General features: G+C 42.2%; 3 protein-coding genes across 3 annotated transcripts; 2 read left to right on the forward strand and 1 right to left on the reverse strand.

Moving 5' to 3' along the window:
* Positions 1 to 26,159: 26,159 nt before the first annotated feature.
* Positions 26,160 to 70,088, forward strand: LOC121166710 (protein Jade-3-like). Its single transcript, XM_040995960.1, has 8 exons — positions 26,160 to 26,371; positions 37,878 to 38,068; positions 39,338 to 39,549; positions 44,628 to 44,795; positions 47,465 to 47,581; positions 62,778 to 63,248; positions 65,110 to 65,227; positions 67,003 to 70,088. Exons 1-8 carry the CDS (start codon positions 26,160 to 26,162, stop codon positions 67,920 to 67,922), a joined length of 2,409 nt encoding a protein of 802 aa, XP_040851894.1. The 3' UTR covers positions 67,923 to 70,088.
* LOC121166721 (40S ribosomal protein S12-like) lies at positions 50,300 to 50,804 on the reverse strand. Its single transcript, XM_040995974.1, has one exon. The coding sequence runs from the start codon at positions 50,727 to 50,729 to the stop codon at positions 50,331 to 50,333; it is 399 nt and encodes a 132-aa protein (XP_040851908.1). The 5' UTR covers positions 50,730 to 50,804; the 3' UTR covers positions 50,300 to 50,330.
* LOC121166720 (regucalcin-like) lies at positions 62,554 to 102,147 on the forward strand. The gene is made up of 11 exons (XM_040995973.1): positions 62,554 to 62,563; positions 67,907 to 67,918; positions 78,336 to 78,341; positions 79,297 to 79,302; positions 86,775 to 86,877; positions 87,424 to 87,604; positions 90,999 to 91,181; positions 97,858 to 98,073; positions 99,572 to 99,703; positions 100,029 to 100,183; positions 101,743 to 102,147. The coding sequence occupies exons 6-11, from the start codon at positions 87,442 to 87,444 to the stop codon at positions 101,791 to 101,793; spliced, it is 900 nt and encodes a 299-aa protein (XP_040851907.1). The 5' UTR covers positions 62,554 to 62,563; positions 67,907 to 67,918; positions 78,336 to 78,341; positions 79,297 to 79,302; positions 86,775 to 86,877; positions 87,424 to 87,441; the 3' UTR covers positions 101,794 to 102,147.
* Positions 102,148 to 102,656: the final 509 nt, after the last annotated feature.

The following is a 102,656-nucleotide window of genomic DNA, read 5'->3' on the forward strand; positions in this document are numbered from 1 at the left end:
TATGACACTTGCCTGTTTCTTCTTCTTCTTCTTCTTTTTTTTTTTTTTAGCTTTATTTTTATCACAAAGTCAGATATACAGAGAGGAGGAGAGAGAGAGAGGAAGATCTTCCGTCTGATGATTCACTCCCCAAGTGAGCGCAACGGCCGATGCTATGTTAATCTGAAGCCAGGATCCAGGAGCTTCTTCCAGGTCTCCCACATGGGTGCAGGGTCCCAAGGCTTTGGGCTGTCCTTGACTGCTTTCCCAGGCCACAAGCAGGGAGCTGGATGGGAAGTGGAGCTGCCGGGATTAGAACCGGCTCCTATATGGGATCCCAGGGCACGTTCAAGGCAAGGACTTTAGCCACTAGGCCACGCCGCCAGGCCTGGTACCTTCTATTCTTATGTCCTGTCTCTCTTCTTGGGGAATAGAATCTGAGCTCCAGCTCTGTTGCAAGAGAACGAGTGGTAACCTGAGATCTCCTAAGTTTGGCTCTCCTGATACAAAAGTCCTACCCCACATGGGCTGTCACTGTAGCATAGTAGGTTAAGCCTCCACCTGGATCATCAGCATCCTATATAGGTGCTAGTTAGAGTCTTGGTTGCTCCACTTCCGACCCAGCTCTCTGCTGATGTGCCTGTGAAAGCAGCAGAAGCTGGCCTAATTCCTTGGGCCCCTGTGTCCACATGACAGACCCAGAAAAAGTTCCTGGCTTCCAGCTTCAGACCAGCCCAGCTCCAGCAGTTGCACCCATCTAGGGAATGAACCAGCAGATGGAATATCTGTCTCTCCTTTTCTCTTGTAAATCTGCTTTTTGAATTTGAAATATATATATCTTTTTTTTTTCAAAAGAATAATAAAGTCTATACCACAACTTGAGGTTAGGAAAATCAAACCATCAGTATTCCTGGTAACACCACACACAGGCATGGCCTCCATCCCATGCCTGGGAACTGAGTAGAAGAGTGCCCTCAACTTACAGTCACATTTTCCTGAAACTTAGCCTCAACAGCAGGTGTTTGGGAGCAAAATGAAGAATACTGATATTCTGCACTTCCCAGAAATAAAGGTTTCTAAATGGGAGCTGAGGATAAGGTGTGTTGTGTTCTTGACCATACAAGTTTGTGTTTTGTTTGTTTTTATGACTATGCAGGTTTATTTTATTTTATTTTTATTTTTATTTTTGGTGTTTATATAGTTGACCAGAGTGGAAAGGGTCAAGGACTGTGGGAGTGTGAGTGAGACCATTGTTTTCAAATCTTCCCCATCTTCCTACTCTATCTAGGGGGAAAGGGGAAAATTAGGGGAGAAGCCACACCCAGCCTCCCTGCTGCCCCAGTATGCAGGCATGGGGAACGGTACCCCAATACCATCCCAGGGTCCCTGATGGGTCTGTTCTGAGTTCCACTTGAGTGGTTTCAATGATTCTGAATCTTGCTGATGCAATGATGAGGAAATGCTTCCAAGGTCTGTCTGCTGACACAGTCCACCCCAGAGTCTTCATTTGTCCAGATATTTGTCTCAGTGCTTGGCTGGGGCAGTTCAGCAATTTATTCTGCTCTCCTTCCTCTGCTGTAGTACCAGATGTCCCCTGCAGGCCCTAATGGACTGCCATGTCCTCCATGTGCATCTGGGCATGCCGTCCACTGCTCCATCTTAGTCACTGAGGAAGCCCAGTTCTGACACATGTACTCCACAGTCAGTCCACAGATCCTGCAGTTCTCCCCATGGTAATAATTCTGAGTCCAGCAGTTGGAAGGATCCTCACAGAAACCTTATCTGAGGTGATGTAAGACTTGACTCCTGTGTGTGCCAGTACCGGGTCCAACTGATCTGTCACACATGCCAGCTTACACACACACTGGTAGTTGCAATTGCTGGGTCAATTCTATCTCCAACCCCATCTTTTAAGTAAACTGATGGATGCTGTGGCCCAGCCCAACACTGCCCACCATACACTTAGCTCTCACGTACACCATTGGGAGCAGGACTGTGCAATTCTGATGTGGCTACTTCTAAGGCTCTAACCAATGCAGTACCAGTCATATCCTGTGGATTGCGCTTCCTGCTAAGACTAATAATATATGTCCTTGCCCAATCTTCAGCACACTTTGTATTAGAAAAATTGGTAGTATTCATTTCCCATTTCACTGGGTCATTTGAGCATATTCTTGATTGAAACATTCATGTTCCATGATCTGCTTTCTGCTGCTTCTGGGATCTATGAGACAGCATTGACTGCTCTCTGGGGTGGATACATGTGCACTGTTTCATTCAGTGTTGTTCTCTTTCCCAGGATGCGCCAAGATGAAACGCCATAGGCCTATCACCAGCAGTGAGAGTTCAGATGAGTGTGAGTAGAACTGGCTGGAGGCTGGTAGCCCCTTTATCTATACTCCTTGAGGATTTCTTCTTTGACTTGATAATAAACCCTTTTTATGCTTCTTTTAGTTAAAAAAATGTTTCTGGGAATGCAAGCTCTGAGCACCATTATTCTTATTTAATTTCATTGAAGATAAATTAGATGTAAGAATTGATTTTGTGTGGCATATAACATTTTATTTTTCACTTTCCATGTATTTAAACAAAAGAAATATCTAGCAGTGTTTTACTGGAGACTGTTTAGAAAGGAAGAAAAGTATGACACATGAATTGTAAGCCCGGGTTCTAATTGTAGTTCTGGTACTAAATATTTGAAAATGGATCAATCATAATTTGTAAAATTGACAGCATCATTACTTACAGCCTTTATGAAAGTTCTGAAACATGCACAGGTTACTTGTTCTACAACTTCAGGTTTTCCATTTGTCTTTGTAGATAACCTTTTCCTTTGTAGATAAGTTTTTTAATAATATGAATTGTGTTATTCCAAAATACTCTTAAGATATAGGTGCATCAAATTACATCTTCCCAGCCTTATCAATGTTGATGATTCTGTACTCTGAGAGGCTACCTATAAATGTTATTGAGCTCCATTATGGGATTATCTTGGATATATTTTAAATGTTTTCTTCAATAGAATGAAATCTTTGTGGTGGTCTTCTTCATTATTACCTTTAATATTATTACATGATGCTTGGTTATGTTAGGGAGTAAAACATCTCAGTATTTTTTCTAATTATCTTTTCACAGGTCCTTCTACTTCCAGCTCAATGTATAGGGGCAAGTTAAAAAGTCCAAAGCAGCAAAAGAAACCTGCTGAGGTGAGATCAGATGTTCAGCTTTTAGATAAAAAAAAAAAAAGCAGTTGTATGGCTGTCTCTTGCCTGCTTATATACAACACTCAGAATCTAAATACATGAAAAGTAAAGTATGTGTGAATGGATAGGCTTCTGCTCTGATGAACTCTTTTCTTGATAAAGATTCCATTTTCTTACCCTTTTAGGAGAACAATAACGTTCACATTGTAATTTCATTTTCGTGATGACACTTCTGGTTTGGCTTTAGAATTACCCTCTCTTAGCCAGGCAGTTATAGGGAGTCAGAATTGAGAAATTGGGTACAATCCAGAGATCTTCTGGCCTTTAACTAGAAAGAGGTAAGCCGACAGGTGGGAGATGCTATAGGAAGGGATAGGTGAAGAGATTATAAAAGGGCCAGGGTAGAGATCTGGACTGGGAGTGATAATGGTAACATCTTTTAGAGCCTTATCCTGGTGATCCAGGAAGAATGGGTCCCTGTTTGTGAGGCTTGTCATCTTCTGACCATTAGCTGCAAAGTGCCATGATTGGACTTTGTCATGGTATAGTGAATCCTGTAGACTTTTCCTCTGTGGTAATTAAATGACAAAAAAACTAACCTTACGTATCTTCAGTTCTATCATGAATAGGCTTCCTTGACTATAAAGAAAAATGTATTAGTTACCTGTTGCTACATTACAGATTATCACAAAATGAGTAAGGCAGCATACATTTATTATCTCAGTTCTTGTGGTCCAGAAGTCTGGGCACTGCATGACAGGATTCTCTGTTCAGGGTCTTTCAGGGCTGCAGTCACTGCATTAATTAGAGTACATTCTCATTTGGAAGCTTGAGTAGAGAAGAATTCACTTCTTGAAGTTATTGGCAGAAATCATCCTTAAACTGGAGAACCTTGCATCTGTGCTGTTTTAGCAGAGAAATACTCTCAGTTCCTGAAGCTTACAGTTCCTTACCATATGACCGTCTCCATAGGTCCTCTCATAACATGGTAGCTCACTTTTTCAGTGCCAGTAAGGAGTCTTTCCCTTGACTCTGCTTAGATGGAGTCTTATGTAGGATAGGTGTAGAGGTGACATCCTATTATATTTACCATGTTCTGTCGGTTAAAAGGAAGTCACCTTGGGCCCAGTACAGTAGCCTAGCAGCCAAAATCCTCACCTTGCATGTACCAGGATCCCATATGGGTACCGGTTCATATCCCAGCAGCCCCACTTCCCATCCAACTCCCTGCTTGTGGCCTGGGAAAGCAGTCGAGGATGGCCCAAAGCCTTGGGACCCTGCACCCGAGTGGGAGACCAGGAAGAAGCTCCAGGCTCCTGATCAGCGCAACTCCAGCCATTGTGGCTGCTTGGGGAGTGAATCATCGGATGAAAGATGCTCCTCTATCTCTCCTCCTCTCTGTATTTCTGACTTTGTAATAAAAATTAAAAAAAAATCTTTAGGAAAAAAAAAGGAAATCACCTTCCCTCACAGAAAAGCGGTAACCAATTGAGGACCATGTAGAGAGCCTTCCTCCTTTTCTCAGCGGTCACTTTTAATTTTCTCGTTATGCCAGATTTTTCTGGGCACAGTAGAATATGTGAGCATATTTATGTGAGGGTACTTCAGGAAGTTTATGGAAACTGGGATAGATTTTTTTAAAGATTTATTTATTTATTGGAAAGTCAGATATACAGAGAGGAGGAGAGACAGAGAGGAAGATCTTCTGTCCGATGATTCACTCCCCAAGTGACCACAACGACTGGTGCTGCACCGATCTGAAGCCAGGAGCCAGGAACTTCCTCCAGGTCTCCCACATGGGTGCAGGGTCCCAAGGCTTTGGGCCATCCTTGACTGCTTTCCCAGGTCACAAGCAGGGAGCTGGATGGGAAGTAGAGCTGCTGGGATTAGAACAGGCGTCCATATGGGATCCTGGGGCGCGTTCAAGGCAAGGACTTTAGCCACTAGGCCATGCCGCTGGGCCCAGGAAAATGGGATAGATTTAAGTAAACAAAATTTGAATTCATGGTACAGAGAGTCTTCAGAAGAATTCATAAGAAAAAAATGTATTGTGGAGAGCTAGTGTTGTGACACAGTGGGTTAAGCCAACACTTTCAATGCCAGCCTCCCATATCAGAGTGCCAATCCAAGTCCTGATGACCCAAAACCCAGCTGATGCTACTGGGAAGGCACAAAAGATAGTCTAGTATTTCCTCTGTTACCCATTTGAGAGACCTGGGTTGAGTTTGTGGCTCTTGGCTTCAGCTTGGCCTAGATCTGTTACAGGCATTGAGGAATGAAGCAGAATGTGAACAAAAATAGAATATGTATTTCTCTCTCTCCTTCTTCCTCTTTATCTCTCTCTGTGACTTTGCCTTTCAGAAAAATATTTTCTGCACAAAAATAAATCTATCAATTTCATTTCCATGAACTTTTTGAAGTCCCCTTGTATGTGTCTGTTACACAGGAAAAACTTTGGGAATATGAGGCACGTAAAGAAGAGTGGAAGAAATTTCTTATCTTTCCATAGAAGGTTTTGACTATAGAATGGTTAGAAGGAAACCTTGCTACCTTAAGGGCACAGCCAGTCCTAGGACATGAAGTGATTCAGGGACACTGAATCTTGAGGTTGCTGCTAGGTCAGGGGAAATGGCAGTCTTTGTTGCAAAGGAGGGAACATGTACTGCTAGGAGAAAAAATTCTCACTTATAGTTCACATTCTGTAATAAAAGGAAGAACCTGGGAATATTCTAGGACAAAACTAGCCTTTCCCTTAAAGAGCTTGATTCTCTTCTTTGTTTGTTTGTTTCATCTCTCTGAAATCAAAGTTTTGTCACCGAAACTTGGACATTATCATACCTGCTTTTCATAGTCACCATTTACTAAAGGAGGTAGCTGTACCAACAACTTTGTTTATATTACATAATCTGCTTGTTTCCCAAACTTAAACAATTGAGACTCTTTGTGTGCTTATTAAAGATACTGATTCTGGACACACCCCACCCCGTGACACTGGTGAATTGGTGTTTCAAGGAAAGCCCCTGGGATCTAGTGTTTTAGAAAAAGTAGCTCAGGTGATTTTTATGATTAGGCACATTGGGAAAATAATATACTCCTGTTTCATCTGTCAATAGCATTATAAAGTAGGTACTGTTCTTTCTGCAAGTGACAGTTCTAAGCCTTAGGAAAGTTACTTGCCCAGAGTCATACAAATGAGAACGAAGCTGAAATCCAGACTCTGGTTCACTTGAATCCCGTCCTGTTAACCAGTGTATACATTGAAAACATTGTGTATGATACAGTAATCACTTAGTATACATTTGCTAAAACTTCAGCAGTTAAGAAATAGGGAACTCAGTGAGTGTTTAGCCTACTGATTAAGATGCCTGTACCCCCAAATCAGAGTTCCTAGATTGGTTCTCGGGTTCATCTCCCAACTTCAGTTTCCTGCCAGTGCCAGCTCTGGGAAGTAGTAGTGATGGCTCAAGTAAATGGGTTCATGGCCCCCACTTGGAGACCTGCATTATGTTCTAAGCTCCTGGCTGCAGCCTCAGTTGTTATGAGCACTTAGGGAATCAACTATGAACTCTCTCCATCCATCTCTCTTGCACATGCCTCTGCCTTCTCTCTGTCTCTCTCTGCCTTCCTTCCACGCCTACATTCCAATTAAATTTTTTTAAATAATATTTTTAAAAAGAAATACAGGACAGCACTATTTTCTAGTATTGTTATAATCAAAGTTTCTGTGATGAAGGGAGAACAATGAAGAGAACACAAATGCCTGTAATTGAGCAGGGGCTGGGAACCCAGGCAGTGAGCAAAATGTGAAAGGAACCCTCGGTAAAAGAGAAATGGAAGCAGGAATTAGTGGAGGTGCGAATCATGCACATAGACTAGCTTTCTAACTATAACCTATATGAGTCCTAATACAAGAAAACATATTCAAGGAGTGCACATTTGGCTTAGTAGTTAAGAAAGCCATGCAACCTGGGTTTGATCCCTGCCTCTGGCTCCTGACTCCAGCTTCCTGCTAATGCAGACCCTGCGAGACAGTGGTGATGGCTCAAGTGGTTGTGTTCTGTCACCTTTGAAGGAGGTTTGGATTGAGTTTCTAACTCCTGGCTTCATCAGGCCAGGTTTCAGCCATTTGGGGTAGTAAACCAGGAGGTAGAACCTTTATCTATGAAATAAACGAAAATATTTCTGAAAGAGGAAGGCATATTTCATTTTTAAAAGAGGAGTACAGTTTTTGGTTTCTTAGTGTTCATCTTTTAAGTCACTTTCCATGTGTCTTATATACTTCAGAAAATTGATATCTTTGCTTCTTTTACTCAGTATTTCTGAAAACATTCCTTTATCATCCAAACCACTGATTCATCTGGATTCAGTCTGATGGTTTTTTTTTTCCTAATAAAATTTCTGTTTGGAAATTGTTTTAAATTTACAGAAAAGTTACAAAGAATCGAGAGTTTCTGTATATTCTACACTTGGGTTCATTTTCCTAGAATGTTAACATCTTACATTCTTACAGTTATATTTGTCAAAACTGAAAAACCAATAATAACTGTTACTATTATTAGCTATTATTAGTTACTGATATGAATAATCTCTATAGCTAATAGTTAGTAGCACTATTGACTCTAGACTTTATTGGAATCTCATCAGTTTTTTCCATTAATGCTCCCTGTCTGTTCCAGGATGCAGTTCAAGGTACCACATTACATCTAGTTATCCTGGCTTCTCAGTCTCCTCTGCTCTGAGTTTCACAGTTTTTCCTTGTTTTGTATTTACCTTGACAGTCTTGAATAATGTTGACTATCCCATATAATTTTTTCCAATCTTGATTCAACCAATGAGTAGATTGCAATTCTTGTTTGGAAGGGAAATGCACAGAGATGGTGTGCTTTTATCACATTATATCAGAGACCTTATCTTTTTGTTTTAATGAGATGTCTCCATTGTAAGATTACTATTTTCCCCTTTTGCTATTCTATTCTTTAAAAATCATTAAGCCTGGCCTATCGTTAAGGCAAATGATGTTGGACAGGGATTAAACTTTACTTCCCAAAGAAAAGAGTTATAATCAAAATTTCTATAATGAAGGGAGAATAAAATGTTAGACTAAAGAGAACAAATGTCTGGAATTGAAGAGAAACTTGGAACCCACGCGGCAAAATTAACATGGAAGGATCTTTGGTGGAAGAAAAGTAGAAGTAAAATTTTCTTTGTGCTTTGGGTTTGTTTTGCTCTTCTAGATTCTTAGGTAATTCGGTTATTAATGAATAATATACCTTAAATATGTCATCTGATAATTTAGAAGGAAGATTTATCTCTTCTATTAAAAATTCATATCATTACAGAAGCATTTGTATTTGTTTTCTGCTTTGGGCTATGATCTGTTGTGATTTGATCAATATTTTGCTGCCCAAATTCATGCAGCTGTTTAAGCCCCCAAGTGTATATTAATGGTTAATGGATTAATATTCATGGTTGATGGTGTTTGAAAATGGGGCCTTTTGGGAGTGATGGGATTTGATCAGATTGCTAAAGAGAAGTTCTGTGATCAAATCACAATGGCCTTATTCTTATTAAGAGAGCCAGATAGGTGTGGAAAAAGCATGCTCCCTTACTCTGCTTCCTGACTCATGTTATTATTCTGTCATCTCTGGCTTCACTAAATGCCTGAACTTACCTGATCTCAAATTGTGACCCTCCCAAACTGCAAACTGAAATTGATGAACTTTCCTCTTCCTCCTTCGTAACTTGTTCCTTTCAAGTGTTTTAGTTAAATTAATACAAGACTCTAACATAACTCAAAGTTACTATATAACTTAATATTGCTCAAATTCTTTAAGTCAACTTGGTTCTTGTTTTTTTTTTTTTTTTTTTCACGTCCATCTCTTTTTTTTTTTTTCGTTTCTTGTTTTTATTTTTTTCCTTTTTTTTCTTTTTTTTTTTTCTTATTAATAAATTTTATTTTGACATTCTTTACATAGTTAATTAGGGTAAGAAGGTTCAAGGGCTACAGGAAAGTGGATAATACTAGTATGTTTTCCATATTGTTACCTTCATATTCAAAGGGGGGTATTTAAGGGAGAAGCCCACCCAATTTCCCACCCTCCCCAGGTCCCGGATATAGGGCATGCTCTGAGGTTCTTGCTCAAGTGGTCTTGATATTGCCACAGTTATGAATCACTGTCAATCTTGCCACTCCAAGCACTATGAGATCTTTGAAAAATCCACTGATTGACATAGTCCATCATAGCTGAGATGGTTGGTTGACCTGTTCTGTCTTCTCTCTTTTCTTCGTTAGGGTTCTGAGTCCAGCATTTAGATTAGGAAGATCTCCAAAGAAACTTCTTGTATGTGCTAACAAGTACAGGGCCTGGCACCGTCCATCGCTCCAATCAGCTGGTGGTTGCAATTCCTGGGTTGGTTCTGTTTTCACTCCCGACTTCCACTGGAACCAATGGGTGTTGCAGTCCAGCCTGGTTCTGCCCAGCACATACTTGGCCCTCACATAAACCAGCAGGAGCTGTAGCCTAGGTTGGAGCGACCCACAATAACCCCCACCAGGCCCACCCCCTACCCTGGTTTGCCAGTAAGTGTAGCAGTAATCCAGTCTGTCCCACATCCCATTCCACCCCAGCCGCTGTCTTAGTTTTATGTCCTCCCATGGAAGTGGTAACCCAAGAGGGATGAGCCCACTATTTCCCTCCCAGGCCTCTCCCACTCCCAGATTCCAGTTGATGCTGCCCAAACAAACCTCGCCCACTTTAATTTTGTTTGCACCAGTAGGAATAATCCGCCCAGCCTGGCCTTTCCCTGATCTAGTCCACATGAGGCGCACAGGTGTGGTAGCTCTGCCTAGTCTGGTCTGCCCCCATCCCAGCCCATGCTCTCCTGTGGAAGTAGCTGTCCAGCAAAGGAACCCTCCCTTATTCCCCTGCCAGCTCTGCCCACTTCCTTTCTTGTTCTCAGGCTGGTTGGGCGCTGCAGTCCCTTCTGGTACAGGCAACCTCACCTCGGCATTCCATAATGTGCACTAGTCTTTGTTGCGACCGAACCTGGGTCGACCCACACTGGTGCCTGGATTTGCCAGTGGATGACGTGGACAGATTCAGCCTGGTCTTGCCCCCACGTCTGCCAATTGTATGCCAGTGGGTAGTTTTCCATGGCTTTTTCTGGGCTGTTTCCTATCATGTTTCTTGCGTTTACCTGCTGGGTCTGTGCCCTGCCAGAGGAGTTGCCCAGGCTCCTCCATCAGAACCTCTCCCAATGCCAGGTTTCACGCTTACCAGTGGGTCCATGAGCCAACCCTACTCAGTCCACCTCCTGTCATAGCAGGAACTGTGGCTTTTCCTGACTGGCCTTCAACCCAATCTGGTTCTTGCTGTTGGATGTTCCAGCCCAGACATGGTTTGCCCATACCCACGTATGGCTCACACATGGCTCAGTAGGGGTTTGAGACCCTGCCTAGTCCATCCCACATCTGCCCTGGTCCTCCAGAACACCAGGGGGAGTCGGGGTCCGGCCCAGTTCGGTGCATTCAATCCCAGTCCACACTTGTGCCAAGGGAGACTACAACTGTTTCCAGATCAGAACGCAGCCCCCTTCCAGGCCACGCGCCTCTTGGTGGGAACCTCAGCCCAGCTAGGGTTGTCCCCTTTGCTCCCCAACCGGGTCTGTTCCCAGCCATAGATCACATGCCTGCCAAAGGATGCTCTGACTCAGCTTGGCACAGCCCCTCCCCTGTCCCGAACTCTGCCTTAGACACTGTGGCTTAGCGTCCCAGGCTCCCACAGACCAGCAGGTACAAGAGCCTAGCTCGGCATGACCTCTGCTCCCTCCTGGTTTCTAGTTTTACTTGTGGGCTAAGGTTTGCTCAGTCGTGCCTAATCTACTCTGTTCCATTACCAGTTGACACTTTGGCCAGCTGTTGGAGCTACTTGTGCAGGACAAGCCCCAAGCCATAGCTTCTGCATGACTGGTATTTGGTGCTCAGCATTATTAGTGATTACAAGTTTTGCTAAGGAAGAGTTACTGCCTGTTTCAGGTCCAAGAAGCACAATGGGTTCAACCTGGAGCTAATTAAGCAGCAACTCAAAGAACCAAATCCCCAGAGCTCCCGGGCCGGGCGGCCAGCAGGCGGAGCCTGGCACCAATGGCGCACTGGCCGCCAGGGAACGGCTCACCATGTGCCCATGGCGGCTGTCCTGGATCCAGGCATGAGACGCCCCGTCCTGAGACCCACCAGCTGCCAGGAGGCTGTTGGAGGTTTAAATAACCCAGGCCCAAGGTCGCGCCCCTCCCAAATCCCATTCACCGCCCCATGAAGGCGGCGGGTGGGCCCCGGACCTGCCCAGTCCCGGAGGCCTCCCCCCCTCGGTCTACTCACCCCGAAGGAAGCGGCCCCCGAAACCCAGCAGGCCCGGGGAGAACGGCTCACCATGTGCCCATGGCGGCCGTCCTGGATCCAGGCATGAGACGCCCCGTCCTGAGACCCACCAGCTGCCAGGAGGCTGTTGGAGGTTTAAATAACCCAGGCCCAAGGTCGCGCCCCTCCCAAATCCCATTCACCGCCCCATGAAGGCGGCGGGTGGGCCCCGGACCTGCCCAGTCCCGGAGGCCTCCCCCCCTCGGTCGGTTCTTGTTTTTTTAATTCAGTTAACCTTTGCTCCTATTTTTATTCTTCTTCTTTGTGTTGGGTTTATTTTGTTCTTCTAGATTCTTAATATGGGTGCTTAGGTTATTAACTTTAGGTTTTTCTTCCTTTCTTGATAATTTTAGTGCTATAATTTTTTCAATTTTGTTTTAATTAACTACATTGATTTTGGTATGTTTATTTTTTGTTTTGTTTTGATCTAGTGACTTTTTATTTTCCCTAATACTACCTTCAATTATAGACTGTTTAGAAATATATTGTCTCATTCCCAAGTATTTAGAAGTTTTCCTGCCATCTTTCTGGTACTTGCTTCTAGTTTGAGTCCATTTTTGGCAGAGAACATAGTCTATAAGAGTTTTAACTCTTTTCCATTCATTAAGTTTGGCTTTTTGATCTAGGATATGATTTATCTTAGTGAATATTCCATGAGCACTTGAAAAGAGTACGTATTCTGCTGTTGTTAGGTCCTGTTGGCTGGTTGTATTCTTCTGTATTCTCAATGAATTTCTGCCTAGAAATTCAGAGAGCCCTGTAGAAGTCTGCAGTGGTAATTGTGGATTTATCCATTTCTCCTCCCAGTTCTGTCACTTTTAATCTATGTATTTTGATGCTCTATATACATATTTGGCATTATCATGTCTTCTTCATGAATCAACCCATCTGTCATAACATCCATCTTTGTCTTAGATAACTTTATTTGCTTCAGAGTCTACACCATTTAGAATTATAACATCTGAGATGAACTCTGGGAACATGCACTTCTGAAAGCAGATAAACACATGAGAAGGCAACTTGAGAAGAAAAAGAAAGTTTATTAGAAAGATTTTTTTAATTCCTGTGACATAGCCAGGAGGGGAAAGATTGTTCCATTGCTTTCTTCTGAGGATTTTTATATGTAAAATATCAAACATTTCTTTCAGAACAGATTAAAAACTGTTTTTGGTCCTGTCACGAGAGCTATTTATTTTCACTGTACTCCCAAGACTGATCACAGTGGCTCCAACTACCTGGCCTTGTATGTGGCCTTGAATCCAGAGCCTGCTTTTCTTGCAAGTAATCAACAAAATTCTTTATGTCTCCTTCATTATCACTTCCTAGCTCAAGCTTGTTTTCCACCTACGTTATAAACATTTTCTACTGCTGGAAGGATCCTTGGTCCTTTCTATCTTCCTACTGCTCCAGTTCTGACTCCTGTCTTGACTCCTTTTAATATTGTCTCTGAATTTGTTTCAATTAATGATTTCATGACTTTTTTATCCATATAGTTTTGTATGTATGTATACATATATATTATGTAAGTTTCTCATAAATGAGATACAAATGGATCTTTTTTTTTATAATTGGGTCATTTTTAAAATGCACTCTATCAATGTCTTCTGATTAATATATTTATAACTTTTAATATATTTTGGCTTACATCTGCTATTTTACTGCTCATTTTCTATTATTTGCTTTCTTGGTGTTGCTTCTAATTCCTCTGTTTTTTTTTTCTTCTGTCTTCCTCTGGGTTATATAAACAATTATTGGAATTCCATGATTTGTACTTATCAGTCTCTTGATCTTTCATTTTATCACCTTCAATGAAGTGTAAAAATTTTGCAACCATTTAATTTATATCAACTTGATGATTGTCTTAAATATTTTATCTGCCTTCATTAAGAACCACACTAGATATATTTGCTCCAACAATCAAGTGTATTAGCCAGCAAAGGATAATCTATTTACCATATTCCTGATGTTCCAGTTCTTTGTTGTGTTTGAAGAAGTTAATTTAGTCATCTTTTATATTTGTTCGTTAAATTCACTTTTAAAATTTTTGTTAACCTATAATACTTACACATTACTTACACATTTTTATGAGATATAGTGAAATGTTTCAGCATATACACAAAGCATAAACCAATCTAGCTAGGCCCTGGACTGGGAACCAAAGCCTAGAGCCAAGAACTCAATCCTGGCACTACCATATGAGTGGCAGTCACTTAAACTATCACTGCTGTTTCCCAGGGTGCATGTAGGCGGGAAGCTGATGTCAAGAACAGAGCTATCAAGCCAATGTATCTAATATGGGATAGAGGCGTCTCACCCAGTGTTTTAACCACTTGACTCATCCCATGGGCATGGGTTTCTTTTGGTTTATCTGATTTAGAGTATGTCCAGCTTTTTGAATGTGCAGTTTATCTGTTCTTCCAAATTTGGGACATATTTAGTCATGTCTTCAAATATATTTTTAGCTCCGCTTTCTTTTTTGTGACTTAAATTACATAAATGCTAGATTGCTCATTATTTTCCCACTCTCAAATATTATGGCATCCCCCTCACCCAGTGTACCTTCTGTCTGATTTTGAGTAATTAATTTTTCTTGTTCACTGATTCTTTATTATATTGATTACATTCTTTAATTGAACCTAACCCAAAAGTTTATTTTCTGTATTGTTGTAATATCCTATTCTAAAATATCCATTTTGTTATTCTTTCCTTACTCTTTTTTTTGCTGAGACTTTCTGGTTTGTTTTCTTTTTTCTTTCAAAAAGTGTTTGTGGGGGCACATAGCAGTTAAGATACTGCTTCTGATGACCACAACATCCGAATACCTCTATCAAGTGTTGGATGCTCTATTTGTGATCCAGCTTCTTGCTGATGCACTCTCTGGGATGCAGCAGATGCCTTGGGTTGGGAGACTTGGATTGAACTGTGGCCTGCTGACTTCAACCTGACACATTTCTGGCTGTTGCAGGCATTTAGGGAATAAACAAATGGATGGAACATTTCCCTTGCTCTCACCCTCTCCCCTACCCTCACTTCCCCTTTCTCCCTACCTTTCCTCCTGCCTTTCAAATAAAGTGAAAATTAATATTTAGAATTGCTTATCATTTCTTATTGAGGTATTTTTATTATAGTAGCTTTGAAATCCTTGTCGGATAATTCTAACATCTGTATCATCTTGGTGTTCGTACCCATTGTCTTTTTTCTTCTCATTTCCGGGTCTTAGTATGGTGAAAGATGTTCTGGTGTACCCAGGAATTCTTTTATATTATGTTACAAAACACGGAGTCTTGTTTAAATCTTCTGTTTTAGCAGACTTGCACTTTAACTGAGCCAGTGGAGAAAAGGAGTGCTGACTCTTTACCACTAATCCCAGGATTCCCAGGTTACCCATCTTATTACCCCTGTGGGAAGCAGAAGGCAGAAATCCACTGACAGTGGGAAATGTAGTGGTGGTCAGAGGCATGTTACTGAGGGACACACATGACAGCACAGGCTCTAGCTGTACTCTCCATTGAGAAAGAGGGACCTTTAAGTTGGTATCCACTAACACCACAGTAACCTTTAAAAACATTTTGACATCTTCGAAATACAATTTTTGTAGCACACAATTCACCAATTTAAATGTATAATTCAGTGAGTTTTAGTATATTCAGAGTTGTGCAAGCATCATCACAGTCTAAATTTAGAATATTTTCATCACCCTAGAAAGAAACCCTGGACCAATTAACAGTTTATTCCTGACTCTTCCTAACCTCATTACCTGACATCCATTAATCTACTTTCTATCACTATGAATCTACCTGTTTTGGATATTTCATATTAATGGAATCAAATGTGACCTTTATCTCCAGCTTCTTTACCTCTGAAAGGTTTTTAATATTTCTATTTGAAAGGTAGACTTTTTTTAACAAAGAGAGAAGAGGAAATATAAAGGGATCTTTCGTTAGCTGGTTTACTCCCCAAATGACCACAATGACCAGAGCTGAGCCTATCCGGAGCTAGGAGCTAGGAGCTTCCTCCAGGTCTCCTGTATAGTTGCAGGGGCTCAAGTCCTTGAGTCATCCTCTGCTACTTTCCCAAACCATAAGCAGGGAGCTGGATTCAAAGTGGACTAGCTGGGACTTGAACCAGTGCCTGTATGGAATATTGGAACCTCAGGTACCTGCTGTGCCATAGTGCCAGTCCCTGTGACTTCTTTAACTTTATATAAGGTTTTCTAGGTTCATCTGCATCATAACATGTCCCTGCATCTCATTTCTTTTTTATGGATGAATAGTATTGTGTTATATAAACATATCAAATTTTATTTATCCATTTGACAGTTAATAGACATGTGGATCCTTTTAAAGATATTATAATTCTGCAAAAATTCATGTACAGATTTTTATATGGACATAGGTTTTCCATTGTCTTGATCATAACATGTAGGAGAGAGGAATTGTTTGTTCTTAGCCATTTGAGGAGTAGAAAGGCTGTTTTTTAAAGCAGATTCATCATTTTTCAGCACCTTAAGCAATGCATGAAGACATTTCAGATTTTGTTACCAATATCCAAGTACAGCTTGTTCGCTTTATTTTCCCTATATTTCTGATAAGCTTGAGGTTTTGGTTTCTGACACAGAATAGATAAAATGTACTCAGTTGCCAAGTGAACACCTTTACTGCGCAGGAGGAACATTGAAGGAAGTTAGAGTAACATGGAAGGCAAACCTCAAATGTCATCTTTGTTAGAACTGCCCAGATCTTTATATTAGCTGTGATTGTTCTCTCTCCTTCATTAGCAGGATGCAAACATTTCTTTGGTACAAGATAAGGTGAATAACTTATTAAGCAACCGAAAGCACTTTTTTTGTTGTAATTGATGTCCTATTTAGGTGGCTCCACATTGAGCCACCAAAAGTACCATTTATGGTTTGTAAGAAGCAGATCTGCCATATGACCCAGCCATCCCACTCCTGAGAATTTACCCAAATGAAGTGAAATCAACTGTCTGTGCCCCCATGTTGCAGTTCAATTCATAATAGTTAAGATATGGAATTAACTGTGATGTCCATCAACTAATGACTGGGTAACAAAAATGTGATAAATACACAATATGAAAAAATACTCAGCCATAAAAAGAATACAATCCTATCTTTTACAATAAAATGGATGCCACTTGGAACCATTATGCTTAATAAGCCAGTTGCAAAAATACAAATATATATTTTATCTGATATGTAGCAGTTAATACAAAAAATAAATTGCGGGAATGAAATGGCCACGTTGGCATAGCATTGTCATTTTTAGCTCCTGTTTATACTCCTGTAGAATTGTGTTCTTACTACTTTTTATGTGTTCAAAGTTATGATCTGTGGTGAATTAAGCGTGTAAATATAAAGTGGATAAAAATTATGTCTTTGCAAAAATCGATGAGGACGGGGTAAAGAAAGGAGAAATGGAGATTGGGTGGGAGCAAGTGAGTAAGGAAACTGTAGTTGTCTTCTTGGAACTGAACCTACAGAATGCATAAAATCAGTTTTATTTATATTCATTATAAAAGTAAATAAAAATAAAATTGGCCTAAAAGGGAAACAATTACTTTAAATTTATAAAATTAGAATTTGAATATACTTTTCCATATTGGAAAAAAACATTGTAGAATATAGTCTTAAACAGTACTGGGTGTCTTTGTTACCATATAAGACTAAGCTTTTAAGATTTTAGGCATGGTGTTCTCTGCTAGGTTTTTCTCCTTTTTAAATAGTTGATGTTTCTAGATAACCTGGAAATTTTTTGTTGTCTTCAAAGTGTATAATTACAGCTAAATCCCTTTGAGTAAATATAGTTAGCATTTTTGTGGCTGTTTTACAGTGTGAAGATGATATATCAGTTTGTGGTCAGTTAGGTGTAGATTCAGCTATAAGTGAATCTGAATCAGAATTGTTCAGTTTCTCTGTTTCATTGATACTGACCAGACACTGTTGCCCTTTGTGTCATATAGAAAATAAATGTTTTGACTTTTCCTCTGAGTAATGTACACAAATGTTTAGACTAGCTCTTCTTGAAGAAATTGCTCACTAAGAGATGTTAATAAGAGCAGTAACAATCAGAGGTATTTGTGAAGAATATTTTCATTTTGTGCCTCTGGCAGGTTAAGCACCAGTGTTCCAGTTGAATTCATAGTGAGGCCTCCTTTGTTTTACAAGCAACTGAGAGGCCAGATGCATATGCAGTATTGGACTTGGCATAGCTTCTAGACTGTATGTTAGCCTGTGAATTCCCCTTTGACCACAAATGAACAGTTATCTGATAAGTACAAAGCCTTTTTGTTTGAGGAACTTTTGGGGAAACTACCAGTGCATGTAAAATAGGCACACAATTAAGAATTTGTGAAACTTTGCAACTTCATTATCCATTAAAAGTCAATGTCAACATCTAAATCCCTCATTCATGATCCATTTAACACCAAATGGCTGTGTTCTATTTTGTGAAGTTTCTGCATTGCCTTGTAGACTGTGGAATTTTGATTAGCTTTTTTTTTTTAAGTTTTATTTATTTATCTTTCAAAGGCACAGTTACAGAGAGGAGGAGAGACATACAGAAAGAAGGAGGTTTTTCCACTGGCCCACTCCACCAGTGGCTGAAGGTGGGCCAGTCCAAAGCCAGGAGCTTCTTCTATGTCTCCCACATAGATGAAGAGACCCAAGCACTTGGGCCATCCTGCTAATGGATGTGTGCCAGAAGTGGAGCAGCTGGGACTAGAACCAGCATCCATATGGGATGCAGGCGTCACAGGCAGAGACAACCTACTATGCCACAATGCCAGCCCTGGTTAACTTTCTTGATGGGGCTCTTGCTTGGAAACTTTGTATCTGAGAGCTAAGCCACACATGTTTTGGTTGAGCTATGAACTCACATCTCTTTTATCAGCAATTGCTTTATGGACCAGAAAGAAAATCTAAGCTTTATGCTTCTTTCTGTTTTTAGAAGAAAAACTGAGACTAGGATGATGATAGTAATAAAATAATGACATCTAGCACTTATTTAGCAATTATTTTGAGGCCCAGACCATTCCACTTAATCCTTACCACCTGTGAGGTCAGTGTTATTATTATTCCTACTTTACAAATGAGTAAACTAAGATACAGAATTTTCATAACTTGCCCAAAGCTGCTAAATTAGTGAAACCAGTAGAACAATCTAGGTAGTTTGTCCCAGAAACCGTATTTATTGCTCTAAGAATTTTTTAACTGTGGAACAGTTGCCTGATTGAAAAATCAAATACACTCGTAGGGACACAGCTTTTGTCTCCCTCCCTGTTAAGTTTGACTGTCACCCAAAGTTTATATATTAGAACCTCAATCCCCAGTGTAATGTTGTTTGGGGTTAGGACCTAATAAGAGGTGTTCAATACTGGAGAAGTGAGATAGTTAGCATTGGGGTAGATTTGTTGTTTAAGGTGAGCTTGACCCTTTCATACTCTAAAGCTCTCTTTCCCATCTATTATGGGATGACTCAGCACAAATGTCCTTGCCAGATTTGCTACCGTACACTTAGACTTCCCAGCTTCCAGAGCCATAAACCAAATATCTGTTCTTTATGAAACACCTAAACTCAGGTATTCTGTTATAGCAGCATAAAACAGGCTAAGACTCTCTTCTCCCTACTTTCTTCCCCCGCTGCAGATTCCTTTTAAAAGATTCTGGATTACCCTTGTATTGTTTCTTCATGAAAAAAATATATATACAAAAGTATGTGTGTATGCTACTGTATATGTATAAAATCACATTGACAAAGATATGTTGTAGTTATTTTGTTAACATTCAGTTTAAAAAACTTAATAAATGCCTTTTCTTATCTGAAACAGGTTCATGAGACTAGCTTGGTGAGTACATTTTATGTTGTGTTGCAAATAGCTGCCTAAATGCTGAACTTACCTTCCTATCTCTTCTTCAACATTTTATGTTCTACCTCATGCTGGAAAAGTTGACTTATACCACCAGATACAGCGGGCCCTCGCCCTCCACCTTTAGTTGAAATGCTTCTCTAGAAAACTGAAATCTGATGATATTTAATCTGACTAGCTTGTAAAATTCAAATTGAGTTTGTCATATAAGTATGCTTTTACCTTTTCTCTAAAGGGAAAGAAAAAATTATAGTCATTGGATTTATCTTTCACTTAAGAAAAATAAGTGTGAGTTGATTGGTGTTCTGTAATTCAAGGTTTCTTATACTTCATAGAGTACCTATTCCCTGGAGGTTTGGTATTCTTAAAACCTTGGACAGGGACAGATTTCATTGTTCTCTCCTTTTGTAGTCTTTGTCTAGAGTTTTTAAATTACTCTCCTGCTTGGAGAAATATGTTATTAGCTTCCTAGATCTTCCATAACAAATAACAATAACCTGGGTTCCTTAAAACAGCTGGAGTTTATTCTCTTGTAGTTCTGGAGGCCATAAATTAAAAAAAAAATAAAATAAAAATCAACTAGTCTGTGCCTCCTTTCTATGTTTTAGAGATTTCTATTTTTTGCCTATTCCCAACTTTGAGTAACTGTCAAAATTCATTGTTTTTGTCTTCCATCTCAAATCTCCCTTTATCCTTGCCCAGTACAGACACTACTCACTGAATTTGGGACCCACCTAAATATTTCAGAATGCTATCTCAGAATCCCTGCAAACACTCTTTTTCCAAGTAAGGTAACACCCACAGGTTCTGAGAACTAGGATGTGGATTTTTTTTTTTTTTGATGGGAGGGACACCGGTCAACCAACTATGCTGTGATTTCAGGATACTGGAACAGATTTTATTAAAAAACTATATCAAGAATAAAGTCATAGCTTATGTCAGAGCTGATGTGCTAATGTAGTAGGGTAATTTGCCACCTCCTGTGCCAGCATCCCATATGAGTACCACTTCGTGTCCTAACTGTTCCACTTCCCCTCCTGCTCCCTGTTTATGGCATGGGAAAGCAGTGGAGGATGGCTCAAGTCCTTGGGCCCTTATATGCACATGGGAAACCAGGAAGAAGTTCCAGGATACCAGTGTCAGATCAGCTCAGCTCCATTGCAGCCTTTGGGGAGAGAACCAGCAGATGGAAGATCTTTGTCTATGTATGTGTGTCTCTCTTTCTCTGTAATTCTAACTTTCAAATAAGAATAAATCTTTTCTTAAAAGACATAGCTTATGCTGTGTGATTATATGTCACAACATTATTAAGCTGGAAGCATGGTATTGCAATTAGTTAATTTATTTTGTAAAAACAATCACTTCTAACCTATTTTAGGATGTTGACAAATACTTGGCTCTAGTATTCTTTCCAGATCTCAAGTAGGATTTCCTGCAGAACTGCCTTTCCCCGAGGACAGTGATTTAGCACAGTTATAAATTGTCACCACTACTTAACCACTGGCTCATTAAAGGCACTCTAGTAACTTAGAGAAATGAATTGTTCAGCAAAGTGGTGATTCAGTGTCTCCCACAAGTTACCCAGAACACTCAGCACCGTGTAAAACATGTTAAATGAGTGTCTACAATCCCTCTTACCCAGTAATACAAAGTATTATGTAATAAACAGCCAGTCTTTGTTTCCCGTAGACTTAGCTTTCTGCCTGTGTAATACCCAATTAACTTTAATTATCCAGGGTTCTTGGTAGGAAGGTCATTTTGTTGTTACCTGGCCACCAGCATATTTAAAATGGATTTTCTTCTCTACTTTGTTCCAATCATATTATAAGTGAAACTAACAGGCATTTCCAGAATCGGCCCTGAAAAGTAGCAGATAGATTAAACTCTTATTCACTTAAATGGCACCATTTGATTATATGGCATACCAATCTATGTATAACTTCATATGAAAATTTATTCCTTTATTGCTTCCCACAGTGCTGGAGCTCCCTTCCAGTGATAAGATTTGAGCTCTCACCTGAAAATCTCTTGGTTGCTCACTCTTGAAGAGTTCATTGATGGCAATAAAAACTGATAAGCAAGATAGTGAAAGATTGAAAAAGAAAATTAAACAAATGAAAATTATAAGAGATTTAAACATAAATAAGTCTAGGGTACTAGACTATCTGTGATTATCAATACCTGCAATGCTACGATACACTGAATAGCAGAATGTTAGACTTCTGACTATTGCTGAAGGACTATACTGCTGTAATAATATAGGGGAAATCAGTCAGGGTTGAGGGAAAGGGGCGAATCCAAGTGCCTATGGAACTGTATCATCAATAAGTTTTTAATTAAAAAAATTATATGGCAGGCAGTTGGTCTAGTCGGTCTAGTTGGGATGCTTCTGTCTCACATTGGAGTGCCTGGGTTTGGTTCCCAGCTCTGGGTCCTGTTTTAGCTACCTGCTAATGTGAACCTTGGGAGGCAGCAGTGATGGCTGAAATAATTGTACTTCTGTCATACAAATGAGTATTCTGTATTCCTATTTTGTCTTGGTATGCACGCACGCACACACACATTGTCGTTTCAGGGAGCACTCTCTGTCTCTGGGTATGTTTGCCTCTCAAAAAAAAATAAACATACATCTGGTAGAAAAATAAGCATAACAAATATAATATGAATAATTCTAAAATTTGAGAGCAAACAGTAATAGTTAATACATAGGAATACAGCACCTCTTAAGGAAAAATATTTTCATTTTGGTTCGCAAAAGAAACAACCATATGTTATGTACCAAAAATACCTGGCTAGAAAGGGTAGAAATAAAGAACTAGATAAAGGTATGTCAGAAAAATGAAAGGAAAAATATTAGGAATAGTGATCTTAATATGAATGAAAGTAGAATTGAAGCCCAAAAAACAAAGTGGGGGACTTTTAATACTACATAATATCATTCTCCACGATGATATGATACTTTCCAATATGTATATAGTGAATAACATACCACCCATCTGTATGAGACAAAAACTGTAGGAGCAAGGATATGTAGTGATCATAGATTTAGTATCAGACATGTTAAATAAGCAGAAGAACAAGTGAGGAAATAAAAGATCTAAATAACAAATAGTACGGTAATTCTGATGAATATCTAGCAAACTCTACACGTTGATTTTATTTTACTTTTTATGAGAAATTTTGTTTTATGATACAGTTCCATTGGTTCTGGGATTGCCCCTGCCTTTCCACAAGATCCTTTCCCCGCTTCCCCCTCATTGATTTCCCTTCTAGTTTTACAATGGATGTCCTTCATGAACAGTCACAAGTCCATCATGCTGCTGTTGAAGTGTCTCGACAGTGTAGGCATGGACATTGTCAGAGAGTCCATCATCTTACTGTTAGGATATTATCGATTCTTTCCCCGGGAGTGCACCCTTCAGTCTGTATGCATAGAGACACACAGCACTTTGTCTCCATATCTGAACATATCAGTCCCCACTACACTTCCATTATCTATCCCCTAAAATACAGAACTACACATCGATTTTAAATGCAGTAGATGATACACCTTCTTGAATACATCTGGTACCTACACAAAATATGATCAAGTATTAAGTCCAAAAGAAAACATCAATAATTTCCATTAGGTAGGCATAAATGGCGCTTTTATTACAATACATTAAAATAAATTAATAACAAAAATAAGTCCTCCAACATGCAAATTTTTAAACCTGTTTAAATCACTCTGGTGAAACAGAAAACAAACTGAAATTTTAATTTTTTAACTTAATAACGATGAAAACATTACATCTTAGATCCTTATGCTATGTGTTAGGTTAATGGTGAAAAGAAAGCAAATATTGTTCATCCTACTCTTTTTTTTTATATACCAAGAAACTATTATTTTTAAAGTTTTATTTGTTTTACAGCCAGAGAGGGAGAATATTCTATCCTCTGGTTCATTTCTGAAATGCCATAAAAACTAGGGCTGGTTCAGGCAGAACCAAGAGGCAGGAACTACATCCAAATCTGCCACATGGAATGCAAGAACCCAAGTAAGTCCCAACCTTGCAGATGCATTGGCAGGAAGCTAGATGGGAAGCAGAGGAATCAGGACTCACACCAGCATTCCAATACGGGGTGTCTTGATTCCAAATGGGAGCTTAACTTGCTGAACCATAGTACCTGCTCCTTATCCCTTACCCCTTAATAAAATTCTCCTCAAAGAAATACAGCACTTTCATTCTTAATGTTTGTAACATTGTTCTTATAGAATTTTAAATATTGTGCTTTTTCCTCTTTTCTATACATATATAACAAGAAACAAAAGTTTCTGTTATTTTGCCAACATGTTTAAAGTTCACAAAACAATTTTTTCTCATAATAAGATTGATTCTTATGGGTTCATCATGTGTTATATATATGTTCCCACACAAGTATTCACAGTGAAACTGACTATGTAGATCTCATAGATAACCTCCTTTGGTTAAGAGTAGAAAGCTTAAATCAGTTTCCAGAGAAAACGAGTAAGGAACTGATTTATAAAAAAGTATCATGAACAGATGTAGAGATATTAGCCAATACAATTAAAAATAAAAGAACTCCATTCGAAATATGACTACATGAAGAGGTTATAAAATTCTATTATAAATCATACAATAGCATATCTAGAGAACTGTAGAAAATCAGTTGCAAAATTAAAACAGTAAAATAGCTCAAGTAGTAGAATATAAAATCATATAAAAATGAATAACTTTTATAACACATTAAGGATATATAAACATGCCTAGGGTATGTTGCAGTGTTAGAAATTAAGAAATTTTCCAGAAGAGATGGAACATGTCAAGAGAAGACACCGATCTGGAGACATTCCCTATAGCCTAAAGTAGAATAGTTTAAACAATAAAATAACTAGTAATATTGAATTACTAAGAGAAATCCATGGTATTATGATAGAAATAAAAATAAATAAATAAATAAATTGGAAATAAGTGATAGAGCTTTGTTATAGAAAAAATTTCTACTAATTAATGTGGAAGGAATGAAGAAAACAGAAACCACAGCAATAATTAGAACACCACAGTAATAATTGTGCAGCCAAGATAGCCACCAATGCATATTAAAATTAGTCCATGACAACCTGAGGAAAACAGGATATTTTTGTAGTCTCCAAATATTTAATAATCTAACAGCAAGACATTGCCTGAGCCAAGTGACTGAATTTAATATAACCAGTAATTAGCATCGTACATCTGTGATGTTAATGAAATGACAAAGATACAACAGCATCTCTGTTGTATTCTTATCAAAAAGCAAGTCATCTTAATCCTGTCATAAGAAAACAAACATCAGACAAGCCTGAATTGAAGGCAAATAATACAAAATAACATGACAAGCACTCTTCGAAAGTGTCAAGGTCATAAAAGACAAAGAGAGATCGTCATAGATTAGAGGATACTAAAGGAGATGTAATTAATTACAGTTACATCCATTGTGACCATTTAGGGAAATGAACCAGTGGATGGAAGGTCTGTCTCTCCCTGTCTCTAATTCTGAATCGAAAATAAGTCTTCTAAAAAGAGAATTGTTCGCTTTACAGAAACTGCCTAACTGCTTTAAAGTAACTTTTATTGATAATTTACACTCAAGAATCAGAAAAAAAAATTCAGGAAGGATTCCTTTACCCTTTATTAAAATCTAGAATAATCTAGCTTTCCTGTCAATACTTCAAACCTTTACAAATAGAAGTTGCTCTATCCATTTAGAAAGTTAAAGATGTGGAATGGTGTGATCGGCAGCAATTCAGAACAGTTGAAATATTGGAACTACTTGAGCAGTGCCCTCGGAACATGCCCCACTTCGGGGACCCTAGGATGGTTGGGAGGGTGGGTGTGGCTTCTCCCTTTGTCTCTCCCCTTCCCCCAGATACAGGAAGGAAAAAAGAGAATGTGGAAACAACGGTCTTACCCACTTTCCTGTAGCCCTTGACCCTTTGAACCCTAATCAAGTATGTAAAGATCATCAAAATTTAAAAAAAAAAAATCTAAAAAGAAAGTTAAAGGGATTTCTTTTATTTGAAGCAGAATGGATAGGAATGAGCTTTCTATTTGAAATGCAGAATTGCATAGAGAGGAGAAATCTTCCTTCTGCTGGTTCACTCCCCATGTGGCAACAACCAGCAGCTGGAGTTGAGCAAATCTAAAGCTGAAACCTTCTTTGGGGTCTCCTATACAGCAAGGACTTGAGCCTTCCTCTCCAGCTTCCCCAGGTCATAAGCAGGGATGTGGATTGAAGTGGAACAGCCAGGAGTCATATGAGGATGCCAGCTCTGCAGGCAAAGGGTTAGCTTGTTATGCCACTGTGCAGCCCAAGGGGATGATCTTTTCAGATTGGTTTTAGGGAGCAGATGTTTAACAGATCAAGATTTCTGCATTCCATTTCAGGAATTCCTGGTCTCAGGTCCTCCATCTACTCTCTATTCCAGCTTCCTGCTGATACACACAGATGATGACTTAAATAGTTAAGTCCCTGCTACACATATAGGACACAGATTGAGTTCCTCGCTCCTGACGTCAGCCCGACCAAGCCCTGGCTGTCATGGGCCTTTGAAGAGTAAACCGGTGGATGGGAGATCTATCTCTGTGTCTTTCTGCCCCTCTCTGTCTCATTTCTCTGCCTTTCAAACAAAAATTTTAATGATATTATCCAATAGTGATGGCCTTCTCAAACTGCGTGCACTATTTTCCCAGGTATTCCGAAAGGACCTTATCAGTGCCATGAAAATTCCAGATTCTCATCACGTTAATCCAGACAGCTATTACCTCTTTACGGATACATGGAAGGAAGAATGGGAAAAAGGAGTCCAGGTACCAGCCAATCCGGACCATTTTCCACAACCTTCCCTCAGGTATTTGCATACTTGCATCTTTGGTTTGGAAACTGGATGTTTCAGTTTTGTGTGTGTACTGGTTATAGACCAGTAATACTTGTTGCTAAAGATTCATTTTATTTTTATTGGAAAGTCGATTTACAGAGTAAAGGAAAAACAAAGTGTTCCATCTGCTGATTCACTCCACAAATGGCTGCAATGGCCGGGGCTGACTGGGCTGATCCAAAGCCAGGAGCTGGGAGCTTCTTCCAGGTCTCCCATGTAGGTGCGGGATCCGAAGGCTTTGGGCCATCCTCTACTGCTTTCCAGGCCACAAGCAGGGAGCTGAAAGAGAAGTGCAGCCTGGTAGACAAACTGGAACCCATATGGGATCCCGGGTATGCAAGGCAAGGACTTCAGCCACTAGGCCACTGTGCCGGGCCCCAATAATACATTATATCACATTGCAATAGGGCAATAGTTAAATTAAGATTCATTACTTATGAACATAATTATGTGGCCATTTATAGATGAAATTGAAGTCCAGCCTGGAATAATGATACATTTTTAGAGACCAGGATTTCCAAGTATGACTCAATTATCAATAGTGTTTATTAGTCTTCAAAGAGAAACAGAGCTCTGATTAACACAGATGAGAACTTGCTTCGGTAGAATAGGGGCATTATTGTGATGGTGTCTGTAAATAGTGAACTAAAACATAGAGTTTATAAAAATGTGTATTCGCAAATGAAGAAGGATTATTGGAATAATTGGGTTGACTGCAGGCACACAGCCTTCATTTGCAGACTGAAGAAGAAAGTTGAAATAAGAGAGAATACTTTGCTTTTAACAGAGGAGAGAAAGCCTTTTCTGCCAGAGTAAGCAGTAAGTTCCGTTCTTCGAGAGTAGTGACTGGTTTGGAGGCCATTTTTTCTTACTGGTCTCTGTGTTCTTGGTGCTTTACACAATAACTGACACGAAATAAAATGTTCAATATTTGATTGAATTGAGAAATCACTGCTTTTTAGATCTCATTGTTCATCTGTTCTCTACTCTGTCAAGTTCTTAAAGACAGAGGTAAGCATGCCCCTAGCTGCAGATACTCAAGACCTACTCATGCTCCAGAACTTCTTGTGAAATCACTTCTAGAAACCCAAGCCCAAGCTATTCCATTCACAGAGAAGCTGTTTTATACTTCTTGATGGAAAGCTCCACAGCCGATCCAAATTCGGATGGTAGGAGCTTCTTCTGGGTCTCCCACACAGATGCAGGGTCCCAAGGCTTAATCCCTCCTCTACTGCTTTCCCAGGCCACAAGCAGGGTACTGGAAGGAAAGTGGAGCAACCTGGACACAAACCAGCACCCAAATAGGATCCCGGCGCATGCAAAACAAGGACCCCAGCTGCTAGGCTGTTGTGCCAGGCCCTAAACCCATACTTTTATTTCATTTTTTCATGACCTTTTTTTATGTATATACCTGTAACTGCCCTGGTTATTATTGAGAGTAACTAACATGTTTACTTTGATCTTGTTGGTAAGTCAGTCAGTATCAAAGATTTACTGATGGAAATGATTTTAATTATTCAGGCTAAGTGGAAAATTTCAGTGTGCTCCTTTAAAATGGTGTCTATCTGATAGTAAACCATATAAGTTGGGTAGCAAGAATGGAGCAGTAGTTTAGTAACAATTGTAAAAACTAAAAAAGCTTATTCTCAAATAGAAACATGATGCCTAATACATATAAAGCTTTAATATCCTTATATTTGTTCTGAAAGTTTAGAATATTTATCATTTTAAGTGATAGGATAGGAATTTTTTGCTAAATCTCTTCTGTTTGGCACATTTCTTTGCCACATGCAACTTTTAATTTTCATTGAACACTAAGACTATTAAATTATCTGTATTAATTTCTTAGTGAAATCCTGAACTAATTGCTTTTGGTAAATAGAGTGTATAGATTTCTACTTTTTATTTTTAAAAGATTCAACAGATGTAAAAAAAAATGTACATGTTTATGGGGTACTATGTGACGTTTTGATATGGGTGTGCATTGTAGAATGTCCAACGAAGGTAAATGTCTCTTCAAACATTCAGCATTTCTTTGTGGTAAAAATATCATAAACCCTATCTTCTAGTTTAATTGTGATGGTTTTTGATGGGGAGAAATATGCAGTGTCTAAACTGTCTGTGGTCATGGTTCTTATTCCTAGCTAGCTGTGTGACCCAGTACCCATTGCTAAGCTTTGCCCCTTTTCTTCCTCCCTGCCTCTGGTAACCATCATTAACGCCTGTGAGAACAGCATTTTTAGACTTCACATGAAAGTGAAATCATATAATTGCCTTTCGGTGTTTGACTTTTTTCACTGAAGTAATGATTCCCACTTTCATCCCTGTTGTTATAAATGACAAGATTTCATCCATTTTCGGCTGAGTAGTATTTCATTGTGTACATGTGCCACATTTTCTTTATAATTTGCTTGGTTTTTAGAAGGCATCATTAAGAATCTTACTGTAGGATATAACATTCCCTGTGGAACAGTGATTCTCAAATTTTAGGATGCATCATAATTACCTAGAGGGCTTGTTAAACTTTTTAGCCCTATTCCCAGAGCTTTTGATTCAGTAGATCTGAGGTGTGGGGCATCAAATTTTGTATCTAACAATTCCCTACATGATGCTGATGCTACTAGTCTAGGAATAACACTTGGAACATAATTGTTATGGAATATGTTCATCTTATTTCCTGAATTGAATAGAAATTTCCATAATTCTGTCAATTGCCTTGTGTTTTCCTTTTGGTTTTCAATATGAGTCAACCAGTTTGGAGGCTCAACTAATGTAATATTGAAGCTTTATGTTTGAAATAGATCATCTCCTCAACTATAACTGCTTAGTGCATCATCTTACAGGTCCCAAACTATGTCGTGTGATTTTTGCTTTTTGCTTTTTGTGGGCTACCTTAAAAATTTTGTGACATGAAATGGTATTGGAACATTGATGAAAAATTAGTTTTTATGTTCATAAAATTTTTGAAACAAAATTTAACATTTTTACATACTAAGTTCAAGGTTATTTATTTAGCACCATGTTGTGAAATTACTCCCAGATTGGCTGTTTACTTAGGTCCTAGTCTTAAGATTTCCTTTTTGCCATCCATATAAACTCTTCGGAGTTTTGACAGTAATTTTTTAAAATAATTGATACATGAATCCATGGAATCAAATATGTGCTTTGCAAATATTTTCCCAGTCTACCATGAATGGTCTTTTTATCCTCTTTGTAGGGTCTTTCACAAAATAAAAGTGAGTTTGATGAAGTTCACTGTATAGAAATTTTATTTGTTTGTATCATGCTTTTAATATCCTTTTTGTGAAGTTCCCACATAGCCAATGTCTCAACAATTTTCTCCTATGTGTTCTTTTAAGAGTTTTATAGTTTTACATTTGACAGTTAAAACATATAATTCAGTTTGAACTTTTGTTCTATAAGATGGGAGGTATCGATCTAAGTTCAAAATTAGCTAAATTGATTCCCTCCACTTTTTTTTTTCCAAATTACTGCAGCTGTTCTAGTTTCTTTATCTTTCCATACAAATTTTAAAATTATATCTAAAGTCCTGCTGGTAGGACTTGGCATTAAATCTTTATTATTTGAGGAAAAAATGTCATTCTTACTAAATTGAACCTTCCTTTTTTTTTTTAATTTATTTGGACCTTTGATTTCTTTTTTTTTTTTTTAAGACATTGTTATTTGTTTTAAAGGCAGAGTGATGGGGATGGGAGAGAGAGAACTTCCACCCACTAGTTCAATTCTCAAATGGCTGGAACAGCCATGGCTGGGCCAGGCTGAAATCAGGAGCCCAGAACTTCATCCTAGTCTTCCACGTGAGCAGTAGGGGGACCCAACTGCGTGAGCCGTTACCTGCTGCCTCCCGGGATGCACAGCAGCAGGGAGCTGAATTGGAAGTGGGGCATGCAGAACCCGTCAGGACCTGTGTTACCAACATTACAAGCAGCAGCTTAATCTACATCACAACACCGACCCCGTCTCCTTCATTTCTTTCATCAACATTAAATAGGTTTGCTTTTAAAGATTTATTTATTCTTACTGGAGAGTCACATTTACAGAGAGGAGAGACAGGAAGGTCTTCCATCTGCTGATTTCACTCCCCAAGTGGCCGCACAAGCTGAGGCTAGCTGGGCTGATCCAAAGCTAGGAACCAGGAGCCTCTTCCGAGTCTCCCACTTGGGCACAGGGTCCCAAGGTTTTGGGCCGTTCTCTACTGCTTTCCCAGGCCACAAGCAGGGAGCTGAATGGGAAGCAGAGCAGCTGGGAAACAACTGGTGCCCAGATGGGATCCTGGTGCTTGCAAAGCGAGGATTTAGCCACTAGGCTACTGCACTGGGCCCAACATTACATACTTTTCAGTAATCAAGTCCTATATGTAGTTCCCTAGATTTATACTTATGCTAAAAACTTTTTAACAATTTTAATAGTGTTTCTAACTTGATTGCTATGTATTCACTGATATATACACACAACCAATTTTTTGTCAGTTTTATCCTCATTGCCTTGCTGAATTGTGTAGTTTTGTCAGTTTTTCCAAAAATATTCCTTGAAATTCCCTATCTGAACCACCTTGTCATGTGAAAAGGGTAGCTTTATTTCTTCCTTTCTGATCTCTTTATCTTTTCTTTCTTTTCCTATTCAGATGGCAAAACCCTCCAGTACTGTGTTAATAGCAGTAGTGTTAGCATTTTTCCCTGTTCCCAATCTTGAGACAGCTTTCCTTGTTCCCATTCTTTTAATATTGAGCATGATGTGAGTTTTAGGGGTTTTATAGATACTCAATACTCTTTACCAAGAGGACGTTCACCTGCCTTACTCCTAGTTTATTGTACTTATACTATAAATGGGTGTTGAATTTTATCACAAAATTTCTTGTCCATGATCATGTGACTTTTCATTGTTTAACCGGTTAATATTACAGAGTACATTTGTTGAATTTGTATTATTGAGCCAAGTTTACCTTGTTGGGTTAGACCCCAATGTATTAGATTACAGGTACATAACAAAATACCATCGGATGGGCAGCTAAACAACAGAAATTTCTCAAAATTCTGGAGCGAGAAAGTCCCACGTAAAAAACTAGCAGGGTTCAATGTTCTGTGAGGGCAGTCTTCCTTGATTACTGGCTTCTCACTGTGTGCTCCCGTGGCCTTTCCATGATGTGTGGGACATGGGAAGGTAGGGAGAGGCAACCTGACAAGCACTGGTGGATAAATCCCCCATCTTTATGACCTTGTTTAATCTCAGTATTCCACATGGACCTGTTCTCCAGATAGTCACAGTCAGAGTTCAAACTTCAACATAGGAGTTTTGGAGGAGCGTAATTCAGTTCATTGCATCGAGTTGGTCATAGTTCATCGTTCTTTTTTAGATACTGTTTGATTTGGTTTGTTAACACCTTGTTGAGAATTTTTGTGTCTATGTTCCTGAGGAATATTAGCTAATACTTTTCTCCATATGTTTTTATCTGGTGTTATATCAGGATAATCATTGCCCTATACAATTAGTTGAAGAGTATTCCCTCTTTTTCTCTTTTTTAGAAGCATTTGTTTAGAATTCCTTTTGGGAGCTTATTTTATCTTCTACTTTTTAAAAGAAAAATTTAACAGAAAGCTTTAAAGGAAAATTTTCTGGCTGAAAAAAAAAACTTTTATTGGAAAGTCAGATATACAGAGAGGAGGAGAGACAGAAAAGATCTTCTGTCTGTTGATTCATTCCCGAAGCAGCCACAACAGCTAGAGCTCAGCTGATCCAAAGCCAGGAGCCAAGAACCAAGAGCCAGGAGACTCTTCCAGGTCTCCCGCGCGGTCCCAAGGCTTTGGGCGTCCTCCAGTGCTTTCCTAGGCCACTGGCAGGGAGCTGGATGGGAAATGGGGCTGCCGGGATTAGAACCGGCACCCATATGGGGTACTGGTGCGTGCAAGGCGAGGACTTTAGCTACTAAGCACTGGGCCCTGGGTGAAAATACTAATGCAAGGAAAAAAAAAATACTTTCCCGCCCTTTATAAAGGTGACAAGAATTTGAAAACCTGGATCCTTTAAATCATTCCTAGGCTTGAAGGACCAGCAGAATTCAAAGGGCTGCCCTTGCCTGCATGTCACAAGGTGGTCCATGTTGCAGCACAATGCAGCAACGTTCCTCTTTCATTGTGCCTGGTATTCTGAACTCTGCAGTCTCCAATTCCCAGTCCCCAAAGCTGCCATTCTCTCAGTGCTTAATTCTTAATCCTTGGCAGTGCCCCCGCCTCTAGCAGCCCACCCCAACCCCAACAGGGCTCTGCCTATTCCCAGGAAAGCCACAGGCATCTCTCAGGACAAAACTCCAACACTCCAGGGGACAGTGCCCCACAACCTCCCCTCACCCCACCTCACTCTCCTAGGACTCTCCTTACCCTCTGCCATTCCCACCAGGTGCCACATGCTCCTGGCTGGCATAGCAAAAGATCACGTGGGCTTTGCAGGCCTGGGGCAGTTGGTGAGTTAGGCAGCCCACTGCTGCCTAGATGTCTGCCACCTCAGCCTGGCCAGCACCCTGGGGACCACGGAGGGGTAGAGGTGGGGAGGGCCATATGCAGCATTGTCCTCATGGCTCAAGGGTACCCAAACCAAACTTTTAAAATATTTTTTTTGTGACTGATAACTAAATTACAGGAAGGGTCCCTTAGGACACCCACCCCCGGGGTAAATTTCTTCCGGGAGGCCATGCCCCTTTCCATGCCCACTCCTCTCCCCACTGCTCTGAAAAGAGTTGCGGAAAATAATTTTAGACTTTCCTTGGAGGTGAGAGCCCTCTACTCTGAAGCAAGCTGCTTCCTCGGCTTTGTGACATCAGTGAAAAGTACCAGCGTCCTGGAGGGAATACACGGATGGGTGGTGCCCTCATCACACCTGCAAGACACCTGCTAGTTCTCTGGCTGCCCACTTGTCCCTCCTCCCTGCTCCCCCCCACCCCACCACAAAACAAAAACAAACAAGCAAAAACCCTGAAAGTAGCACTTCCACATATCAAGAAATGAGGAAAGCTTTTCCAGAACCTTCCTTAGGCCTGGGCTCTGCATTTTGCTGAGAGTGAGCTGCATCTTGTGCACAGGGTAGTCAAGGTACTTTGACCATTGTTTAAACATTGGTTAAAATTCAACAATGGACTTGGAGACTTGTGTTTTGGGAATTTTTTTAGTAGATTAGCATTGTAGCACAGTCAGTTAAGCTGTTATTTGAAATTCTGGCATCTTTTATCAGAGTTGATTTAAGTCTTGCTTGCTCTGCCGCTAACCCAGCTCTCTGCTGATGCACTATGAAAAGCTGCAGCTGATGACCAAAGTCCTTGGCTTCCTGACACCCCCATGAAAGGCCCAGGTGAAGTTCCTGGCTCCTGATTCCAGTGCGGCCCAATCCTAACAGAGAATGAACCCTTGGAGATGAGATCTCTCTTTCTTGCTCTCTCACTCTCTCTGCTTTTGAAATAAGTTGTTTTTTTGTGGGGTTTTTTTTTGTTTGTTTGTTTGTTTGTTTGTTTTTTTTTACATTATGGAGCTATTTAATTTACTGCATATTTTGTGCCTTTGGGTAGCTTGTGTTTTAAGGGGTTGATTTGTTTTAGCTGTCAAATTTATGTGTATATAATTATTCGTAACGTCTTTTCTGTTGCTTTCATTTTAAAATTTAGCAGTCTTTACCAGAATTCCATTTACAGAAAGGTAGAATTAACTGTACTTTTCCCTGTGCTTCCCACTGAGTACAGCTCAGAGCCCTGAACATTTTGTGTTATACTCACATAAACCTCAAGCAGTCAAAACAGCACCAGTCCTTGAGATCTGAGTAAACAACAAGGCTGTATATTTTCTTGGCTTTCTTGTTGTCAGACTTGGTGCTGGAGAAGGTGACAATCCAGAAACAACCAGCAAAGACTTTTTTCTCAAAAAGTCATTAAAAGCAGCTTGTTTTCTCTAGCCAATTGGTTACAAAGGGACAACATATCAAATCAGAAAACATTTAGATAATATCTGTTCTGTTATAGCCCAACACCACAGAAAAAACTTTGGGCCACTCCAACCATCTCCAACAAAGGTGGTGGCAAACCTAGATTTCCACTTCAACCAGGAGTAGTGATGCACCCTATTTAGGGTGGTTTCTGAGCAAATTTAGCAGCAGATCACAATGTGCACCTTTGTCTAGCAGTAATGAAAACACCTTAAGAATAACAAAAACTTAGTTTGATCAACCAATAAACACCAAGATGACAGATAATAAATAAATAAAGATAATAAGGCACTCATCATAAAGATGCTTCTGGGGGAATGGGGACTGGGGAAGATGTTTCTGTGAGTGACTGTGTACACACTTGAAACAAGAAAAAAAATTATATCCCTCTTTAATTCCTGATGTTGGAAATTTTGTGTCTTTTTTTCTTTTGCAACTGGCTAGTTACACTGAACATTTTGTAAAGTTGTTGCTTCATTATATTTTTCATTTTTCTGGTTTTAATCATACTGATTTTTGCTCTAATATTTATTATTCCCATCCTTCTGCTTACTTTTGAGTTTACTTTGCTCTCCTTTTTTCTAGTTTGAGTTAAAAGCTTATTATTTTTGAAACTTTCCCTCTTCTAATGTAAGCATTTTGTGCTGTAAGCTTCCTTCTGTCTTGTTAGCTGTATTTCATAAATTTTGATGTGTTCTTATGTTCTTATTTTCATTGTCTTTTAATATTTTCTTCCCTTGAAATTTCTTTTTTTAATGCTTATTTACTTTTATTAGAAAGGAAGATTATCAGACAGAGAAAGAAAGATCTTCCATTTGCTAGTTTATTTCCCAAATAGCCGCAATGTCCAAAGCTGAGCGGATCTGAAACCAGGAGTCAGGAGCCTCTTCTGGGTCTCCCACATGGCTGCAGGTTCCCAAAGACTTGAGCCATCCTCCATTGCTTTCCCAGATCATTAATGGGGAACTAGATTGGAAATGGATCATGTACTGGAATCCATATGTGATACCAGTATAACCTTAGCTGCTATACCACAATGCCAACCCTGAAAGAATAGTGAGAATGTTTTATTTATTTATTTATTTATTCATTCATTCATTCATTTATAAAGATATATTTTATTGGAAAGGCAGATTTACAGAGAGGAGATAGAAAGATCTTCCATCCACTGGTTCACTTCCCAAGTGACTACATTGGCCAGAGCTGAGTTGATCCAAAGCCAGGAGCTAGGAGCGTCTTCCGGGTCTCCCATGTGGGCTAGCAGGGTCTCAAGGCTTTGGGCCGTTCTCTGCTACTTTCCCAGGCCACAAGCAGGGAGCTGGATAGGAAGTGGAGCATCTTGGACATGAACCAATATCCATGTGGAATCCTAGCACTTGCAAGGCAAGGATTTAGCCACTGGGCTATCACACCAGGCCCTGTTTATTTCTTAAAATATATTTATTAATTTAAAATCAGAGAGAGACAGAGATACAAGTAGAACCACCCCCTGGTTCATTTCTCAGATAGCTGCAGCAGCCCAAATGGTTTAGCCCCTATCACCCATGTGGAAGCCACAGATGACACCCCTAGCTCCTGACTTCAGCAGGGCCCAGTATTGGCCACTACAGCCATCTAACAAGTAAATCACCACATTGAAGATGTTACTCTTTTACCTCCCTTTCTCTATATAACTCTGTCTTTCAAATAAGTAACTATTATTTTTTAAAATATTTATTCATTTGGAAGACAGAGGGAGAGAGCAAGAGATATGAAACTGTTCTATGTACTAGTTCACTCCTCTAATGCCTTAATAGCTAGGACTGGACCAAACTAAATCCAGAAGCCCAGGTTTCCTGTGTGGATCACAGTAGCCCAGGTACTTGAGTCATCACTGCCACTTCCCAGGGTACACATAAGCAAGTAAGTAGAATCAGAGGCCAAGTCGTGCTGGGGGACGGAGTGGAGAGCATTGTGGCACAGTGGATTAAGATGCTGCATGCAACAGCATCCCATATCAAAGTGCTGGTTCAAATCTCTGCCAATATGCATGGGAAAGCACAGAGATGATGGCTTAAGTACCTGTTCCCCTGCCACCCTTGTGAGAGAACAAAGAGTGTGAAAGAAATCCTTTAAGAATCCTTGTCTTCCCTTCAGCCTATGTTTTCCCTTTGTTTCACTGGCTTTTCTGTAGTTTGCCTTGTAGGGTAGGAGAACGTGGTGGCTGAGAGGAACAGTGCAGAGAAATACTTAGCTAGTTTCCATTGTGCACTACAGCTGCTTAGCAATTTTTTTGAAGTGAATTCTACAAAGATTATGTTAACCCTGCTACATGTTTCTAGGTAGACTATGGATGATTTTGACATTAGTCAATAATAAATAACAGGGGTGGACATTTGGCAAAGCACTTGGGTGGTCTGCATCCCATATAAAAGAGCCAGGGTGCAAGTTCTTAGCCTCATTCCTTATTCCAACTTCCTGCTAATGGCACACTGTCAGTGCCAGCAGGTGATGTCTCAGGTACCTGGATCCCTGCCACCCATGTGGGAGATTGAGATTGAGTTCTGGGCTCCTGCCTTCAGCCTGACCCTGCCCTGGCTATTGCAGGCATTAGGGAAGGGAAACAGGATCTTATAAGGTATTTCTGGTTCGTTATCTGTCTGGCTCTCCCTGTCTCTGTTTCACACTGATCAAAATAAATTGTTAAAAAATTTAAAAAGCAGCAGGTGTTATGGCATAACAGGTATTCCACATGCGCACCAATTTGTATCCTGATTATTCCACTTCCAATCCTGCTGATGGTCGAGGAAAGCAGTGGGAGAAGGCCCAAATATTTAGATTCTTAAAATCCTCATGGCAGACCTAGATAAAACTCTGGCTTTTGGCTCCTGGCTCCTGTCTTTGACTTGGTCGAGTCTCAGCCACTGAGGCCATCTGAGGAATGAACTGGTAGATGGAAGATATCTTTCTTCCCTCTCTCTATAACTCTTTCAAATAAATAAATCTTACTAAAAAAAAACACTCAGGTGTTTTTAGGATATCAATAAACAAGTTTCAAATCTTATACATTTGCTTTAGTTTATATTGTAATAAGATTCCAATGAGAGGAAAATATTGTTTTTTTATGTGAAAATAAAAACACATTTTAAATTTTATGTTACTCAGTGATTTGTTGTGTGTGTGGCCTTTTTGTGTATGGGTGACAGGAACCGAAGTATTTGATCAATGACCAGCAATGGAGATTCAACTTGTGATGTAGCCAAGATTTGTGATGGTAGATGAGAGCATGTTGTTAACAACCTCTGAGTAGCAGATGACAAAACTAAATTTTCAGAACCATTTGCTTCCTAGAAAGGGAACTGCCATACCTCCTGGCAGGCAAAACAGAACATTTACCCAGGGCGAGAAGTAGATCATCTAACTCTGCTGTATGTACAGCCTCAGAGTTGTTGGGCCCATGCAGTCAGTGCACAGAGTCTGTCGTTTGTTGATTTTTGTCTTTGTCTTGCTTTCCTAGGGTTACAGCTGAGAAAGCGAAGGATGTCCAGTTTGTTCAACCCCGGAAATATATTCAGTGCTCCAGCTCTGAGTCCACAGAGCCTGGCTGCCCTAACATTCTGGAATTGGCATCTGCTGTCTGCCGCTACGACCTAGATGATATGGATATTTTCTGGCTTCAGGAACTTAATGCAGACCTTGCAGAAATGGGTGAGTTATCTTCTCATAAGTAAGTTGTATCTTGATTCAACTCATGATGTTTTGGTTAAGTTGTCCAGAGCCTTTAATGTGTTTTTATCTTGTTGCTTCCTTTATTTTCTGCCCTTTTCATTTGTTTTTCTCTTTGATCTTAATGAAGTGTTTCCACGGATACATGAATATACTAAAATAGAACAATAACACTTAAATCTGACTTTTCCATTCATGATAAATATCATAGATCAGGGAAGGCTTGTAGGTTCTATAAGGCCGCTTTCTTAATTCTGAATGTGATTGATTATGATCATGGCTGATTTAGAAGGATTCTGAGACCAAGTCTTGGCGCTGCTCTGAAAAGCGCTCTGGTCAGAAAGTTTTTACCTCTACCAGGAGGACGAAGAGAAGCTCCGTCTTTAGCATTGGGCAACACCTCAAAAGTTTACAGATTGCTGGGACTGTATCACTTAATACAGGACTTGTATTTCTTATTTATTTATTTTAAAGATTTATTTTTTTATTGCAAAGTCAGATATACAGAGAGAAGAAGAGACAGAAGGAAAGATCTTCCGTCCGCTGTTTCACTCCACAAGTGACAACAACAAGTGAAGCCAAGCCAATCCAAAGTCAGAAGCCAGGGGCTTCTTCATCCTGGGTGCAAGGGGCCCCAGGATGTAAGCTGTCTTTCCCCTGCTTTCCCAGGCCACAAGCAGGGAACTGGATGGGAAGTGGAGCAGCAGGGACATGAACAACACCCATATGGGATTCTGACTGTTATAAGGCGAGGATTTAGTCACTGAGCCATCGCACTGGGCCCAGTATCTGGAATTTTTATGGCATAATATGTTTTCACTTAAAAAAAATCTCTTGCATAACCATTAGATATACTCAGTGAAGCTAATTTTCTAAGAATGAATTACTAATGTCAAAATAGTTACATGATTTGATTTTAATTATTTTATTATGCTACAAATTAAAGTGTTCAGAATTACAAAACTCTGGATTATCTGCTCACAATGGGATTAAAAATGTAGAGAGAGATTTAAAAGGAGACTGGCTAAAATTTAGACAAAATTGAAAGGGTCAGTAATCTGTCTGTTAAGCAATATGGTGAAATGTATTTCTCCTTTCATGTGTCAAACATTAATTTATAATTATAGGTAAATTTTATTTCAGAGCAGATAATGGATGGTTTTATCATTCAGAATTCTACTGGGCTTACAGTGATGATCTGCAGATGACAGCTGACCAATGGGTAAATTGATTGGTTCTGTTTCTGTGCAGGTTACGACCCAGTTGATGAAAATCTTTTGGAAAAGGCAATAGAAGCCATGGAACGCCGATGCCATGAAAATATGAGCCACGCTATTGAGACAGAAGAAGGGCTCGGCATCGAGTATGATGAAGATGTGATCTGTGATGTGTGCCGATCTCCAGACAGTGAAGAAGGAAATGATATGGTATTCTGTGATAAGTGTAACATCTGTGTGCATCAGGTTAGTGAGAATGGAGACCACCACCTCCCCCCAGTCAGCCCTTCTGAATCTCAGTAATGATCTCCACCAAAATCTGGGTAGTAGCTTGCATTTAAGGGTGAAAATTATAATTTGGCCTGGCAGTTATTCAGAAATTTCCTCCATATTCAAATACTTCTTATGATCCCTTAGATAACTTACCTATAAACTTTACTCAAAAGGACTACCTTCTGATCTGCATTTTGTCACTTCCTGCTGTATTCAATCTCCCCCAGCCCCCAGGGGTGACTCCTTGCTGCCTACCTGGTAATCTTTTCATCTGCCTTCAAATCCCTGTGACATCAGGTTACACTTAGGGTCAGTAACTTTGGTGAGTTTACACTTGCTACAGACATAAATCAGGACTCCTTAGCTTCATACCCAAGGCCTTCTTCCATCCTGTAACGTATCACTCCCAGGAAGCTTAGCCCACCCCACATTTTAAATTTTTTACCCTTTTATTATAGACAGGTAAACAAATGTAGAACTCCCTCTGATTCACTCCCCAGATGACCAAAATAGTCTGAAACTCAGAGCCAGAAAACTCAATCAAGATCTCCCATGTAGGTGGGAAGAACAGTTACTTGAGCTATTACAGCTGCCCCTCAAGAATCTGCATTAGCAGAAAGCTTGAATCAGGAGCTAGAGCCAAGAGTGGAATATAGGCACTCTGGTGTGAGACATGAGCGTCTGTTAATTGGCCATTAACCTGCTAGGCTATGCTAGCCCCATGCCACTTAAAAAGACTGTCATACTTTAGAAATATAAAGGACTAAATCCTCAGTTCAAAGCACTCTGCTAAGGAGAGGTGAAGTAACTTAGCTATCAGTGTTTGTACACCATATCGTTTAAATAATGATGATTACATCAGTGCTGTTTTCAATTCTTCTCTGTTTCCCCCACAAGCTTTAGGCACTAATGAAATTAGATTATCCAAAATATATTAATAACCCTTTGTCTTTATATGTCTGTAACACACAAATTTAAAAAGGTCTCCCACCTGCAGCTATCAAAAACCTACATAACTTGTAAGATCTACTTTGGTCCTTTTGTGAACTCTACTCTTAGCCCAAATGATGTTTCACTCTTCTGAACCTACTTGTATATTTCATTCATGTCATTGATTTATCTAGTAAATAGGTACTCGGCACCATCCATGGGCCAAGACTGTGCTGCATGCTGAGGAAACGGTCAGTGCTGAAGAGGCAGACATGCTATCTGCCCCCAGGAAGATCTTAGTCTGTCTGCTGTAGGGGCCACAATGAAACATCCAAGTTAGCATAATATGCAGGTGTTTTTGGACAGTCAAGTCCAGGATGCTGTGGGAATTCTTGGGAGAGAAAGAAATCAGGAATAGCATCCAGAAAATGGGACCCATAGTGAGTTTTAATCAAATCACCACAGCAGATGTCAGGTAGACCACCAAAGTATGTTCAGAGAAGGGAATGTGTTTCGATGCAATAGGAAGAATAGGTGGAATGTATCCAAAACTACTCTGAGTGCTTCAGAACTGTAGAGCAGTGGGGTGGAGTAAGGAAGGCATGGAGTGTGAGGGTGTGACAAACTGAGAAATTCACACTTTACAACATTACCCTAAAGGGATATTACTCTATTATACCAAGATCATTACAGCTAAGATGAATGAAATGATTATAATAGATTACATAAAAAATAGAGAGAACTTCCGATTGTATTACTTGGACCACCTAACCCCACCCTCTGTATGTAAATGATCCTCAAAATTATTCTGTGATCAATTGGGTCTTTTTCTTCCTTCAAACTAGTAAATTTTTAAAATGTTCTTCACTCTATCAGTTACACGTATATCACACTTTCAGTAGGACCAAAAATACTTTACCACTTAAATATGAACTTCAGTATCTGAAAAAAAAATGACCCACAGTCCCTTCTCCACAATTCAATAATCATAACAACTTAGAAAACTAGTTTGCTGATGTTTTACACCTAAACTGATTTAGAGACAAAATTAAAACCTGCCCAATTCAAAGCTATTTATAGTCTTTATCTGTTTTGTTATCCAATTCTACCCATTATGAAGTTAGGTAATATATCATGTATGTACCAGATTACTTTCCAAAGATTTCTCAACCTCAGGTTTTCAGGTAAATTGTTACTGACCTGTAGTAGATTTGTAAGGTATAGTAAAAATATCAGCTACATAAATTCTCCGTATTTTTGCTTCATGATTATGTCAAAATATTAAGGAATCATTTTCAGTTATCCAACAAAATTAAATTTAACATAGCAGTCCTCCCCAAGGAATTATATTTGTTTTTAAAACATATCAAACAATGACTGTGATAGCCCTGCCTCACCTAGGAAGAAATAACAGTAGCAACTGATCAGGCGTTCCAGAGTGTAAATCGATATGTATTCGAGCTGGGCTGTTGGTACCATATGAAGTTTCACATGACAGACCAGTCCAGAGTGTGTCAACTAAGATCCTAGAAATACCTAGGTTAGAGCTCCCTCTCTTGACTAAAGAGTGATTTACCAGTATTTGGAAGATTTCGTTTACTCCTGACAGAATCGGGACCTGCTGGCATCTAAATATATTAAGTATGATTTTTCTATGTTAAGTTTTTGTTTTTCAGTGAAAAATATATGCTTCAGTCAGTGCTTTAGAGGAGAAGTGCATATGAGTGGATTTTTATGCTTTAATGATGAACATTTCTTTTTAATAAATGAAAGTTAGCATTATTTTTCTGCTTCTTAGTTCAACTGAACACTCATAAGACATCACTTAATTTGCCTAAAGATGCATATATTCTTGCAGGTTTTTATTTTTAATGTTTTTTCTTACCATTTTTACATGTTACATATATATGTAATACTTGATACTGACTTTATTTGCTCCCCAAGATTCTAAATAATTATACATAATATGAATATATCAGTGCATGCATGCAATTTTCTCAAAAAACTCTACAGGATCCATCATTTTATGGTCCAGAAAAAAATTGAGAGTCACTGCTATGAAGTATAATCTTCTATGATCTTATCACAATAAGTAAGTCCACAAAAAAGGCTTAGTAAATTATTTTCTGCTTGATATAATAGTCAGAAGATAAAAGGCATTCCTAGAACTGGCTACTGGCCTCCCTTCTGCCAGTTTGAAAGAGGCTCTATTTTAGGGAAGAAGCTTGCTTTCATTTCCTGGTAAACATTCTAGACTTCAGAGAAGGAACAGCTTCAAAGATTAGGAACTTTATAAAAATGAGGCTCCTCTGTCAGGAGAGCAGTGTGAGTTTCCAAGCTACATTAATTTATTCTATGAAACCACACAATTGAACTCAGCATAGGAGGCATTCCAGGTAAATACATTCCAGATAAATGATTGCTGTAGCCCCAGTGACTTCAGAATCTCCCCAAGAAGATGAATGCAACAGCAAAGCAGAGAACAAGAATACACCCTGTTGACTATGTAGTTTATGAAGGAAATCACACAGAGTGGCAGACAGAAGTTAGGCAGTGGAGTAGATACAAGGTTCTTGTGGCCTGAGAGAGGTTCTTGGGAAAGACCTGGGGTTTGAGCCAGGTGCAGAGGGTCAAAAGGTTTGATTGCGAAAAGAAGTTGACTGTGTGGAGCAGGAAAACTGTTAGACCCAGAAGAAATAGAATGATCAATTATACGGTAAACCAGGAGGCCTGCTTTTCCAAGTCAGGAGCTGTATGTTTGGGTGTGATGGAGCATGAGAACACAGTGAGGAACCGCACACTTCAGATCAAGGGCCTGGAATGTTTTGAACTTTGCCTCCCAGGTACAGTTTCTGTTACGTATTCTTATAGCCCTTAAAAATGGGAAAGCCATTCTTTTCTTCTTGGTCTAACTGGCCTTCCGTAGTAGCTAACATATAGTTTTTAAATAGGAAAGCAGATGGAAGCAAAAGGAATCGTTGAAAGTTTTGTCACCAAGAGATGGTATAGAAGCTTTGTTTTAGAAGAATATGACAGCTAAATAGAGGAGGGGAAATGAAAGCACAAAGAGCGTTAGAAATCAATCAATACAAGAATGGTATGAGGAGAACTTGGATGGAACAGCTGTGGTGGATATTCAGAGGAAGGCAGGAATCTTGGGAATCACTTTGTTGGGAATAACAAGCCACAGGGACCAAGATTGAAGAAAAGTAGGTGAAATGAATCCAGAAATATGGATCTGAAAGAAAGAAAACTGGGTGTGATGTACAAAGAAGTTTGGAAAAGGAACAGGTATTTCAGGGTAGGTATGATGGCAACTGTTATTACTTGAGGTTGAGCTAAGCATGAATCTCCTGCAGCAGACTTTTGAAGCTGCCATGTTGAATCAGTGATGAAGGGTCTTCCATGCCACACAGGTGGAACTAAGTGTCCCCCAGGTTTAAATAGAGTAGAGCAGTAAGGAAAGGATGGATGGAAATGGGGATACAGAAGAAATCTAGAATGTTTCCAAATCAATCTCCCACTTCCCCCAGTAATTCATTTATTAGTTCAACTTATATAAAGCATTTGAAGCAGGATTCATTATGGATTGTTATTATTAGTATAGTATTCTATTCAACATTCATTCACAAGGCCCTTTTCTTGAACCCAAGCAAATAATTGCTGTGATTTGCTGAGTGTTTTTTATGCACCAAGCTTCATTACACTTTATAAGCATCAGCTTATTTGTTCCTCACAACGCTTTTTTTTTCTTGGTTACAATAGTACCCAGCATGTAGAAATTGTTCAACAAGTTTGAGTAATTGTAATACATACTAATTGGAGAAATTCTAGAAACAGGTAATCCTAACAGTCAGGTAACAATTGGGCTAGCGTTTGGGTCTTTCTCCTTCTAATCTTGTTCTATCATCCTTGAAGCCAGTTCTCAGAAACCAACAGCTGATCTTGGGACAGATGCTTGGCATTACTTTTTTAATGTGAAATAACTAAATCCTGGGAATGCACTTTTGCTTTGCTTTGGTTGCCTCCCTTGAAAGCAAAGGTTGTGTGGCTATCAGAACAGACATTGACCCTGTAGAAAAGATGCTGACTATTCTCTCCTCTCCTCCTCGTGCCTCCAGGCCTGTTATGGCATCCTCAAGGTCCCTGAAGGAAGCTGGCTTTGTCGCTCCTGTGTACTAGGCATTCAGCCACAATGTCTGTTATGTCCAAAGAAAGGAGGTGCCATGAAGTCCACCAAGACAGGGAGTAAGTGGGCTCATGTCAGCTGTGCCCTGTGGATTCCAGAGGTAAGAACTCATCCAGGCCTGGGAGGCTATTTGCTTCAGCATGTCCTCGATCCCTACAGTGTTAAGACTGACTTGGACCTAGTATAAAGATGCTTGATGCTTGCCCATGTTTCTGAAGTAAGTAATGCTTCCGCTTGAGCTCCCTCAGACCCTTTGGGGTACAAGTGTCCATGGAATCCCATACTGAATAGCTTGTAAGGGATTATCTCAACAGTTGGAGAGGAAGAGAAGCACAAAAGATCAAGGTAGAAGTAACATTTTTTTTTTAAATAAAACCTACCTTAACATAGGAAATATTAAGTTTAGAGCTTCATAAATTTTGTATATGTTTTTTAATTTAAATGAGCTCATACAATATGTACTCTGTGTGGATAGCACTCCATGATGTGGTACAAAATAATCAGTACTGCTTTAGATTGCTGAGTGGTTTTCTATTATACAGTTATACTATTTATGTATCCATTCTTTGTTATTTCTAATTTAGGGCTACTACATATAAAATAAGCCTAGTTCTTTTTTTTTTTAAGTATGAATTTTTATTTCTTTGAAAAGCAGAATTACAGAGAGAGGGAGATCTTCCATCCATTGGTTTGCTCCCCAAATGGCCACAGTGGCCAGAGCTGGGTTTATCTGGAGCCAAAAGCATCTTCTAGGCCTCCCACCAGGGCACAGGGGACCAAGAAGGGATCTTGATTGGAAGTAGAGCAGCCAAAAGGTAGTTCTACACACTATACTTCAATGCTGGTCCCAGCAGTAGTTCTTTTACCTACTATGATTATTGCCCTTTATTTTTTTGAAGATATATTTTTTGAAAAGCAGAGAGACAAAAATCTTTCATCCGTTGGTTCGTTCCCTAAATGTCTGCAGCAACCAGGATTATTCCAGGCTAAAGCCAGGTGCCTAGAACTCCATTTGAACCTTCCACGTAGGTAACTGGAACCCAAATACTTGGACCATCATCTACTACCTTCCAGGACACATTAGTCAGAAGAAGGATCAAGAAGCATAGAGTAGCCATAACTGAAACCTAGGCCTTCTGAAGCGGGTACAGAGATCCTAAGCAGTGGCGTAACCTGATGCGCCAGAATACCCAGGCTTATCTTTTACCTTTTGGAACGTTTCTTAGAGCTTCGGCACAACATTCTTTACTTAAAACCTTCTTTACTTAAAATCCTGCTTTTCATTATCTGACTTGGTCTTTCAGCAGATGCTATTTCCTGGAGGGCTGTATGTACACTAAGTCAGTTGAAGCAGGGCAGCCAGACATTTCTTTTTCTTATATCTTATGGCTGTGTGTCTCCCCTCAATTTTTAGTTGTTCAGATATTCCTCACGTCCTCTCTCCTCAACTGCATCCAAGCTAACAAATTTGTTAGGCAGTTCAACTGCATGACAAGAGTATACCATTCAGTTAATTGGAAACTGGTAGTACCGTATTAGTAATTCACTTACTGTATTAGTAGTTCATCCCTGGCTTTAATCTTGTTAATATTGGTATTAGGGGAGTTGCTATCTAATAATGAAGTTTGTAGAGTTAAACTAAAAGCCCCACATTGAAGGTTTTTTTGTTCTTAAGCTTATAGACATCAGTATTTCTAAACACTCAAATACAGTAGTAGCTTCTTTTTCTAGTGAAGAACTTCCAACTTACAGAAGTTTAGAAAGTAACTCGGGTTTCTGGCCTGAGAGTGATTGTTTTCTAGCAGCAGATTCCCCAACTGACAAAGCAGTCTCTGTCAGTTCATAAAAGTCAGAAATATGATTCGGGAAGAGTTATTTAACAGTAGAGTAAGCCTTCACAGCTGTTGAAATTCTCTTTGAATTTCTAGTTCTTGCTTTCCAATACCATTTTGAACTCTGTTTGCTTCCTAATGTAGAAAGCATTTATACTGGTTTAACCATCCTCAGTCAACAGCACTCTTTTTGAAATTGTCTCTAAGAAATGCATGTACATGTTTGTCCAAAAAAAAGGGGGGGACAGGAAGGAATATACACAGTTACTTGATTTCTTATTTCTACACAGAAAAAAGTTTCCTTTTATTAAAGCATTCCTTTCCTTTCAGAAATTTTCCAAAGACTAATTTCATTTTTAAGCTACTTGATTAAGAAAGTACACTGACAATAAATTTGTTTTAGAAATACTTATCAGTCTGATCTTTTCAGCTTATATGCTTCAGTCTCTTCATTATATCAATTTACTTCAGCTTTCCAACAATAATTATGCTTCTTTGTAAATCAAATGGAAAAACTTGCTACTTCCTCTGATTTTCATTCTTACTTGATTAAATGAAATAACAAGTCACATGACACCATCTCTAAAATACGAAAGGTGCTAGAATTTGTTCATCTTTATTTTTTTCTGTAGTAGCTTTCCTTAGTTTCTATGTAAAATATTTATAATCTTATCCATTGAGATAATCATGTGGAGTCTAGATTCTTGCCTTCATCCCATATATGAATCATTTATATTATTGGAATTGATAGAAGAATTATGCAGTGGATAGACAGGTTTCTGTTTATTCTTGGTTCCATATTAACCTTAAGAGATGTGCCGCCTTACTTCACTACACTGGTCATGTTCGGGAGCTTCATGTGACATCATTTATGGTTTGGGAAAAGTACTTCTGGGATGCCTTGGTGCTTCCTGCTTACATGATGTGTTATCTGTAGGTAAACATCGCTTGCCCTGAAAGAATGGAGCCAATTACAAAGATCTCCCAAATTCCACCCAGCCGGTGGGCCTTAGTCTGCAGCCTGTGCAAGATAAAAACTGGAGCATGCATCCAGGTAAGGCCTCATGAGAAGTAGTGGAGCAAGCTAATCACACATTGGCCAGATTGATACTCCCAGTGAGAGAATTGTAGTTCCCTTAACTGAAAGATCACTTGGAAGGCTACTCACTCCTACGTCTCCACCACTGCATAGGCAATTTCTGGAAATCATTGTTAGCTGTTACCTCTGACCTGTCCAGCTTTTCCTTTCCAGTATTCATAGGAATATCTCCATCCTTTGCTGTCAAAGTGTATAAATTGCATTCTGAAGCTAGATGATACCACCTTAAGTGAAAATAAGCTATAGCTCTAAAATAGACAGGCCCACATTCTGCGGCTCAGTCACTGTGTATGGACTAAGGCAAGATGATTTGATGAGTAGTACCAATGTTAGAGAAAGATGCCTTTGAGTGGATTAATTCTGGTGGCTAGTTTTGGAAGCCAGTCTTATAGTCATTTGTTCCATATATAATGCAAGTAAAATTTCTGAGACATAGACACAGGAATTCAGTCGTTTGAAACAGAAGTAGCAGCTAATGTGTAACCTAATAATAGCAGCTGGTAGGATCAAGGGCTTGGAGAAGACTGGAAAAAGAAGTTGTCTCCAGTGAAGGGATAAAGGTTGACTCTTCATAACTTTACTTTCTAGTCCAAATGTAGCAAGGTGCTTTGCTGAAAAGAGGAAAGGAAGGCTTGGCCATCTTCTACTCCTTAGACTGTATTCAAATAACCTGCAGACTAATTGGAATTAGGAATTGCCTATTAACCTTTACTGAAAAGATGCCATACAATGGTATAGCTTAGGCACAGTAGCTCCAGGTTCATTTTTTTTTTAAGAAATTATTTATGTTGGAAAGGCAGATTTATGAGAGAAGAGATACAGAAAGATCCTCTGTCCACTGGTTCACTTCCCAAGTGACCACAACTAATGAAGCTGAGCTGTTCCAAAACCAGGAGCCAGGAGTTTTTCCAGGTCTCCCATGCGGTCTCAGGGTCCCAAAGCTTTGGGCCGTCCTCAACTGCTTTTCCAGGCCACAAGCAGGGAGCTGGATGGGAAGTGGGGCAGTGGGGACACAAACTGGCTCTAATGTGGGATCCCAGCGTGTGCAAGGCAAGGACTTTAGCCACTAGGCTACCATGCTGGCCCTAGCCAAGAGCTTTTTCCAGGTCTCCCATGTGGATATACAAGAAGTTGAGCCATCTTCTTCCTTCCTAGGCACATTAGAGGGGAGCTGGATCAGAGGTTTAGCAGCTTAGACTCAAACAAATGCCCTTATGGGATGTCAGCATTTCAGGTGGTAGCTTTGTGTGTTGTGCCACAGCACTGAATACACCCTTCTCCCAACACACACACCAGATTCATCTTGCAGATTTCTTTTTTCTTTTTTAAAGATTTAATTATTTTCATTGTAAAGGCAAATTTGCAGAGAGAAGGAAAGACAGAGAAAAAGATCTTCTGGCTGCTGGTTCATTCCCCAAGTAGCCGCAACAGCCAGAGCTGAGCCAGTCCAAAGCCAGGAGCTAGAAGCTTCTTCTGGGTCTCCCACATGAGTGCAGGGTTCCAAGCCTTTGGGCCATCCTTCACTGCTTTCCCAGGCCATCAGGGAGCTGGATGGGAAGTAATACAGCTGGGACACAAACCAGCACCCATGTGGGAGAATTAGCCAATTGAGCCATCACACAGGGCACTTGCAGATTTCTTTGAATCATACCTGGAATCCACTACTTTCCCAAGTAACCCCTGATTCTTTTATTGGGAAGGAATATTTAAATAATACAATCTAGGCTCCTGAAGGCCCTTTTAATTTTCTAAATTAATTTTTATATCTAGGAGAGTTAGACATTTCTTCATGCTTTTATTTGTGTTTTTTTTTTTACTTATTTTAAGTACAGCAGTTTGAAAATTATTTTAAAAAAAAATATCTAATGGTCTTTTGCCCTAGCTCATTGCCTGTTTGTTTCAGGTCTCTCCTAGTCACTGCTCCTCATATGTGAGCCCCTTAAGAGTCAAGACTGTATAATTCTTTTGTAAATTTCCTCTGGTACAAGTAAACTACCTCTTCATTGTTAATGCTCAGTATTTATCTAGAAAATATATTTTATTGTACCATAGATTCGTTTGTGATGCACATTTTTTTTACTAAAATATGAAATATCTTCCATGCTTTTGTAATCATTTAATAGCTCATTGACCTTATGTCCAATAATTTACTTACTGTCCTTGCTATAGTGCCTGTATTTGTATTTTCTCCCTACTTTTGCTGTCTTAAGGGCTGTTTTTTTTATAACCTTTAATTGCTAGCAGCATAACTATGGTAAGAGGAAATGTTAACCTTGACCCTAGCAGGCCTGGATTTACATTACAGCCCTGCGTTACCTACATTTTTCCCTTAATTGTAGTTATTTATGAGCTTATTTCCTCCCCCTTAGACTAAGCTCAGGTGGCTTCACCCTTAAATTCCTCCCAAGCCCTGACATAACTTACAGATAATAACAATTAGATCAATGGATTAACAGATGGATTGATGAAACTTTCTGAAAGAGGTTCCTTATTTTCATGGATATTTTTCTTTCATTTCTTAGAGTTCAGATTCTTCATTTTATAAAGGTCTTGCCAAATTGAAGCCCTCAATTTTTTTATTTTAAGAAATTACATCTATTCTACAAATGTCTGTGCCTAATTATATGCCAGGCTTTGAGTCTGTTTGAACCAACAGAGTTTTGTTCTATGGAGTTTTTTTTTTATGAGCCAAACGTTTATTTATTCATTTCTTGCATTTGAAGTATTCTTCAATGACATCTTTGGCTTGAGATTCTTTGCCATAGTCCTTAACGACTACGCAACTGCAGCCAACCACTTTACGGGGTTTCCCCTCTCGGTCAGTTTTACAGAGGCCTACCCATTCCCCAAGTTTCTTGTTGTCATCAACCTTAATGAGGTTGATCTGGTGTTCGGCACACAGGGCCTCCACCAACTTGACATACATGGGCTCATCACAGTTGGATGCCAGCACACAGAGGTGGGCTTGGCGCTTGTCTAAGGCTTTGGCAGCTTCACGGATGCCACGCGCGAGGCCGTCGTGGATGAGGGCGGTCTTGAGCACCTCTTGCAGAGCAGTGTTCACGTCCATTACACCTCCAGCAGCGATGCCTTCCTCGGCCATGGCGGTGGGTTACGAGTGAAGCCGAATCTTGAACGCACTCAGGCCTCGTTTCCACGCAGCTCGGCGGCAGCAGCAGGAAAGAGCACTCTATGGAGTTTATATTTTAGTTGGGAGAAATAAATGAGAAGCACAAAATGTTAAGCAGCATATTAGAATGTGGTTAAGTGCTATAGAAAGGCAAAAGTGTGGCGTAAGTTAAGATAGGCAGGACAGGAGCCTGAGTTTACAATTTAAATAAAATGGTCAGGGTAGGACTCAGTATGAAAATGAAATGTCAGCATAGACTTGAAGGCAAGAGAGGGCAAATGTAACAAGTTCTGGGTGGGGTTTTTTTTTTTTTAACTTATTTCTAATAGTCTGAAAGGCAGCTAAAGAGAAACAGAGACAGAGAAAGATCTCCCATCTACTTGTTCACTCCCCAGATGGCCCCAATGGGCAGGATTGGGTCATGTCAAAGCAAGGAGCTTCACTGGAGTTTCCCACATGGGTGTAGATGCACGAGCAGTTTGGCCGTCCTCTGCTGCTTTCTCGGGTACACTTAGCAGGGAGTTGGATCAGACATAGAGCAGCTAGGACTCAAACCAGCACCCAAAAAGGCCACAGTTTAACCTCTTATACCACAACTCTGTTGCCTGTTTAACTTTTTTTAAATTTATTTTGGGGCCCGGCGCGGTGGCGCAAGTGGTTAAGTCCTCGCCTTGCACGCCCGGGATCCCATATGGGCGCCGGTTCTAATCCCGGCAGCCCCGCTTCCCTTCCAGCTCCCTGCCTGTGGCCTGGGAAAGCAGTTGAGGACGGCCCAAAGCTTTGGGACCCTGCACCCGCGTGGGAGACCCGGAAGAGGCTCCTGGCTTCGGATCGGGATCGGCATAGTATCGGCCCGTTGCGGCTCACTTGGGGAGTGAATCATCGGATGGAAGATCTTCCTCTCTGTCTCTCCTCTCTGTATATCCGCCTTTCCAATAAAAAATAATAAAACTAAATCTTTAAAAAAAAATTTATTTTGAAAGAGTTATAGAAAGAAAAAGGGCCTGGTGCAGTGGCCTAGCAGCTAAAGTCCTCAACTTGAATTGCTGGGATCCCATATGGGCACCGGTTCTCATCCTGGCAGCTCCACTTCCCATCCAGCTCGCTGCTCGTGACCTGGGAAAGCAGTCAAGGACAGCCCAAAGCCTTGGGACCCTGAGCCCAAATGGGAGACCTGGAAGTGGCTCAGCTCCAGCTGCTACAGCCACTTGGGGAGTGAATCAACGGATGGAGAGGGTGAAAGATCTTGCTCTCTGTCTTTCCTCCTCTCTCTATATCTGACTTTGCAATAAAAAAAAAAAATAAATCTTTAAAATAAATAAGAAAGAGACATTTTCCATCTGCTGGTTCACTCCCTACGTGGCCGCAAGGGCCAGGGCTGGCTAAGCTGAAGCCAGGAGCTTCTTCCAGGTCTCCCATGTGACTGCAGGACCCAAGCACTTGTTTCATCTTCTGTTGCTTTTCCCAGACCATTAGCAAGGAAGTGGATTGGAAGTTAAAGCAACTAAGACTATCATAAGCTGATGTCACAAGCAACAGCTTTATCTACAATGAGAGTCCAACAGGTTCTGGTATTTTCCAGTATTTTGGAGTGACTGCGGCTCATGATCATGTGTTACATTCTGTATAAAGAACTAGAACAGTAGACCTGGTAGGTTCCAAACACAAAAACAAGCAAATTCAAAGGCTGGTTTGCCCGCTCTTTTTGATTTACCGGAATATGTGTTTAACTGTTGTATTGAAGCTTTTAAAAATATGCATGTATCCCATGCTAATCCAAATTTTTAAAACAAGAGTGGAAAAAAGGAACTATGCAGATTTTGGAGTAGAAATATTCCAAGCAGAAGAAGCAGCCAGTTAAAATCCCTGCAGTGGAAGTGATCCTGGAATGACATGTATGAGAAGAGCTCAAGGGGCCTGATTGGTTAGAGTAGTGGTTGGCAAATTTTTAAATAAATGGCCAGGTAATAAATATTTTAGGGCTGTGTTGGCAATGTTATCTCTATTGTTTATAGACCTCGAAATTTAAGTTTTCATATAATTTTCACATTTTATTTTTTCACTGTTTAAGAGTATTAAAACATTCTTAGTTCTTGTTGTTAGCTTGTAGACCACACATAAACAAGGTTTTTCTGGAACACATCCTAAGATCTGGGTTCAACTCAGGTTCCCCGGGCAACTGTGAATTTTGACCAGACCCTGAACACACTCTCTCTAACCACCAGCGTTCCCGGAGTTCTGTAGGGTCCTTCTATCTCTTTTTCTCAAGCCCATTCAATCTAGATCCAAATGTTTTAGATCTTCACTGAGGGAAAGTGTAGAATAGTTTTAAACTATGGCTTTGGAGGCAGACTGCTGGAATTCAGATCCTGGTTTAACCTGTGACTTGGAGAAGGTACCTAATATCTCTTTTCCTCAGTTTCCTGTACAGGCCGGCTTAGCCGGTGGCATGGACACGGCGAGGGCCAGGGAATCAGACACCTACAGGAGACCAGTAGTGGTGGAAGAGGTCTCTCTCAGCCTCCCTTTATTCAGCCATATATACCTTTCCCCCAAGCCTCTAGCAGAACAATTGGATGCTAATGAGTCTGACAGACAAGGTGCCACTAGCCTCCAAGCCCATTTCCTGCAGGAGCCAAGCTTAACAAATGCTAATCAACTCCTCAGCCCACAACAGATCCCCCTTCTTTGTTTTAAAGCAGACTTGTCTGCGCCTGTCTTAGGTTGTGGACTCTAGGTTACCAGCCTTACCCGTCATTGGGAATCTCCGTAGCATGACGGAGCCCCTGTCTTAGGTTGGTCAGTGCCCGGTCCATCTTACCCGTCACTGGCTGCCATCCAACGCGTTGTCTGCTGCAGCTGCACAAACCATACTTGGGGAGGTTGGTTACCCTGTTCCATGGCTAGGAGTGATTTACCTCGGTAGCAACGAGCAGGCAGCAATTCTTGGGCTTGGGAAAACATAGCACTACACAGGTGAAACATACATAGAGGCATAATGGGAGACAAGAGGCCCTGACCATAGAAACATCTTAGTTCGGTAGCAATGCGCAGACAGCAATTCCCGGGCCTGGAGAAACATTTTGCACTACAGGGGTTACACACAAAGAGGCATATGATGGAATACAGGAGGTCAAACCAAATCTCACAGCATCTGCTGTTCTATGCCAACAAATCAACCCACAGTTACAGCGTAAGCGTGCCCACCCCTCATGTTCATAGTAAAGTCCTGTTGTTCCATAACACTGGCAGTCTGATCTGCGACCTCGATCACTGTCACCACGATAGCTGCTGGTGGCGGCTGCTGATGTACTGGCTACGATGGTCGCCGTTATGCCAAAGTCTCTTTTGAGCTTATCAGGCCAACAGAGGCCTCTCCGTCAGTCCCAACAGGCACAGGCAGGATTCAGGGCGGCTGCAGGATAACAGCAGAATCACAATAGCCATTCTAGCATGCTGTAAGAGTGCACTGGAACTCGGTGTCATTCACTTTAGAGGCCTTTTCTGTATGTAAGAGAGAAACATAGGGATAATACAGGCAGACACAAGTTCAAAATTCAAGGAGCTGAGGTACATCCACGTGAGCGAGTCCTCAAGTCCAGAGGAGAGATGGAACTGATAAATTCCATAGGAATAATTGCATTCCTAAAGAAGGGAAAAACGGGGTGCATGCCAGTGCATGTCCATACCCCACAAAGCTGCCACATAGAAAAGGTGGGTATTTTCCCCGTGGTAATAACAGGGGAATAATAAGAAAAAGCACAGGCAGAAATTGAGCTATTATAAAGGTTGGGCCAGACCCCTAACAGCTGGGGTCGCACACCAGATAGTCTGATAGTCTGGTTAAAGGAGAAACTAGCATGAAATCCATAAACAAAGAAAATTACTGCCTTCCATGGCACTTTGCCTTGGGACAAAAGGCCACAAAGGTGCCAGACATAGGACATTCCAGGCCTAGGGCAGATGTGTATTACTTCTTCCTGCCCTCCTTTCAATGATAGAGATCGGCCTGAGGCCCTCCCACAATGGCCAGAGGTAGTGGCCTATACTTCAGGTGGGGAATTGATATGTTAATAGCATCCTTGTCCCTTGGTAAATCTAAGACACGGTGGGGGATTTTATATTTTTTGAGAAAATGACTTGGGTACCCAATCTAACTCCTCTCTCAATAAGACAAAGAAAAGATAAAGAGAGGGGTGCTTACCAAATACTAATATACTTATATAAAGGTCTAATATACTTGCTTGTCCCGTCGATCTTCCGATTCAAATGCCATCATCTTGGCCAGTCTTGAGCTTTCACAAGACTCAGCAGCAGGAGCTTGCCGGACAAGCCTCTCAGGAATCCACCTTGGAGCATTTTCGTTTTCTGGGAAAACACAAACTGAACCTCGCCCCCATATGAGGACGGGATCTGGGCCTTGCCACTGACCAGTCAAGGGATCCTTCCACATCACATAACCCTTCTCCTTATGAGATGGATTCCAATGACGATCTGCAGCAGACCGTCCTTCAGCATCCAATGTTAGGAAATTTAAGATAAATAATACAAGGTTCAAATGATCTCGGGGAGTGCTATACTCCCCCTTTTTAGTTTTAGTAAGATAATCCTTGATAGTACGGTTGGCACGTTCCATAATATCTGTCCTTGAAGATTGTAAGCAAGGAAGGCTTAAATTTGAGCTACCAGGTTGCTTACTCTTATGGGGACAGTATAGAGTGAAAACTGTCAAATAATAGCTTTATTCAAAGTAAATGAGTTTGTAGCAAAGTTTTAAAATCATTTAGATACTTTTATAGTCCTATCAGAAAGCTCTGGGAGTGTCTGCAGAATTCAGAGCTCAAGGCAACCTGCATTTACTATTGATATGCAAATTATGTGTCCTGGGTTTGCAGCTAAGGATCCAGATAGCTGATGAGACAGATGTGTAAATTTACCTGCTTTTTAAAATGTTTCCTACAGGAAGTTTAAACTTAATTCACAAAAAGCTAGAACATTTTCTGACTAATAAGGAGACAGTAACACATTATTACAATTTTAAACAACTTATACAGAAGACAAACTTAAGACACACATGTGTGCGCGCACACACAGACACTTTTGGAGACTTAAAAAAAAATCGTTCTCAATTAAACTTAGTAGTAGTAGTGTTCACCAGAAACCAGTAGCTGAAAAACCATCAAGTAAATAGCTTTGAACCACGACTTTGAGAGAGAAAAGTCACATTTATGAAATTCTTTTATCATAATAAGAATGCGAATTTTAGTCTTTTCAGTAAAATAGCTATGCTAAGAATACATAGTGAATAACCAGATACAACTGCAGAGCTAAACCATTAAAAGTGTGTAAACTAAAATTTAAACCTTCACAATTCCATAGGTGTGTACATTATGACACGACAAAATTTTACTCCATTTAGCAATAATCTTAATCCAATCAGCCTGATTAACTGTCTCCACAAAACGGGAGATAAATCCATTGGCATTCCTGAGGCTTTATACGAATACCAAGGGAAACCCTAGAATTGGAAACTTGAATTCTTGGATGCCTCTTTAAGGATGGCTAAGAATATCTAAAAGGTTTTTGTTGTTAGTATAACGCATTATAGATTAGACTCCGTTATTGACATGAATCATCACTCAAATACCTTTAAAACAAATACAAAACCTTTACCAATTTAAAGCAGTGAGAAATTTGATAACCAGCCAAAAACACAAGACTTATTTAAAACTATAAAAATGCTTTGTATACAATACCACATTAATCTAACTTATACCTTGAAATAATTTAGTACTGCGTTAGAGTTTACTTCTAAAACAAATATTTGAGATAAAATTTCACATTTTTGAAAGTATCACAAATGAAACTTAAGAGATCTGCCTTGTATTACTTGTATTTCTTAGAATTCTAAAACCCTAAAAGTTGCCATGGGCCATGGATATGCAGATGAAGCTAGCTTGCCAAACATTTATCACAACAAAAGACCTACCAAAGTACAATTTGCAAGCCTACAGGACAAGTTCTGTAAAATCTTTTTTCTTGACTTTACCTTTTTTCCTGATCATATTATAAAAATATTTAACAGGTGGACAACCAGGCAACAGAAAACTTAGAGTCAGGTATTGGAGGTCTGGATGAATCAAAAAGCAGACAGCAAAAGCATTCAGCCAAATTTCCAATGGGCGGGGGATCCTCGGAAGACTCACTTCCATCCTCTACCCCTTCCTCCTCCTCAGAAGAGGACTCTGAATCTACTTTGCACAATTGCTCTAGACTTTGTCTGTTCTGCGGTTTCTTTTCCTTATTTGCCCTGGTTTGGAATTCCTTCTGTCTACTTACGCTGGTTCGATGTTCCTTCTGTCTTGTATTTCTGGCTTGCAGCTCCTTCTTTGTTACCCTGGTTTGGAGTTCCTTCTGTCTACTTACTCTGGTTTGCGGCTCCCTCCCCCTTCTTACAGATAATTTTTGAAGGAAGGGATGCACCACCGCTTGACGGGATGACAAAGCAATATTTACCAAGTGCCAGAGGAAAAAGGTGGCTACAAGGAGAGCAAACCATGGGGATACGTCGCAGATAGTTTCAACGAACTTCTGCGAGGCCTTAAGCTTACTGTCGGTGCCTTGTGAGTGGAGCAGATCTCGGACTCCCTTAATTACCTGCATTTTAGTGAATTATTGCTCCCTGATAAATTTACTTATGCCCCTGCGAAAATTTTTAAACCTGCCTCTACATTTCCGGGGTCCCTCAGATTGTCCCTTGTGCCCCTAAACAGGGAGAAGGTCTGGGGATTAAATCAATTATGCCCCTCCAAAGTTAAATCCTAAACTTGCCTCTGCATTTCCGGGGTCCCTCAGATTGTCCCTCGTGCCCCTAAACGGGGAGAAGGTCTGGGGATTAAATCAATTATGCCCCTCCAAAATTCCAGGGGTCCCTCAGATTGTCCCTCATGCCCCTAAATGGGGAGAAGGTCTGGGGATTAAATCAATTATGCCCCTCCAAAATTCCAGGGGTCCCTCAGATTGTCCCTCATGCCCCTAAACGGGGAGAAGGTCTGGGGATTAAATCAATTATGCCCCTCCAAAGTTCCAGGGGTCCCTCAGATTGTCCCTCGTGCTCCTAAATGGGGAGAAGGTCTGGGGATTAAATCAATAATGCCCCTCCAAAGTTCCAGGGGTCCCTCAGATTGTCCCTCGTGCCCCTAAATGGGGAGAAGGTCTGGGGATTAAATCAATAATGCCCCTGCAAAATTCTTAAATTCTAAACTTACCTTCGCAGGTCCAGGGGTGCCTCAGATGTTCATGCCGTGCCGTGCTGTGCCGTGCCGTGCCATGCCCCACGTTAGGCGCCACCTGTTCAGGCCGGCTGGCCGGTGGCATGGACACGGCAAGGGCCAGGGAATCAGACACCTACAGGAGACCAGTAGTGGTGGAAGAAGTCTCTCTCAGCCTCCCTTTATTCAGCCATATATACCTTTCCCCCAAGCCTCTAGCAGAACAATTGGATGCTAATGAGTCTGACAGACAAGGTGCCACTAGCCTCCAAGCCCATTTCCTGCAGGAGCCAAGCTTAACAAATGCTAATCAACTCCTCAGCCCACAACAGTTTCCACACCTACAAAGGGAAATTATAATAGTACCTACTTAAGGTGTTAAAGAACATAACACAGTGCGTAACTTGATGTTAGTGGCACTTGACGTAGTACTTGTTCTTGCTCATTATTTCCTAGAGTTAATCTGATTTTCCTAATGAGAAGACCAAGCACTCATCCAGCCATACTGAATAGAATCATCAGACATTTGAGGTTCAGATAAAAGCCTCTTGACATTAGAGAGATCTGGACATGTCAGAGGTCACTTATAAGTATATTGACATCAGAAAAACTTGGTGGGTCATCATAAGTTTACTGTCAGGCTAATAAGGGCTTGACTATGAAGGAAGTGAACATAAAAAAAAAAGAACACAAAAATCTTCAGCTAATAGGGAAGTGGTAAACAAATAAGTGCATGTACTTAGTGAGCCAGAGGGAAAATAATAAAATATTTAGATAATTTAGAGAAATGCTCCAAAAATGAACAAAGAGGCCTTGATAGATATTTTTCCTCACAGATTTCAAATTTTTCAGTAGAAATTGTAGAAAGGACAGTCTGGTCCTTCAGGAGTCTACATATGTAGTTGGTTAGAGTTGAGTAATACTTCAGTGACATCTCTTACCAGACCTAAAGACCCTTAGGGTTAAAGAGATCAGATGGGCTAATGGTCAGTATTGGTATCAGAGTTTCTAAGTACATGGTGACTAAAGTGAGCTTGTTGGATGGTTTGGATCATTTATGACATTGTCTCTGTGAATCAAAATGATCTGCCACCATTCATTTGTCTGTTCATGAATTATTGGAGATTAAGGGCAACTGAATGGACACCATCCTGTGGCAGAACAGGAACCACTGAGGACATAGGCACTGGGCCCTTCGTGTCCCAGACAGGTGTCACCTAATTCTTGAGAAGAACAAAAAGACACTTTTCTGTTTGAAAGCAGCAAAATATTCCTTTAAAGAAAAAAGAAATGCTCTAGTTCCTACATCAGCCATGGTGTTCTTTTTCAAGGTCTTTATCCAGCCATGCTATCTGACCCAGTGCTCATCAAACAAAAAAACTCTCCTTATGAATGTGAATGTGTAAAGGTAGCGTTTTCTCTCTACTAAAAGTATTTCTTTTTTTATTGTTGTTTACATTGTATTATGTGGTACAGTTTTATAGGCATTGGGGATTCCCCCTACCCCTCCCAATATTTTCTACAATTAGCATAATCATATAGAGGAAATTTTAAAAGTAAGCAAATCACAATGAGATACAACTTGATATGCGTAAACGATAAGCACTGTTGACTAGAATGCAGAGAAATTGGAACCCTTGTGTGTAACTGATGGAATTGTGCATGTGTTGTGCAAGAGACAGTTCTTCAGAACATTAAATATAGAGATACCATATGAATCAGCAATTCCGAAGTGTGTACCTGCAGTTGAAGAACCTAGGAATCCTATCAGGTTCAATAATTGAGTAGAAAAACTCACAGAACTCAGAGAAGCTGTCCTACTCACAATTATGGTTTATTGCAGTGAGAGAATGCAGAATTAAAATAAGCTAAGGAAGTAGACACATAGGTAGAACTTGGTGCCAAAGAGACCAGGAAGGGAGCTTCCCGTTACCCTCTCCAAGTTCAGTCAAGCGGACCATGCTTATTTCTCCAGGTACAGTATGTTATATTGTACACAGGGTATTCTCAATGCAGCAAGTTCAGAAATCCTTAGTATTCAGATTTGATTTTAGCTGCTTAGACACAGCTGACCATGGTCAGCAAGGCTGACCTTAGTCTCTGATCCCTCCAAAGATCAGGATGATACTCTAAGGCCCAAAGCATCCACCATAAATCACATCATTAGCAGAAACTGACTTGGCCCAAGGCCTCTGGCTAACAGAAAGTACTCTTATCAGGTAGTGTGTTCCAAGGGCTTAGAGGTTGCTTCTCAGAAGCTAAGGGCAAAGGGCTAACCCTCTCTTTGGACATGATTAATACTTTGCTGCACAGTACCTAAGACAAATAAAAATATGTGTTCACGAAGAAATTCATGTGAATTCTCATAGCAGTACTCCTCTATAATAGCCAGAAAAGGGGGGGAAAAGACTCAAATATCAACTGATAAATCAACAAATAGTGTGTGAATGAATGAGTATTTGGGATCCATAAAAAGGAATAAAGTTGTAATTCATGTTACAACATGCATGACACGTAAAACATACCAAGTAAAAGAAGTCAAGCACAAATGACCACAAGTATATGATTTCAGTCATATGAAATGTCCAGAGAGGAAACATGTAAAGAGACAAAGGTAGAATAGTGGTTACTCAGGGCTAGGGTTGGGAACAGAGAATAACTAAAAATGGACATATTTCTTTAGTAGAGGTGATGAAGATGTTCTGGAATTAGATAGTGGTGGTGATTGTGCAGTTCTAAATACACTGAAAACCATTAAAATACATACTTAAAACAGGTGAGCTTTATAATTACATAAATCTCAAAATTGTAAATGTTAGCTGTCTCACAATGACAGAAGTGCTAGTTCAGTTAAAATTTTTTTTAAGAATTTTAAAAAGAAAGATGTTTTGAAAAGAATGGGCATAAATACCTCCTCTTGTCACCTTGGTAAAAATAAGGTTTTTATTTTTATGCATTTATTTTGATGCAAAAAGAATTTTTAAAGCCATGCATAGCTTTTCGGTTGAAAGGCTTTTTGAAATCCATTAATACATGTTTTCATAATATACATTTTGAAGACCTTTCATTTCATATACATGGATCCCAAAATTTTTGCAGCAAAATAAACTAATCATTTATTTCCTTTTTCTGTGAACTTTCTTATGTGTTTTAGAAAAGAGTAAATAGGAACTTGATGCCAGCATTCTATAGAGTTAAACCTGAGAGAAGTGATTTTTTTATTTGTATATGCAGTATGTATATATGTCTATATCTATGCTAGAGGCAGAAAGAATCATATAACAAAGTTCCATTGACTGATTCAGTCCCCAAACACCAACAACAACCAGGGCTAGGCTAGGCCAGATCCTGGAACCCCAAACTAAATCTGTGTCTCTCACATGAGTGATAGGGAGCCAACTACTACTTGAACCATCATCCGGCCTCCCAGATTTCATATTGGTAAGAAACTAGAATCCAAAATGAAGCCACAACTCAACTAAGCACCCCAACAGGAGATGTGTGCATCCCAGCTGGCATCTTACTTCTAGGTCTTACACCCATATCAGGTGATTTGTATTTAGCTTCTGGATGGTAATATTTTTATGTCATATGTCCAACCCCTAGGGAAATTCTTTTACATTTTCGTGTGTATGTTATTATATAACCCTATATCATACATTATATTAGCTATCGTAAAACAGCATTATGCCCAACACTTTCATCTTTTGCATAAGAATTCCTTTACTACCTACTTTTAACATTATTTAGAGATTTATTTTATTTGTTTGAAGAACAGAATGACTCAACGAGAAAGAAAGTCTTCTATCTACTATTTCACTGCCCCAAATGCCCACACTAGCCAGAGCTGGGTCAGGCCAAAATCAGGAATCCAGAGCTCAGTCTGGGTCTCCCATATGGGTGGCCTATCTTTCCAGGCACATTAGCAGGAAGCTGGATCAGAAGCACAGAGTATTTAGGACTTGAACCAGGCACTCTGATAGGACATGTAGGTTTCCCAAGCAGTAGCTTAACCTACTATACCACAAAGCCTGCCCTGCTACTTTTAAAATGTCTGACTATTTTCTTAGCCAAGGGAAAATGAAAGCTACCCATAAAAAAAGTATGTCTTGAGTTTTCATCATTCTTGTTTTCATGAGGCTTCTCAAACATGTGGAAGTTCTAAGGGTTACTTAGATATTGGAATTCCTGTGACTAGTTTAGAACTAATGGTTGCTCTGGTAGTAATACTGACTTTTCATTTTATTTGTTCAAAAACATTCTCTGGACAAGTTCTTATCCAATAGTTAACAGCAGTTCAACAGTTCGTGACATAGCTGCTGTCTTTTAAGACCTCTGAACAAGATTTTGACAGTTACAGTACTACTACAGGCACACTACTAGAAGCGCCATTATAGAAGCATACTATATAGATATAGATATGGTGATTCAGGGGACACAAAGACACTACATAGTTATTCATGGTTATTCCGTCAGAGAATTCATCTCAGAAAAATTTACAGCTTGAATTCTGGAGTTGAAACCCTAAGCAGGGGTGTGGGGGGGAGGTGTGCTGGGGACGCTGGCATTTTTAGTTTTCTGTTTTTGGTATTTTCCATAAGAACATACTACCTGAGTTACTTGAAAAGCATGTGTCGCGGTCTGTTTAGGACTAACTTTGTCTTTTGCTCCCTGAAAACTTTCAGTTTCAGCCCTGAGACATGGAGCTCTCCCTCTCCTCACAATTTTGACACCTCTGTTCTTCCTGTAGTGTTCCGTGAAAAGTTGTATCACTGCATTCCACGTTACCTGTGCCTTTGAGCACAACCTGGAGATGAAGACCACACTGGATGAAGGGGATGAAGTGAAATTCAAGTCATACTGCCTCAAGCATAGCCAAAACAGGCAGAGTCTCAGGGAGGCTGAGTTCCCCCCTTCTAGGGCCGCAGAGCAGAGCCAGGCCAAAGGCGAGAGAATCAGCCCGAGGGATCAGAAGCTTCGGGAGCTAGAGGAGGAATTCTATTCCTTTGTCCGCGTGGAAGACGTGGTGGAAAAGCTGGGGATGCCCACACTAGTTGTGGATTATATCTATAACTACTGGAAGCTGAAGCGCAAAAGTAATTTCAATAAGCCATTGTTTCCTCCGAAGGAGGATGAGGAAAATGCGCTGATACAGCCAAAAGAAGAAAACATTCACACCCGCATGCGAATGTTTATGCACCTCCGGCAGGATCTGGAACGGGTAAGGTGACCAACTGCGACTGATCTTAGTCTGTATACAAGTGGGGGGAGGGGGGGCCCATTCCCACTTGCTTCTGTTCAGATGTCATTGTAGCCCCAGACATTAGGCTGTTTACATTTTTGGCGGCCACATTCAGCAGATTGGACAGGCCTCATTTATATGCTCTAAACTTCAAGTCATGCAGATTCTCTTTTGGTTTACTTTTATTCACTTTTAAGCCTAAATTGACTCAACTATATTTTACTAATATACTTAGGAAACTAAATTTCATTCAGGGAAGTGTTAGATCAGGGTTTCTCAAACTCAGCACTGTGGACAATTTGGGCTGCATAGTTGTTGTAGGGCTGTCCTTTGTTGTAGAAAATATTGAGCAGCATCCCTAGCCTCTACTCACTAGATGCCTCTAACACCCCCCACATCCACGCACCCAACACAACAGCCAAAAATGTCTCCAAATTACCACCTGTTCCCTGGGGATCCAATCACCCCTGGTTGAGAGTCACTCCACCTAGATAATTCACCGTAACTCACCTCGATCATATCCACTAAATCAGCTGCTATGGGGGTTTAAAGATAAGTTATGCCCTGTGTTCATTCTAAAGAATTGCATAATTATAAACTAACTTGATTTGTTTCTCTGCTACCAAAATTTCTTTTTAAAGATGTATTTATTTTTATTTGAAAGGGAGACTTAAAGAGAGAGGAGGAGAGAGAGAAAGCGAAACCTTCTACCAGCTGGCAGGCTCCCCAAAAGGCCGCAAGGACCAGAGCTATGCCGGTCAGAAGCCAGGACCCTGGAACATCTTCCGGGTCACACACATCAAGCTACCAAAAATTGAAAGAAAATTGAGATATCTGGCTCACTTTCAAAAAGCTTAAGGTGTACCTGTGAAGTACTTATTTATTCTGTTGTAAACAGTGTTCTATTAATTATATAAAAATTAACTGATTAAATCCTAGTGTGCCTCTGAAAATATACTATTACCATACTTGTTATAAATATATTTATTTATTTTATTGGGAACAGAGTTTCAGACATATCTTTCATTTGCTGGTTCACTCCCCAAATGGCCGCAACGACCAGAGCTGGGCCAGTCCAAAGCCAAGAGCCCGGGGCCTCCTTTGGGTCTCCCACATGGGTACAGGGGCCCAAGTACTTGGGCAGTATACTAATGCTTTCCTAGACCACAAGCAGGAAACTGCATTGGAAGTGGAGCAGCTGGGACTCGAACTAAAACCCAGTGCCCACCCATATGGGATGCCGGCGCCACAGGCAAAGGGTTCAGCGTGCTGCGCCACAGCACCCACCCCATCCGTGTTTACAGGTGAATAAACTGGAGCACAGTATAAAAAGGAGTGAAGATTTCACTCATGTGGTTGTGGAAACTTGGATGAGCTGAAAGTATGAGCATAAAAACCACTTCCATTCTTCTCAGCATACTTTTATCCTGCTGGTCTGGCACTTCTTAGAAAAGTAGGTGTACTGGATCCAGCATTGCCATCATTTGTACTCAGGGATCCGAAGGAAAGGCTGAATTGGTAAAACTCTCAGTTGGCGTACCAAGCCCGGCTATTCAGATAAATGTTAATCCCAGGATACCACAGGTAGAGTAGGTTTCAAAAGACTATCGTGGAGCCTTTTGCTGGTGCTGCTGATTGATAATGGGCGCTATGATCCCACCATTGGCTATGCCATGCACATTCACACGGAGTGACTCTCATTGTGCAGCCCTTGGGTTCTCTTCACCAACTCCCCAGCCCCTCATCTGACTGCAGTTGTCTCCAGTTTAGCTAAACAACTTCAACTGTCCGATTGTTTAATATGATGAACGTCTCTGCTTGCTGGGCATTGGGCTTTCAGGTCCGAAATCTGTGCTACATGATAAGCAGACGTGAGAAGCTGAAATTATCACAAAACAAACTACAGGAACAAATCTTCGATTTGCAAGTCCAGCTTATTAACCAAGAAATTGCTGCAGGTAACCTGTATGTTCAAGATGTACTAATATATAAGTCAACTCTGGTTTAACCTGTTTTAACAATTTTGATTGAATGCCAATTGTTTACACTGAAATTTCTTTAAAAAAATTTTCATCCAATATATCATTTGCTTCCATCCAGTACTACTATAGCATTGTAGTATCAACTCATAAGACAAGAAATCCCACGGTGAGGTTGAGGATATTGCAGCTCTAAGACAGATGACACACTGTGGACTCAGAACTGCGCTAGAAGATAGAGCAGTTAGCAAGACTGAATCCTCAGTGTGACATACATTGCTTACTTGCTGAGAAAAACAGGACAGCATAATGATAGCGCCTTAGGCATGGGGAGCTTGTCTGGAATGACAACAGTCAATAGTGAGCGATACCTGCAACCTCACTGTGTCTCATTTAACACAAATGGGTGGCAGAGCCTGCATAACTAGAGGTCACCAGGCAGGATGTGCAGAATCACTTCCTGCCATGTGCCAGCCACAGAGCAGAAGGAATACTCAGAAGTGAAGTGTCGGGTAGACTGTACAGGCTCTGAGGGTATCTGTTAGTGGCAAATGCCACAGAGTGGCATACAACAGCCCAGCAGGCCTTTCCAACTACGGGAGCAACATGACAGACAAAACAAGCAGAACCAAAGGGCAATAAGGAAGAGTTCCCTCATCCCCTACATGCTGAGGAAATTGGTTCCTAGTCACATGGCTTCTGATTGATAAGAGCCAGCCTCTCTACAGCTTGCCTAGTTTACCCTTGGCAGAATTGGAGCAGTAGATGTTCAACACGGACCCTCCAGGATTTGGGACACCTAAAAGATGTCCTCTCAGTATTTTATTTTTGAGCCTAGGATAAGATGGTAATTGGAAAAGGTCAAGTAATATGCAGAGGAATCCTTTGGTAGTGTTTTTTGTTTTGTTTTTGTCTCTTCTTTGCTTGGGGTTTTTGTGGGGTTGTTTTGTTTTGTTTTGTTTTGTTTTGTTTTGTTTGAGTTTCAGAACACTGAGAATAATAGAGGAAGATCTAGCCTGTGACTGTACAGTCACATTACCAGGTAGCTGCCTGCTAGTGCTCCCCAGGCCACACTTGTTGCCAGCCGTTCGCGGAAATAGGATTCTTTTATGCTTGACGTACCACGGCAATATCTTTTCCACAGCTCCAAAAATTTGTGGTCAGGGTGTTATTCTAGGTTGAGTTCCTAAAATCTACAGGTACTTGTAATGCCAGGTCAAAATGCATAACACACCACATCTGCACTAGCATAACCTGTGCTGCATTTCTGAATGTTTATATGGGGTTTGCTTTAGGGAGGCCTGTAGATGTCAGAGGAGGGGATCTGGAACATCTGAGCTTAAGGCACGTGCTAAGTTCTTGGTAACACCCACATATGCACACACACATGGAGGAGATGCTATTATATATAGCTAGTGATGCTGTGTTTGGAAGTGGGAACAGGCAGATTTGCAGCTGCAGGAGATGCTCTGTGTTCGTTTTTATGTCCTGAGAGAGCTGAGAACAGATTGGAAACATTACCATACAGCAGACAGTAGTAGTGCTAAGTTTTCATCTGAACCACTCACAGTTGCAACCTCTGGTTCAGCTTACTGTGGCTAGCAGGCTCCCCCGTGGTCTACCTCCCTATTAAAGGCAGGGGGCTCCTGAGATATTTTGAAAAGTAAAAGTATACATGTGCCCCTAATTCTGCTATAAGCACAGACTGTTTCTTAAATAAGTTGCTAAAATGAATCTTTTCTTTTTGAACTCAGGACTTCCTTTGACAATTACACCAGAAATCTCTCTGTTCTACCCACCACCAAGAATTACCTTGAAGTTAAAAATGCCCAAATCAGCCGCAGAAGATTGCCGAAATGGCTCCATAGAGACTGACCACCAGTACTGCTCTCGTGACAGCACCTCTTCTGCTCAGGACATAAGAAGCCTGCAGGCCCTTCAGGAGTCTCTGGAAATGAGAGTGCAGTCACTCCAAAGGCTTCCACAAGAGAGCAAGAATAACTGTTTGCCAGCCACTCTCAGCCATTCCAGAAGTGGAACCAAGGATTCCAGCCCCAGCTGGAGAAGTTCAGCTTTGGAGTTCCACCACGGGCAGGCACAGGGAAAGCCTATAGTTCTTCAGGAAGCCATCCAGGGACAGTCTTCCATTGGGAATGGGAAAAGTCAGCCGGGTGCCAAGTTTGCTGTATCTAATGGCCTGGAGGGCAGCTGGTCTGGGAATGTCTCCCAAACCAACAGCTCCCAGGAGATGTTCTCTAACCAGGAGACCATGAGCACCCCCAACTTGGCTAGTCAATGCAGCTTTAGAAAATCCACTGTGGATCACTTCAGCAGGTCTTTTAAAGAGCCCACCAAAAGGTGGGTGAAGTCCAATGAGGACCTCCAGTGCTACATGAAACCAACTAAGCATGTGACCCCCAGGGAACAGTTCTGGGATATGCAGGTTCTCAGGCAGTCTGCAGAGCAAGCTCCCTATAATGAGAATGAGAATGATGGGTATTGCCCAGATGTGGAGCTGAGTGATTCAGAAACAGAAAGTGATGGAAATAGAGGAAAAGTCAGGGTAAAGAGAGAGAGCTCAGATAGGGAGAATCCTCCCCATGATTCCAGACGACGGGAGTACCATGGTAAAAGCAAGGCACATTCCTTTTCCCACAGTTCAACACAGAGGTGATGAGACACTCTGAAATGATGATGCGGCCTTTTCCTTTGTCCCATAAATTGGGGAAAGCCTGTAGACCAAAAGCATTCCTAGTGTATGTTAGAGGGAGTTGAGAAAAGAATGAGAATTTTCCATGGTAAATTTGCTTGCAGTTTTTTGAAAAGATCACAAGTCTCATTTTCACAAGCACATTACAAAAATTGCACATTGTCCAGAGGTTGGTTTGTCAGAGGTTATTGGGAATAGCTGGGCCCAGAGTATTTGTCAAATAAATACAGGACAGCTTTCCAATTACATTAACACATTGACAAATACATGTATCAAGAGTCCTTGCATCACTAACAGATTTGCAAGAGACCATGATTACCAGACACTAAAACTATTTAACTTTGACAACTACAACATGTGACTCTGAGATCTCCTGTCTGTAGTAAGTTTCTAACTCCACTGGTATCTCTAAACTTTAGAGGGGAGACCAGGAGGATGACTCTCGGATACTGTCAAACTCACTACCCTCTTCCTTTGCTCTGTGCAAGGTTGAGTTCCTTTCACAGTATCTTGACATGTACTGACTCAATATTGCTACTGCCTACCAAGTGTCCAGTGCCTGTTCCTAGAGTTGCTTGTTGGGAACGCACTCATAACTGTTGTATTTCATACAGCTAACAAGTGTAAGAGGCTAACTTGTTGATAGTGTTTACAGAAGTACGAAAGTACTCCTTTCAAGGAAAATGCTCTGATTCTCTGTCTGGTCTTTTGTGAGGAATCCCAGAGCCTTTCCCAAAGTTGAGATTGCTAGGGTATTTGTACCAGGTCAGGGGTTTTGTGTTGTTGTTTTCAAATCAATTTGACTAAAATTAGTTTGGCTGACAGTTTTTGTATACCTGCTTTAATGTTTATAAAGTTTTTATTGAGGTATAATTAAATATAAAGTGCACAGAGGTTAAGTATTCTTACCTGCTTTAATTTTGAAACAGATTTTTATTGTCAAACAGAATTTGAAAGCATGTGTTTAACACATGGATATAATTTAGCTTTGTAGCAATTTTGAATCCAAGGCAAGTTCCCAAACAGAAAAGCTGGAGCCATTTTTTCAGAAATTGCTTATTACTCTGTTCCCAAACTATTAGCCTTGAAGAATTTTTGGGAGAAAGAGAATAATTGTATTTGGGGAGGGTGAATAAAAACATGTCTGCTTCCCATTTAAAGAAAAGAGAAATGTTGCAGGTTTTAGAATGTGAAGCAGAATATGAGTCTCAGCTCTCTTTTCTTCTTAGCCTTAAGTTAATATTCTCTTTCTTCTGGTTTGGGAAAGTGTAGTAGTTATAACATTTTTGGACCAAAAAAAAAAAAAAAAGGTCACATTGAATTGTTAAAAGTTTCTGACTGGGGCAACCAGCCTAAGTGCCAGTCAGTCAAGCAAGGGCCCTCTCGCCATCCATATGGAAAACTGGGAGTTCCTCCCCGCCAGCTGCCACTCGGCTTTTGTCCATAAAGCCTTGTGATGGGGTTCCTTTGCTTTTTGCTCTCCTGTTAAATCGTGTGTATTTTGCTTCTCCCTTGACCACAAATTTGAAAATTGCTTCTGTGCCTATGTATGTGTGTGAACATGCCATAGCATGTTACAGGTGTCCTGTATTTTGTTTGAATGGAAAAAGCTATGAAAATTATCCAACGGAGGAAGAGCCTTTCCCCCGTTGGTGCACTAGATTTCTATGCTTTGTTCTTGCATTCTCCCGGGTAACTGTGCATTTGGCACCTTCATGGAAATGAGATTCTAATGGAGCTATGTTGTAAACTCCTTATCTCAGAGGCCAACGCAAGAGCCGGGCTGCTTTCATGCCGTGCAGTTCCAAGTGAGAGGAAGAGCAGCCATCAGAAGAATGCTTCAGCCAAAATCCATAAGTGTCATCATTGGGAGAGGATTGACTACAGATCATTCCAGTCAGGGAAATAGAGTTATGATATTTTTACAGGATTTTCCTAGGTAAATGAAGGAGCCTTTCTGTTACCCCAAAATACGTTTGCTACGTTTTCTTGTTATTTGAAGTATTACCTCTAAAGCTTCTTTATTAATTTCTTTTCATTTTGTCTTATATGGCCCCATTTTCCAAGATAAACTCGGTCTTTTTTCAGCTGTCTCCTTTTTACCAATACTTTTTCATTAAATTATGAAAACTGCTACCTGCTGTCAGTGTGCTAATTGTGTATGTTGGTGAATTGGTTTTTAAAGAGCTGGTATGTGTCTTTATATATTTTTAAAAGATGTATTCAGTTTTTTAAAAGGAGGAAGGGGAGGAAAAACAAAAGTTCTAGAAGCACAAATTTCATGATTCATGTCAATACCAGGGGACAAAGAGAATGCTGACTATTTTTATTCCATCCAGAATGCATGATGCAGAATGCTCCTTAATAAACCTTAAAAAAAAAAAGACTACAATCCTAACTTTTTAAAGATTTATTTTATTTTTATTGGAAAGGCAGATATACAGAGAGGAGAGACAGAGGAAGATCTTCCGTCCGATGATTCACTCCCCAAGTGAGCACAACGATCGATACTATGCCGATCCGAAGCCAGGAGCCTCTTCCAGGTCTCCCGCGCAGGTGCAGGGTCCCAAAGCTTTGGGCCGTCCTCGACTGCCTTCCCAGGCCACAGGCAGGGAGCTGGAAGGGAAGCGGGGCTGCCGGGATAGAACCAGCGCCCATATGGGATCCCGGGCGTGCAAGGCAAGGACCTTAACCACTGTACCACCGTGCCGGGCCCTACAATCCTAATTTTAAAATGACCAGACACATGGATCCTATCTCTTCTATCCTATCTTTTGATCAGACTCCACAAAGTGAGGCATCATTGACATGGATATTCTATTTTTTTCTCTAATTTTATTTTTGGTGTTTGCATAGTTGAGAGGATGTGCCCATGAGGACCACTGGTGACAGTGGGAAGGGTCGAGAAAAAGGAAGGTAGATGAGACCATTGTTTTCCATTTTCTTTTTTCTTCCTGTATCTGGGGAAAGTGGGGAGAGAAGGGAAGAAGCTGCACCCAGCATCCCAACCACATCAGTACCCAGGGATGGGGAACGGTCACCGGAAATCATTCAGGGTTCCCAGTATGGAGCATGTTCCAAGGGTACTGCTCAAGTGGTTTTGATAGTTCTGAGATGCAATTAATTTCGTTGCTCCAAGGATGAGGAAATCCTTCCAAGGTCCATTGGCCCAGATACTTGTCAGTGCTTGGCTGGGAGAGTTGTTTCAATTTGTTCGGCCCTCCATCCTCTGCTAAATGTTCTCTGGAGGCCCCAGTGAACTGTCTAATCCCCCTTGTGCATATGAGCATGCCATCCACTGCTCCGTCTTCAGCAACTGAGGTGGCCCAGTTCTGCACATGCAGTCCATGGTCAGACAACAGATCCTGTAGTTTTCCCTGTAGTTGGAGTTCTGAGTTCGGTGGTTCACTTGGGAGGGTCCCCAAAGAACCCTTATCTGAGATGACCTCAGACCTGACTCCTGTGTGTGCCAGCCATTGTGGGGTCCAGCTACGTCCATCAGCACATCAGCCTGCACACACACTGGTGGTTGCAGTCACCTGGTCAGTTCTGTCTCCAGCCCCATCTCATACACAAACCAATGGATGGTGCAGCCTGGCCCAACCCTGATACCACACACTCAGCCCTCAAGTGCAACAGCGTGAATTGCAGCCCAGCTGGAGTAACCCCCAAAAACCCCCACCAGGCCCATCACCAGCCCTGATTTCTGTGTATGATGTATGTGCAACAGACTGGTCCAGTCCAACATCCCATTCAGCTTTTGTATATACCAATGGGTACTGCAGCATAGCTCATCACAACCAACCCCACTTTCCAGCCCACACTTAATGCTAGTGGGTGCCTCCAGCTGTCCAGCCAGGTCCACTCCCAGGTCTGGTTCTTATGCTCATTGGTGGGAGCTGCAGCCCATCAGGGGGATGCCCACAAGTTCCCTAACAGACCTGCTCCCAGTCCTGGATCTTGTACTTTCCAGATGGTTCTGCAGTCTACCTTGACAAGATTTGCCCCCATTTCCAGCCCCTGCAAGCTGACAGCAAAATCCAGCCATTCTGCACTTACTCTGGCTCATGCCTGCACCAGTGGATACAGTTGCTTAGCCCAGCCTGGCTCTCCCCCTAACCCAGCTCACATGCAGATTTAATGAGTGTTGGAGTGCTACCCAGCCTTGTCTGACCCAGGTCCCAGCTCTCACGTTCACCAGCGGAAGCAGTATCCCAGAAGGGGAGTCCTCACTGTCCCCCACCAGGCTCACCCTCCACCCCGAGTGTTATGTGTGGTGGGTGCTGCAGCCCAGTCTGGCATGGCCCACTTTACCTCGGCATTTGCCAGCGAGTGCTGCAGCCTGGCCCAGTCTGGCCTGCCTCCAATCCCAGCTCATGCTGGTGAATTCACATAGATGTTCTTTACAATATTCATTTGGAATCCTGTGCTCATATGAATGTCAAAGAGATTACACAATGTCATAGGAAGACTTTGAAGAAATAATGATTTTCATGATGTTTGAGAACCATGCTTGCCGAAGGTCATTAGGTAAATCAGTAGCGAAGACAGATAAAAGGTGAGATACTTTTCCTAACCTGTGCCTCCCTCCCCCTCCCCTGCCTGTTAATGAGTAACTGTTTTGTCTCGATCAAATGTTAGGTAAAATGCTAGAAAACTGAAACTATGAATACACACTGTTAGGGCTGCCAAAAAGCTATTGGATTTATCCCAATAATGTGTACGTTTCCAATGGGGAGGAAGCAACTTCTAAATTCAGAAGATAAACCAGAAGATGCACACTCCTGAGTTCCCTTCCCACCTCCCAAAACTTTAAAATCCTCGCATGTTTGCTCAGCCTTAAGAGTGTAGGCAAAAATATGTATGTGAGAGAAATAAACACTTCTTCACCACTGACTAACTTGCACACAGTAGCTTCCCTCCTTCCCACCCCCAAAATAGCACAACAAGTTGTATTAGATTTTCATGATCTCAAGTCAGCTCTTCTGTTTTATAGAAAACAGTGATTGTGTGGTGATTTTTTTTAAAGTAATTTTTAGTTGATCGAGACTCATGCTGTGGCAGGCACATTGCAGGTAGCTTCGTGGCACTGGGTCTGGCACCAGGAAATGGAGGCTCCTGTGAACCGTGTTCATTCTACTTCGTGACGTGGCACTGGGGAGGCTGACCCCAAGTATGCCCTGCTCTATGCACTGATGGTTTCCTTTGAATCCCTGAACACATGAACCATCTTGATGAAGTCTCAGCGCATTCTGCCCTTTCTCATCTGGTTAAGATGCATTCGGGTATGAGCACTCCAAGATCAATAACTGAGCACCCAAAACTTTCTACAGAAGAGTTAGAAGATATTCCTTCTGCTGATTCACTCCCCAAGATGTCTTCAACAGCCAGTATTGAGACCAGGCTGAAGTCAGGAACTCTTCTCTGGGTGACCCCATGGGTGGCAGGACCCCAAGACATCTTCCTCTGCCTTCTCAGGCACATTAATAGGGAACTGGAGCAAAAACAGTTGCAGGAACTCAAATTTTTGCTCATATGGAATGCCAGTGACACAGGTGGCAGCTTAACCAACTGTGCCGCAACACAGGCCCCCACCACCTCAAGCTTTAAATGTCCCTCCCCTCCAGTCTTCATTCTTTCTACCCACCTTCTCAGTTTCATTCATCAAAACTGAATAACACATTATCAACCACCTGAAAAAATGGAATTGGCTGTTTAAGTTGAACTAATATTACATAGGTAATCTGAGTTTGAAAAAAAAAAAAAAAAAACTTGGTATTTGCAAGAAAAAGGCTTCCCATCAAGGCCAGCATTGTGGCCAGCATCCTGGTTCCAATCCCAGTTGCTCCACTTCTGATTCAACTTCCTGCCAATGGCCTGAGAAAGCAGCAGAGGAAACCCAGGAACTTGGGGTCCTGTACCCACATAACAAACCTGGGTGGATTTCTGGCTCCTGGCTTTGGTCTGAGCCATCCCTGGCCAGTTGCAACCATTTGAGGGATGAACCAAGTGGATGGATGATCTCTCTCACTTGCTCTCTAACTCTGCACTTCAAATAAATAAATATATATTTATATAAATAAATATATATATATCTTGCCATGATGTAATGAAGTTGCTTTGGAAACTCATACATAGAAATGGATCTTATTTTGGATTTATTTCTCACATGATGAAACAAACTTCATTCTAAAAATGGCTGAAATTGTTAAAATTATAATCTTGGAGCTCTGCCATGGCAAAATAGATTAAGCCTCTGCCTGTGGCACCAATATCCCATATGGATGGTTTTAGTCCCAACTGTTTTGTTTTACTATTGATCCAGCTCCCTGCTAATGAGCCTGGGAAAGCAGCAGCAGATGACTCAAGTGTTTGGGACCCTGCACCCATGTAGGAGACCCAGAAAAAGCTGCTGGATCATGGCTTCAGACCAGCCCAACTTCAACCTCTGCAGCTATTTAGGGAGTGAATCAACAAATCTCTCTCTCTCTCTCCTCTTTATAACTGGCTTTCAAATAAAAATAAGTCTGTTATTTTAAAATATTTATTCATTTATTTTGATTTCAAAGTCAGATATACAGAGAGGAGACAGAGAAGATTTTCCATCTGCTGATCCATCCTCCCTGCCTGTGGCCTGGGAAAGCCTTGGGACCCTGCACCCCTGTGGGAGACCTGGGAGAAGTTCCTGGCTCCTGGCTTCAGATCAGTGCAGCACCGACCATTGTGGTCACTTGGGGAGTGAATCATCAGACGGAAGATCTTCTTCTCTGTCTCTGCTCCTCTCTGTATATGTGACTTTGCAATAAAAATAAATAAACCTTAAAAAAAAAAAAAAAAACAGGCCAAGCTACAGAGAGAAAAAGAGGGAGGGACAGATCTTCCATCTCCAGGTTTGCTTCTGAAATGACTACAACAACCAGGATTAGGCCAAACTAAAGCCAAGAGCCAGGAGCTTCAACCAGGTCTCCCACATGGGTACAGGGTCCCAAGGACTCGGGCCATTCTCTGCTGCTTCCCCGGGTGCATTGGCAAAAAGCTATATCAAAAGTGAAACACCCAGGGCTCCAAAGCGGCACTCATGGGATGCCAGTGTTGCACACAGAGGCTGTTACGCCACAACACTGGCCCCACGTTCCCTCTTTTCATCTCAGCTTTTCTACTTTCCAAAATGGGATTTCCGGTTAATGTTTCCCCTCCTTATGATTATGCAAACAGAGGTAGCCACAGGGGTAAGGCCAAGGATGATGTGAAGACTGTGTTGGTTGTACAATCCTGTGGCCGACCCACACAAACACTGACAAGTGCTGCAGCCTTGCCTGGTCTGGCCCACCCCCAGCCCTGGCTCTCGTTCACCCCAGTGGAAGTTATGGTCTAGCAGGGGCTTCCCCAAATTCCTCTACCAAGCCTGCTCCCAGCCCTGGATGTCAAGTGTGCCAGCAGGGACAGTGGTCCTGTTTGGCATAGTATGCCCCCAGTTCCTGCCTTTGCATGCGCAGGTAAGTGCTGCAGCCTGACCCAACCCAGCCTTCTAATCCAGCTCCTGTGTCAGGTGGATTCCTAGAGGTAAATTCTGTGATCCAGCCAGCTCGGCTCATCACTACCCCGAGCTCTCCAAGTAAACCAGTGGGGGCTGCAGCCCCATAGAGCCAAACCCACAATTCCCCTGCAGAATCTGCCACCAAGGTTGGCTCTCTTGCTTTCTGGTGGATGCTGTGGTCCAGCCTGACATGGCCTATCCCTCGCTCTGACACTCCCGGACTAGTGCTGCCCCAGCTTTTGTGTGCACCAGCAGATGGTGGGTGATGCTATTTAGCACAACACAGTTCTCCCACTTGGGTGAGTGCCTTGACCTGATCAACTCAACATGCCTGCAAGTTTCCCTACCTCCCCAAACCACTTCATCTCAGCAACCTTCACCTACCTGCAAGTGCAGTGGCCCGGGGCTATAGAAGACCCCAAATGTAACACCCTCCCTAACAAAGATGCTCTCAGCTACCCCCATTCCAATGTATCCCCAGGCAATTTGTAGCACCTGCCCCTTCCCTGACCCCGCCTCAGGGATAGGTGGTGAGTTCCTGCCAGGAGTTTCCCACCTTGCCCAATTATAAGAAGAAGAAGAAAGGAGGAGGAAGAGGAGAAGAAACTATGCTGGCATACTGGTATAGTTAACACAAACTTGGCATTAACCAGGCCCAGAATGCCCACCAGCTACTGGTTGCTTTTCTCCCAGCAGTGTAACACTTGCCTAGGTACAAGGCAACCTAGGCAGCTGCCTACAGCTGGGGCATACTTAGCCTTTTAAAGTGTTAATTTCATATTTTTCTGAAGCTGGTTCCCTCTGAATATTTTTTTCCTTCTCTTTTAATCCCCTTGGGTACCTTAAAAGATTAACTGATAAAAAAACATTCAGTTCTTATGTGTATCCTCTAGAAAGATCTTGTTCAGCCAGATAAACTTGAAAGTGTCTAAAGTCGGGGGGTCGGGGGGATGGAGGAAACATCAAAATCTGTTTTATGTTGTGGATACTGAAAACTATGTTTACATAATAAACAGACTTTGTAGTTACAGTTATGACCCAAAATAATGTAATTCCAAGATAAAAGAGACTTTTTAAGATTTGTTCTTTACTTGAAAAGGTGAAGTGACAAAGGGAGAGAGATTTTTCCATCCACTAGTTGACTCCCCAAATGTCCACAACAGCTGAGGGTGGACCAGGCTGAACCCAGGAACCAGGGACTCCATCCAGGTCTCCCAAGCAGGTGGCAGGGACCCAAGTATTTGGGCCATCTTCTTCTAGCTCCACATGGGAGTAGCTGGAACTCCCAAACAGCACTCGGGTGTGCAATACTGGTGTTGTAGGTGGTGAGTTAACCCTCTGTAACACAATACCAGTCTCAATGAAGAAGACCTTTGAGTATGAATAAATTTTTTTAAGTCGGTTTACCATTGTGTCAAAAAATAATATAAGCACAGTAACTTGGTTTATAAAAATCAGTATTGGGGCTGACACATTGGTCAGGATCCCACATGGGTTCCAGTTCATGTCCAACTCGCTGCTTATGGCCTGGTAAAGCCTTGGGACCCTGAACCCACGTAGGAGACTCAAAAGAAGCTCCTGGTTCCTGGTTTCAGATTGGCTCAGCTCTGGCCATTGCAGTCACTTGGGGGGCGAACCAGTGGATGGAAAATTATTCTCTGTCTCTTCTTCTCTCTAAGTCTGCAATCCCAATGAAAATAAATAAATCGCTTTTAAAAATCAGGGTTGGGGCTGGCACAATGGCTCAACTGGCTAATTCTCTACCTGCAAGCACTGGCATCCTATATGGGTGCCAGCTCATGTCCTGACTGCTCTACTTCCAATCCAGCTTCCCACTTATGGCCTGGGAAAGCAGCAGAGATGGCTCAAATCCTTGGGACCCTGCACTCACGTGGGAGACCTGGAAGAGTTCCTGGCTCCTGGCTTTAGGTGGGCTCAGTTCCAACCATTGCAGCCATTTGGGGAGGGGGAGAGGGGAGTGAATGAGTAGATGGAAGATCTTTTTCTCTCTCCTTCTCTCTGTAAATCTGCCTTTCCAATAAAAATAAATAGATCTGAAAGAAAGAGAAAGAAAGAAAGAAAGAAAGAAAGAAAGAAAGAAAGAAAGAAAGAAAGAAAGAAAGAAAGAAAAAAGAAAAGGGGCCCAGCGGTGTGGCGTAGTGGCTAAAGTCCTCACCTTGAACGTGCCAGGATCCCATATGGGCGCTGGTTCTAATCCCAGTAGCCCCACTTCCCATCCAGCTTCCTGCTTGTGGCCTGGGAAAGCAGTTGAGGACAGCCCAAAGCCTTGGGACCCTGCACCCACGTGGGAGACCTGGAGGAGGTTCCTGGCTCCTGGCTTCAGATCGGCACAGCACCGGCCGTTGCGCTCACTTGGGGAGTGAATCATCAGACGGAAGATCTTCCCCTCTCTCTCTCCTCCTCTCTGTATATCTGACTTTGTAATAAAAAATAAATAAATCTTTAAAAAAAAAAGAAACAGATACCAAATATTACTTGTTGACATTATTTTTGTTCTTGTCCCTAAAATGGAACTGACCTTATCAAGCATAAATTCAGGAAAAGTAGAGAGTGGACAGAATTTCAAAACCACAATTCTCAAAGCTCCATGCGCTAGGTTATCGCCATTCTCCTATATGGCAGTAAGACCTGTCCCCTCCAGGAGTCACGAGCTATCGCTTTCCTGTTAGTAACAGAGTTCGCCATGCATTTAGGAGATAGTTGCAATCCTAGATGCTACTGATGACAAGATCCCTGCAGGGGACTCACACACTACCTGTGCCTTCATCACCGACAGTATGAGCTCCATGATCTGCCTTGAGACCCAGTGGGAATGACAGTACGGGGTCTGTTAGCAAATGAAATGATCAAAGTCCATGGTATTGATCCTTCAGTCCATGATTCCTAACTTCAAACCTGTTTATTGCTTGGTCCTGATTACCGGGTACTTGTTCCATTGGGACATTTTAAATGAAGATTTCTCAGGAACTTTCCAGAAACTGCTGATTGCAGAAGTGGACTGCTTCAGTCCAGAGTTCATTTCTTGATTGTTCAACAGCCATGCTTTGCCCGTGGTCACTCATGTGGCTGATTGTACTTGACATGCCCCTGCAGCCCACTGGAAGGTCCCTCCATCTATTATCCTTTCTCTTCATCCTATGACTTTTGACCCCTGACAGTCTTATCCCACTTAAGGAATTCAAGCATTCTGATGCGTTTTTCTTAGACCATAGCTGCTGCCCTGATTTAACTGAGTTCACAAAAAAATCTAATCATTGTCCCTTGAACACTTGAGAAAGCACACTTCCTATGTGTGGGTCCCTTAAGAGCTGCCTTCACATCAGTAATCTCAAACTTTGGTCTCATAAAAATTATCTGTGGACCTCAGTTGTCCTTTGACCTCAAAATTGTTCCTGGCATCTGCTGATATTATTACTTACAATCCTATTAATAAATTCTTGCTCATCAAAAATGAGAGCTAATACTGGGGCTACACCTGATTTGCCCTGTTCTGCTTTTCAGGAACTGCTGAACACTCAAGGAATCTGATCACTTCAAGGGACATGGCACTTGCTCATGCCCGATGATCCGTATGCTCCTGGTAGTCTATGTGCCACCAGAATAGCTAGTACACAGAGAGATTTCAAAAAGTTGGGGAAGGGGCAATTCCAAGGTCTAGTAGGTTAAACCTTTGCCTGCATCATTGGCAGCCATTTTGGCGAGTGAGCCAGTGAATGGAAGATATCTCTCTCTCTTCCTTTCAAATAAAAAAATATATATATCTTTTTTTGAAGTTTGTAGGGGGAGGTACTGATGCCATGGCATAGTAGACTTAGAATGGTGCTAGTACTGGTATGCTATATGGGCACCAGTTCATGTCCCAGGTGCTCCACTCCAGTGGCCTTGGAAAGCTGTGGAGGATGGCCCCAACTTTTTGTCTACAGCCATGTAGAAGACTCAGAAGAGGCTCCTGCTCCTGACTTCAGATTGGCTTGGCTCTGGCTGTTGTGGCCATTTGGGGAGTGAACCAGCAATTGGAAGATCTCTTTGTCTCGATGTCTTTCTCTGTTATTGCCTTTCCAACAAAAACAAATCTTAAAAAAAAAAGTTTGTGAGGAAAATGAAATTAACACTTAGGTTTGTTTTGGTGCAAAAGAAATTGAAATCCATCCATACAAGGGGTCTTCAAAAAGACCAAAATGACCAAATGTCACCCTATCCTGGCTCAGAGGAGTGAATCATGCTTCTTTCGGCCCTTTCGTTCTCCTTACCTTCCAGATTACAACTAAAACAATCTCAGAATTACCCCCTATAGCCCAGCAGAATCAAATCCTTGTATTCTGCCCAAATCACTGGATACAAAGCCATATCCTATAACCTATTCTTTGAATAACCCTGTTAGTGGGCTGTTCCCACAGTTTCCAATAGCGTTTGTTCCTCCATCCTGATTGCAAAGTATGGATGACTTTAAATTTGTTGCACTGCAGGTGAACTTTGAATGAAGGACATTGACATTTAGATTATAAGTAAACATCTGAGAACCACCTTGTAGAGAGAGACCACCAAACCAATGGTTCTCCATGTGGGTGATAAGCGGTGCCATCAAGTGTAAAGATGGGTCACAGTATATGAGCAGCTGGTCAGAGAGCCAGGTGAGTCAGTGGAGGCTTGCGGAGCAAGGGGACACGCAGCTGGATCTGAGATTGGCACCAACCCCAAGCACAGGTAGAGAGGATGGATTAGTGGTGGGAGAAAAGCATTGTCAATAGAGAGAATAGCAAGCTCAAAAGGCAAGAAGCAGCTGGTGTGGCTAGAATTTGACAGAATTCAAGAATGAAGGGTCGACAGCTGAATAGTACCCTACATTCATTTTAAGGTGTATAGCTGCCGGTGGTGTACAAGCTAAAATTGAGATGTCAATGAAGTAGTCACAGGATGTGGTTAAGAACTTGCATTTTCTAACATATCAGTCACTCAATACCATGTCAATTAACTCCATAATGTTGTAAATTGTTGTTGATGTTATGTTGTGGCTTTTCATTGGTCGGGATGATATTCTGCCAGCTCTGCTTTCAGACCAGAGATGGTCTCCCCAAGAAACTGTTGAATTGATCTGGACAATAAGATGCTGGACTCTATGCATGGTACATGCTTGCAATGAAAGAAGCATGACTGGATTTGAACTGTAATACTGCAACAAGGTGGAGGAATCCACCATGGGGGGTGGTACGGGGAGGGGCTGGGGGAATCCCAGAGCCTATGAAACTGTGTCATAAAATGAAATGTAATTAATTAAAAAGAAACAAAGAAGATTTAAAAAAAAATGAAGGGTCTTTCATGTTCTTGGCTCCACTGAAAGATAGTGTCATTAGGTTGCATTTTGTTGTTCTTTTTTAACTTTTTTTTTTGTTGGAAAGGCAGATTTACAGAGAAAAGGACAGAGAGATCTTCATCTGTTGGTTCACTCCCCAAGTGGCCATAATAGCCAGAGCTGAATTGACCTGACCCGAAGCCAGGAACTTCTTCTGGGCCTTTCATGCAAGTGTAGGATCCCCAAGGCTTTGGGCCATTTCCTGCTGCTTTTCCAGGCCATAAGTAGGGCACTGGATGGGAAGTGCAGCAACTGGGACATGAACCAGCACCCAAATGGGTTACCAGCACTTGCAGTGGGAGAATTAACCAATTGAGCCATCATGCCAGCCCCTGGGTTGCATTTTCCAAAGATTCAATAACATCATCTTGTGATCCAAGCTAACAAGTCAACTTTATTTCCCTCCCACTGCTGAGGGTACAGCATCACTTTTGTAGTAGTGTTAAAAAGTATAACCAGAACTAACCATGAGGCAAAATCAAGTTATCTCAAATTAGTGATATACTACATTAAATATATATATGTACATGTGTATATATATATACACACACATATATGTATATATATATACACACACACACACACACACACAATGAATGTATGTATTTCTTTAAAAGGCAGAATGACAGACAGGTAGAGAGAGGGAGGGAGAAAGAGAGAGAGGGAAAGAGTGCTTTCCAAATAGCTCAACAGCCTGGCTGAATCAGGCCAGTGCCAAAAGTCAGAAACTCCATCCTGTCCCCCCACATGGGTGGCAGGAGTCATTAGACTATTAGCCACTGTCTCCAAGTGCATCAGCAGGAAGCTGGATCAGAAAAGAGGCAGCACTGTGATCAACAGGATACTAATGTCCCAAGTGACGGCCTAACCCTCTGCACTCACAATCCCAGTCCCACAGTCTACATTTTGGACTCCAAAAATGTTAATGTTTTGAAACAAAGAAAAGCTGAGGGGCCTGGCGCAATGGCTTAGTTGGCTAGTCCTCCCCCTTCAAGCGCTGAGATCCCTTATGGGTACCAGTTCATGTCCCAGCTGCTTTGTTTCTGATGCAGCTTCCTGCTTTGAGATCCTGCACTCACATGGGAGACCTGGAAGAGGCTCCTGGCTCCTGGCTTTGGATTTGCTCAGCTCTGGCCATTATGGCCACTTGGGGAGTGAACCACAGAATGGAAAATCTTCCTCTCTGCCTCTCCTTCTCTCTGTAAATCTGACTTTCCAATAAAAATAATTAAATCTTTAAAAAGAAAAAAAAAAAAACAGGAATTCTTCCAAATGAAAGGTGACTGAAGACAGCCCCAATGTCAAGCCTTCGTTCCCAGATGAGATTAAGGCATGAAGTGCTGTTTTCTTTTTACTCCTTAGGTTATAAGGTACAGTAGTGAGGTAATCAGGAAAGTTTTGATAAGATAATACTGTGCCCGTGTTAACTGCCTGATTCTGATCGTTGTGCTGCAGTTATATGTGAGAATGCCCTTGCTTTCAGGAAATGCACACCGAAGCACTCATATTTAGAGCTAAACAAGCAAGATGTCTCAAACTGTTTCAAATACATTTATGCTTGTGAATGACAAACTGTCCAGTGGAGCACAGTCAGGAATTCTCTATAGTTTCTGGGTGATTACTTCTCAGCACATGCAAGCACACGCGCACACAGAGAACTCAGCCCTGTCAGGTGGGAGCCCGAGAGCCAGCCCAGCAGGTTATTTTGGCAGCAGATCCAGGGGGTGAGACACAGCCTGCAGGCAGATGACAACGGTGTGGGCAAGACAGTGGGAAACTCCGAATGAGCGAAGGTAGAGCCAACGCCATCAGAAGGCCGTTGGAGGGATAGGACTGCGATCTGCTGACCGACTGGACTTAAGTTAGGGAACAAGAACAGGCTGGTGAGGTATCCGGGCTTCTTGGCATGGTTGACCCATTGGTTGACATGGTCCCATTCACCAAGGCGAAGTGCCCAGAATTGTGGAGAACACACTGATGGGTTTGGGATAGCTCGGTGCGGCTGTTGAGAAGAGGGTTCATCTAAAGGCTTGGCAGGAGGGATCTGAACTCAGACACAGGTTAGAGAGGCACCAGCACCTAAGGAGGGAAGAGGAAGTGATAGGATAGGAAGAGATTCTCAGAGACAGGGCACAAGGCTCATTCTGCCACTGTGGAGCTGTGGGCTGTGGGCTGCCATTTGCAGCCCCTGCAGCCCCTGGCAGAGAGCTGGTTCAGTCCTGGTTGTTCCACTTTCAATCCAGCTTCTGGTTAATGCTTCTGGAAAGGCAGCAGAGTGCCCCCAAGTGCTTGGGTCCCCCACCACCCACCTGGGAGAGCTGGGTGGAGCTCCTGGCTCCTGGCTCCCTGCTTCAGCCTGGTCCAGCCCTGGCTGTTGCAGCCATTTGGGGAGTGAATCATTGGATGGAAGATTCTCTCTGTCTCCCTTTGCCTTTCAAAGAAATAAAGCAGGGACAAGCACAGTGGCACAGCAGGCTAACCCTTCACCTTGTGGCACCAGCATCTCACATGAGCTCTGATTCCAGTCCCGACTGTTCCACTTCCCATAAGCTCTGAGCTTATGGCCTGGAGAAGCAGCAGAGGTTAGCCCAAGTCCTTGGGATCCTACACTTGCATAGGAGACTCAGAAAAATGTCCTGGTTCCTGGCTTCAGATCAGTTCAGCTATAGCCATTGAAGCTGTTTGGGGAGTGACTTAAAGGATGGAAGTCTCTCTCTTTCTCTCCTCTCTATAAATCTGCCTTTTCAATAAAAATAATTAAATCTTTTTTTTTAAAGATTTATTTTTATTATTTTTTCATTGGAAAGGCGGATATACAGAGGAGAGACAGAGAGGAAGATCTTCCGTCCAATGATTCACTCCCCAAGTGAGCACAACGGCCGATACTATGCCGATTCAAAGCCAGGAGCCTCTTCCGGGTCTCCCACGCGGGTGCAGGGTCCCAAAGCTTTGGGCCGTCCTCGACTGCTTTCCCGGGCCACAGGCAGGGAGCTGGAAGGGAAGCGGGGCTGCCGGGATTAGAACCGGCGCCCATATGGGATCCCGGGCATGCAAGGCGAGGACCTTTAACCACTTGCGCCACCGCGCCGGGCCCTAAATCTTTTTTTTTAATGAATGCTGGAGATCCCCACCATCCGGGGGTCCCTATTCCACTCCTTGCCCCACCCAAGAAAGGGCCCCTGTGGTTTGTTTCTGCTGATGACTTAAACTATTTGCCCAATTGGCAAGTCCCTTCTCTTGGTAGAATCAAGTTTTACTCTGTAATTGGAGACACTGAAGGGTAACTGTCTTAAATACCTCCCAGGGCCAAAGGAAAACAATCGTGGCCCTAAAGTGCTCATTAGTCTAAGATACAAACCTCACATTTTAAGCTGACATTGCTACAACCATATCCTGTTTGCCCCAACCCTTTTGCTGCCTTTAGATATTAACTTCTGACCTTCCTTAATGAGATAAAGACCATTAGAAATCCAAAATGATTGTGATTGGAATGAACTAAGGGCTGTTCAGGATAGTCCAGAGAGCAAAGAATGGGCTGCTGGATCCAGAGATAACTGGGGAGATAACAGACCTTGGATTCAATATGTGCAATAAAACGTACATATTGAATCCAAGCACACCTAGCACACTCCATTCGGGTGCCCAGTGCTCCCTGCCTCCCCTCACTCCTGTTTGCCTCCCCTTCCCTCACACTGCTGCAATGTTTTAAACCTGTTGCAGGGGCCAGTGATAGAACCTGGGATCTCACTGGGAATGTGACATGCAGGGCTGCCCCAATGGTTCAGGCCTCACGATATCTCTTGCCATTGAGTTTGAAGGTTCTATGTCTTTATTTGAACAGCACAGTACAGAAAAAGAGGGAAGAAAAGAAAGAGAGAGAGAGAATCTTTCACCTGCTAGTTCACTCTACAAATGGCCAGGTTGAAGGCAGGAGCCTGGAGCACTCTCCAGGTCTCCCATGTGGGTGCATGGTCCAAGCACTTGGGCCGCCTTCCACTGCTTTCCCAGGCACATTAGCCAGGAGCTGGACTCCAACCAGTGCCCACATGGGATGCTTAAGCCCCAGTGCCAACCACGCAGGCCTCTCCACATGATTTCAAAAGCAGGTCACATGCAAGTCACATGAGGCCTTTAATCTTCCGCCACCAACAATGTTTTGCAAAAGTTGGCCTCCAGTCATGGAGTCATCCGGGTCATCCCCACTAAGGGGAGACAATTTGTTAACTACTTCATTCTTTCCTTTTTTGTTTGTGGTTAATCAGAACCCTCCCAATCTCTCGAGCATTTTAACAAATTGTTGTTGTTGTTGAAGTAAGAGATGAACTTTAGATACCCGTCCAAACTCCAAGGTCAGCTTTGCCAGGGTGGGGTGTGTTGTGGCCAAGGCCACAGCTCCCCAACTCCCCAAGGTCTGGAGCCATCCACCTGCCAAGTGGCTGGTCCCCAGAGGCACCGGGCCTCTTCCCCGCCGGGCTCGGCTGCCCGCCCTCCGGCGCCGCTAGGACCAGTGCCCGGGTCGTGCCAGCATCCCCGCCCCCTCCCTGGCAAGGAAAGGCCTTGGCAATAGTGACGGTGGAGCGAGACCTGCTCGACCGGCCCTAGCCGCAAGAAACAGGCCGGGTGCGCAGGGAGGGCCTGGGCTGCTTGAAGCGCGCGCCGAGGACGAGGCAGGTTCAGCCCTCAGCTTCCCAGGGCCTCACCGTCGCCGTCGCCGCTGCTGTCGTTTTCGCTCAAGGTCACAGTGCTCTAGCAGATTGTTCGAAGACCCCGGCTTCCCTTCACCCTCTCAGGTACCCACCCGACCCAGAAGCATCGCGGGGCAGGGATGGGCCGGGGGACCTTGACGCCTTATTCCCGCGTCCAGCCACCGTTTTGGGGCTGCAGTAACCGGCAGAAATGGATAGCTGCCCGGCTCTTGCACCACACAGCGTCGTGGGGGGGAGGTTAAAAGTCGCTGTTGCAAAACTCCCGCTTCTGATCTTGGAGCCTTATCTAAGCCTGATAGCACGAAGGCCTTTGGAGTCTGCGCCCACTTTTTACCAAGCAATGAATGTAAAAATTCTACGACGCTGGCCGTGAGCATTGGCCACCGCTGTGAGTTATATGTTGAGAGAGAGGGGGAGAGAGAGAAAGGTTATTGAAAGGAATCAGGCCCCAAGATTCTTTTCCTGTGTTGCATTTCTATTTATTTGCCCACCAATGTACGATGCGCGGGAGCCCTTTCTCAGAAGAACTCCGAGCCCTGGGAGGAGTTGCAGGTGCAAGCAATTTTTATCATTGCTGAAAAGCCACCTCCTAGGGGCAAGTTGAACCGGAGAGAAGCTCTCAGAAGTTGCATGCCTGCTTTTCTTCTCCCACACAGGATTCTTATCAGATCAAGGTTGTCGTTTTTTTCTTTTCTAATAATTGTTATATTTTTCCTTCCCCAGTTCCCTGGTCACAGCCCCTGCCCTAAAGTCCCAGCCTATAATGCTCCTCATCTGTGGCGTTCAGTTGGCTCCGTGCCTTCCTAGGAATAAAGGAATATCTGAGGGGCTGTCTCAGCGCCCCCTGGCTCCATCTCCTGGCCCTATCCCCCTCCCTCCCACCCTTCCAACCCCCACCCCAGCTCCAGGGTCTTTTCCCCGGTTCCTTTCATGGTCTGATTTGAAAAATGGATGTTAGCTATAATTCAGTGTCTGATGGCTGGTGACTGCGTTTCTAAAAATGCAGATCAAAAGGCTGTGAGCTTTGTACCTTCACAGGAGGGGTTCAGCTGCATAGGCGGGGGCGGGGGAGGGGGAGGGCAATGGGAGAAGGTGACCTGCAGACACCCAGAGGGGCCACCAATGAGAGAGCTGCCCGCCCTCTGACCCACCTTGGAGGCTAGGGAGCTGACAAAAAGGGCAGCCTTGTGCTGTCTGAGCAGCCACTGGCTCGCTGAGCGTGACCCAGTGACTAGCGCACCAAGGTGTGGATGCCCAAGTGTCGCCTTTTAGTTATTTTCAAGACAGCTTGAAAAGAAGTTACTGGTAAGTTGACCGAAGGTATCTCCTGTTTTCACCTATTAGCTTTCTTCTTTTTCCTACCTGTCTCCTACCGTGCAATCACGGATCATGTTCTGGCTCCAGGGACCCACATTTTGCCTGTCCAATTTGAATCCCAAACAGGCAAACCCGTGACGATCCCGTGGCTCCCAGTGAGTCATGCCGCTTTGGTTGGACTTCCCAGTGCATATAAAAGTTATGTTTACACTACACTATTAACTAGTATTATTAGCACTATTAACTAGTCTATTAACTGTGCAATAGCACTGGGTCTTAAAAAATACATGCCTTAATTTAAAATACTTTTATTGCTAAAACAAAACAAAACAGAAACAATAAATGGCACCAATTCACTTGCTCAATGCCAGGTTGCACAAGCCTTGAACTTGCCAAAAAAAAGAAAATGCAACATTGGCAAAATGCCCTAAGGCAAAGCCAAGGAAAATGAGGTAGGTGTATGCATCTTAGTAAGATCGGAAGCCAGGTGTTTGAACTTGCATCCTACAATTGCATTTTCTCTGCTAACTTCAGGAGCTGTGCCCTGTGACCATGTCGTCCATTAAGATTGAGTGTGTTCTGCCCGAGAGGTGCCACTGCGGTGAATCTCCAGTGTGGGAGGAATCATCAGGCTCTCTGCTCTTCGTGGATATCCCTGGGAAAAAGCTATGCCGGTGGAATCCACTCACCAAGGCAGTGCAGCGAATGACTGTAGGTAAGGAGAAAGGCTGGCCTCGCATCTTCTCAGGCAGACGCCTGTTCCCAGGGGAGGGGCCGCCACCCAGTGTTCCTCATTCTCCCAGGACCTTCTGGTTAGTTTTTTTTTTTTTTTAGTGTTTATTTTCATTTATTTGAAAGATTTACCAAGGGTTGGAGTGGAGGAAGGGGCAGGAGAGAGAAACAGAGGTCTTTCATCTGCTGGCTCACTCCCCAAATGCCAGCAACAGACAGGGCTGGGCCAGGCTAAAGCCAGGAGCCTGGAACTCCATCCAGGTCTCCCACATGTGTGCAGGATCCCAGGCACTTGGACCATCCTCCCTTGCTTTCCCAGGTGCATCAGCAGGGAGTCCGAATGGAAGTAGAACAGCCGACACTCCAGTAGGTGCCCATATGGGCTGGTGTCACAGGTGGTGGCTTTAGCTGCCATGCCACAATGTCAGTCCCAGGAGCTTCTTGTTAAAGCTTCTTGTTGAAGCTTTAAAAGCTTCAAGGATTGCCATGCTCTCTGGGTGACAATCCAATCCATGACTTTGACCCAAGAGGCACTTAGGATGATTAATTCAGAGGCGTGGCAAATAGTCCCAGTGTTATTTTGATGCTGAGGCACTGTAGGTTCCCTTAGCACCATCAGATAACAGCATCAGCCCTAGCCACTGCATAGCCCACTGGAGTCAGGCTAAGAACTCCATTATCAAACCCAAATCCAGAGCTGTCCTGATCTCTTTGATGGTGGGTGGGCGGAGGGGTGGGAAGGAGAGCCCGTGATTTCTGGACCAGGGGCGTAGCTCTGCTCTGGAATGGGCTTGGAATGACTATGGATGCATTGAGAAATTCTTTGTTTTATGATGGTGTTCTTGAGCGTAGATGCCAGGGGTTCTTGTAACCATGGCAACTCCTTGCATACCTTTCCATGAATCCATTTGGGATTCCACTGCAGACCAACCCTTGCTTGATTCCATCCATCCTTCTTTCCTTCCTTCCTTCCTTCCTTCTTTCCTCCCTCCCTCCCTCTCTCCCTCCCTCCCTCCCTTCGTCTCTCTCGCTCCCTCTCCCTTTTTCTATGAGAGGGAGCAGCTTTCTGACTCACCTGGGAGCTTGATTGCGGAGAGAAGCAAGTGGCTCTGGGTCATGAGGGTGGTGTTGGCCCTCCCCAAGCTCGCTCTATCCCTGCACACCATGGGCCCACCCCAACTCTGCAAAGCCCGCAACCATGGGAAGGATTTGTGGTATCAGCAGGAACTTGAGGAAGTCTCAGGTGACAAGGTCGGGATCCTTGTGACAGATCCTCCCAATGGCATTCTGCAAGGTCCCACCCCGCCCCTCCATGGCTTAAATCAGCAGCCAAGCAGGAATTCTCAGCACACCCACTGCTGCTGAGCAGGGCTTAGGGAATGTTTGCACAATAAAATCGGGTAAATTCATTTCCTGTGACTGCTTGCTGTGGCAATCAGCTCTCCACTCCAAGTCTGCTGGAGCCTGGCACAGTGACATAGCAGGCTAATCCTCCACCGGTGGCACTGGCATTGCATATAGACACCAGTTTGTGTCCCAGCTGCTCTATTTCTGATCCAGTCCCTGCCTGTGACCTAGCAAAGCAGCAAAAGAGGGTTCAAGACCTTGGGACCCTGCACCCATGTGGGAGACCCAAAAGCAGCTTCTGGCTCCAGGCTTTGAAACGGCCCGGCTCCAGCCATTGCAGCCATTTGGGGAGTGAATCAGCAGATGGAAGATCTCTCTCTGTCTCTCCTTCTCTCTCTGTAAAGCCTGGCTTTCCAAATAAAAATAAAACTTTTAAAATAAAGAGAATAGTCTTCTTGTATATGCAAAAAATTAAACCCAGAGAACCTAAAATTTAAAACTACAGAATATAGTAGTATGAGCAGTCTTTAAAACATTCATGAAAAATGAGTATCATGGAAAGAACTGTGTGTGAATTTCAACTTCTTGCGCCAAAATAAACTTGTTTTAATTATATTTCCTCCATCTTTTTCAAGTATTTTTGTATTATGAAGAGATGTGATTGAACCTTTGCTACATCTACATTTCTTGCTATTTATTATTTTTTAAAGATTTATTTCTTTTTAGTATAAAGGCAGATTCACAGAGAGGAGAGAAAAAGAGAAATCTTCCATCTGCTGGTTCATTCCCCAAAGGTCCCAATGGCCAGGAGTTGAGCAGATCTGAAGTTAGGAGCTTCTTCCAAATCTCCCACACGGGTGCAGAGGGGCCCAAGGACTTGAACCATTCTCTACTGCTTTTCACAAGCAGGGAGCTGGATGGGAAGTGGAGCAGCCGGGACACGAACCGATGCCCTTATGGGATGCCGGCACTCGCAGGCAGAGGGTTAGCCCTGCTACTTATTATTTTTATCACACTTGCTGTCTGACAGTATTTGGGGAAGTAATTTTCAATTAAATATATAAAATATGTCCTCACACACATACAGAGAGAAATAAAGCACAAAAACTTAAATTTGAGAGACCGAAATGCAAAGAGAGAAAAATTAAGAAGTCTGTTGTTGATTCCCTGCCCAAATGCCTGCACTGGAAGGCACTGGCCCCCACTAAAGCCAGGAGCCCAGGTCAGTCCGGGTCTCCCACATGGGTGGCAGGGATCCAGTTACTTGAGGCATCGCTTGCTGCCTCCTAGGGTGAACTTGAGGGTCAGAAGCAGAGCTGGAACTGGAACCCAGGTATTTGGGCATCTTTTTTTTTTTTTAATTCAGTTTTTAAAAGATTTATTTATTTTTATTACAAAGTCAGATATACAGAGAGGAGGAGAGATAGAGAGGAAGATGCTCTGTCCAATGATTCACTCCCCAAGTGACCGCAACGGCCGGTGCTGCACCAATCCGAAGCCAGGAGCCAGGAACTTCCTCCAGGTCTCCCACACAGGTGCAGGGTCCCAAGGCTTTGGGCCATCCTTGACTGTTTTCCCAGGCCACAAGCAGGGAGCTAGATGGGAAGTGGAACTGCCAGGATTAGAACCATCACCCATACGGGATCCCGACGCGTTGAAGGCGAGGACTTTAGCAGCTAGGCTACTGTGCCAGGCCCAGATTCATTCATTTTTATTGAAAAGGCAGATATACAGAGAGGAAGATCTGTCCGATGGTTCACTCTCCAAGCAGCTGCAACGGCTGGAGGTGAGCCAATCCAAAGCCAGGAGCCTCCTCCAGGTCTCCCACATGGGTGCAGGGTCTCAAGGCTTTGGGCCCTTGGGCATCTTAATGTTGCTCCAGATACCTAGTCCCTATCCTTCAACTTGGCAGAGAGTGTTCCCATCATCCACACAGCTGGATGCCTTCGCTAAGAGATGCAGGAGACATGAGTGTCGACGCCGCCACTGAACTGCTTGCTGCCTTCTAACGTGTGATTTGGCCTCTGCAGAAGCGCCGGTCTCCTCGGTGGCCCTGCGCCGGTCTGGAGGCTATGTCGCCACCATTGGAACAAGGTTCTGCACTGTCAACTTACAAGATCAGTCAGTAGTTACCCTGGCCACAGTGGATAACGATAAGAAAAACAATCGATTCAATGATGGGAAGGTGGATCCTGCAGGAAGATTCTTTGCTGGTAAGATGACTTTCTAGAAACTACTTTCTGAACTTTGGAGGAAATTATGAGAGAACTTCAAAAAGTTTCTGGAAATCTTGCGTAACTTTAAAAAAAAATTTATTTATTTTTATTGCAAGTCAGATATACAGAGAGGAGGAGAGACAGAGAGGAAGAGCTTCTGTTCGATGATTCGCTCCCCAAGTGACCCCAAGTGACCATAACAGCCAAAGCTGAGCTGATCTGAAGCCAGGAGCCAGGAGCTTCTTCCAGGTCTCCCATGCTGGTGCAGGGTCCCAAGGCTCTGGACCGTCCTAGACTGTTTTCCCAGGCCACAAGCAGGGAGCTGGATGGGAAGTGGGGCCGCCAGGATTAGAACCGGCATCATTATGAGAGCCTGGCAAGTTCAAGACGAGGACATTAGCTGCTAGGCTATTGCGCCGGGCTGTTAAGTTTACTTTTTAAAATCAACATTTCTTCATTCCTTTTACAATGTATGAAGAGACACAAAAAGAAACAGAGCGATCCCATCGCTGGTCTGCACCAGTGAGGGCTGGGTCAGGCCAACACCAAGAAGCAGGAACTCAGTCCGAGTCTCCCACATGGTGAGGTAGCTCCCAAGGCTTGCCCCGGCACTGATGTTTTCCAGGCTCTGCACTGGTGAGACTGATGGCAGGTGTCAGAGCTGGACACTGAACCCTGGCACTCCAGGGCAGGATGCGGGCCTCTTAAATACTAGGCTAAATGCCTGGCTCTAAATGAATTTTAGATTTTTTGTAGCTGTGGATATTTGGATTGGAAATTATTTCCATTTATAGCAAAGAAGTAAGACTAGTACAAACAACACTTGGATGCTATTTAGTTAGATCCACCTGTTGTTAACACTTTGGTTCTAACATTTGCTGTTCTATCTAACCATATTAATGCTCCAAATCATTTGATAATAGGTTGTATATATATATATATATATATCCTGTGCCTTTACTACTGAAATCCTTCAGCGTGAATTTTCAAAAAAAAAAAAAATGACATATTTGTACACAACCAGAGTTACCAACGTAAAGAAGTTTAGCATTACTATGCACATGGTTTATTTGACACCCCATCTCAGCCCCAGTTTTAAAAATTGACCAAATCATGCCCTTTTTGTTTTTCTCCTCTAGGACAGACCCAGTGTGAGATTGCTTTGCCTTGAACCTCTTAGCCTGGAACATTTCCATAGCTCATCTTTGTTTTTAATGCCATTGACATTTATGATTACAGTCCCATCCTAGACCCCCTTTGTGAATTTTTGTATCTGTCTGATGTGTTCTTGTGATTAGACTGATGTTAAACTTTCTTGGCTAGAATTCTGTGTGATGTTCTGACCTTTTTGTGGGGTCCCATCTGGAGGCACACGATGTCCCTCTGCCCCCTAAATGGTGACAAGAATTCTGATTCCCCAGCCTGTCAGATGAACGCACTGCAACTATTTTTAAAATTTCAATTTACAGGCAATGTGGGGGGTTTGCTAGCTATTTGTTGCCATGCAACACCTTACCCTGAAACTTAGTGACTTCGTCTATTAATCTCGTAGAGTTTCTGAAGGTCAAAAACCTGGGTGCAGCTTAGCTGGATGGTTCAAGGATGGGTCTAGTGAGGATGTATGCAAGCTGTCAGTTGGACCTGAATGCTGCAAAGGGACATGGAGTGTCCGCTTCCAAGCCAGTCCTCATAGGGATTGGCAGGAGTCTTCAGTTCCCTGCATTCTGGGCCTATTCAAAGGGCTGCTTAGGACATGTGTTTCCCTAGAGCCAGTGATATGAGAGAGAGAGAGAGAGAGAGAGAGAGAGAGAGCGAGCCCACCCAAGATGGAAGCCCCAGTCTCGTTACCAACCATTTTGGAGGTTGCACACCATTACTACTGCCAAGAGTCTATTGATCGCCACACAGACAAGAATGAAGAGAGTCATCCCGAGCTGTGACTCCTGGAAGGCCCAGCTGAATGGGGGCTGTCTTGGAGACTGGCTGCAATAGGGAGCACTGCTTACAGTCTCTGCAGACCCCCTACTCCTCCCCAGACGTCCCTCCTTAGGTTTTTCATCTGTTGATTCTTGCTTGAACCAATGTTTATTGTGACAGTTGCAGAATGATATGCATACAGGTTTAAAAGGATTTTGATTCTAGATGTAAAGAGATAATGTATATCACTTGCATTTCTCATTTGCCTGCCCTCTTAATAACCCCAAGATGTAGGCAAAGAGGATTTGCTGTCTTTGCTGTCTCTCTCTCCTTGACTTTCCGATGGAAAGCATGAGATCTGAGCTGTGCATTGCTCCCCACCTTCCTAGGCTTGGCATAACCACAGATATCATCTGGGAAAGGCTGAAGGATTAAAGACAAGAAGGCATGGGAAGTCCTCCTGCCAGCTGTGTCTGTCACACACACACACACAATTGGCTGCTTTGCTTCTTGATACAATTAATCGTCCCTCTCCCCTATGACTAGAAATTTTAAAATGCCATGGCACTTCATGAGACAAAAATAAAGATGTCCTCCTGCAGTCCCTGGGCCATCAGGAGACCTTTAAAAATTGTGGGTGTCACCATGGGTGTCATGGGTGGACTTGAAATGCCAACGGAAATGCCCAAGAACCCTTTACTAAAGAGAAATCATAGCTCCCTGCAGGGACACAGAAGTTTCTCGGGCCTAGCAAAGTGTGGGATCATCTGATAGCCTAGAATGGAGTCTCAGTGTGATTGCTCCCTGAAGGAATAGCCAAGGTGCGACCTGTTATGCCCACTACTAGCTCACTAAGAGAGTCCTTTCTTTTTTTTCTCATTTTCAGTAAATATATCAAGTTTGTGCTAAACACAGAACTATTGAAATGGGAACATACGCTCAAGTACAATGTAGTTCTTGACTTCTTTATACCAGGTACTTTATAATGAGTCAGACAAGTTAACAGAATGTTAAAACTGTTTTTAAAGTCAATGAACTGATTAAAGTAACTTCATCCAAAAGAAGGTAGCCTATTCTGCCCTCTCGATTCCGAAAGCAGCAGTGGATTCAGTCACATTCAGGGCATCTATGGCCATGAGGCCCCTGGTGTGGCGCAATATCCAGGAGGCAAACCCCACCACTCCCCTGCAAGGAACTAGTAGCTAACATCCTTCTTGTCGGGGAGGGGGGGGCTACCATGTCTTTTTCTTTTTTTAAGATTGTGATTGTGTGATTTTTATTTTATACCAGGTGGTGGTCCTTAATAAAGTTCCCATTGTCAAGATACAGCTAATAGTTTCATTGGGAGTCCATCTTTGATCTGGAAGTAGAGATGCACACTGCACTGCATCCTCACATCTGGACATGATAGTCTCCATTACACAGTCACCACACATCCCTCTTAAATGAAAAGCCACAATACAAAATCAACAACAGGAAGAAAAAAATAGAAATTTACAGTGCCATGAATTTCTCAAGAGGTTTTGATAGTTCAACAGTCCTGAATTGCTGTTGATCCCACCACTCCAATTGCGATGAAATCTCTCCAGAATCCACTGGCTGCTATGGTCCACCTTAGAGTCTCCATCTGCCCAGATCTTCACTGCCAATAATTGGCTGGGGTAGTTGATCAATTTGTTCTGTCCTCCGTCCTCTGCCATGGTACCAGGTGTCCTCTGGAGGCTCCAATGTACTGCCATATCCTATTTTTTTCAGTTCTAACATTCTCATTTGGCTATTCTTCATATCATCTACTTCTTTGCGGATACTTTCTGTTTTGAGTTTTGTTTGAAGAAGGCAAAAATTGCTCGTTAGATTTGTGTACGAGCCACTTTGGTTTTTTTAAGATTTATTTATTTTTTAATTGGGAAGTCAGATATACAGAGAGGAGGAGACACAGAGAGGAAGATCTTCCATCGCTGGTTCACTCCCCAAGTGGCCACAACAGCTGGAGCTGCACCAATCTGAAGCCAGGAGCCCAGAGCCTCTTCCGGGTCTCCTACATGGGTGCAGGGTCCCAAAGCTTTGGGCCGTCCTCAGCTGCTTTCCCAGGCCACAGGCAGGGAGCTGGATGGGAAGCGGGGCCACTGGGCCCTAGTTTTTGTCAAGTAACCCCTCCATCTGTGCCACCTCATGTTCAGCATCTGCTGATTGACTTTTCCTGCGTGAGTTGAGCCTTCCATACCTTTTTGTGTTGCCAGGTAATTTGGGGCCACATCATAGACATATTGAATATGATGGTATGAGCCCTGAGTCTTGTTTATAATCCTTTGGGGAATGTCACTGTAGTTGCCTTAGTAAGCAATGTACAGTCATGTAGAGCTTAACAATGGGGATACGTTCTGAGAAATGCTTTTTTCACTCTTTATTTATTTGAGAGTCAGACAAGCAGAATGAACTCACATTCACTGGGTCACTGGCTCACTCCCCAAATGCCCACAACACACACTGTTGTGCTGAACTGGAGCCAGAGGTGGATACCAAATGCACAAACTCTCATAAGAGATGTGAGCATCTTGACTGGCTAGACTAAATACCTGCCCCCATTATAGAGTCATCTTAACACCACCCAGGCTGGCAATGAGGTCACTAGGTAGTAGAGATGCGGTCTGTCACTGGCTGAAATGTTGTTCATTCATGACTGCAGGTGCTTAAAGTTTTGGATTCCTGCTAGAGTCTGTTAAACTCTGTTGCTCATGTGTGCCACCCAGTGGTCAGCCTGGGACCTGGCAGGAGATGGATCCACTAGCTCTGTTCTCAGTGTTTGATGTGTTCATTAGAATCCAGTCCATGTATATACAAGTTAAGGATGAGCCTCGTTGAACTTAAACAGCTTTCTAAGTGGCTCCCTTCCTGAGAAACTGGTTTTTTCACTGATTCTCAATGCAGTTTCTCCCCCAGTTTCATCCCTCGAGTCAGAAATCACCCATGTCTGTGGTTGTGCGGCCAGAGGGGAAGAAAGTATAAAAGCAACAGCGTTTGATTCCATTCTTTTGGAGTTGGTCTCACAGAATGCAGAGGAAAGTTCCTGCCTTTGAGGTTTTCGTTCAAGTAGTTTCTTGTTGCTAGAACCCCCTTTGCTGTTGCCACGCCTACTTCAGCGCTATCTGGGGACTTGTTTAGGAGAGGATGAATTAAAAGCAAGGAGAGTAACCCAAGGATTTCTTCCATTCTCTGCAAGCTTCAGGGGGGTTTTGTGTTTTGTTTTTGTTTTTGTTTTCTGCTCCATGAGCCAGGTCTAGCTTCTTGGACCACTGTCTGTCTGCACTAGAGTGCCCACTTCCAGATTTCCGGGTGAGTAGGTCATGAGCGCCTGGAGAAGAGAATGAAGAACTGGCCACTGGTGAGCTGCTGCTCATCCCTGGGCTGCCTGCTGATGCTCACTCTGCAGACTTCTCAGAGAGCCGTGCCTGCCTTTCATCCAGGTTTTACAGTTGCGCTCCTAGGAGCAAATTATGTTGGTGCGCCTTCAGTTCTTTTCTGACACCAGAACCTGCCCACATCGTTGTAATTTGCATGATAGATGATGTAGTTGTTATTTTAAAATTATACACACACATAGAGGACAGGTATTTGCAGTTAAGTCGTCAGTTAAGATAGTCACATCATTTCATATCAGAGTGCCTGGGTTCAAGTCCTGGCTCCAGCTCCTGATTCCAGCTTCCTGCTAATGTGTATCCCGAAGCACAGCAGGTGATGGTTCAAGTCAAGGGACTAGAGTCCCTGTCACTCACATGGGGGATTTGGATTGAGTTCCCAGCTCGGGCCTGCCTGCCTGGTCCTAGCCTCATGGATGGGACTTCTATGTTTTTCTCCCAATGCCCTCTCTCTTATCTCTGCCTCTCAAATAAATAACTTTTTAAAAATAAATAATACAGGGTCAGCCTAATGGCTCAACTAATTAATCCTCCACCTTCAAGCACCAGCATCCCATATGGGCGATGCTTCATGTCTCAGCTGTTCCAACTCTCATCCAGCTCCCTGCTTATGATCTGGGGAAGCAATGGAGGATGACTCAAGTCCTTGGACCTTACACCCGCATGGGAGACCCAGAAGAAGCTCCTGGCTCCTGGCTTTAGATGGGCTCAGTTCTAGCCTTTGCTGCCATCTGGGGTGTGAACCATTGAGTGGAAGAGCTTTCTCTCTTTCATTCTCTCTATAAAAATCTGCCTTTCCAAAAAATAAATAAATAAACAAGTCTTTAAAAAATAATTAATACACAGATGAGGATTATATAATAATTTCCTTAATTCAAACACTGGAAAGAGGACCAATTGTGTGGCACAGACAATTCAGCTGCTACCTGCAGTGCTGGCATTTCGTATCAGAGCTCTGGCTTATGTCCCTGGCTGCTGCACTTCCAATATAGTTCTCTGCTAAGGCGCCTGGGAAAACAGCAGAAAGTGATCCAAATACTTGCGTCCTTGCCATCCATGTTGGAGACTCAGCTGGAGTCCCTGGCTCCTGGCTTTGGCCTGCTGTAGCCCTGGCTGTTGTGACATTTGGAGTGTAAGGATGTGAACCAGCAGATAGAAGATCTCTCTCTCTGTATGTGTGTGTATTTGTCAATGTACCTTTAAAATAAAGCTTAAAAGAAAGAAAAGCAAGGAAGGAAGGAGCCCTGAAAGGCTCCTTGTGAGAAGCAGTGGCACCGTGCACGGACACGGCCATAGCCACGCAGAGTGTGGCTGAGCTCGGTGCTCTTTGCTTTGTGCAGGTACCATGGCCGAGGAGACAGCCCCAGCAGTGCTTGAGTGGCACCAAGGATCCCTGTACGTCCTCTTTCCTGACCATCAAGTGAAAAAGGACTTTGCTCAAGTGGACATCTCCAATGGTTTGGATTGGTCCCTAGACCACAAAATCTTCTATTACATTGACAGCTTGGCTTACTCGGTGGATGCCTTTGATTACGACCTGCATACCGGACAGATCTGTATGTACCTTTTCATTCTTTTCATTCACGCTTAGCCAGGCACCTTTCCTTCCACCTGTGAAAACACAGAGAACTTCCCAATGTTAGTAGTTCAATGTAGCCATTATTATATAGACTGGACCATGCCACCAGTCAAACCATGATCCTCAACACGAACATGAGCACAGTTGGCGTAATCTGAATAAACCCTTTGTCTCCTTCCTTGCCGCCATCATCAGAAAAGGGGATCCCTGGAAAATGGATCCTGTGCTACCAAGAGATATTTAAAGGCAAATTAGATGTAAAAGAACGGAAAAGCAGGATATTAAAGTTTGTGATTGCTAGTTCTTACTTGTTCTTTAAAACCATGGGCAACCACAGAGGCAACCTCACAACCTTTCCAAGTGGAAAACGCAAGGTTGTTGCAGGTTGTTCAGTTCTGTCAATGGGCTTTAAATTAGCCCCAGTTGGAAACTGGGAGGGAAGGAATCATGAAGAATTTAGAAACTGATTCATGAGACGTGCCAGACCAGAAGAGCAAAAGCAGCCATACAAATGACTTGGAGGGGATCACAAGAATCTCCATGCACATGTAATCAGAAGTAAAATATTCCAGTGGGAACGCTTGGCCTTGAAATATAAAGGGCTCCTTTTTTTTTTTTTTTTTTTTTTTTTTTTTTTTTTTTTGCAGGAGGGTACTTTTTACTCATTTTCCACACACGTGGTTTTAACATTTTGCCAATATATCTTGATGTGATCCCTGAGGGGTCTGGATTTTGTAATGTAATATTCTTCTGGACTTTGATGTTGGTTTTGGGTAGACCCTTTTAAGGTCAACCAGTGGGATTTTAGAATGCTCCGTCCTCTCAGAAGAAGCAAGCTCTTTTCAGAGTTCATCTTGATTTTTAGAACCTTCTGTCAGGCACAAAGGAAGACTCATATATTTTACGAAGTTTTGCGCATAAGCTGTTCACATGGCATCACTAAAGTCACTGTGCAGGGTTTGGAGTTAAAGTAGGCATCTTTGAAACAACATAGCTAGGGTCAAGCCACAGATGGAGGGATAGCTGAGGTGCAGGTGGAGAACTGCAGTTCGGGCGAGGGCAGCCTCAAAGAGAACTCTTGGTGTTGGACTAAAATTTCTGCTTTCATTTTTCTCTCTTCCTCTAAACGCTTAGATAGATAAGGCTGTACCCAAACAAAAGGAAACAGATGCACCCCAAATCATGTAGCTAAAAAAAAATCCTTTGTTCACCTCCCAAACACTGGATACACAGAAGTGATGCGCATTTATAAGGATACTTCTAAACGTTCATGGGAAATGGAGTTAAAAAATAGCTTTTGGTGTAATGCTTTTCTTGAAATCCATACACTTTTCTAGTAACATGCATTTCCCACAGATGTCTTCATTACCCATCACATCAGCTTGTGAGTTCATTATTTAAGTCTCAATATTGGGTGACTTACTGCTTTGTTGTGTGTTTTGAGTCTTGTTTCTATTTTTGGCTTTTAACCACAGCCAACCGCCGGAGCATTTACAAGCTGGAGAAAGAGGAACAAATCCCAGATGGAATGTGTATCGATACTGAAGGGAAGCTTTGGGTGGCCTGTTACAATGGAGGAAGGGTGATCCGCTTGGATCCTGAGACAGGTAAGCACACAGTAACACGAAAAAAGCCCTGCCAAGTCTAGAAAACATCACATACTAGGGAATGGAGAAACCTCATCACTAACACGGTTAGAAATCTATCCAATGGTCCCAGTTAAAATTAAAGGCAAAGATGTAGCCCAAATTTATGGCCAGAGCTGCTTTTCCTGTGGAGGTCAAATCATTTGGCTCAAAATGAGTTAAATGCATTAGTGAATTGTGCTCTCCCCAGCTTTCTAGAAACTTCTGAATTACTCTACCAAGGGCCCAGGAACCTTGGACAGGTTGGAAATTGCTGAAACTTTAAATAAAATATTTGGTGATCTAGGAAAAAGACTCCAAACTGTGAAGTTGCCTGTGGACAAAACAACTTCATGCTGCTTTGGAGGGAAGGACTACTCTGAACTGTATGTGACCTGTGCCCGGGATGGGCTGGACCTCAACAGTCTTTCACGACAACCTGAAGCTGGTGGAATTTTCAAGGTGATATGGTTGTTGCTTTTATTTTGGAGAGGGGTGCGGGGTCTTCTCTTAAATAACTAGAATCTGATAATTTTGAGTATTGCCAAAGCACAGCACTATTTAGCTTATTATGCTACACTTAAAAGCATTTTATTTAGACTTTCTAGTTTTCTTTCTAATTAACTTTTTAGTTATCTGAAGCTGAAGTTGCAGAGAGAGAAGGGGAGAGAGGGAGGGAAGGGGAGAGAGGGAGGGATGGGGAGAGAGAAAGACAGAAAGAGACAGAGAGAGAGAGAGATTGCATCTGCTAATTCATTTCACTAGATGGCTGCAATGGCTAGGCTGGACCATGTCAAAGGCAATCGTCAGAAACTCCATCCAGATTTCCCATGTGGGATTGAGTGTGAGGGACCCAAGTACCTGAGCCATCCTCTGCAGCTTTTCTCAGGTGCACTAGTGGAGAGCTGAATCAGAAGTGGAGCAGGTGGGACTCCAACCGGGGCTCATATTGGATGCCAGATTCACAGGCGGCATCTTAGCCCACTGCACCATGACATCAACACTTGAAACTTTGAGTAAGATAATTTGATTATTTTGATGTCATAAAAATGTTTTCAAGTTCTTGTCATATTTGTTTGCAACACAACTCACATATAAACATTGCAGACCTGGGCGGGGCATGATACTGTGGTGTTAGTGGATCCCACAAAACTAATATCCCATACAAGTGCTGGTTTGAGTCCTGGCTACTCTACTTCTGATCCAGCTCCCTGCTAATGAGCTTGGAAAAGCAGCAGAAGATGGCCTAAACTGCTTGGGTCCCTGCTCCCAGTTAGGAGACCCGGATGAAAGTCCCAGCTGCTGGCTCCATTGAAGCCACTTAAGGAGTGAACCAGTAGATGGAAGATCTCTCCCTCTTTCTGTCTCTTGCTTTCTCTGTAACTCTATCTTTTAAAATAACAAATAAACAAATCTTCAAAAACAAGAGATCATAGATCTTATGAGCTGAAAGAGAAATGCCAGTGCAATGGCTCAAAGGCTAAATCCTCCCGTAAGCACTGGGATCCCCTGTGCGACCGGCTCCTGTCCCGGCTGCTCCACTTGCCGTCCAGCTCCCTGCTTGTGGCCTGGGAAAACAGTGGAGGACAGCCCAAAGTCTCCTGCATGGGAGACTCAGAGGAGGCTCCTGGCTCCTGACTTTGGATCGACTCAGCTCCAGCCATTTGCAGCCGTTTGGGAAGTGAACCAGTGGGTGAAATATCTGTCTTTCCTTCTCTCAGTAAACCTGTCTATCCATTTTTTTAAAATGGAGTAACCTCTTTTCTAACAAGTGCAAAGATGATAGAAATAAATTCAGTTTAAAATTCAAGTTAATTGTAAATGGGTACAAATTGGATTATAATATATGTGTGACTAATTGGATTGTAGGCAAATATCACATATATTCCTTTTTATGATAGGAACTAGAGCATAAGTTGCTAAGTATAAATGTTAATCATAAAAGTGTATTTGAACAATATTTTTGAGTGACTTGTTTGTCAGAGTTTTTCTATTTTTTGCTTTGTTTTTTTTTTCAACAGATAACTGGCCTGGGCGTTAAAGGAATCGCTCCCTATGCTTATGCTGGATAAGTGACAGGTGTTCCTTCGTGCCAGAGGAAGCTTTGAAAACAACAGAATTCTGGGGCCAAAACTGCAATCAGCAAAATGAAGCAAGGAGATAATTAAGGCTAAATTGTAATCTCACTTAATTTTTTAAAAAAAGTACAGCCTTTTTAATAAGCCATGATAACACACTATGAGATCGTTTGTAAAAATGCAAAAAAAAAAAAAATTGTTCTAATGTCCCCAAAGCCTCTTGATTCTTTAAAAATGGGCTGAGAGGGTGTGGAGGTGAGGACTGGGACAGCTGTTCTGTATTCCATAGTCAACATCCCTAAGGCTTCAAAAATTTAAAAAAAGAAACACTAATAAATAAAAACCTGGCGATGACTTGGTACAGTTATTTTTGCTGTAATCTCATAAAATATACCACAATGCTAGACGACCTTGATAACGCTCTTTCTGTGAGTGATTTTACAGGCCAGGAGAGACACTGCTGGAGGGCAAGACACTTTAGCAAAATCATGGTTCCTACTGCCACCTGCTGGATGCCACAAGTAATACATCACTTTGGAAACATTTATTATTTTTTAAAATAATGATTACATGGTTGATCAGGGTGGGAAGGATCAAGGCTTAGGGAAAATTGGGTGAATTTGTTGCTTCCAAATTTGCTGTTTCTTCTTGTTGTTCCTGAGGTAAGGGAAGAAACAAAGAGGAATGCCACCCACAACTTTCCATACATCCCAGTACCCAGCGGTGAGGAACCGCCACCACATATCAATCCAGAGACTCCATGTGTACATATTCCAAAGGTCCTGTCCAAGTGGTTTGAATAGTTCTGAAATGCTGCCGATTTTACGAAAAACTTAAGAAAAGTTAATTTGGGGGGG

This window comes from Ochotona curzoniae, unplaced genomic scaffold (genome assembly GCF_017591425.1).
Source record: "Ochotona curzoniae isolate NIBS_2020 unplaced genomic scaffold, NIBS_Ocur_1.0 patch216, whole genome shotgun sequence".
NCBI lineage: Eukaryota > Metazoa > Chordata > Mammalia > Lagomorpha > Ochotonidae > Ochotona > Ochotona curzoniae.

Coding starts and splice junctions, on each gene's coding strand:
- LOC121166710 (XM_040995960.1), top strand. CDS start 26,160: ATGATATTATCCAATAGTGATGGCCTTCTCAAACTGCGTGCACTATTT. Junction 39,550..44,627: donor GTAACATCTGTGTGCATCAG/GTTAGTGAGAAT, acceptor TCGTGCCTCCAG/GCCTGTTATGGCATCCTCAA. Junction 63,249..65,109: donor TCCGGCAGGATCTGGAACGG/GTAAGGTGACCA, acceptor TTGGGCTTTCAG/GTCCGAAATCTGTGCTACAT.
- LOC121166721 (XM_040995974.1), bottom strand. CDS start 50,729: ATGGCCGAGGAAGGCATCGCTGCTGGAGGTGTAATGGACGTGAACACT.
- LOC121166720 (XM_040995973.1), top strand. CDS start 87,442: ATGTCGTCCATTAAGATTGAGTGTGTTCTGCCCGAGAGGTGCCACTGC. Junction 87,605..90,998: donor AGTGCAGCGAATGACTGTAG/GTAAGGAGAAAG, acceptor TGGCCTCTGCAG/AAGCGCCGGTCTCCTCGGTG. Junction 100,184..101,742: donor AAGCTGGTGGAATTTTCAAG/GTGATATGGTTG, acceptor TTTTTTCAACAG/ATAACTGGCCTGGGCGTTAA.